Source organism: Electrophorus electricus, chromosome 4 (genome assembly GCF_013358815.1).
Source record: "Electrophorus electricus isolate fEleEle1 chromosome 4, fEleEle1.pri, whole genome shotgun sequence".
Lineage (NCBI taxonomy): Eukaryota > Metazoa > Chordata > Actinopteri > Gymnotiformes > Gymnotidae > Electrophorus > Electrophorus electricus.
In genome coordinates, this window is record NC_049538.1 from 14,630,308 (window position 1) to 14,732,252 (window position 101,945).

The following is a 101,945-nucleotide window of genomic DNA, read 5'->3' on the forward strand; positions in this document are numbered from 1 at the left end:
GTGAGCTTATTCACTGGGGAGGCCAATCTGGATTTTACAGGTTAGGAAGTGACTGGCTGCATGGGGGCAGCGCAGCTGTGTGTGCTATTGCCATAGTGTGTAAGGCCCATATGGAACTGCTGGCACTAAGCATGTACTAGCAGTGTCAGTGGAACTGGGTACAACCTTATTCACCAGAGAAACTAGTTTGGGTTTACATTTAAAGAGCTGTGGCTTAGATTAAAAGTGAGCTTGGAGAAAGATGGGGTTGAAATTCCAGACCTCACTGTTGAGCCTTCTGGAGGTGTAGTGGGCTTAATTTGACGAAACGCCAAGCAACAGAGTTGTCCACCTGATGACCCCTGTGAAGCTCTAATGGGTTAGCACAGGATATTTGACATCATATCCTGTACCTGCACTATATAACTGTTGGTTGGTTGGTTGGTTGATTTGGCTTTTTGGTTTTTTTTATTTGTTACTTTTGAAATTTGTTACTTTGTTGAGCAATCAGCAAAGTAACACATTCACAGTACATGCATATTTATTTAGCTAATAAAGGAGAATATTAAAATAATGTTCAATATTGAAAAGGTAGCCTCTATCATCTCAAACAGAAGACATCCATTTAGCTTATTTGTAATCAAGGCTGGAATGTTAGACAGTCACACATTAATATAAAGAAACAGAACGTCAGACTCAAATGGTTTGTTGAGTAAATAAATTGTATTTTGTATCTTCTCACAACTTTGTCTATATATATATCTATATATATATATATATATATATATATATATATATAATATACAACTTTGTCTCTCTCTCTCTCTCTCTCTCTCTCTCTCTCTCTCTCTCTATATATATATATATATATATATATATATATATATATATATATATATATATATATATATATATATATAAACATTTAATTAGCCTATTTTTATTTAGATGACTATTAAGTTATTAGAAATGATCAAACAACTTATTGCAGGCTACTTTTCTGTCAGTTTACTTTCAGGGGACCGATCTTCCTTAATCTCTATTGAGATATTAATTAGTTGAAGAAAACACTATTATTACGCAAAAAAACCCGTCAGGTTTGTAACGTCAGTCACTTGAGGGTGCTCACGTAGAGGAGCAGCCCTAGCTGCAGCGAAAACGTCATTTCCACATTTCCGTCTTTGGAGGAACACACCTATTGTTTGTTAACCTGACTCGGGTTTTTTTTCCTTTCGACACACGGTACCCTGTGTCTGTGAATACAATTACTTTTTTTTAGTCGTCTTGTGTGTTTGCTTGTTGATTGGATACGTTTACAGTTTTTATACCCACTGCACTTACTTTAAAGAAATTATATTTATCTGACGTCGACTTTTGTTTTTTACTTGTTTTGTGGTTGCACCTGCCGTGGACAACAAACACCAAAGCTGCTTGGCAGACTGGTTTTACTCGATGTGGAATTTGCCAAGAGCACTGAAACCTAAGGCGTAAAACGCAGCAAGAAACACAAAGTCCAAGTCACCAATTTATTTTTTACGGTGTCTTAAAGTTATGGACCCGATGGATTCAGGAATGCGGTACAACCCCAGTTCTTCGGTAGGCCTCAACATCACTTTGCGTTTCTGTGTTTTTTCCTCTCTAGTGGGTCACACTATGTATGTATGTATGTATGTATGTATGTATGTATGTGTATGTATGTGTATGTGTGTGTATGTGTATGTGTATGTATGTATGTGTATGTATGTATGTGTATGTATGTATGTGTATGTGTGTGTGTGTGTGTGTGTGTGTGTGTGTGTGTGTTAGAAGTTAGGTGGAAATGAAACCCACTTCACAGTGCTGTCTACTATAAACAAAAATGATAAATAACAATGTTGAGCAGTTTATAACACAATAAATATTTACAAACCACGCTCCTCACTCCATATATTTGTTTTTGTTTTGTTTATTTTTTATTTTTTGCCATAATTACAATTATGATCTATATTTATATAGTAGACATAAGTTGTACCAATTGCTACTTTCATTTTCAGAGAACTTATAAGTAAAATACTTTTAGATATTTTAAAGCGGGGTCCACAGCACACAGGTATTTATGCATCAAATAAAATGTTTTGAGTTCTTGGATGGAGATATGAAAATGTAAAGATTATTCCAGGTGAGTAACTGCAGTGTGTACTGTACAGTGTAGTAAAATGTGGAGATATTCAATAGAGAGATTCAAAAGTGTAGTGAAGTAATACACAAGATTTGAAGGTCTTGTTTCTCTGGAAATGTATATGTAAGAGTGCATATACATGGATATATATTTTTGTGTGTGTTTGTATGTATGTATATATATATTATTTATATATATATATATATATATATATATATATATATATATATATATATATATATATAAATAATGAGAGAGAGAGAGATAACCAGGATGTTTATTTGTATCCTTGCACAACCTCTGTTTGAAATGTCCTTCATTTTGATTTATATGAATAATATTTCTAAGTATATTATGAGGGAGTATAGAACTGCTCCATCTCTACTACTCAGCCTTATCAGATAGGAGGTCAAGCTCAGCTGTTGAGCTCTAACGGGCTGGTGGCTTTTCTCTTTCTCCTGTGTATTGTATCAATAACATTATGGACATTCACTATGGGCTCTTTTAATTATGATCGATTAATTATAACACTGTGAGCTCGGTTGCTCTTCTCAGCAGATTTTGTTAGTGTCATAGACTTGCACTGTGGCATCAGTGTGTGTGTGTGTGTGTGTGTGTGTGTGTGTGTGTGTGTGTGTGTGTGTGTGTGTGTGTGTGTGATGTAAACATTCCTTTAGTCTGTTGTGGCATGCTGTAAGCCACAGGCATGGACCTGGGAATTCTTCTCTTGTACTGAAATGTGAGTTCATTTTCGGGGTGTTTTGGTGCACTACTGAAGAGAAGTAGTTAGTTAATGTCATATTCGTTTCACAGGCAGTGGAGATGTTTTCTGGTTCACTGTGAAGCATAAAACAAGTATGACTTTGTAATGACATTAGTTTGTTAACTTTGGTGCAGTTAGTTAATTGGATATTCTTATTGTGTCTAGTGTTTATAGGTGCTAGTAATACTCCGCCTATATACCTTTGCAACAGAACCCTTTAGATGGTAAATTATTTGTTAATTATGCTAATCTGCCCCACATATTACCTTACCTGGTTTTATGTATTTTTGCTCTTCAAACAGAAGTGAAATTTTAAAAGGTTTTTGTCATTTTAATTTTATATAATTTTTACTTAAATTAAATAGTGTAGTTGTACTCATTTGACTGAATCTGACAAGCTAAACACAGTGATGAGGACCAAAACCATGTTTTAATTGTTTATTTAATTGTTTCTGTGGTCATGGCACAAATCAGATTTGAGTTACCATTTTGTAACATCATAAACAGTGGACAGTTTGGATTGATATCTATTTGACTTGGTCCTGATACAGTAACATGAGGATACAGTCTTTCATCTGTGACTATTTCTGTTTATGCTTGAGTCATAGCTGAAGGGGGGGGACCAGGAAGTTATGGAGTGAAACTGTTGGAAGCAGTCATCTGACTAAGACACAAGTCATTCTGTTCTACCACACTGTGATACTGTTTGTCACGTTGTTGAAACAGTTGTGAAAAGCAAAAGAAAACAACTAGATAAGGATGTACTGTGATTATAGCGTGACAGATGACCCAGAGTAATTAAGCTCGTTAACAGCTCAGCTGTACTATACATTTGGCAGCTGTAATGTGTATAACTCTAGAATTCCAAGAGGAGATAGAAGTGTGAAGAAATTTTAGATATCTATATCACAAAATTAATATTTTTATATCACTACTAGTAGGACTATTACTGCTGCTGCTACTACTATTACTAATAATATTAATAACAATAATAATAAATATTTTCATATATTTTCCTTTTAGCTCAGTGTAAAAAAAATGCTCAGGGCTGCTAGTTGTTCAGATTTATTCCTTAATTTAGTTTGTTTATTTGTTTGTTGTGGAGGGGTGGGGTGGTCTTTAAATTCGAATGGGACAAATCCACCAATTGGCCAGTTTAACTCTCATATGTGCTGCTTTCCCAGCTCTTCCTCACACGCTCTTCAGCCGCAGGATAAAGTGCCCTCGCTGCCTGCCTCCTGACGCGCTCCTCGCCGCAGGGAATGTGCCAGCCAGTCGCTGGTCCTCCGGCAGCTATTCTCATTCACTCTGTTTGTCCTAATGGTGCTAAAACTGAAGCCTAACTGCAGCAGGAGGAAGAAAAATACAGGTTGTCTCTGCTGTAGTGTTCCCTGTAAAGCTCTAGGGTTCAGTACTTTGAGTAGTTTTTCTTCTGATCGACTACTTATTGGTTTTGCTGTGGAAGTGTGGAAATGACCTTCAGCCATTACTGATGGGATTTATTAGTTAGAAATTGAACAGCCATAAAGCAGCAAGTGCACTAAGATACTGAGCAAAGCCAGTGTAAATTTAGACTGGTTCCTGTGTTGGTTCTGTCGCTCACTCGTTCAGGACAAGGACTGGGAGAAGGAAGTCATGTTCCTGCCAGCATCAGACTCCAAGAAGCTAGAGAAGAAGCGTCGCCCAGGGAAGGTGGGCAGCATCATTGGCCTGGTGGTCTTCACGGCCGTCCTGGCTTTGATGATCGGCCTGATGGTGTGGCATTTCCACTGTAAGCTTCTATACACCACCCATATTTTCATTATGAACACTGTGTTCATAATGGAGCCGAAACTAGCAGAGTCTATCGTTATCTAAAAAATGTGTGTAAAAAAATATTTGCAATATATCTGTGAATAGTGTGCATTGTTGTTCATCTCATCTCATTTGTGGTCTTGTAGACCGTAGGGATTCGAAGATGAAGATGAAGATGTACAGTGGCGCTATGCACATCACAAATCAGGTGTTTGACAATGCTTATGACAACCCCAACAGCACGCAGTTTAAGGCCCTGGCAAAACAGGTAGCAACTCAGGTAAGAGCCAGTGTCAGATCTCTAAGATAGAGATCAGTCGCTGAGTATAACCTACGATCAGTTAAGCTCAGTGTCAGATCTCCAAGATGGAGATCAGTCGCTGAGCATAACCTACGATCAGTTAAGCTCAGTGTCAGATCTCCAAGATGGAGATCAGTCGCTGAGCATAACCTACGATCAGTTAAGCTCAGTGTCAGATCTCCAAGATGGAGATCAGTCGCTGAGCATAACCTACGATCAGTTAAGCTCAGTGTCAGATCTCCAAGATGGAGATCAGTCGCTGAGCATAACCTACGATCAGTTAAGCTCAGTGTCACATCTCCAAGATGGAGATCAGTCGCTGAGCATAACCTACGATCAGTTAAGCTCAGGGTCACATCTCTAAGATGGAGATCAGTCGCTGAGCATAACCTACGATCAGTTAAGCTCAGGGTCACATCTCTAAGATGGAGATCAGTCGCTGAGCATAACCTACGATCAGTTAAGCTCAGGGTCACATCTCTAAGATGGAGATCAGTCGCTGAGCATAACCTACGATCAGTTAAGCTCAGGGTCACATCTCTAAGATGGAGATCAGTCGCTGAGCATAACCTACGATCAGTTAAGCTCAGGGTCAGATCTCCAAGATGGAGATCAGTCGCTGAGCATAACCTACGATCAGTTAAGCTCAGGGTCACATCTCCAAGATGGAGATCAGTCGCTGAGCATAACCTACGATCAGTTAAGCTCAGGGTCACATCTCCAAGATGGAGATCAGTCGCTGAGCATAACCTACGATCAGTTAAGCTCAGGGTCACATCTCCAAGATGGAGATCAGTCGCTGAGCATAACCTACGATCAGTTAAGCTCAGGGTCACATCTCCAAGATGGAGATCAGTCGCTGAGCATAACCTACGATCAGTTAAGCTCAGGGTCACATCTCCAAGATGGAGATCAGTCGCTGAGCATAACCTACGATCAGTTAAGCTCAGGGTCACATCTCCAAGATGGAGATCAGTCGCTGAGCATAACCTACGATCAGTTAAGCTCAGGGTCACATCTCTAAGATGGAGATCAGTCGCTGAGCATAACCTACGATCAGTTAAGCTCAGGGTCACATCTCCAAGATGGAGATCAGTCGCTGAGCATAACCTACGATCAGTTAAGCTCAGGGTCACATCTCCAAGATGGAGATCAGTCGCTGAGCATAACCTACGATCAGTTAAGCTCAGGGTCACATCTCCAAGATGGAGATCAGTCGCTGAGCATAACCTACGATCAGTTAAGCTCAGGGTCACATCTCCAAGATGGAGATCAGTCGCTGAGCATAACCTACGATCAGTTAAGCTCAGGGTCACATCTCTAAGCCACTTTATGCTCAGTGTCAGATCTCTAAGATCAGTTTCTTTTTTCATTGCTGTTTTTGTTTTTACATCTGTAGTTGAGAAACATCTACTCCAAGACTCCACCATTGCATAAGTTTTATGTTGACTCTACCGTACAAGCCTTCAGGTACAGTTATTGGACTGGTAAAGTGAACTCACTTGTACAAGCCATTAGACAACTATACTATTCAAATATTATGTTATTGCACAACTAATAGAACATATTAAAAGACAACCTCAGCCTTTTTCTAGTGTTTATCTTGTACTGTACAACCATTTGCATGTAGATGCGTTCATTCTTAATGTTGATCATGTTGGTTTGTTTGTCTCCCCATGCCGTGTGCTGTCCTCAGTGAGGGCAGCGTAATGGCATATTATCTGTCCGAGTTCCATGTCCCAGCTTCCCAGGAGGCTACTGTGGATTCTACCATGAGCACCATAAACGACATTATAAGCAAACAGCAGCGCTCCTCAAATCTGCAAGGAAGCCTGGTCTTTGACAGCATAGTGACTTCAGGTACAATGCAATAATTGTCGAAACTCCCATTAATCACTAAGAATGATGAGCTGAGAATATGATGGCTTTACTATCCTGGGCTTCACTCATTGCGGCCTTTTCTGTTGACAGCTGTGGATTCACGCATGTTCTCAAAGGCTTGTGAGTTTCGCTTATTTTTTCTTTGAATCGGTGCTGATTTACGTGCATCATGGGCAGGTGTCTGTAATGAAGCAAGACGGTGTTTTGTAGTGGCTGAATTGGCACCTCTCTTCGCAGCGTTTCAGAGGTACAGCACCCGCCTCGTGTCAGACCAGTCACAGGTGATCGATTCGCCAGGGTTTCCCAACTACCCGTACCCATCAAACACAGCAGTGCAGTGGCAGCTACGAGCTGACCCAGGCAGCGTCATCATTCTGAACTTCAGCACCTTCCGCCTGGAGGCAAACTGCCAGAACGACTCTGTGAAGGTGTATGACTCGCTGGCCCCCATCGAGAGTCGCCTCATGGCTGAGTAAGTGGAGACTGATGGGGTCTTTCCTAAATGTTTTAAGAGTCTGCGAAAGGTTAGATTCATGTTCACTGTGTGATCTAATATGTAATGGAAAAAAACATCTAGGCATGTTAAATGATGAGGTATAAAGATATCAAAAGTTAAAAATTCCGAGAACTAGCTAAAGCGCAACATATGAAGACCTGGTGTGGAATTAAGGTAGGAAGAGAACTGGTGTAAGTTTAGCTGTCTTCTAGGGCAGTTGATTGATAGGATTGACACTCTTTCCTCTTATGCTTGATATGAGGTCTTGTTTATCAATTTTCTTATGAATGTAGCACCATCTGGTTATAATACAAGAAGATGAATATGAATACACAGAAACATAAAGCATTATTGCTGAGTCAAACAGATGTCTAGCACTGTTGTTGAATTTTTTATTTTTTTTTTAAACAGGCAATGTGGAATATACAACCAGAATAGTTTTCTCAGCTTCCTCTCTTCGGGAAATGTGATGCTGATCACCCTGGTTACCAACGAGGAGGGCAATTATCCTGGCTTCAGAGCATTTGCATCTCAGGTGGCAAAGGCCAACTCTAAAGGTACAGAGGAGAACTGGGCTAGGGAATTGGTCTTTGACTGAGCTAGGTAATCAGTCTAGGACTCTGATAGCAAACTACGCTAGAGAACTGGTCAAGGGAAGTGGTCCAGGAAACTGATAGGGAGGTGGCCTTGGATGCTCAGGAAAGGTGTGTAGGGCATGGGTGGAGAAGTTATCTATGGAACTGGGCCAGGGATCTACTCTAGCAAATGGCTAAGAGTATTTTCTAGAACACTTCTTAGAAACTGGTCCAGACAAATATATATCTTCTAGAATCAAAATTCAGAACTCATTGTGGCTGCATCATCATATCCTGAAGCATTTGATAGAAACATTTTTTTTAAATGCTGGCAAAATGTCTCAAAGTAATAGTTAAATAATCTACCAGTACAGGACTGGGTGAGGTGTTGGGGTGGGATTCAGGCAAGCCTTGCAACACCTTAGAGCTGGACAGTCCTTAGTCCCTTTTAAAACTTGCCCTGTCCTTGTTCTCTCTGCATACAGCGACAACTTGTGGTGGAGCTTTGAGTGGAATGTCTGGAACCTTAAAATCTCCCAACTACCCCAACTATTACCCTCCCCTGATCAAGTGTGAGTGGACCATCCAGGTGAGACAGGCTCTCAAACCTTCATTAATATCCAGTTATGACTTATGTTATCCAGTTATGTCATGACTTCAGTGGGTGGATTAACATTTCATTTTTCCATCTTGAAGGTTCCAGCTAATATGCATGTGAAGCTGGTTTTCTCCAAATTCATGATGTCTGTGGGTATGCCAAACTCCTGTCTGAAGGATTATGTCCAGGTCAATGATGAAAAGTGAGTGATGATGCCTTCTGCTGGATTTTCGCAGTGTTACTAAGATCCCATTTGTGACATAATGAGGTATTGAGAATTGACACTGTTTTTTTTGTGTGTGTGCATGTGCTTCTGTTTGTCTACAGATTGTGTGGTGACCTGCCTTCTAACACAGTGAAGACCAGTAACTCAAACCAAATGACTATAGTGTTCTACTCTGACGCATCACACGTGGACAGAGGCTTTAATGCCACCTACTCAGCCTTTGAACCCACTAACCGTAAGAGTCCTGCAGACACCATCCGGAGCTCATGTGGCGCCTATTCTGCGTCTGTCGTACATGTCATACGTTACAGGTGCTAGATCATTAGCTGCACAGGGAGTGAACTAAATGCAGCTTAAACAGCTAATGCTGTGACATTTGCCCTCAGCCTGCCCGGATAAGTTCCTGTGCAACAACAAACGCTGTGTCAACATAGCCCTGCGCTGTGACGGCTGGAATGACTGTGGAGACAGCAGTGATGAAAAGAACTGCCGTGAGAGAACACACACACACACACACACACACACACACACACACACACACACACACACACACACACAGAGCAGCGATGAGAGAAATGAGTGGAAATACAGGTCTATTCTTCTAAGGTTCACTTGTTCCTGGGAATCTGCTCTGGCTCCGGCAGGAGCAGCAGCACCTTGTTGGTGGAAATGTGATCTCACACACACACACACACACACACACTCATATCTCTATTGCTAGAAGGCAGAACCAGCTGGATTTCACAAAAATTCAATAACGCACAAGAATTTCATATAGGATGCAGTCGGCAGTGCCACCTCTTGGCCCTGTTTGAGATTTCTGCATGTGGCCCTAAAGAAAGGGGACAGATTCTTATGGAGTGAGTCTAGATGGACCTGTGGTGGGTTGGAATAATAATGTGTATTAACACACACATTGCAGGCCTTTCAGCTCAAATCATCACTATTCTAATGTGATTTATGCATTGAATGCCCTTTTTGTTAAATATGCCTATGCTAGAGCGGTACCCACCTAGAGTTGTGCATAATGCACTGCCGTGTATTTCAGTCATTTGTAATTTGTAATCCATGACTGTCATACTCTGGAGGCAGTAGACTGAATGTACCAGAGTCCAGTACCTTGTGAAAGTTGTGCCAACCTTTACTGGCCTCTTATAAGTGACTGGGTTTTTACAGAGCAGCAGGAGTTAGCTGAGTGCTTTTTATTAGACATTTGAACTGTAAATGCACTTGTAAGTCCTGACTATGCAAAACCCTTAAGAATACAGCATAAATTGCGTTTACAATACCAGCATTTACAATATGCAGCATTTACAATACCATACAATAGATGTCACCTGCTTGTTCAACAAAAAGAGGCCATTCATAGATGTCACTGTATTCAGAATACAAGACCAGTTCCCAACTTATGCACGTGCACATAAGTAGGATGTGTAATTAATTTGCGTGTGTGTGTGCGCGTGTGTGTGTGTGTCTTTACTAATTTAGAGTGTGACAGTACCATGATCAGCTGTAAGAATGGTTTGTGTAAGCCCATGTTCTGGAAGTGTGATGGCGTTGATGACTGTGGAGACAAGACTGATGAAATGAACTGTGGTAAGACAGCTTGCTTGGCTTCATGTCTCTTCTGCCTGTAGCCATCTATACAGAGCTACAGCCCTTTCCCTGCTGGATCTGTGTGTCATTCCACACAGAATGCTGTGTGCTTGGCGTTTTTCTCTCACCCGCCTGCCTTCTTTTTACTCTCCTTGTTACAGCCTCTTGTAAGGCAGGTGAGTTTGCATGTGCAAATGGTGTCTGTATCTTGGAGAAGCAGAAGTGTGATCAAAAAGACGACTGCGGCGATCATTCGGACGAAACTGATTGTGGAAGAAGTAAGTTCATTTGCATCAATTAAATTGATTAAAAAGCAGAATTCAGAATGCCAGCTTGAGCTGAAACCCACAGCCTTTGTATGTAAAAATAAATAAATAAATAATTTCGCTCGCATGTAAAAATTCTCAAACATGGCCTGCGCGTTCTCTTTTGAAACGCTGGAAGAGGACTAGTCCTTGTGGATCGTTGTGGGTGTGGTTATGGTAATGCGCATTTTATTTCTGTATCCCCGCTTTGTCAGTGTCCACCCATGCATGTCTGGCGACCAATTACAAATGCCAGAATGGCCAGTGCGTAACTAAGGAGAACCCAGAGTGTGATGGCGAGAACGACTGTGAGGATGGTTCTGATGAGAACACCTGTGGAAGTAAGGCACATTTATGGCTTGGGCGGAGATTCCAGTAGTTATCTTTTGTGTGAAGCCTCTTAGCTGGGTGTATTAATGACGTTTCTCTTGCCCCGCCCCTCCCCTGCCTTCCTGTTTCCTTCCAGACTGTGGAAAGCACCCTATTAAAACCTCTCGCATAGTGGGTGGGCAGGATGCAACAGAGGGGGAGTGGCCTTGGCAGGTCAGCCTTCACATCAAGAACTCTGTGCATGTGTGCGGTGCGTCATTAATCAGCGAGAGCTGGCTTGTGACTGCAGCTCACTGCGTCCAGGACGAACCCAAAATGAAGTAAGCTCCACCTCCATCACACCTGGAAATTAAGTTTCCTGATTCATAGTCACTGTCAGGTTCACACACTTGCATAATATCCCGCCAATCATTTATGTTTATATCAGATATACAGCACTAACCATGACTCACTTGTAAGCGCCTGTTAATGTGTTTGCTATTGCTTCACTGTGGTTGTAGTTATGATATGGCTGCTGCTGCTGTTTGTTGTTTATTCTTCTTTTTTTGTGTGTGGAGGCTCTCTCAGCCAGGGACGTGGGAGGTCTACCTGGGCCTCCATTCTCAGAAACAGCTGGACAAAGCTGTGAAGCGCTACCTTAAACGGGTCATCGGCCACCCCAGTTACAACGAATACACCTATGACTTCGACATCGCTCTGATGGAGCTGGACCAGCCCGTCAAATTCACCGACACCATCCGACCCATCTGCCTCCCCTCTGCCACCTACGTGTTCCCCGTGGGCAAGTCGGTGTGGATCACAGGCTGGGGCGCCACCAGGGAGGGAGGTGAGGGCCACACTGGCTCACGTTCATGCTTACCATGCCTTAACCACGGTTGCTGCTTCTGGATGACTGTGGTTATATTTAGGAGTTTTGTTTGACAGTGAGCAGATGCCCCCTAGGGGCTCGGTTTGGAAGTGAAAGGGGCACGTATGAAATCATTAAAACTGGCATATATATAACTCTGTGAGGTGCCAGACAGCTCCAAGACTGCCGAAGCCCAAGATCAGAACACATGTCCTCCACTGATGCGTCTAGGCATATTTACACTGTTAAATGTGGTTTGTAAAGAATGCATGTAGTAAGAGCAATAATTGGGATATTAATTGTGGCTGAAATTAACTGATTAATTAACCTTAGAATTAAACTAATAGTTAATGATACTAAATTAATAGTCCCATTAATCTTGTTTGTGTCTACACCTATATACCACCAACCTATCCTCTTAAATCTCTAAGGAAAGTAATAACAACTTGTGACCAGGCTTTTGCTCTCATGTGTCTAGCACACTAAAGTTATTTGCTGTACACAATAAAAGCTGTGTGTGTGTGTGTGTGTGTGTGTGTGTGTGTGTGTGTGTGTGTGTGTGTGTGTGTGTGTGTGTGTGTGTGTGTGTGTGTGTGTCAGGATCTGGTGCAATGGTGTTGCAGAAGGCAGAGGTGCGCATCATCAACAGCACTGTGTGTAATTCCCTAATGAACGGACAGATCACCTCACGCATGATGTGTGCTGGAGTCCTAGCTGGTGGGGTTGATGCCTGTCAGGTGGGTTGTTCTCGCTCCCTCTCGCACTCTCATCCCTCCACAGTCTGATGCTTACACTCCCCAGCCCATGTTTGGTTACATCCCATTTCATTCGTTTCCCCAGGGTGACTCGGGTGGCCCCCTTTCCAGTTCCATTCCCGCTGGGCGAATGTTTCTGGCCGGTGTGGTAAGCTGGGGCGACGGATGTGCCCGCAGGAACAAGCCTGGCATTTATAGCACCGTCCCCAAATTCCGTGCCTGGATCAAAGAGCAAACGGGAGTTTAACTTCAGGAGAACAGGCCACGGCTCGACGGGGCTTCCGACGCACCAGGACTTCAGCAGTGACTGGCTGGCTGACTCCAGTTTTTGCTCATTTGTGCCTATGAAAACAAAAGGGCAAAAGAGATGTGCCTTTTTAATATATAAAAAATGTAGATGCTGAGACTGTCGCTGAAATGGGGTCAATCATGTATTTGACTTTGGGGGACGATTAGCCTTGAAGCAGCATTTTTAACCATCTCGTCTGTGGTTTTATTACTGATCCCTGCCTCTGTAGTCCGTACAGTACACAGGACCGACGGGCTGTGTCATGATTTTTAAGTGCGTTTTTGCTATTGCGTGGTCAACTGTTTTAAAATTGTAAATTAAGGGAAGCATCAGGGATTTATTTTACTTCATGTAAATAAATTTGACCTATAAATATGTTGTTTCTTGTTAATGAATTGTTTGGAAAACCTTATTACCCATGTGGTTGTAGATAGTAATAAATGTGTCTGATTGTTATTGCTGTACCTAGATGCCTTTTAGTTTGGTTTTGTTTATGTGGGCTGTTTCTTCAGGAGATGCATGCCTCATAAAGACAAACTCAATGCTCCATTACATACATTCATAAATGTGAAAAATGCTTCTCTTCACTCTTCTGTATCATTCCTTTTTAACTGAGTAAATGTGACATTTTCTGAGGACCTTGTTGCAACTTTTGAGATAGATGGATGTAAAATAACAATTTATATAATGGACAGCTCCAAACTCAGATGCCAATATGAAGATGTGTGTACTGGATGGATTTGGTTTTGTCTGTCAAAGGCCTTAGTTATTTGTTCCAAAACCAGCTTAACAAAGAAAATGTATTTTTCAGGTTTGTAAAAATTATGCAAAGCACTTGAAGTGAACATCTTTGTATATCAGAAAATTTGCCTTTTAAAATAAGACTGTCCCTGCTCTCTTGGATTACTTTGTGCTTTGTAATATTTAAATTTTGCAAATGTTTATTATCCAATAAAATATCTGTCCGGTGAATGTTTTATATACACTGTCCATCAGTATCTTTTACTCAAGGTGCTTTTCTGCCTTTAATAATTTATTTACATTTATCTTCTGCTATTCCAACATAAACAGAACCACAGCATATTTTATTATTGGAAAATGCACTCATGAACTACACTATCCTGTTGTAAGATCTGACTATGAATTTGCCTGTGGAAGTTACCAGGCATTAATGGTGTGGGATTGCCACTGGATGAATGCAAGGCGGCAGTGTGTCTTCTGTTGGTTGGTGTGTGAGATTGTAAGTCCGTTATACTGGGTCAGATACGTGCATATTTGCATTTTGTGTGTGTGTGTGTGTGTGTGTGTGTGCTGTAATGGTGAGAGTAAGGATGTGTATGAAGGAGTCTGCAAGGCCAATGAGTCGTGGTTTAGCTTCGTGGCAGTTTCTTCTCTGTCTTATCCCGAACCTGAGCCAAGGTAAAACCTCTCTCACCTTACCTGGTAAAACTTTATCCAGACTCAGGTTAAACTTATAAGGCATGTGCTCTGTTGTCAAAAGTTGCAGCAGAAGTAGCCCAACTCATGTTTACTTCATAATAAATGACCCAGCGGATTAAAATATAATAAGTGTGGCCAAAAAAAATCATAATTTAATGAAAGTAATGATATTTTAGAAAGTACATGTTTTTTAATTGTTGCAGTGCTTGTGTTCTAGTTTGGTTGTGCTGTTATGCTATTGTACCAGTGAAGTCGAGTTGCCATTCTGTTCTTGGTGGCACACACATATGCCCATACAAGGTTTCCCACTCAGGTTTTTCCTGTTTTTCAAGGGGTTTTTTTCAGTAATTAATGGCGCTTTCGAAAATGGCATTATGTCATGTCACGTGGTAAGCAAAAATGTTGCAAATCTGTTCTGTTTTTCTCGCAAATATCACTGGGTTATTTGAATTATGAGCTCGTAAACGACGCAGTGATATTTGGGGGGAAAACATGCATAGTGGTAGCAGCTTTTATTGGTGTTTTGCAGTCAAAGTTGGCACACTCTTCTACAGATATAAAATGTAAAAGATAAAATCAAGTGGCATACACATCTACATAATTTACTTAACATGCCCATGTCTCGTAGTATGTTACAATGCATAAAACCTACGCCATTACGACAAATCCTAAATATACAATTATAGTAAATAATTGTAGTTATTCATATTATCATATATAATGTATATTTATTGGTAAGTCTAGTACAATAAAATGGAAGCTGAAATAGGAAATGGAGTGTACAAATTAAACAAATCTGTTCATATCTTCCCTGAAGAGAAGAGATTCCCAATGTATTGACGTCACGCTGGTGACGTAAGATGTTCCAAAGAGAACACACCATACCTTCTGTTGCACACGTCCCATTTGTGATGATAATGAGTTTGTCAAACCAACACCGGTCTAATATAGTCAGCATTACTGAGAAACCCTTAATACATTTGACAAGAAACAACATTCTGATGGCACTTGCTTTCGCAGCTTTTACTTAGTCATTCCACTGGAGAGTTTGCTGACCCTTACTTTAATTATGCAGAACAGAAATGGGGATGTTCATTTGAAAATGCGGCTTTGATGGTCAATTAATAGTTGAAGGTGGACCAGGTGTTTAGCTTAACAAGAGCCTACATCTTCCAAGAATGATGGCTGCTTCATTATTATTTTTTTTTAACAAAAGTATTGATTTGGTACATTTTTGCTTACCACAGGATGTGATGAGTAGTTTTCAAAAAATCCTTTAACCTTTCTCATTAACAGAAAATATTTAGTCCCAAAATACCTAATATGGGCATAAAAGTATGGAGCAAGACTTCAGCAATCTATAGTGGAACTTGTCATTGCTTAGATGCACTGTGCCATAGTGACTGACTCTTTTATTAATATCACAGTTCTGTAATATTCTATAGTTTTCTGTGTCGTGTAAATTCTGGAGTATCCTGTACATTTCCTCACGAAATCATTTCATTCCTCAGGGGATGGAGGAAAGTGTTCGGAGTTCCTACGCCTTCACCCATCTTCACCTGCTGTGCAACTGCTGTGGTTTGCACGAGAGAGCCCTTGTGGTCTTCCATTCTCCCTACCACCTGGCCTTCCGCAGCATGTGTGGGACCCAGAGAGACCCACGGTGGTCATTGCCCCAGGCAGACGAGCCACTACAGGGCCACCCCGCTGGGTGAGGACCATGGCCCACGAGCTCTGGGCTGTTGGCCAGGAGAATGTCCTCGCTGTGGACTGGCTGGTTCCAGCTGATATGGAGCTGACTGAAGCAGCTAAACAGATCGGGAAGAAGCTGGCTCAAGCCATCCAGCAGCTGCTGGTAAGGGGCCAGATCCCATCACATATACCGTCTCAATGTGAGAGGCCAGGGTCCTTAATATACACACAAACTGTCTTAATGTGCTATACAGCTGCATGTGAAGCAGTTGGATTTCACTTATTCACAAAATGGATTTTTTTTTCCCCCCATCATCTACTGATTCTGGTGTATAGATAATATGCTGTATTTCCTTTAGGTTAAGGGGTCAGCCCCAGATATGTTTCACTTGATTGGCTTTGGAGTTGGAGCACATATTGCTGGCATTGCTGGCTCCAGTAGGAATGGCACTATTAGCAGAATTACAGGTACAGATATTTAGCTGTTCCAATTTTAATAATCATATCAAAATATCACCTCATCACCTAAAGATGCCAGAAGGATTTTAGTACATAAAGAAGGCCACTAATAGTGAAAGCAGGCAAAGCTAGCATGGCTCCCCTGTTGAGCTCACTGTTGAGGACTTTGGCACAACGGTAACGTCCGATGGGTCAGCCATTAACACTTCACAGTGACGTTAGGCGCAGTGTTTTGAGATCCTGTTTTGCTTTGCATAATCCCTCCAAACATTTAATCGCTCTGTGCATTTCCTGTTTTAAGATCATTTTTAAACAACTTCTGCGCTACAGTATAACCCTAGCTATCTTAAATTGTACATAGAGCACAATGATAATTCAGTAAATTAGACACAGGATTAACTAGAAATCAGGATTAACTATTAGACACTGCTTACACAACATTGCACAAATGTTATTGTTATTCATGGATGTTTCTGCTAGTCAGGCCTCGATCCTTTTGTGCCTGTTTTCTGGAGCCAACAGTTCAGTCCACCTGGATTACACCGATGCGCAGTATGTCGATGTGATCCATACCAACTTCAATCGTGAGATGCATTTCCACACACGTTTAGATGCACTGCAGATGGTCTCCTGTCTGCCAGCATATACTGGTGACATTTGGCTTTGTTTTGGTGTAACTATGTACTCTCCTGCAGCTATTGAGCCCATGCCTGCTCTTGGGTTCTCCAGACCTCTTGGCCATGTTGATTTCTACACTGGCAGTGGATCCAGGTTACCAGGATGTCCCAAAGGACTTTTCAAAAGTAAACTGTTTTAAGGGCAACGGTGGGAACTATCAAAAGGGAACTGAAATGAATATTTATTAAATTGACTCTTCAAGGTCAACCCGTGCCTCTTTCTGATCTACGTTTAACCATTTTGTGGTAGGAGAACAATACCTGCTATGCAGCCATCAGCGTGCCTGGAAGATTTACATCAGCTCCATTCAGAGACCCTGTCATCATTTAGCATTCCCCTGCCAGTCGCTGGAGCACTTCCAGCGTGCACACTGTACACTCTGCCGCTGGCCTGGCCTCAGTACCTGCCCAGAAATGGGTGAGAGGCCGCCTTCAGAGTGTTCTCAGACACACACTCGCTCCTCTCATTCTTTCACTCATTCCTGTTACACTTATTCCACTGTCACGGTCATGCATGCACTTATGTTGCCATCTTTACAGTTCTCTTTTTGTCCCTCATTACCCTTCAGGATATGACATCACTTGGCTTCCTACCAGTCGGCCCCTCCCATTCCAGCCCCTGACTGCATTTCTGGTCATTTCATCTCCTCCACCTTACTGTGGGTAGGAGTTATTTACCTCCTAGTCATTTGGTCAGTTTGGTCTCAACAAGTGAAATGAAGTCTAACCCTTGGTGTGATGTCTCTTGTTCTAGTCACTCCTTTCCTGCTGGAACTCAGTGTTGGAGGGAACATCTCAATGCAGGCCAGGCTCCATGTTCAGCTCCATGTTCAGTCACCATGTCAACCAATACGTTGGTGTCAGGGTGAGGAAGACAACAGTTACCGGTTTTTATTTGGTCAGTCATGAGAACGCGCCACGCCATTCCAATTTAAAGTTAAAGGCAAACTCGTCGAGTCTGTTTCAGGCCTGACATGATGCAGTTTGTTGCACACAAGGTCTATCGGTTTATGGTCTCAGCGGACACTGCTGGAGATTTTCAGACCATTTCACTTGAGTTCAGCACTCAGTGTTTGCTTTACTTTGAATGGAGGAAAAGGAGTCTTTGGATTCGCCATCTTCTGCTGTCCTATCTGGCCATAGACAGAAGGTACTTTATTAACAGTCATTATAAAACAATGCGCATATGAAATAGTTAACAATTACATCTTAATATGTTATAATCATCATAATGTTATTACACAGTCGGTGTACTTTAACGGGATATGATTCTCTCCATAGGATTGCTTTCCAAGCATGGAATTTAACAGCAGTGGAAAACCAAAAGGTTGTAGTAGCGCTAGAGAGGATTTTGGTGTAGAGAGACTGGGCACATTTGAGCAAGTTGGGATGTTGCTGTCATATCAAGCTTATCAAGTTTATCCATACTCTTTGGGGTTTTAACTCTGCAGAGCTTCTGACCATAACTGAGTTAGACCAAGACTCTGCAAGATATTAAATAAGAGTAAAATTGTTCTGCATAAGGCAATATAACATATACAATGAGGAACACAGCACAAAACAAACAGACTTGTAGAACACAGGAACACAGCACAGCACACAGACTTTTGGCCCTGTGTAGCTGTAGCTTTGAGTCGTTTGAATTTAACTTAAGGTATGTAGCTGTTCTGTAAGGTATAAGGAATATGGCTGTATGTCTCAATAAAATATTTCCCAACTGTTCTTTCATTCATTCGTTCGGTTTTTTGTTTTTTGTTGTTTTTTTTTTGGTTTTTTTTTGGTTGCTTGTAAAAGAATCATTTAAAGAATAGTTCATTTAAAAGAACAATATACTCTGCTTTCTGCTTTGGTATCAATGCACCTGTGTTGTTTTGAAGGCGTCCCAACTGCAAATTTATTTTTTAGTACAGGAACAATATACTGTCACTTCGTACTATCCGACCTCTTTACGACGATGGACTCTGAAAGGTGCTGCGGTGTTAGCGCTCCGCCTGCAAGAATATGTTGTTAGTTTACGTTGACAGCAATGTTAACTTGCGTAGCATTATTTAACCTGCCTTAAAAATGATCTTTTCGGAATACGAATAAGAGAATCGTGAACCGGGTGCTTGAAATATTAGTTCTGATACACAACAGTTAGCTACCTAGCTAGCGTTAACTAGGTTAGCTGGGTTATCAACAACAACCGCAGTTGCTCTCTTGGTGCAGAATTCAGACGCCAGCGAGCTGGTCTGGCTAACTCAGAACTTATTACGGAAATATAAACACAATGGTGTGAGTGCTTATCCGTTAATTTACCCTACTGTGAGTTTCGGTTTAGCTGCTTGTCGGCAAGGAAACAGATGTGTGACAAGCGAGGGGACACCCAGGAATGGGACTGGGGTAGCCCACAGTGTCGTGCCCAGCTGGATGAGGTCTTTTTCCGCCAGCATGACTACATCCAGGCGAGAGGTGCTGAGCACGCGGAGTTCTGGACCTTCTTCGAGCGCTTTCAACGATTTAAAGCCAAAAAGGAGATGGCAGGGTCGCGTGAAGGCAAAGCCCGAAAGAAAGGTGCGACCGGAGCAGCAGATCTTGGACTCCCGAAAGAATACGACCCCCGATACAGAATAAATGTTTCCGTGCGCACCCGCGACGTGGAGGATCGGCTCGAGGGCTCGCGGCGCAGGACCCCCACTGGTCCGGGTAGCCAAGAGATTGCGGAGTGTCGCCTTGCGCTGCTCCACTTCCTAGACTTCACCCAGAAGCAGAGCTTCGGCAAACTGGTCAAATTACGACGGGAGCAGAGGAACCTGCCCATCTTCCAGTACCGGGACAGGATCTTGGACCTGGTCAGGAACTACCCAGCAGTAGTAGTGGCCGGTGACACGGGCTGCGGAAAGTCCACCCAGGTTCCGCAGTATCTGATGTCGTCAGGCTTCAGCCACATCGCCTGTACGCAGCCGCGCCGAATCGCGTGTATCTCCCTCGCTAAGAGGGTCAGCATGGAGAGTCTCAACCAGTATGGCTCCAAGGTAACACAGCAGTGACAGTATGTTCTGTTCGGTTCAGATGAGCATTGAATCAATTATGTGTCAGAGCAGAACTGATGCACGGTAGGAATTGTGCGGGTTTTATGCGAAATTTGTTGCAAATCTCCAGCGTATGAGGCCTTGGCTCACGAACACACTGGCGTTCACAGCGCTCCAGTTTCATATCAAAATGTCCCTGATGGCGTCTGCCTTCACGATGCTCGTACACAAGTCGCACATTCACAGTGAAAGCTATTTTTTAATAATAATGTTCAAGAGAACGTGTGCGAACGTGTTCACTGAACCTGGCCACTTTGGCGCACTTTCTAAACTCTATTTTAGAGTTCTGTATTTATCTTATTGAGTTTCTAGACACAGACATGAATTCTGAGGAGTATATAAATACTCTTCGTTTTGAATTTCACACTGGCCATATTTAAAGCAGCAATATGTTGTTTTCTTTTTCACATTATGAAACAGCAATTATACTGACACATAGTGGCCTGGATGTTTCAGATTCTGTACTAAATATTTTGGGGGACCTGCTCTGTAGAGCATAAACTAGTACATTTGAGGACTACAAAGCAATTTGATTCTTAATCTGCACTTTATAGAAAAAAAATAAGAATAGAATAATAATCATTTTCATAAATATTGTTTGCTACGTTTTTGTGTTAAACAGAGGATTCATTGCTCATTTAAGTAAATCCCCCTTAGTCCCCGTGGCTCTGTCTTTGTCATGGTGTGCGTCGGTCCGGCAGGTGGGCTACCAGATCCGCTTCGAGACGAGTCGCACGCCGGCCACCAAGCTCCTGTTCCTGACCGAGGGGCTGCTTCTGAGGCAGCTGCAGCAGGACGGCCAGCTGAGCCGCTACAGCGTGGTGGTCGTGGACGAGGTTCACGAGAGACACCTGCACTGCGACTTCCTGCTGGGGGTGCTGCGCTCGCTGCTCAGCCAGCGCACCGACATGCGTCTCGTCCTCATGTCCGCCACCATCAACATCGCCCTGTTCTCCAGCTACTTCGGTGGCGCCCCCGTGCTGCAGGTGCCAGGCAGGCTCTTCCCTATCCAGGTGAGGTGTGGAGCCACCTGCAGGTCACTGACGGAACTGCAGGAGGCGGTGACGTTGACGTCAAATCAATTTTATTTATATGGCGCTTTTTATAACGGATGTTGTCACAAAGCAGCTTTACAAATGTCCGAGTCCAAGCACCCAGTCCCAGTGAGCAAGCCAAGGGTGACAGTGGCAAGGATAAACTCCCTAGAGCATGAGGAAGAAACCTTGAGAGGAAGCAAGACTCAAAGTGGGGACCGTCCTCCTCTGGCCGACAACAGTCTCCACAATAGTAACAACATAAACAATAAGGACCCGAATAAATAGTGAAAGATAAAAACAAATAAATAATAATAAAATGAAAGCAATTAAGCAATTAATCTATTTTATTTCCAGTTAGATGTGCAATTGTGCTAAATAGAAATCTAGGATTATTTTTTGTTACTTTCTATAAGGATAAGTGGTAATATGTTACTTTCTGTACTTGACAAGGCTCTCCTTCCATGCAAGCTGGAAGACTACAAGTTTAGTGTGGCGCCATTTACATTCCGTTTTTTTTAGTGTTTTGTTTTAAATGGTGAATGCAATCATACCAAGGTACTACATTTTTGTCCATAATTTTTTAATTCTTAAGTGGAGCAACATCATTGAGTGTGCAGTGGAATACTGAGTCTAAGCATTCATTTGATCAAGTTTTGTTGGGTTTGAGGGTATCCTCACAAATGATAAATCTCGGATATTCGCAATAAATCTAGATGCAAATGTGCAGACATGGGTTTGAATCAGCTAATGTGCTACATATCTGTTTGTTTTGCCTTTTCTTGTTAGTTAAGGTAAATTGGCAGGTAAATAAGGTTTCAGATGTCTTATTTTTCAGTTTGCCAGTCATGTTGAATACTGATCAGGTTTTACTAAACATGTGCTAATTACATCTTACTAGATGTTATGAACATATTCCTATTAGCATTTTTGTTACCTCTATGTGTCTGTGTCTGTGTGTGTGGTTTTGTTGCCTAGGTGATCTACCAGCCCATCCCCCCAGAGGAGCAGGCGTCGCGCTCAGAGAAGCTGGACCCGCGGCCGTACCTGCGTGTGCTGCAGGGCATTGACCAGCGCTACCCGGCTGAGGAGCGCGGCGACTTGCTCCTCTTCCTCAGTGGCATGGCGGAGATTTCCACCATCCTGGAGGCATGTCAGACCTACGCCTCGCACACCGGGCGCTGGATCATCCTGCCTCTACACAGCACCCTGTCCATCGCCCAGCAGGACAAGGTAGAGCACAGCTGCCTGGGGCGGGGCGGGGCGGGGCGGGGCCACACCCTTAGCTCCACAGACGCACTGTTTTAGGTGTCCAAATGTTTTGAGATATTTTTTTGGTTTGTAAACACAATTCCAGTCACATGTGGTAAACTGTTTTGAGTAATTATCTTATAAATTGATTATAAGATATGACCCTTGACCTTAAGGTATTTGACATTGCACCTCCGGGGGTGAGGAAGTGCATCATCTCCACTAACATAGCTGAGACGTCCGTGACCATCGATGGAGTACGCTTTGTAGCGGACTCAGGTAACAGCAACTCGGCAATGATAACACAACAAACTTGAGGACTTACTAGTCAGATGTGCAGTTCTTTTGTGCAGACTGATTGAGCATGTGTATGCTAATTCTAAATGGCACTACATTTCTCTCTATTAAAAACCCTATTCCCTATTTAAAATCCTACTGTACACCTTGAAGTCTTCCACTGTTTCTTTTAGCTTTGTTGCATTGTACTTGCCAGTGTGTCTTTAGCCTTCCTGTGTGCTTACTGTGGTTCTGCAGGTAAAGTGAAGGAGATGAGCTTTGACCCCAAGGCAAAGATGCAGAGACTGCAAGAATTCTGGATCAGTCGCGCCAGCTCCGAGCAGAGGAAGGGCCGCGCCGGGCGAACGGGCCCGGGCGTCTGTTACCGCCTCTACGCCGAGTCCGACTACGAGGCTTTTGCCCCATACCCAGTCCCCGAGATCCACAGGGTGGCGCTAGACTCACTAGTGCTACAGGTATGAGCTTGCACGTTCTCTCAGAGTTTGCTTTTGTCCAGTCCTTCGGTGGAAATGCTGCAGCGAAATAAATACAACGGCAACGGGGAGTTAGAGAAGGGATGAAACCTGGAGGCTTTGTCTGTTATTTTGTGATGACTCCCAATCTCACTGTGTGTGTGTGTGTGTGTGTGTGTGTGTGTGTGTGTGTGTGTGTGTGTGTGTGTGTGTGTGTATTTGTGTGTGTGTGTGTGTGTAGATGAAAAGTATGGGTCTGGGGGATCCTCGTTCTTTTCCTTTTATAGATCCTCCTCCAGCCTCCAGCATTCAAACTGCCATTACGTATCTGAAGCAGCAGGGGGCGCTAGACACAAGGGGGGAGCTTACACCCATTGGCAGGTTGCTGTCCCAGCTGCCTGTGGACGTGGTTATCGGTAGGAGGCAACGCAGAGGCAGCTAATGCCTTTTGGGTCCTGCAGCTTGTGTTTTCTAAAAGAACACATATTAAACACATGAGAGTACAGTCAGTATTGTTAAAGACATTTTAATCGATCAGTTAGGAATGTAGTGGTGAAGCATGATCTGATAGTTCTGGATTAAAAATTAAGAGTGTGTGTGTGTGTGTGCACCTGCATGTGTTTGTGTACATATGGGCATGTACACCTTGTACGTACATGTGTATATATGTGTGTGCGCGTGTGTCTGTACCTGTTTAGGTAAATTGCTGGTCCTGGGGTCTCTCTTTAACCTGGTGGAGCCGGTGTTAACAATAGCTGCAGCGCTGAGTGTTCAGTCGCCATTTCTGCGCACTGCTCAGCATAACCCAGACTGCTCCACAGCACGCCAACCCCTGAACAGTGACCTGGGAGACCCCTTCACCCTACTCAACACCTTCAATGCATGGGTGCAGGTGAGCCAGGAGACCCCACACCCAGTTGGACTGCAGCTACTTTTATTTTGTAATATAACAGAAGGGTTTCTTGGCTATGTATTTATGCATTTAAATCACAAGTCATCACTGAGATAAGCTGCTGCTGAGTAAGCGGCAGTAATTGTATCAGAACCAAAAGACAGGTGTAGTTTATGGTTATTCCCGGTTATGGAATAACTAATGGGTTGCAGTATTTGTTTACAAGGTTGTTTATTGTTTGTTTTTCCTCTGCAGGTGAAAGGGGAGAGAGGAGGCGGCTCCAGGAAGTGGTGTAGAAGGAGGGGTCTGGAGGAACAGCGGCTGTATGAGATGGCAAACCTGAGACGACAGTTCAAGGTGAGTGGCACAAATATGCACACAGAAAACACAGCGCCTGTACTGTGTGTGTGCGTGTGTGCGTGTGTGCGTGTGTGTGTCTGTGTGTGTCTGTGTGTGTGTGTGTGTGTGTGTGTGTGTGTGTGTGTGTGTGTGTGTGTGTGTGTGTGTGTGTGTGTGTGTGTGTGTGCATGCGCGGTGTACACTAGTGTGCAAAGGGGGTAGCCTTTCTGCACCTCACCCCCATGTGACCTTCAATCATTGTTTGGCTTCTAAGATACAACTCAGCAGTCCTCAAAATGCAACTACAATTAACAAAACAAAAATGGTGTGTATGCTGCAGGCGCAGGCACACATCTCGTAGCTCATTTTGTAGAAACTATGTAAATAACTTCCTTTCCTTTCTGGCCAAGATTTATAGATGGGCTTGGCTGACATCGCGGCCAATTGTTGTCAGATTTCCTTGAAGTGTAGCCATGAAAGAAGCTTTTCAGGAAGGTATGCCACAGTGTTCGTCTCACTCGGAATTGCCAGTCTAAGTTAGCTAGCTGAGGTAACATGTATATAGACATTGAGGTTTTACTAATAATGCAGAAATCCCTTCTTCAGAACGCTGAGAAGTGCCAGAGTCCAGCCCCCATAGCGAAAAACACATTTACATTTATGGCATTTAGCTGACGCTTTTATCCAAAGTGACTTACAATTATGACAGAGTACAACTTGCGCTGTTGAGGGTTAAGGGTCTTGCTCAGGGGCCCAACAGTGGCAACTTGCTGGTTCAAGCCCCGCCACTGCCAACCTTCCAATTACAAGTCAAGTAGCACTGCCCATATATTTCATTTGTCAGGTTTCCTGTCATTTTGTTAATATACTTACCTTACAGAACCTTTCCAGATAGGTATGTGTCCTATAGTATCTAAGAATAAGTAAAGGTTGATGTGTTTTATTTAAATTTATTTATAAAATATGTTTATTTTTTTCCATCCAGGTTTTTGTTACCCCTTCTGTGCTTTATATTTATATTTATATATATATATATATATATATATATATATATATATATATATATATATATATATATAATATTATACTGTGTGTGTGTACTGTATGTATACTGTTTATGTTCTCACTGTGTGTAGGTTCAGTATACTGTGTTTGTATGTGTATACTGAATTTGTGTACTCTTTGTGTGCATATACTGTATATATACTGTTCGTATGTTCTGTGTCTTTGTACGCTGTGTATATACTGTGTGTGTGTGTGTGTGTGTGTGTGTGTGTTCAGGAGCTGTTGAAGAGTCACGGGCTGCTAGAGGAGGGGGGGCAGGACAGGGTCTCGGCAGAGGGCCGCGCCCAGCGTAGAGAGCGTCTGAGCGAGCGCCAGCGTCTGCACCAGCTGCACAGGGAACACCAGCTGCAGGAGGGCCGGCGGAGGAAGGTCCTCCGGCTGGATGAGGGCGCGGAGGGCCCATCCTCCGGCTCGGATACGGACACGCCGCCATCGGCCAGCAAGGACCAGGAGGGTGCAGCGAACAGCATGGACATCCAGGTCCCAGAAACACAATAGAAATCCCGAGGCAGACACAGAGAGAACCAAAACCTAGGCAACTTAAATGGCTCCTATACATTTTTTTTACATTTTAGATTTTGCACATTGTCTGTAGTTGTATTTTTAATTTCCAATGTTTGGACTTTCTTGACTTTTGGTTGGACCACAGCTGGAAACCAGGTGGAATTGCTACAAAGTAGCTAACAAATAAATAAACAAACAACGATGGAGTCAGTGACGGTTACTCTGTAATCCTCACACTGTGCTCACGCACCACTCTGTGATCGGCTGTTCGCCCTGACAGGAGGTGAAGTTCAAACTGCGTCATAACGTGAGCGAGCTCCGAGAAGCTGCGTGCGCCAGTGCAGACATGTCGTCTCGGCAGACGGCTCTGCTCAGGCTGCTGCTCTGCCGTGGCCTCTACCCACAATTGGCGCTGCCCGACGAGCACAACGCCACCCGCAAGGACTCGGAGCAGGTACTCATGTGAACACACACACACACACCCACCCACCCACGACTGCAGTGTGTATTTTAGCCAGCCCCTTTTATTGACTGTCTTACTACAGTCGTAGGTGTAGGCAGTAAAGAACTTGTGAAAGAAGCCCTGGAGTCAGCTGGATCAGGTGTGCCAGATTAAGGCTGGAAAAGGGATCATCTGCTTCAAAACCCAAGAATGTACCAGTAGCAATAGCAATAGTAGCAGCTTCTCTGATAGTCAAGACTTTGACATCTTTCTTCTAACATTGAGGAGGGAATTGCTGTCTTTAGGCAACTTTATTGATATATACGTCTGCACACATTATTACAATATTAAACAATATGTGTGTGGGTGCCCCTTTTTCTAGGTGTTTCATACTCGTAACAAGCAAGGCATCGTCATACACCCCACTAGTGTCTTTGCCTCTGACCCAGAGGTCCTGCATGTTCCTGAGCATGAGAGCAGCGCGTTGGGTAAACACATGCGCACGTCTTCAGATGATTTCAGATGGCTGTTACCATAGAATTCAAACTGATCTTAACATGTTACCAACTTCTCTCTCGCTGTTGCTGCCCCTCCTCTCTCCTCTTTTTCCTCGTGCTCTCTCTCTCTCTCTCTCTCTCTCTCTCTCTCTCTCTCTCTCTCTCTCTCTCTCTCTCTCTCTCTCTCCCCCTCTAGGTGCTGGTAAGGAGGAGAGCAGTAAGCATCAGTTGTTGGCATTCGTCACTCTGCTGGAGACTAACAGGCCATATGTGTCCAACTGCGTACGTCTTCCTGTGCTGCAGGTTGGTGACAGTGGACACAAGCTGCCCTCCACACTCACCACAGCAGTTTATTTGTATTTATTCATATTTATATGTTAGATTTACGTAGCGCCTTTCATAAAACATGAGGTCAAAACAGGAAAATAAATAAGCAATCAGCAAAATAAGAAAGCTGCAATGGGGGTGTTGAAGTGTTTAGTTGTGTTTTGAAGAAAGAAATAGAAGTGCATTTAAGGAGAGAGAGACAGAGAGAGAGACAGAGAGAGAGACAGAGAGAGAGAGAGACAGAGAGAGAGAGAGAGAGAGAGAGAGACAGAGAGAGAGAGAGAGAGAGAGAGAGAGATCCAGTTCACATCCAGCAGGTAAGTCTCCCCTGTCATACAACATCTGGCAACCAGGGAGGATGAGGGCTGTCACAGGCTTCCTCTGAAGCACACAGTCAATCGTGCAGTGTTGGGGGCAGAGTAGTACACACTCCGAGAGTAGCACTAGCCATCCATTTATGACATGTGAGCTCACAGGCACCTGTGATTAGCCAGTGGCATTGTCTGCATCACCCATCCCTCCATGAGTACTTGGCCAGTTTCGCTCTACAGCTCCCAGCCGCAGATGGCTGTGGCATCATCGGGGATCGAACTCGCAATCTCCCAAAGATACGGCAGAGGGAGCGCCTTTGTTTTGTTTGTGTTTGGTTGTGTTTCTCAGCCTTTTTGTTTTGTTTGTGTTTAATTAGCAAAAATTGCCCTTCATTGAGTGCAGTAGAACTGAGATACAAGCCTTCAGTGCCTGCAGTGGATGTGTAACTAGTGTTTTTTGTTACATAAATCTGGAGACCATCAAGACAGCAGTGACAATTAATACCATGGCTATGATTTTATCTGACCAAAAACAAAATGAAGTTGACCTAGAACTGATCCCTGAAGAAAACCATCAGTGATGACTGGATAACTTATGTCTGTTATGACTTAGTTCTTTGTGATGCAACTTAATATTGTAAATTTTCAGTAGATTATTTCAACACCTACCAGTCAGTAGTCCACTCGCTGGTTCTTGTTTCTAGGACCTCAGGTGCTGAGATTGTTGCAATCTGTTCTCTTCTACTCCAGGCTTTGCTGCTGGTGGCAGACTCTGTGGACAGTAACGCAGATTGCACACGCTTGGTGCTGGATGGTTGGGTGGAGCTGGGCATGGCTGATGCAGAGGCGGCGCTGAAGCCACTCTCCTCCGCCCTCACACTCAGGGCGGAGTGGGAGAGGCTGCTCCAGGCCCAGCTGGGCCATGCTGGCCCTGCCTCCACCTCGGGCCTGGGGTTCACCGGCCCAAAACCGGCCCGCCGTGAGCTGGACAAACTCAGAGAGGGACTCGTGCGTTTCCTGCTCTACACGGAGGTATGGGTTCTGTGAGGCTGCGTTGTGGCATTTACATTTCAATTAGATTGCAGTCCAGGAGTGTAACATAGTGGGAAGTCTTCGGTAAAAATGAGGATGCACGTGAAGATTGATTTTTGTTTTCTCCGAGGGTCTCAATCGTTTCCCGACTGGACAGACGAGGAACCTGAAAAATAATATTTTAAAAAGTTCATTTTTTAACCTGAAAATGGGGCATCAAGTGACTAACCCTGTTTTTGGACAGGTGAATTATAGCCTGAAGCGTCTGACTGGACTTCAGGCCCAGAACCTGTACGTGGGGCCTCAGGTGGGCCACTCTGAGCTCACCCTGCCACCACTCTTCCCTGGCATGCAGAGTGAACCAGACCCTGTTAAAGGAGGCCTGCGTATCACCAACTACTTCACCTACAATTGCCTCTGTGTGAGTCATTACTTCACCTACAACCGCCTCTGTGTGTGAGTCACTACTTCACCTACAACCGCCTCTGTGTGTGAGTCACTACTTCACCTACAACCGCCTCTGTGTGCGAGTCACTACTTCACCTACAACCGCCTCTGTGTGCGAGTCACTACTTCACCTACAACCGCCTCTGTGTGCGAGTCACTACTTCACCTACAACCGCCTCTGTGTGCGAGTCACTACTTCACCTACAACCGCCTCTGTGTGCGAGTCACTACTTCACCTACAACCGCCTCTGTGTGCGAGTCACTACTTCACCTACAACCGCCTCTGTGTGCGAGTCACTACTTCACCTACAACCGCCTCTGTGTGCGAGTCACTACTTCACCTACAACCGCCTCTGTGTGCGAGTCACTACTTCACCTACAACCGCCTCTGTGTGCGAGTCACTACTTCACCTACAACCGCCTCTGTGTGCGAGTCACTACTTCACCTACAACCGCCTCTGTGTGCGAGTCACTACTTCACCTACAACCGCCTCTGTGTGCGAGTCACTACTTCACCTACAACCGCCTCTGTGTGCGAGTCACTACTTCACCTACAACCGCCTCTGTGTGCGAGTCACTACTTCACCTACAACCGCCTCTGTGTGCGAGTCACTACTTCACCTACAACCGCCTCTGTGTGCGAGTCACTACTTCACCTACAACCGCCTCTGTGTGCGAGTCACTACTTCACCTACAACCGCCTCTGTGTGCGAGTCACTACTTCACCTACAACCGCCTCTGTGTGCGAGTCACTACTTCACCTACAACCGCCTCTGTGTGCGAGTCACTACTTCACCTACAACCGCCTCTGTGTGCGAGTCACTACTTCACCTACAACCGCCTCTGTGTGCGAGTCACTACTTCACCTACAACCGCCTCTGTGTGCGAGTCACTACTTCACCTACAACCGCCTCTGTGTGCGAGTCACTACTTCACCTACAACCGCCTCTGTGTGCGAGTCACTACTTCACCTACAACCGCCTCTGTGTGCGAGTCACTACTTCACCTACAACCGCCTCTGTGTGCGAGTCACTACTTCACCTACAACCGCCTCTGTGTGCGAGTCACTACTTCACCTACAACCGCCTCTGTGTGCGAGTCACTACTTCACCTACAACCGCCTCTGTGTGCGAGTCACTACTTCACCTACAACCGCCTCTGTGTGCGAGTCACTACTTCACCTACAACCGCCTCTGTGTGCGAGTCACTACTTCACCTACAACCGCCTCTGTGTGCGAGTCACTACTTCACCTACAACCTCCTCTGTGTGCGAGTCACTACTTCACCTACAACCGCCTCTGTGTGCGAGTCACTACTTCACCTACAACCGCCTCTGTGTGTGAGTCACTACTTCACCTACAACCGCCTGTGTGAATCACTTCACCTACAGTTGCCTCTGTGTGAGTCATTACTTCACCTACAACCGCCTGTGTGTGAGTCACTACTTCACCTACAACCGCCTCTGTGTGAGTCATTACTTCACCTACAATTGCCTCTGTGTGTGAGTCACTACTTCACCTACAACCGCCTCTGTGTGTGAGTCACTACTTCACCTACAACCGCCTCTGTGTGTGAGTCACTACTTCACCTACAACCGCCTCTGTGTGTGAGTCACTACTTCACCTACAACCGCCTCTGTGTGTGTGCGCCCTCCTCACTTTTGTGAAGGACAAAGGTTAACATGTGCAGAGGTGTCTCTTAGGACCCTTAAAATGATTGATGGATTGACTCGAATGTTTACATGCTATGAAGTCAACTACAGAGAATCTACTGGATACATGCAGATCCTAAAGTTAAAAAGTCCTAAACATAAACATGTAACAGAAATAACATTTTTGGGATGTGGGTTACAGAAATCCTGCACTGTATAAAATGCCATGCAGAGTTGCAGCTTCTAGGGCAGAGTTTAGTGTTGGACTGAACTGACTGGATTTAATTACTGCCCAAAATTAATAACAAAAACACAAAGGAGAAAATTACCATAGATGTCATGCACTGACGTTTATTCCGAAACCTGACACTGAGTATATATTGTAGATGCCTGGATAGAGAGATTGGCAGAGATAAGCAGAGTGAACCAAAGAATGAATTATTTATCAGCAGGGAATTTGCTTTTCTTTTAACTTCAGCAGGTGTGAATCAGGCCAAAGAGAAAGTTAATAGAGGTTTCTAGACGGAGGTACAATGTCAGTGGAAGTTATGCCTGAAATGGAGTTATTTATATACATATATACTGTGTGTATGTGTGTGTGTATGTGTGTGTATGTGTGTATGTGTGTGTGTATGTGTGTATGTGTGTGTGTGTGTGTGTGTGTGTGTGTGTGTGTATGTGTGTGTGTATGTGTGTGTGTATATGTGTGTGTATATGTGTGTGTGTATGTGTGTGTGTATGTGTGTGTGTATGTGTGTGTGTATGTGTGTGTGTGTGTATGTGTATGTGTGTATGTGTGTGTGTGTGTGTTAAATAGGACTCTAAAGACCTGTACAGTGAGTGTCTGCGGACGTTTTGGTCCTGCCCTCACTGTGACCTGCACATGCCTTTCACGCCTCTGGAGCGCATGCAGCATGAGGCCACCTGCAGGCCAGCAGAGGAACAGCAACCTGAAGAGGGTAAGAACCATACAAGAATGAGGCTAAGTAGACTGTATTAGTCTTGTGTGAACTTTGTGGTAGAAAATTGCAATATATTTTTGTGTACTTGAATAGCAGTCAATAGTATTTTAGACTGCCTAGTTGGCTTGATTGTGTTGGCCTAGTTTGAACCAAAGATCTGACTTCCTGACTTCATCTGAACTGCTTTAACGTGCTTCCACAGACCCTGACACAGTTAAGACTGCAGCTTCGTCCAGTCTGACCAGGCTGTACCACTGTGATGTCTGCAACAAATCCCTGAATCTCACCTCCACTGAGATACTCCGACACAAGCGACAGCACCTGGCCTGAGCTCATGGCTGGGACCCGGACCCACACCCAGACGTCAGGGCCTGGGCTTGCTCTGCCCCAACATTACTAACTTCACAGAGTAAAACTTTACAATTATTGTTCATATTTAATTTTTTTTTTTTTTAAAGACATAGATTGAATGTCTGTGTTCATAACTGTGGTATGAACTATTGCCATTTTGTTTACTTAACTGCTGATTTAAATAAAAAAATAAAATTAAAAAAACACTTCTGTAGTTCTCTGCTATGACACACTCAAACATGCTGTGCAGTATTTTGCCAGCAGGTGGAGCTAGTGAGCAACTTAAGCTGTGAGTCACTGGGCCCTCCTGATGGGGGGGATGTGCAGGGTCTCGCAGGTAGTGATATCATATGCATACGCGCATTTCTAAGAATGCTGTAGCTTCATGGAGCTTCATGGTGGACCAAAAGCCAAACTGGGCAACTTTACTAGGCTTTTTCTTTTTCTTTAAAGGATTCTGTTGAGCTAGTGCATCAGTGAAGTACCCCTCTCAGACAGGGCTGAACTAATGGATGATATTTGTATGTGCTTTTCTAGTGGTCCAAGAGTTGTATGAAGAGGAGTTAATTCTAAGAACCCAGACAGCCCACCGGCAGATGCGCAATCAGAAATACAGAAAGTACGGTCCAGAGGGCAAATGTTTCATTAAAATATAGAATGAGGGTTTAATTAATGATACAAACCCACGATATGTAACACTTCAAAGCAGCACATTGGCACAAAGTCAGAGAAGTAGGACAGCACAGAAAATAAAAACCCGTCTCCAAAAATAAATAACGAATCAGAATAAATATCTCATTAAATAAATAAACAGATCCTTTTTTCATTAATTACTTTTCAAACTAATAGATACATACATATTAAAATATGCACATGGGTTGAAACAAATGACCCCCCCCCAAAAAAGTAAATAAGTACTCAAATACATAGTTACTTGGAAATTATGTTATTGATCAATCAAATCAAAAGGCACGTTTATTAAGATGTACGGATGGGGCTTTCAAGCATAGAACTCATCTAGAAATCTGAAGCGTCTCAGGGCTGGAGTCCAGCGAGGCTAGTGATGGTCTCACAATTGGATGAGGACAGGGGTCTGTATGGGGCCACATGATTTCTGTCTTTCTATACTTTAGTAATCCGTTACACTTTGAAACCCTTCCATAAATAAAGTATTTCCAACCAGCAGTTGATGCAACATTTAGTTCCTATTCAACTAAACATTTTCACTGGCACGGTAAGTCGGAACCTTTTTTTAATTTTCCTTCCAAAATCGTCTCCAGTGTCACATCAAAATACTTCCCCAGCAAAGATTAGGCTTCTGTCACACTGATTTTCTTCCTCTGACTTGGCTTAGATGTCTTGTCCTCTGTAACAGGGGTTTGTTTCCCCATCTAATCACAAGCAGCAGAGGTCAAACTGAGTTTGTGGGGGTTTAAATAGCAGCTTTGAGACAATATTTTAAAGCCATGCCCCTTTAGGCATACAGTATTTACTTTGAGGTCCTCTCTGTAATCTCAGGCAGCATTTGATCTGTGTTGTCTGAATTCTTTACTACTAAAAGCATTCTGTAAAAATCTACTGTTTTTTTTTTTCATCATTTTATTCAATTGCAAAAGACCACGATATCTGACAGCTTTCCATAACAAAATCCTCTACAAATCCCAGTCATATACTGATATGAGCACAATGTAAGATCATGTTACAACAATGACTCACTAAATGACCTCATATAACCCATATTTTCTACAGAGCCAAAAGCTGTCAAAAATTGACTATTTGCAATTGATTACAATGACTGAAATCAATCAGAATGACCGAAATCAATCAGAATGCCAAAAAGCTCATATGGGATTCACTGCAATCCATGAAATTCAGTAACTGAGAGATCATACACAGATACAGATTTGTTACTTAACAATCTGGACAGGCCAGAGTGTTCTCGCCTACACAAGAAGCAGTTTGCACATTCATCCTTTCCAATAAACTTGCTTGCTAGCTACCTTTTGTAACTGGTCCCTGTTATCCTAAACTTTGTCCACAGAGATTTAACAAAATATCATTTTTCATTACATTGTTGATTGTACTATGTTTATAGTTGGCATCAAGGCTAATGATGGTACTTGTGTTCCTGCCAATTTCCCCATCTGGACTTTCTCCTGTCTTTTTTGGTTTCGCTTCAGCAAGCTGGTCTGCTCAACGGTCAGTGGCACAAACCACTGTGTCCTTTCCAGAACAGTGAGCATGTGGACATTCTGGTGAACCTGCCCCAAAAGCTTCACTCTTTGCCTCCAAATAAGCGAAATGCACACACAATCATTCCTCCTGAACTGTACAGAACTGCTCCGAAGGCAGATCTGACTACAGCACACTGTCCTTAAAATGCCTCGCTATACTTCCATCTCCCTCATGTCCATCTTTCTTGCTCTCTCTGGAACATTGAGGTAAAACTCAGTAAATTAGAGGTAAAAGGGGAGTATGTTCATTAAATTAGTAAATCAAAAAATATCAAAAGCCTCTCAATATTTCATGTAAAATAAGATATACTAATAAAAATTATGATAATCATACTTATAAACATCATTTGTATTTTTTTCGCTGTATTTTCTTTCTAAAAAAACCCCCAAAAACTAACAATCGAAACACTTTACAAGTCAGTGTTGCCCTCTACACCCCACTTCCTCTGAGCCCTAACATGAGCCTATCAGAGCTCCAGAGAGGCCAGGAGTGGGAGGAGTCTATCTGTCTCTCTAAAGAGCCGGGTGCCATGCAGGCAGCCCAGTGCTCACTAGCGCCACCGTTAAGGGTCCAGGTAAAAGAGAGTAGGAGCGGAATGCAGCAAAGGATTGTGGGGGAGGAGGGGATTTTTTTTTTTTTTCTCCCATCACGAAGGTGTAAGAGATCTGGCTCTACAGCTGTTTTCCTCAAGTAATGGCAATATATCTCTGTACTCCTTTTCTCTCTCCTGCCCCACCTCTCAGCCCTGCCCCAAACTCCATGAGCCCCTCCCTGGCCTGGGCGCTGCCCCGCCGCTCCCCACCCACCACCCCCCACCCCCCAGGCCAGTTCTCACCGCACCGCCTTGTGCTTCCCCCCACAGCAGCCACAGCGCTCTCCGCAGCGCAGGCAGCCGCGCAGAGGCAGGTAGCAGCACATGCAGGGCACAAAGAGGGACAGAGCCAGCAGGGCCAGCCAGCGGGCGCAGCAGAGCGGGTGGGGCCGCCGGCCCAGCGAGTCCTCGCACGAGCACGGCTCCCAGAACTCGCCCTCCGAGTCCGACATGCAGTGGTAGAGCAGGCTCTCCGCGCACCACACACACGTCCACTGGCGCAGGCAGCGCAGAGCAGGGTCCGGGGCGTCCCGGCAGCGCCCGCGTCCGTTCTCCGAGGCGCTGAACACCGACCGGCAGTACACGCAGCGGGACGAGCAGGAGGAGGAGCCCTGCGGGCACGGGCTGTCGTCGTCGGGAGAAACCGCGTCACCTCCCCCGGAGGCTCCGCCCCCGCTGCTGCCGCCTCGCTTGCGAGTCCGGGAGCGGGGTGTGGCGAGCGAGGTGTGGATGCAGCAGGGTGAGGGCGAGCCTTTGCCCGTCTCAGGCGGGGAGCCGCCGGCCGAGGACGCTCCTGGCGCGGCATTGGACGTGCAGGTGGGCGAAGAGCGCCGCTGAGAGCCTTTGGTGTCCAGCCGAACAGTGACCTCACAGCCCGTGGTCCCCACCCCCGCCAGCTCCTTCTGGAAGCGCACCACACACAGCTCCGACTTGTCCGGCCCACCTCCCACCACCACACCACCCGTCAGGCCCCCCACCTTGGTCCGCGTGGCCCCAGCTCGCCGGTAATCCTCGTAACCCCGCGAGCCCCACAGGTCCTTGCATGGGTCGAGACTGCGTAAGTCACCCTCCTCCAGCAGGGAGATTGTAGGGGAGAGGGGAGAAGAAGCAGTAGGAGCCAGGGGAGGAGTGGGAGGAGCAGGAGGAGGAGGGGGCGGGGCCGGAGGGTTCAACACGGCCGTTACTTGAGCGAGCTGGTGCTGGGCAGGCCTTGTATGCACCTGAGCAAAAGTAAAGCGACGAAAACAAGAGAAAGGGCAATGAGCACCATAACGGAAGATCATCCACATCCGCACAGGTGGACCTGAGCTGCGATGTCAATAGGTGATATCAGCAGAGTCCTCTGTGACTATCATACAGATGCAGCTACTGTTAAAATGAGTCTGCAACCAGTGACAGCAGCTCGAGCATTTGCAGAACTGAACGGTATTTGTTGTTCAGCGTGTGTTCTTGCTTGCTCTTTGATGAGCAGGTGAAGACAGCTTTACCTGGGCAGGGGTGTGGGTGGTGCCAATATGCCCCGCCCCATACCCGAACTCCTCCGCTGCAGAGCGCATAAAACAGGTTGAGGAGGACTCGCTGGTCACTATGGTGATGGGCTTGGGCAACATCTCCTTCCTGCTGTTGGAGGACGACTCACTGCCTGTGTGAGACTAAGACAGACTGCAAATCATCAAAAGTGTAGATCCAGCTATAGTGAGTGCCAACAAGACACACATTAGACATGCAAACCACAGAAACCTTGAGCTGGAAAGCCTATGTTCATGCAGCCCTATTTTATAGCCTCCCACTCTCACTGGATGTACACACACATGGTTGTTATGCTGCTCCGTGTATCTAACTCTGTCCCAGCAGCTGTAAAATCACAAAATAAAAGTCCTTTCTGCAATCATTAGTCAAACATTTACTTGAACTGGCTACTATGTGGTGACATTGTGATTTTGAACTTTAAAACAATGAGAAAAAGTAATCTCAACAGTTGGATCTCCATTGAATCGTTTCGAGATTAAATTGGTCCTAAAATCTACAGGTTATGTAAAGACACTATATGGCTTCCCCAAGAGCAAAGTAAATGGGCACTTTCACAGAGCCTGTGAAGTAACCCTCTGCTGTCCACAGGAGGTTCAGATGTGTACTACTGTACTCATTCTATGAGGGCTAATGCACATAAACTTTGTATCAGATGTAATCTGTTGGAAAATTTAGTGAAAAAGTGGAAAGGTGATGTAGGTTTATCTTCAGGGTCTACAGGGAATTCATTGTAATACCTGTCCAGGAATCGCAATCAGGATATATCGGAGTACATTGATTTTCTGGGGTTTCTTCATTTGCAAATGATGCAGTTTCATATGAAACCTTTCAGTCTAACGTTTTCACTATTAAACTATTAACTAGCAGACCATAAATGAAAATCAAAAGCAGAATTACATCTTTGTTTCAAATATTTGCCAGGTGGATTTGGAGTAAAGAAAGTTAGGAAGGCTTTATTTTCCTCAGGCTGGCTTTGGCATAAGTTAGTTGATACAGTGGTGATACGGTTTATAAAGAAAACAGGAAAAAGACTCACTGCTTGACCATCGTCTTCAGTGTCTCCCTCTTCTGGTGTGGACGAAGAAGGTGAGTCAGATCCTTAAAAGCACACATGATGGAGAAACACAAAGTGATTTCAATATTTTCTTGTGAGAAACTGAACTGGACTATATGTCATTGCTAATCCTAACAAGGAATTGGTAGCTGTCTGTGTGTGTAAAACCTAACAAAAGTTAGCAGTGTTGCAAAAAAAAAAACCAAACCTCTGATTTTTGTAATCCTGATTATATCATGTTACCTCTGTCCAGCTTGTCAAGGACACTTTGAAGGCCTTTCTCAAATGAGACGGCATCAGCTGGACTCTGGAAAGTCAGGCCAAACTTCCTCTCATCCACACGCCAGTGGTGGAAGATGGGATTCACCTTGTTGTAGACCAAACCCTTCTGAACAGCACACTCAAGCACGGGCTACACAAAGAGAGGTGGGTCAGTGTGGGTCTGCCAGTGGGACACCACCTGTCTTCTTCTGTCCCACACTACAAACAACTCAGAGTCCTCAGCAAAGCAACAACAAGACAGGCATAAACACACGCACACACTCACTGCTCGATCACGCAGCCGCTCCCCACGGATGACATATTCCCTCCGTCCTCTGCCTTCCGAGCTCCGCCCCTTACAGATGACGACGTGGCTCAGGCCACCGCCTCCAAGGGGCACCCAGCCGCCACTAGAGTCATCACGTGTCATCACCACTGCACGGACACGCACACTGTGGGGAAATACGAGGTGTGAGGACACAGTCTGGTTAAGCATGAAACTTCCACACACACACATTTATGCACCTATACATATGCATAATACACTCACACACTTAAGCACTTACATAAATGTACATTACACTCACACACACACAGTTAGCAACCTACATATATGCAATAACTCTCTCTCTCTCTCTCTCTCTCTCTCTCTCTCTCTCTCACACACACACATTATATTCACATAGTTAAGGACCTACATATATGAACATTACACACTCTCTCTCACACACACATACACACTTAACCTACATAAACGCATGTTACACCCAGTTTACCACCTACATATATACCCATTACACACACAGACACACACGCTTAACCATCTACATAAATGCACATTACACACATACATTTACACATTTATCTAAAAACCTATATACACATTATTCATAAACATGTGCTATACACACAAAATCAAAATAAACAACGAACATAAGAAAACCAGCAAGAAAGAAATCAAACAGAGAGCTGTAAACCAGCACACTGCCTTGGCCAACAAGAAGAGAAGGTAGTCTTGAACAGTGACAGTAAAAACGTCTATGGATACTTCACTGAAAATGATAACAAGAGGTGCTGCGACCACTATAGATGCTTTCTCCATTACTGTTTTCTTTGTTGTTAGAATAACACAGCCACGAACAAGATGAATAGTCATTTTTTTTTAATATTTAACGTGTTTAAAAAGACACAAATGTTTTCCGTTTGTGTCCATTTTAACATCAGTTTTATCCCGAAAGCCCAGCCAGGAAGGCACGATTGTATCAATGACAGGAAGCAGCACGGGTTTTAATGGATGGTCACGTGGGCGAGGTAAACGTAATCTTGTTTTTAATACATGGACTAATTTATTCTTATCCACCATTAGCTTTACATTGTTGGCTCGAATTGATCCAACGGGAGACATAAAGGGTGAATGTGTTCGCGTTCAGGCGAAAACGGGAATATTTCAGTCGGGCTGAACAAGGAGATAAACACTGAATAAATGAATGGCAACGAGGAAATAGCACTTAAAGGAAATAATCGTGGAGCCAGCTTCAGATTGGCCCTAGTGAGGAGCGAATGAGCGAGGGGGAGACGAGAAAGCTTCTCAGCTTTTCTCACGGAGATATATCAATGAACGCGCCCATTCGCCATACGAGGCCCGTGCTATGAGCCAGTACAGCCACGCTGGAGCTTGAGTCATTTTTCCAAACCAAAAGGGCCCATTAAAATCATGTCATAATAAACGCAAATAATCACATGCATGCACACATATATACATGTATTTTTGATTTAGAGGTTCATCAGTATTACGCGCTGGTAATTATTAGGAGACACTGCGTTCGTCTTTCTCCGCGTATCATCATCACACATACGCACTCACTCGCACACCCCGACATCCACTGTTTTATGAATGAAATATAATCAAACTGGCCGATTCCAACGGAAATGTTATATTAGAGGGTATAAAAACATAATCGTGAAGAAGAGGAAAGATGAGTGGGTGCAAGGATGGACGGCGAACACGAGCGCTGGGGGGAGGGGGCGACATGAGAGAAAGAAGAAGAGGAGGGAGTTGAGGAAGAGGGGGAGAGAGAAAAATCACATTTCATTCATAAAGTTTGGCTTTAAAAATCATAATGAAACTCGAGACACGTTGATAAAAATTCACGAGGCAGTCACTCCTCTTCCTTTCTATTAAGCTCCATCCGCGAATGTAATCCGTAACGCGAGGTTGCCCGAAAACACGCCATATTTTGTTCATTTTTTCTGTAGATTTTCACATTCCCTGACATATTTCATGGCTACATGGATTCTCCACAAATGTTCGAGACAAAGACGTACGACTGCCCACTGCGTATTTTGAAGATAAAACACAAACTGGCAACCTATTTGTCTTTGATACGGCATTGAATATTTCCTGTACAAGGTTTTGTACACTGTGGTTCACATGTTGTCAAATTATTTGCGTTTTCAAAAATGTTATTTTCATGGACGTATGTAGAATAGGGTATACACTGTTGATAGCTATCACTACGTAATAGGTTTCTTTTTTAACCAACTACACCAGTTGTAAGCGCATTTGGTGGTCGTATGACCGTCTTACAGTCCATTAGAGGTTGTACAAATGAATCTGTTTCACAGCCCATCTGTTTTAGTCCGTTGTAATGTTTGGTCAAATAAAAATGTAAGGACTTACTCGCCCTCCATGGCTCGGTGTTGCTCGCCGCTTCGAGCTGGCTGCCCCCCGGTCTCCTGTCTTTTTTATCTCCCTTCTCACCAGAACACACACGCGCGCGCGCTCACTTACTCAAACACACACACACACACACACACACACACACACACACACACACACACACACACACACTCACGCACGCACGCACGCACGCACACACACACACGCACGCGCGCGCACACGCACGCACGCACACTCACTCTCTCTCAGTCGCACTCGCTGTTCTCATTTTCTTATCTTTTCTCTGTCCACCTTTATATCGTTTCGGTGTGTCAGGATGGGCTTGAGATTGCAGCAGCCATTTTCCGCTGGCACCAGCGGCAGCATCCTCCCGCCCGCTACCTCCCACCTTCTCTCTCTCTCTCTCTCTCTCTCTCTCTCTCTCTCGCTCAATAACTCCCTCCCTGTTTCTTTTCCTCGTACTCTACCTGCCGCGATCCCTTCTGACCATCGCAACACCAGATCATTCTCCGGCGACGACACCTACAGTCCAAGACGCATTCATATAGACCAGTTCCTCACGACACCGCGGGTATCGCGTTCGTACATATTTCGTTTGTGAGGTGCAACATTAAATGTTCACTGTAAGCCGTCTCTACAAACTGGCAGGCTAATGTATGCGGGCGACTAATAAATGAGCTTGGGCTAAAGTAACGCGAGAACTAAAGTTAAGAATCTAGACAAAAATATTGTAATAGCCCAGAATAACCCACTAACCAGTGAATATAAAGTAATTATCCAGCATTTAGTGTCATAACTAGGCGATGAAGGCCTTCTAGTATTTACTGCCTACTCACAAAATCCATAAATCCGTGGCGGACAATATTATTCAGCACCTTGGACAGCTCCCTCTCTACGACGCAGAGCTGGCGGAGCCATGATAGAATTCTCACTAGTTTCCACTGGGCTGTCTCCATTCATCCCGTTCAACTCCCATTCATGTTCACTCGGAGTCAAATCAAATAGCCTGCCATTGATAAACAACCACTGCAGATTAACGCGGTTTTGTATTAGTAGCCTGCATTGATTAACCTATTTATCCTCAAACAAAAGAGGCTACATATGGACGATTATAAATATATAAACATTCTGGTTTTTTGTTTTGTTTTTTTTTATTTTATCATGGAGTAAGTATTAGGCGACATTATTATAGCACCTACTGGCATAATGTATCCAATGAAATCTAAGTCAAAATAGCCTATGTGTATCAGTGTGTAGTAGCAATGCGTTGTAAGACCGGAATTTATAGCCTATACAATCTGTGCACGAGGGCAGTTTATTTTCATTCGAATTTCCGTGATGACTAAACAACGTTTGTAGAATTCCTTAATGTCGCTTACTGTGGCGTCCTATTGAGGAAAAAAAAGCTACACAAGCTACAAAAAGAAAGAAACTTAATGCCAGCTTGCTAAACGTCTGTGAAATAACGTTACGTGCTTCTGCGAGGTAAGAGCTGTTCAAGCCTGAATTCCTTTATGACAAACGTAAAATATGGCGACCTAAACTCGGTTAACTTAGTTAGGCTAGCTAAAGCTAACCTAGCCAGATAATAGATTTTTTAATAGTTTTTTAATTGTGTGCTATCCTATTTGATCATGCATATGAAATGTAATTAAAGTAATATTTGTTTATAAAATACAAGAAATAATTTTGTACTATTATTCAATGCAGACTACTGTGCAGTCCGTTAGTATTTGAATAGTGAGAATTTTTGGTCTTTGTTCTCTACAACAGGCTGGATTTAAAATGATACACTGGGGTTAAATATATTAGTAACTAACCTGCAGTGGTTTTTAAACACAATACCTAATTTCGAGGAACCACGTGTAATTGACATTCTAATAAATAACATGCTTAGTACTTAGTGGGTAAATCCTTAGTGATCAATGACTGCCTGGAGTATATGAGCCACTAACACTGATACCAGATGCTGGGTATCTTTTCCTCGTGATGCACTGCGACTTCCTGCTTGTTTTATAGGCGTTTGCGTTTGGTAAGTGCTCTCAGTGGTGCTTTGATCTGGTTGAACGCGAGAGGTTAAGATGCTTGTGTTCACTTTAGAATTCATCCTTCAACCTCATGTTTGACAGATGATGAGGAATGTAGGTATACCAGTATATAGCTATCTGTTTTTGGGAGGTATGAGGGTTAAAGTAGTTTGCACAATATTTTTTTCCTCTAAGATAATGTAATCTTCTGTGGTCTGCCATGTTGTTTACTTTTTTGCTGTGGTCTCGAGTACTTTCTCACTTGAGTCATTCTTACTTGTTCCTCATGTTTTTGCTATGTCTCTATTTCTGGTGTTCAGTTTCGTTTTGACACATCTCATGTTTTTGTTATGTCTCCGATTCTGGTGTTCTGGCTCATTATAGCCTGTTTGTCTGGCAGTAACAGTGCTTTGCAATCCCACAAGCTATTTCTTCACAGTTCACTCAGTGCACATGTGCATACTTTTAAATTAAAACTTATTGTCTTCATAGTTTCATTGTATGTAACTTCATATACAATATGATTCCGTTCAGGCACTAAATAACATTGTACAAGATTTCAAATACTTACAGACTGCACTCTGAGACTGTGAGAGCGTTTGTTAAAATTAGCTACCATACTAGCTAGGTAAATTAAGGTGTGCTATGCTTTGCTCCTCCATATGGAGACTAATGATATCTGATATATCAATAAATGAATGAATGAATGAATGAATGAATGAATGAATGAATGAATGAGTGAAAAGCGATCCATTTTGAGAAAGACACATCAGATGGATTGATGCTCACAATGATTCATGTTGGAATATTTATGGCAGAGTAACTGGGGAAGGATGGGGAACAGCCAGTCTGAGCAGGAGAAGCAAAAGAAAAGTTTAGTGGAGAGGAAGGAAGTAGGGACGAGAACCCAGAGAGGGAGAGGGCCCCAGACATATGCTGAGAGAGGAAACCCGAGGAGAGCCATATCTAAAGAGCTGACACCAGCGCAGGCCTCAGCAGCACCTGAGCTCCCTCAGCAACTCAAACACACACCTGAGCTCCTGCAACAAATCAAACACACACCTGAGCTGTCTCAGCAACTCAAACACACACCTGAGCTCCCTCAGCAACTCAAACACACACCTGAGCTCCCTCAGCAACTCAAACACACACCTGAGCTGTCTCAGCAACTCAAACACACACCTGAGCTGCCTCAGCAACTCAAACACACACCTGAGCTGCCTCAGCAACTCAAACACACACCTGAGCTCCCTCAGCAACTCAAACACACACCTGAGCTCCCTCAGCATCTCAAACACACACCTGAGCTGCCTCAGCAACTCAAACACACACCTGAGCTCCCTCAGCAACTTAAAAGCACACATGAGTTTTCATCTTGTGTGGGCCAAACTTTATTTTGCCCCTTGCTGCCAGTTACATGCACCAATCCATCACAGTCCTCAGCCTGTCCTGTGGGCAAAGACACAGCAGTCCTACAGCCAGAACAGACTGTACCATCTATCTCTAAAATCCAAAATACCTGCCATGAACAGCAGTTGCACAGTCTGTCAGAAATCCTCTTTGATGCTTCTAGAAGCAGCAGCATTGCTGCATCATCTTGTCTTCAAAACTCTGTGCCTGCACCTCCACCTGTGCTTGCAGCTTTGGTCACACCGAGCCTTTGTAACACAGCTGCTGAGCAACTTTGCCAGCCCGCTATAGCACCCAGGTGTCCTTGGAAGGAAACTCCAGCTATGCCGATTGAGGCATCTCCACCACCTCGGCTACCTGGGACAACTCAGCTGCTGGAAAAGACAGACCACACCTTGAAAGTGACCAACAGGCCTGTGACCACTGCAGAAATTCTCACTGCACCATATACAAATACACCAGTGATACAATCTAAAACAAAACTACAAGTATCATCCAATACCACAGCCACAAAACTGGAGAGCAGCGATAAGTGCACCTGTGATAAAGGAAGCAAAAAATGTATTTCAGAATGTGCTCATTGTTCGGGAAAACCTGTGAATGTGGAGTGGCTGAACCTCAACCTGCTTGCTCAAATTGACTCCAGGTGGGATATGATCTGTAACTGAAGTTTAGACAGCAACGTATTTTGCTGAATTTGCTGGATGGTTGGTATCTAATTATTTTCCAAATAGGAACCCAAAGGATGTGGTCTGTTGTGATTCCTTTGAAGTTCAGACCTAAAAGGAAATTTCAGAATCATAAGAGATATTTTAAAACAATATATTTTCACTACATTTTTCTTCCAAGTCAAGGTATCATAATGCTCCAATGTCACCCTGAAGTAAATATGTGTATAATTTTACCAATTAGCTATTCCATTTCAGGAAGTGTGAACTTGAACTTTATCCATCACTGCATGTCACTGAATTATGTGTTTCAGCATGAAACAACAAAAAAATGTCTACTAAGGTTAGTGTAAGTGGACTTGTTTAAAGTCCTCCAATTGGTTTCTTTACAGGATTGAATATTTTAAGAAACATGAAGTTCTGCCCAAGCCCCAGATGCAGGCAGCGGTGAGGAGAGCACTAAATGGTATTCCTTACCAGGAGGCTGTCAAAGGTGCATCTCCAAAGGTCAACCCTTCACGCCATGAGGGAAAGAGGAACCAAGTTGTGAAGAAGGCCAGATTGAGCAGACCAACTAATAAGCAGTCACCTCAGTCCAAACATGCTCAGTCTGCTGTCCTAACTCCAGTACCCAACCAAAGAAATCCTACCAAAGGAGACACCTTGAGATGCTCCCCGTGCTTGTCTTCTGGAGGATCATTCTTAGCGAGGAAGAAAGGAAAACTCACAAGACAGAGTAAATCCACGATGGCAACAAAGACTGAAGAAATTTCACACTGTGCTAATGATAAGGAGAGAAACAAAGATGCAGAAATGATGGTTCACACAGAGGTCACTGGGAGTGCAGAGAAGCAGACCCCAGCCGTCACCTGTGCAGCTCACACTAATAACACATTTGTTACTGAGTTATGTCAAAGGGATGACACCTTTGGCGCATCAAATCAAAACAAATTTTCACAGTCCTTCAACTATGTTTTTGTCCCCGAGTTTAAAGAAGGTCCGGTCTACATGTTTAGCCGAGTCACCCAATTTTCAATGCCTCAACCTCAAACCTCATTTTCTGCAGCAGGTGATTCTTCCTTATTAGAGCCTTCACATACACAGTCCACAACTCTTCTCGGTAAGGCCTCAGAGGATGTTCCTGAAGACTTGATGGTTTTCTCCAACTTTACCGCCACTTCAGAAACTGCTTGTGCAGAACAGTCACCTGAAGTCGAGCTGGACATTTCTGAAAATTTTACCAGCTCGTCTGCTGCTCTATACACTCAGACAGCAGTTAGGAGAAAACACCTCAGCAAGATGGAAGCACACACGAATGCACAGACAGAGGCAGTGAAGGAGATGACAACACAGGAGGCTGCTCCTCCTCTCGCTCCTATATCTCCAGAGCTGACATTGCATCCAGAGGGTCGCTGGCATCCCTTCACCACTGACACGGTGTGCCCACGCAGGGCGTGGTGCTCTCACAGAGGCCTCCCTGTGCTTCCACCCAACGTCAGACGATGGTGGGCCACACCCACACAGCCCCACCCATGGCAAAACCTTAAAGAACTAAGTTCAGGGCTTGACATACAGTCAGTAGAAAAGCTAATCTATTTTAAATAGTACAGAACTACTAAATAAAAACTTAACCCCAGTGTATCTTAAAAGTAAAAAAACAAAACAAAAAAAACATCTAACATACAAGTAATAAAACTAATGACTAATGCACTTCATTTTTTGCCACTGAATGTTATGATTGTGGAACTTACTGCCTCTCTCTCTTGCATCAGGTTTGATGTGAAGCAGAACTACCTGTGTGAACCACCCTGGGTAACTACGGCAACACTGGCTGCCTCTCTTGCTTTAAGAGTGAGGCAGGAGAACAGAGAGTTATGTCTGTGGACATAACATCTCACTGCTGAAAACAGACTTGGTGCTGTGGACATATATCTCTGCTGAAAGAAGCCAAACACAGCATTTACATCTGAATAAAAAATCTACATGTGAAATGCAATTTATTTCTTTGCACTGAGATGGTGATTAGTGGATTTCAGAGCACCAGACCTACACAGAGTAAGGTCAAAAAAGAATTTTATTCTTAAGAATTATCATTGTTTGTAACAATTACTGAAATAAACAGCTGCATTTTTTTTGATCAAGTAGAATTCAGCCCATTAATGGGTGCCAGAAATGACCAATTAAAAAACACCCACAAATTTTCACAGCAACCCTCTTTTGGTTGCTAGGATACAAGGCAGGGGCATCTAAATGTGTAGTAATTCTGCAAACATTCTGAGGGCAACAGTGAACAAGTCAATGAGTCTTTGGCTTCTGACAAAATTAAAACTTGCACAAGTCAGAACCAAATTTTATTTCTACTTTTATAATCCATCAGAAACAATGAGACAAAAACCCTCAAATGAATTACACATGGCAACTTGTAGACATTTGACTACACACCAGCATGGGCTGCTGCTTAAGTACTTGTTCCTCAGCGATAAACTGTGCATATGTAATGCAAAAGTATTGCATTTTATGTCACACAAACACACACAGACATACTAATCAAGAGTCCTGATTTCCTCATGTCCACTCAGACAGGCACAAGTGTTTAATAGAGGATAAAACAGTTTTAAGGACCATTCATAGCCAGCAAGCAGAGTAATCCTTTAATGTCTGTGTATGTATGTGTGAGCACCGGTGTACATAAATATTACTCTGGGGGTATAAACGTTGTTTGAGCAAAATGGATTACTATGTATAGATGCATGTGTGTGTGTGTGTGTGTGTGTGTGTGTGTATTTGGGGTGGTGAAAGAGGCCTCCTTTGTGGTTGCACTACACAATCATCTCAAGCTGTCTTGCATATTCGATGACCTGCTGGGCCAGCTCTGTGGAGGGGATAGTCACTTCCTCTGTGCGCTGTTGCTGGGAGCTGAAGGAGTAGTATCCATCAGGGCTCTGTGTCCAGCCCCTCTACAAGGAACAACACACGAGTCAGCTCAAAGCTCTCCCAATGGAACTATAAGCCTGTTTGGCTCAGACATCATTAGCATTCAACACAGAAAATATACATAAATGCAGAAAAATAACTTATCCAAATATAATGTTTAAAAATGATTAAAAACAAGGTTAACAGTTTAACAATAATGTCATTCAGTGGCTTAAGCATAATGCCTCAATTTTTTAAATGGCACTGCCTGTCCACATGATTAGAATGACTCCAGGAAGAGCAAAGACATGTGCAGGCTAGGCAGCGTGAGCTTACTTTCTTAGCATATTCAGTCATCTTTTTTGTAGAGGGAAAGAAAAGTGCCCTTGTGGCCTCGTTGAATTGTATCTGCTCGTAAGCCTTCTCGATGCATCCTGCAATCTCATCACTAAAAAGGAAAGGTCAGAATATGGAGCTATTCATGTACATTATGAAACGCTTATACAGAGTGATCACCTATTTTCTACAGCCAAGTGCAACATGTAGAGAGCCATTTGTAAATATAAGCAAAGGACTGTGTGTGATTAGCAGGGGCCTTTAGCTGTGACTCTTCCTTTACAATCTTGCTCCAAACACTATCCATATGATAAAGAGCTTCAATACTACACGATCAGTGGAATCAGAGTTTCCTAGTCCTGGAAACGACTGCCTAAGTTATTAAAGCCCCATTCAGAATTTAAATCATTAAAGCCCAAGACTTAAGTTAAGTTTTGATTTACCACTAATATAGGAAGTTACACTAAAATGCACAATAAGCTAATAAATGTTCTGTGTTCAGAAATGCAGGTATTCCAAAGGTTGCTCTGGTTATTATTTGCTAACCTGTTGGGTGGGAGTCATAGGAAAGCCCTATAAAACAACTTACCGGATAGTATCAAGAAGAATGTCTATAAAGAAAGTGTAGCTCTCAGCAGGGATATTTCCTTTCGCAAGAAACACCTTGTTATAACTGCCCTCCATCAAGTACTGAAGTAAAGATCAAAAATCAGGAGTCTTTCTGAGGAACCACATAAACGTAGCACAACACAAGTGGTAATATCTGATGTCATAACAGTGTTTAGCCACTCCTGTCACATAAGCCTTGAGTTATCCAAGTTAACTCTGTTCCAACACACATTCCTCACCTGCTCTAAAGAAACTGGGTGTCTGATGTACACATTGGTCTGGATGTCTTTAGCACTCAGTCTCTCTAGCTCTGTATGAAACTCAGATACTCTGTTCTGAGAGAGCAGGAAGAGTAGGTTTAGACCCAGCAGCTGGTGCATGTAGGCTGACTCTGGCAATTCATCTCTGCAGGAGGTAATAGGGCGGGGTAACAAAACATTCAATATGGCAAGCACAAACAAGCAAGAAAAAAGGATGACTGTTCCATTAATCTAACAATTATTTAAAAAAAACAAAATGTAATAGATTTTTAATTCTAAATTGTAAGGCGGGAAAGTGTACACTTCCACCCAATACTAAAAGGAGGTCAAGTTGCAAAAGCAAGTGTGAGGAATTACTTGTAATCAAAGTAATAACACTTCAGCTGAGCCAGGTATCGCTCGAAAGAAGGAATGTCTTTTTTCAGGATGCTCCACAAAGCTCCAATCTCCAGCACATCTCCTGCAAACCCAAAAAGCTGGAGGTTACTCGGCCACAGTAGCAATTACTGCTGGCAAGAAAAGTGCTGCCTATCTTCCAGGAATACTCACGAGCCAAGATAAGCTGCTGCTTGGTGAGTTTAGTCCCAGTGGTAGGCAAGAAATTCAATTCCAATAGAGAAATCTACAAAGAAACAGAGGAATCAGATTAAAGTGTGCATATGTATCTCTATACCATTATCCAAAACGTCATTTTGCTAGATATATTGTTTTACAACACAATATTACAAATTTAATACCTACCAATCCATTTGTACTACAGTATGTTACACTGCTGTAGCGTTAACTAAATTACGATTTACTACTCCCCAGAATCTTCTTCTCACACACAGTGAGCGATTCTGTTTCCTTGCTGGATTTCTACCCGAAGCTTCACATACAAGGTATCTCAATGTGAATATCTAACAATGCATAACTAATACCATAAGGGAAATTTATAGCGTTAAAGAGGCTGATATTAATATGTTAATCTAAAGCTCGGGTCTACTTGAGCTACACTTTATCTTTCAGGGTGAACTTGCGTAAAAGAAAAGGGTAAATTCGTGACGTAGACACAATAAACGTATTTCCATTAAACAACGAACATCAGTGCACCTACACAGAACTGGGTAAATTCTGCGTCTTCTAAGTTACACTCTATTCTCCAAACTCATATAGCTTAGCAAGCTAGCTGGGGTTCTATCTAACTACCAAACTAGCTATAAGTAGCTAAGAGTACGTAGCTAGGTAGCTAGCTATCCATCAACTCGGGACATAAAAACATGAATACAGTTCACCCCATTAATTCAAAGATACATCGGTCAATCACATCAGTGCAGTCCACGTTCTTATGCCAAATAAGTAACTAGCTAGCTAATCTAATAATAGTGGATGACTAATGACTAGTTAGCTGGCTAATTTGTAGCAGCTAGCACAACACGTCTTCAGGCATTTTGAGAAAGTATTTCCAGATCCTTAACTAGGATTTTGTTTCTCTACTATTGAACAAAGAGTCAAATATAATACCTTGAGTTTGCTCAGTATCTCTCCACATTTGTTTAAATTCGGGTTTTTCTTATTCCATTCAGCTTTCAACGTTTCATACAGTCCTGCGGTCTCTTTCAACACAGACGCCATGGTGATTCTGCAAAACGTACGACACCGGTGCACACACATACGGCGTATAACTGTCGTGAAATACTGTTGTTATGGGAACGAGGAATCATCACCAATAGATGACGCTCTACCCTTATAGTCCTTTTAAAATTGTTAGAGTTTTGTACTCAAGTGACCGAGTGGTTGTAATCTTCATCATGTTGACTCTGGTGGCACAATAACCTGACGTGCATTCCTAGTCCAATTGCAAAATGCCACAGAGCTTTTTTGTGGCACACTGGGTTTAGGGGAGGTAGGCCTTGGTTTGAGAAGTTCCCAGTCGTAGAGAAAAGGGTGATGTTTCATTTTCATCTCAAGAGATATAATGGCGATTCTCATTCTAGTCTGTGGATACTGTATACAGAACATTCTTTTATTGCCATTGTAAACCTTCACCGAGCTTAGTCAAGCCAAAGAGTTATATGTTAAAAAATAAATGAAATATTAAAAAGACATGCGATTAGTAAATGCTTTAAAAGGCGCCGATTCGTGCTAGTTTACAGAACCAGGACGAGCTGAAAGTGACAAGCGGCTTATTTTCAACCGTACACTTGGGACCTAAAAGCTTACGCGACTTAATTTGCCCACTGGCAGGTGTTACTCTACCAATCCGGTGTTAAAACTGTGTATGTAGCTGACACAATACTAAAATTTGTTTGAATGAATAAATAAATAGAATCTAAAACAACAATGTGTTATATGCGGATCAACAGATCCCACGTGGTAACAAGCAGCTCTAGAGTTATTGTTTTTATTTCACATCAGTAACGTGAAATAAAAAACCGGGATAAATAATTCCAAGCCACACCCAAACTGTATACAATTCAAGCGCAACTTTAAATTCCACCTATCACAGGGCATAAACAAAACGCTGCACCACGCCCCCTATTAAAAAGTAACTCGATATCCTGACCAAACGCCATTCTCTCTTGTTTTGAGCAAATGGTTAAAAAATAAGCCAATCAACCAATATACTGCGTGATCTGATCCACCTCTTTATTTGTGATGTTTAAAACTGAGGTCCAATCACAGTACTCAGTGTTTCATCAAAAATAGACATCTGTGGCACAAAAAGAATCGGGACCCAAGACAAAGCTGTATGCATAAGCGCCTGTTGGTTATTAAAAGGTATTATTTTTTTCTTAAGGGTCATACTCCCAGTATCAGAACGATAAATATACAATACAAGTTATAATATTTTTGTACTGTGTTCAGTTAGAAATCCATATTCATAATTTACAACATACAGTAAGGCATAAGTGTTACATGAATGAACACTTTCCAAAATGTTTACCAAGTTCTACAAGGAAAACCGATGAATACGGTCCTTGTAATTTTATATAATAATAGCATTTCAAAATTTATGAACCGTTGACCTAATTACGAGAAGGAGTGAGGATGTCGATGTAAACACTGACCGTGTTTCTATAAGCGGTGTTGATTTTATTAATCAGGCAAATGCGTCGGGCCTCCGTTTCCTGCTTCTGCGTTCTGTGGCCGGGTCCTGACTCGGAGCCCGTGCAGGGCCGTTCCGGAGACCCCGCGCCGCCTGCACCTCTATCGTCTCGGGTGAGTTTGTTACAATGTAGCAATTTCTCTATAAATCGGAATAACTACCGTAAAGCTGCAACATTTGCATACTGCACGCGGATCGCGAACCTCCGCGCTACCGCCTTCATACAGTCGAACTGCTGCATGAGATGGCGAATAGGTTGATTTTACAGCGAATTCCCAAGCATACCCCCTGGTCCAAGACTATTCCAACATAAACTCAAATTTAGCTCGCAATGAGAAAGATACTAGGCTACGCAGTAGCTTATATTGGTAGCTAAACACTAAATATTTGCTGTTCGCGCTCCGTGTTTTTGTGGAATACCGGTGTATTTCATATACCTTGTGGTGGTATTCAGTTATTGTCAGATTTATTTGTACTGCGTCTAAACCTGTTAACGCCAAATTACAGCTAGTCAGCTAGCTAGCTACAGCTAACAAATTGCAGCAAAAACGGTGATCAAGGAGGCTTGTTAACGTGGATGAAAATAGACGGTCGACGCGATTAGCTGATCCTTTTTAAAATGGTCGTAGAATAACATAATTGCATTGCATCGGTCTGTATTTTGAGTAAGTTGGAGTTATGCAAAGCTAAGTAGAACCGCCGTCTCCTAGAGATCCAGAGTCTCCATTCATGTCTTGTTGTGTTCCCTCTGCTCTATGTGGGATTTACTCTTATATGCGCTAAACGGATCAGACGAATGATGGATGCAGAAAATACCTGGTCATGATAGGCTCCCCTCCGCAGGTTATTCTTCGGTTAGCTTTGCTTGGGTCCCCGCCTACCTCATCTTCATTTTGTGGTTTTGCTTGTTTGAGTTTAGAGCCCTCCTAAATAGCTCCAACTTAATGATCGCGTTAAGATATCCAAGTTTTGAAATCTTTTGAAGTGTATTATGGTTAGCCGGTTTGTTTCCGCAGGTTTCTGTGTGCTTTTGTTTCTCAGGGGTGTAAGAACGCAACGTTTCGCGTTTGTTCTGTGTTTGTGAAAAACCGCGCTTTCCCCTCCGATACTCCGCACGGTTGTTGCAGCTGAAGAAAGACCGTTCAGCACTGCGTTTTCCTCCGTGTCGCCAGTTTGCTTGACCTACCACCACACCGATAGTAGTATTTCTAAAAGAAAGTTAATGTTTTTGTCCTTGACGTTATAATTCTGTTCCTTTCAATATAGCCTAGAATTAGTAGAGTATGCTGATTGGCCGAGAATTGGTTTCTCGTCAGCGTGGACCAACGTAACAACAAGGAATAGTACGTATTGACTGTATTTAAAATGTATACAGCAAAATTAATTAGCCCAAACCACAGACTGTAGTTTTTATGGTATTAAAGTCGACTGTTGTGATGTTCAAGTCCTTATTAAAGAAATGCACAAAACTAAAACTTACTTTGTTTAGTAAAAGGTTACTAAATGCTTATTTTACAGTCAAGACCAAAATTACAGTCGCAGGAGACAAAAAACCCTTCCCTTCTCTCTTGTAAATTTCTTATGTTCACGCGCTCATGCAAAACATGGTTGCATGTGTACTGGGCATTTATTTGTCTTGGGTCTTGTTTAATGTGAGATGAAGTCCTATTGGTCTTTTACTTTAAAAATACAAATAGCTTCAATTGAGCTCTTTGTACATGTAAAAGTTCTCTCAAGTCTGAATGCTACTTGGGTTCCACATTGTATCATTTCATAACAGCTCACAATAAATCATTAAATAGAACATAAAAATTATTTCAGAATTGGGTTATTTTTAAAGTTGCCTTTGGTGTTGAAAATGTGTGTATTAAGGGTTGTTGATCATCTTCAAACTGTGTTTTCAGTTGACATGGATGATGAAGATGGCAGGTGCTTGCTAGATGTGATTTGGTAGGTGAATAGTTTTACACAGATTTGATCTTCCTTTGTAAGAACCTAAAAACCTTAGTGCTGGTGATGGATTATATGTTTATGCATTATTGGATATAAATCTCCATAGTAGTGTTTGTTGTGGTGAACTAACTGAATGATTCTTTCTTGTTTTGCAGTGACCCACAAGCTCTCAATGATTTTCTTCATGGATCAGAAACACAAGTGAGTACCAAGCCCAGAATCCAGAGTGGTGCTTTACAGGGGTTCCTTCCAAATATTGGAATGAAGGTTGAAACGCTACTTTCAGAACTCCACTTTCAGAAAGAAACCCTTGGCCATCGCACACATGCGCGCTCAGCAAAGCTAATGTGTATACAACACACTAGCCTAAATTTCCCACCCACCTCCGCTTCTCTACAGGTGGTCATTTCTGTCTCTAATTGTTTGTCCTGCTTATCAGTGTCTTCTTTAGAATAAGGTTGCACCTCCGAATTTCACCGCTCGATTTTTCCTCTTTTGGTAATTCTAAAAAATGACACACTAATCTAATGTTTCCTATTTCTGGGATTTCCCTCCCGTTTTAACTGTCCCGTTGCTCTCTTACGCTTGTACTCTTTGCTGGCTTTCTGCTTTCTGGTGGGAGTGGACACTATCCTTGATTTGTCCTCCTTTTGCCTTTCCACCCCTGACTTTCTGTGCTCGCTCCCTGTCCCTTCTCTGCCCCTGTCTGTGCTGTGGTGGCCTGTCTGTCCTATCGTGGGTATGTCTATCTGTAGCTGGACACTGACGACCTTTTGGATGGCTCGAGTGACCCGTCCAGCTCGTTCTTCAGCAGTGCTGGGGTGAGTAGTGTCCCCCACGTCCCCACCGCCTTGCCTCCATCTGATTACGTAGCATGCGTTCTCCAGCCCCATCCGTCAAATCGGACGCAAACGTATCCGAAGTTGCATGGGCCTCCGGTGAGGTTCTGCTCGTCATAGCCGTCCCTTCTTGTCTGTCCTGTTCCCCTCATAAGACGACCAAATGTGTGCGTGTAAACCTTTGCTTTTCTGTCTCCTCTAGGGACACGTTCCTGAAGTGCAGACGCAGGCTCAGCTGTCGGCGAGTGAGCCGCCCGGGCTGCCCAGAGTCAGCGTCGATTTGGACTTTCTGGAGGACGATGACATCCTGGGGGGCTCGCCGGGGGGTGGAGGAGGGGACGGCGGAAGCAACGGTGTCGGCTCAAATCACGAACCATGCGACATTCTTCAGCAGAGCCTGGCAGAAGCCAACATCACGGAGCAGAGCCTCCAGGAGGCCGAAGCCGAGCTTGATCTCAGCTCTTTTGGCCTGACTAGCCTGACGCAGGTTGTCCAACCACTGCCTGATGCTAGCTTGCCTGGTGTAGGAATTGGGGGGACTACTCAGATCTTCCCAGGTCAAGGCACCACTACCACACCTTCCAGTGCAACCACAGACATGCTTGGCTCAGTTCTGGCTCACCCAGGCCTGCAGCTTCAACCCCAGGTCATGAACAAGGCCATAAGTGTCCAGCCGTTTATGCAGCAGGTTGGACTTGGAAATATGACCCTTCAGCCGATTCAGACTCTACCAAACGGAAGTCAGTCTGGACATCTTGGCATTGGACAGATTCAAGTCGTGGGCCAACCCACTGTCATGACTATCAACCCGTCTGGGCAGCAGATCTTGGCAAAAACCATGGGTGGCTATCAGCTACACCAGCCTGGGCCTGACGCTACGAGTGGCGGAGCTCAGACTGGTCTTGGAGGTTCTGTACTTAGTTCTGGGGGGGGACTTCTGATTCAGGGAGGCAAGGCCACTCTTGGCTCTCCATCTTTGAATGGCCCAGCCGTATGTGTGAGCAGCACAAACACCAACAGCAGTGGTACCACAATGGCAGCACCCAGTGCTATAGTTGGATTCAGCGGTACATCCCTAAGCACAGGAATTGGATCTCAAACTCAGCCTCAGCCCCAAAGCCAAATCATGCAGAATGTCATTATTCAGCGAACGCCAACACCAATACAACCCAAACCTCCACAAGGTGGAGCCATCCAACCTAAACTCTTCAAACAGCAACAGCAACAACTGCCAGTCCCACATGCGCTGCAGAACGATACAAGCAAGGCTCTAGGGGTGCAGCAAGTCCCAGCATCTGCAGCTCAGAATGTAGCCTTCCTCGCTGGCAAGCCTGCCAGTCAAATGTCAAATGTAGTGTTGAGTACACAGACAACAACGCAGGGGGCGCCGTTCCCACAAGGCCTGTTTAAGCAACAGGGCACTCCAACGTCAGGCAAGCCACTTAGTGTTCACTTGCTAAACCAACATAGCAGCATTGTCATTCCATCTCAGGCTGTCCTGCAAGGTCAGAACCACCAGTTCCTCTTGCCTCAGATTCAGACAGGAGGGCAGATCCTGACTCAGCATCCCGCAGGTCACATCATCACCAGTTCGGGACCAGGTGGACAGATTATCGCCGCCAATCAAATCTTGACAGCCAATCAGAACATCAATCTTGGCCAGGTACTGGCCTCGCAGGGTCATCCTGGTGCTGCCCACATCCTCTCTGGGCCCATCCAGCTACAGCCTGGTCAGATGGGCCAGCCCACCCTGTTCCAGATGCCAGTCTCTCTAGCCCAGACACAGACTCAAGCTCATCCGGTTACAGGACACGTTCAGACGGTTATACAGGGCATGCCCATACAGAATTCCTTGTCGATAGAGAGCCTGAGCCCGGCGGTCAGTTTGCAGCCAGCTCTGCAGCAGCAGACCGGTGGCATACCCACCAACAGCAGCACTGGAGCAGCGGTCATGGCGCAGTGCCAGCCTGGAGAGAGCATCACCGTGCTGGGTAGCTCCACTGAGCAAGCTGCCCAGCCCCAACCCCAACCCTCCATCCTCACCGTCCAGACAGCTGTGTCAGTTTCAGCACCGGTATCGGTCCCCTCCTCTACGCCTCCATCCTCTACGGTTGCTACGTCTGCGTCCTCCGTCACCGCTGTGGGTTTGGGCTCCCAGACGCAGCACAGCCCAGGGAAAGTGCTGTTCACACCGCCTGGATCTAGCATGATTCTCAGTCAGGAGTCTGTGCAGATGTTCCTTCAGCAGGTCAGTGCATCTTCTCCATTGTTTATGTACTCTGTGCCAACTGCTGCCATTAAACCAACATAATGACATAGGAAAGTTAAATGCCAACTGACCTCTGACCCAGGCCACATTCGCTAGTACGATATAGCACCGTGCTGTACAGACGTTGCAAAGCTAAGCTGTGAAATTTGGGTCTGTCTGACTTTTTTTTTTTTTTTTGCAATGTAGAGTCCTGCTGAACATGCCCCACTTTAGGTTGCTGTTGTACCTTTCCCCCTCCTGAATTGATAAATGTGCTCATGTCAGGACCAGCTGCACCAAGCAGGGAAAGACCCACCTGTCTCTGTGGGCGTACCTGCATCTGTTATCGTCAGCGGCAGCAGCTCTGGTCCCGCCCCTACAGGCCATGACATCCCGTTAGCCGAAACGCACCCGGGGCAGAGTCCGAGCCCCTCCCTCGGTCCCGCCCACATGGCAGCATTGGTTAACAAGGTAGATGAGCTCATGCTCTGCACTAAGCCCCACCCACTTGTTGCTGGCACTGCTACGTATCGGCACATGTCTCCCAGCAGAATCGCGCCCTCCACACACACATACACACAGTGCTCTCATGGCCTCCTTTCCTGCTCTGCCTTTCTGCTCATCATCAAATCCCCCTTTTCAGTTGTTGCCACTCTGCTACCTGTCTGCGTTTCCGTTGTCTTATTCGGTGTAATTGCTTCTGTCCCTTTCTACTTTCATGGGCCACTGTTGACTGAGAGTTAGGGTGGGATAGTTGCTGTTGGTGTGGTGGTGCTGCTGTTCTCTGTTTTATAAAATAGGGACATGGTTTGTGGTGTTTTACACATCCAAACCCCTCTGTGTTAAACGCTGATATTTTAATAAAATAACCGCATGAGAGAAATTCAGGAAATTAGAGAATTGAACGTGCGTTCATGTAACCTCCAGAGAAGATGTGTAAAAGTGTCTTTTTGATTGTGCACTGAAATTGCCTTTATAAACTAAGCAGGGATGATGTTTTAAATTAATAATGGCCAAGAGGATGATCTGATGAAAAGTGAGGATTTTGTGGAAGTGATTTGAAGTGAAGCTTGTCTAACGGAAATTAATTAAAAGATGTGATTTTTAGGTTTTGTGTAGGGATAACTGCTTTTACTTGCAACTTATCTAGATTCATGGAAATTGTTGTATTCTCTTTGCTTGGCTTACATTATGAAGCTGTTCTGTTTCTAGTAGTTTCTAAAAGAAAAAAGGCACCTCATATCAAACATGTATGTAACAAACTGAGAGAAATGAGTGGAATTAGGAAAGACTGTGCTATACTTTTAATCTTCATAATTTTACCTCGTTTGTATGCTTGTGTCAAACTGAGACCTTCTCAAACATATTATATTGATTTGGTGTCCATAGTTTTCATTTAGCTGCTGCTGATCTGACTAATGCTGTGGATGTGTCTCTAATACCGGGGTGACGTGTGCATGTGTTTATCAGGTCCTAAGCACTAGCATGGACAACAGGCTGATGAGATGTGCACAGAACCTGCCTTCTGACTCTGCAGGCTTAGCGACTATTTAATCACAAATAGCCATACACTTTTTCTAAGTGCAGCCTCTAGTCGAAGTGTGGTGAACCTTAGCCTTTGAATCTGCGATTGGCTGTTTTTCCTTCGTACTACTTGGTATCAGCTAAGGAATCCTCATCTCCTCCCTGTGTGTGTGTGTTTGTTTGTAAATTACACATCTCTTCATGTCACTGCTGGAATTGACCTCTGTCAAACCCTGACCCTCCCACCCATCCTCCCACCCATGAGAAATAAATTGACCTCAAATCATTTTCTAGCCCTTTTAGATCCTTGCCCGTTCTTTGCTGCCCCTACTGGATCTCTGTGTTTTTTGTCGTCCCCCACACCTTCATGCGTTTAAAGCTTTGCAGCTCCTCCGTGGTGTTGATTTAATAACTTTGCACTCTTTTTCCTCTGTGATGTGGCCCCATCTGCAGCCCTACCCAGTGCAGTTCCAGATCTGTGTTTCAGGGCACTTCCCTTTCAGAAATGTTTATTGTACAATTTGTATGTTTTGTACAATGAATGCGTATTTCTTTTCACTTTGTCCTCTGTTACTGATTTTCCTTCCAAAAATTCAGGCTTTCATAATTCTGCTTGCTATCCTTTAATGCTGCTTGTTGTTGTATATTGCTGTGGTTGCCCCTCACCAAAATACACGTCGTCTTTGATGTTATGTTATACTTTTAAGGGTCTGTTTTCAAGTCCAGAGTAATAAATGGACAACCACATAATGACTGGCCACCTCTGGCTCCCTGACAGGTTCCATCTGCAGCACATCAGCAGGCTCTGAAGGTCCAAAGCTCTTCCCCCTCTCAGACGGTGGCCACTCACAGTGCGACTCCGTCTCTGTCGGACAGCCCCCAGCCCTCACGGGCCTCCCCCCTCACGCTGGGGCAGCAGATCCAGTCCCCCCACCCCGCCCCGCAGTCTCGGCCGCCGTCTCAGCCGCAGAGCCAGCCGCCCTCCTCTCTACCTCCGCTCTTCATCATCCACAACCAGATCGGCTCCCCACAGCCGCCCCAGCCCACCACGCAGGCCCCGCAGAGCCAAGCCCAGGTCCCGCAGGTACTCCCTCAGCCCGTGGCGCTCCAGCAGGAGCCGCCGTCCTCTTCCTCCTCCTGCTCGCCAAAGCCTCCTCAAGCTCCTCCCGTGCAGTTCCAGTTTGCGACGCCGGTGGTGAGCGCCCCCGGTGGCACGGTGCTCAAACAGCAGGTCGCCGTGCCGGGCCTGACTGCCGAACAGCAGCACCACTTGCAGCTGATTAACACCAAGCTGCAGACCATGGCGTCCATCGCGCAGCCCTCCCCGCAGCAGAAGCAGCTTCTGGAGAAGCTCCACCAGGTAAGCCGCCGCTGACGCAAGCTGGCAGGCTTTTATTATGAATTCTCCAAGAGCACAATAAAAGTCTACGGACATCTATGTGGCAACTAAGATCGCATGCAAGATTTCCTGAGTCAGGTTGGTCATTCAAAGGCAGCAGTACCAATGGGCATATTTGTTACAACCACATTTATTTTCCCTGTACAAATTCCCCGTATTTAGTTTCTCTGCAGAAATAGCAACAGAGCATTGCGCAGGGGAAAAGATGTACGTTTCCTCAACCCAGTTGCGTACAGTGGGCTGTATGAGTGTCACGCAGGGCGAGCGCCCAAGACACAGGCTCTGGCTCACGGTGTACATCTTAGGAGGGCTGTTTTTGGACCCCCTCTCTAATGTTAACTGCTGGAACCTTGATTCGGATGCCGGTAGAGTACAGGGCCTAATCTCCGTGGCCTTCTGTTGTTATTCAGATTCAGCAGAACATTCTCCTTCAGGCCAAGCAACAGGCCCAGGCCCAGCCGCAGGTCTCCCAGGCGCAACCGGCCAGCCAGTTCGGCAAGCTGGTCGAGACCCGCATGGCTCAGCCGCTGGTGTCCACAGCCAGTACTGCCATTCCGGCTCCAGCTCTGCTGCAGCAGAAATCTGTGCTGGTCAAGTCCTCTGTCACTGGTAGGCCCTCTCACTCTCACCACATGCCGGGTGGAGGTGGTTGTTGTCGTTGATTTATTTTAAAATCATGCTCCTTTGTTTTCTAATTGTTCTGTCTCTGCAGGTCCAAATGACGCACCGGTGTTTTCGGGAGCTCCGGGACTGAGTGGGGTTACGGTTAGTCAGGGAATAACCCCTCCAAACCTTGCTCAGACTGTCCAGGTGCACGATTTTGAATCGGTGCCAACATGTGCTGTTGAGCTATAATGTATACGTAACTGGAATAGCGGTTTGGAGGTGCTCTCTCACTGGCATTTTGTCCTGTCCAGGCAAAGGCAGGGGTGATCAGTGCAGTTGGAGGACTCTCGTTAGGTAAAGCAGGCCTGCAGATCCAGGTTCTGAGCAGCGGACTCTCCCAGATACCTGCACCACAGCAGCCAAATCCTGTTCAAACGCAGGCAAGTCTCTCTCTCTCTCTCTCTCTCTCTCTCTCTCACACACACATGCATGCACACACACACACACCCTACCTGCATCACACAGGCAGCCGCACACCATCTGCACCACAGCCTCTAGCTCCTGTTCAAACACAGACAAGTCTCATACATACAGCACCACTTTAATGTTACGCCTGGCACATGGTGGAACAGGTGTATCTGTTGGTGGTGTTAAAACGTCCTGCATGTTTTAAGGTTGTTCTGTGTGCCCTTCCACAGACTTCAGCGTTAAAAAGGCCTTTTAATATGGAACCAAGCAAGGAAGCACGGTCAGTGTTAAGTGTGGCTAAGAGCAGGGCCTGCAAAACAGCCTTTTTAAACTCATACATGTGGCTTACTTTCTGCTTTAGTGGAGGTATTGTGTTCTCATGCAAAGAAAGTATAAAAGGGATGTGTAAGGAATCTGCATGATGTACTGATGGATGGGCGTGTGTGTGTGTGTGCGCGCACACACGTATCTGTGTGTGTCCATGCACATTCTGTGTGTGTGTGTGTGTGTGTGTGTGTGTGTGTTTGATTGTATAGGATGCTGGAACAGCTGCGAAAGCTGCAGGGCTCTGTGCTGCACCCAGACTACAGTTCACCTTTCAGCTCCTTCGAGGACACACTGCACCGCCTGCTGCCCTACCACCTGTACCAGGGCATGGCTCCATCCCCTCAAGACTACCGCAAAGGTACAGCACCCGGACACCAGCCGAAGCTCCCACTACCCTCACGCTACCCGGCTTATGCTACTGGCCTTTATTCAGCTCCACTTCATGCCTTTGAATGAACCATGAATCAAGTGTTTCATAACTCCAGTGACTTGAATGTTTGTGTGTCATGGTCTTTTTCTGCTGGTTGGTTGTGTAACACTTCCTCATGGCCCAGTGGACGATGAATTTGAAAACGTCTCCAACAACCTTCTGAAGCGCACACAGGCTATGCTGGACAAATATCGCCACCTGCTGTTTGAAGAGTCCAGGGTATGAGCACACTCAAGTCTCAGTCTCACCCGTCATACCGGTGACCTCTGCTCACCTGGTCCTTGTGCTTCTTGCTGTGTTGCTCTGAACAGCGGCTTGGTCCTTCTGCGGAGATGGTGATGATCGACAGGATGTTCATCCAGGAAGAGAAGATGGCGCTGAACCAGGACAGGATCCTGGCCAAAGAGAAACCAGGTACTCCACCCGCCTCACTGGGATGAGAATTCCGGATTTGCCGTGTCAGGGGGCACTGGTGGTCTAGGGCTGAGGGTCAACTACTGGCTCTGCTCTGCTTACTGTTCCGCTCTTTTCACAAACACCCGATTCAAATCGGCTCATAAGCGAACACTTGATTGGAATGAGGTGTGTTGGGTCAGAGGACACACTAAAGATCGCAGTGATGTCCCAGCTGTAAGGGTTAGAAGATGGTACAATGTTGCCGGAAAAAATGTTAATATGAACTGTGTTGAGGACTACATTAATGCCTCACAAAGGAAGTCATCAACATGGTATTGCTAACTGATGTGATTGGTCAGTATGGTATTTCTAACGGATGTGATTTTTTTTTTTGGTGTGTTTATAGAAGAGTTTGTGGCCAACTCTGCTTTGCTGAGACGGCCTGCAGCGGTGGAACAGAACTCCATGCCGACAGCATCGTCTGCCACGGTGACGGCACATGGAGCTGCTGCCCCGCCCCCTGCCCCTGTTCCTGTCCCAGCCCCCGCACCCACCCCAGTGACCACTGCTGCTCCTACCCACGTGCCCTTCCCCCCTACCAAACTCGTGATAAAGCAGGGAGGTGGGGGGGCACTGGTGTCTTGGGCCACTAGCTGCACCCCCACACCTGCAGCAGTGGTACGGCCCAGCGCAGAGCCCTCGGGGCAGAGCTCGTTTGGCCGCACCCCTTCCTCCTCTCGCTCTGCCGACGACGACGATGACGCCCTTCCTCAGCGGGCCAGCAAGCCGCCCATCAAGACGTACGAGGCGCGGCAGAGAATCGGCTTGAAGTTGAAAATCAAGCAGGAGGCGGGGTTCAGTAAAGTGGTTCATAACACAGCGTTAGATCCAGTCCATTCACAGAGCCAGCATGCACCACAGAGCCCCGAGCCACCCCCCAAAACCAGACCACCCGTCACCCAAACCACAACGGTCATTAGGACTCCGCCCCCAACCTGTAACCCCACCTCTTTCAGCGCAGCACCCAATCGCGCCAGCTCCGGCACAGGCGACCCAGCTTCCTCCACCGCCCCGTCTTCCTCCGTTTCTCAATCCTGGTCGTCGTCGTCGTCGTCGTCGTCTTCTGCACAAATGAATGGCACTCTGGATCACCACGAAGTGGGCGGGGTGAAGCGAAACCCCGCCTCCACGGCAACACCTCAGTCAACCACCTGCCGCCTCCCGTTGCGCAAGACGTACCGTGAGAACATCAGCCCTCGGCACCGGCCAGGAGTACCAGGAGGGGGCGATGCGGCACCCGCCCCCCCACCAGCGCCGTCGGGGCCACTCGCCTCCTCCCCCCAGGCAGAACGGACAGTGATCGCCAGCGTGAAGCTGGAACGGCAAGGCGGTTGTGGGCCCACCCCGCCCCACGCCGACCCCGGCTCACAGGGCCTGGCAGCTGTGGAGGACGAGTTCTACCGTGGGATCAAAAATGCGTACCATCACCACCACCATCAACACCACCACCATCAACACCACCCACAGCAGCAACTGCAGTTCTCTGATAAAGAAGATGAGGATGATGGCGACAGAGGGGTCCGTGCGGGGAGGGGGACAGGCTTAGCTGGCAAAAACAGGGAGAGGGCAGTGGGGATGTTTCGCATGGACCAGCATGCACCAGGCCCGCCGTCACCCGGAGAAACGTCCTGCACGAGAGACTCCTCGCTTCCCGCAAAACGGTGCAAGTCCGACTCGCCAGACATGGACAACGCCAGCTTCTCGAGCGGAAGCCCCCCGCCCGACGACTCGCTGACTGAGCACCTACAGTGTGCCATAGACAGCATCCTGAACCTTCAGCAGGGCCCGGCGGGCCGGGGGTCTGCGGACCGGCACCTCCCCCACCAGCACCACATGCACCACCGCCAGGGCCCCGCACCCCCTTCATCCTCCTCATCCTCCTACAGGCACTCGGTCTCCTCCTCTTCCTCTCCCTCTTCGTCGTCCACGTCCCAGCACCCACAGGTAGGGGGCCGAGGGCAGAACGGCGGTTTGGTGTCACAGACTCACGGGAGATAACAGACGCCTTGAGTCCGGAGACGCCGAGAGACTGGAATGTGTGGGGGAGCTCCAGGAGGGAGGGAGAGCGTTTGACGTGGAGTCACTTTCCTCTGTTTAGCTGTGTTTGCCTTGTTTGTCTATGGATGGACTGAAGAAAAATGTTCGTTTGGTTTACAAATGGCCCTGTAGTTGTACTTTGGAAAGGATGTAATGCACTTTCACACGATTGGCTCATCTTGGTTTTTCTTTGTGTTCTTGCGTGGGAAGCTTCAGGCCAGTTCCTAATCAGGGTTTTTTTTTTTTTGTTTGTTTGTTTTTGTTTTTTTGTTGTTTTTTTTTTACACAAAAGTCCTCTTCATTAATAATAACTAATAGTGGTGAACAATGGTTCAGTCAGTTCAGTCTGTCGATTTGATTTATGTACTTAAAAAATGGTCTGCTGTATGGTCCCTGATGAATTTACCTTATAACTATAGCATTCTCTCTTTACATGTTAATTTTTGGTGACATTGTGTTTAATCATGTCAGGTGAACTGATTTATCTGCCGTGTGAAATTTTATTTTTTATGTGGGGGGGTGTGGGAGGGGGCGAGGTCTATCTGTTGGAAAGAGATGAGTGGAACTATGGTTATCCCTCTTTAACACAGAATCATATAAGTTATGAAGATGTAGAATAGAAACTGAAACGGCACTGAACTCTCCCCTTATAAAGACTGGTATTGAAAATTATTCAGTGAAGTTCCCTGATTGAACAGCTTCAGTGTACTGGCATTGAAAAAGAAAGATCCTTTCATCACACAGAAAAATCTTAGACCTGCAAAAGATCTGCTGCCTTTTTAAATAATGCCACTGCTGAACAAATTTACAGATCACAAGTGTAGTCACCATATTTGATTTATTTATTATTCTTGGTTACAACGTGAACCCCCAGAACAACTTCCTCTAAATTTTCCAAGACAACTTTTGAAAAAGATGAACGGCAGATTTGTATGCAGCCTTGCTCCTGGGGAACACCCCTGCTCACGGAATGCCTTTCCAAGAGTCACGGCCTGCGGTATTCCACACCTGCTAAAGACCTGACTGTGGGCCCCAGGTGTGTGAGGAAGCTCCTTGGGCAGGGATGACTCTCGGGGCGACGCTGTTCACCCCAGAATTAATCCTGCTTCCCTGGACATCGGTCAGTCTGGTCCCAGTCCTGGGAAGGTGTATCCTGCGTGGGCTTGGGCTTTTCTGCTCGTACACTCCTGATCCTGCTCACAAATGGTTTCCTAATGATCCCATGACCCGATTCAGGAGTGTGACGGCAGAGGAACGCAACTGCCACGTGATCCCCAAGAGTCCGGTTTGAGTATAACAACTGGTTGAGTATAACTGACTGGGGTTAAGTGTCCCTGTTGGTCAGTGTTTTCTGTCGGTGAACTCAAGTAACCTTTATCATTTATATATATCATTTTGTACACATACTTTAGGTTTCTTCACAGCCCTTTGGACAATTCAAAAGCAAACACAGCTTAAGCAATGACATGGAAAAAAGAACAATAATAATGTAAAGAAAAAAATAGAATAAGAATTTGAAGTATAGTACTACAAATTAATTTTGTATTGTATTTATTGTGTATAATGACACTTTTTAAAAAGGAACTGTACATTTAGTAAAACTGTAAATTAAACCTTGCTTCTTTTATGAAAAAAATCATGCTATTTGTTTTGTATGTTGTCACCAAAGTGACAGTTACTGAGCACCAGACCGTTGAAACTTAAACGGGATTGCATTTTTGTTATTGTCCATTAGGGGGTGACTTTTGTCTAAACATTAGCAGGAGGATGGGGGGGGGGGGGGGGGGGGGGCAAGTTAGCTGAGTGTTTTGGAGCTGCTCCATGATGGCAGCATGAGAAGTCATAAGCTGTTCTGGACAGAGAGCAGCTTGCTTCTCTAAACCATGCTAAATGTGTACAGCACAGAATGCAGACTCTGGGTCTGCTGACCCCACTGACAAAAGCCACACTGTAGGGCCTGCTCTAGGGACTTTAGCAAAGGACAAGGAGAAGCGCAACATGTTTTTATTTATGTATATATAAAGCATAACTCCTTCAATAAACATTTAAACTCCTCCTTAACGTGTGTGTGCACACATATGCGAGTGCTTTCATGCCCCACCCCCCAACAGTTTAGTGGTCTCATCCTAAAGCAACCAAGGAGATTGGAAGAGCAGAGAGCGGCGAGGCAGGCAGGGCAGTCCAATTTGGGAACATATGCTGCTGGAAGACAGAGCCAGAACACTATTCAAAGCACATTTGAAGAAAGCAAAAGTTTCTTCTTCACAAAGTATATGCATGTATGTAGAACCTACAACTAGCAACCAGTGAGAGACGGTGGAACTGCAGCGAAACAACGTGGTTTTATATATATATATATATAAAAAAAATATATATATATATATATTTTTTTTTTTCTTGTAAACAGATCGTGTTGTGCTTAGATGTTTGTTGTTTATTGCAACAATCACCATACCAGGTAAGAACATCACTGCTGAGCATATTTTAATATAGAATAGTGTAATAATTGTTGTGTTCTGTTTTTTTTTTAAATTTTATTTTATTTATTTATTTATTTTTGCTGTAGTAGTTTAAAATTCTAACCTAGATTTTAATAGATGGGTTTGAAATGTTTGACAATGCAATAGTTCTCATTTCTCACGTCTCTGACTCTGCTGAGACCGTAGATTTACACTATATGTTTCTTTGCATGTAACACTGATGTTGCAGTTAACGAGACTTATAAGAGAAAGTGAGACTTATAATGAAGTGATCATGCCCGTGCCACAGGGAGTCATCTATAAGGATGCCATTATAATATGTGTGGATGGGCAGAACCTCTTCCTTATCGTTTGCTCTCACTGCCTGCACACACTGACTCTGGACTGGCTGTGGAATTGAACCAGAGTGCACTGTGCTGGGTTCTTCCTGCGAGATGGCTGCTTGTGTTGCAACTGTGATGAATGATGCCAGAAGGAATTTTCCATCTCCTGTGCAACTTGTTAGCCCTTCTCAAAAAAAAAAAAAAAAAAAGTCAAATTCCAAGCAAATCCCTTTGAAAGATATGCAAACCTCTGCTTCTCTCATGCGCAAGTTAGTGTTGTTAGCTGGGTTTTGGAGTTTTGAAGACGGGTGTTTTCCCTCTTTGGAACATTTCTCCAAAATTATCTGTGATCTGTCTGAGGTGAAATCCTTCAGTTCTTTCACCAGAACCAATAGGAATTCTAAACTTTCTAACCCTACTTTCTGTGCACGCCCTGAGACAGGTTTGAGACTGAAAAAGTCCTTTCATAAGGCATACATTATGTAAAGGAGTACAAGATAAGACTTGGTTTGCCTGTAAATTGCTCTATTAAAGTAATGTTAAAAGGTCTGTTCTAAGACTGCATTGCTATGTCATCATAAGCTGGTGCAACTATCCTCTCAAAGAATGAGACAAGTACTGGACATGTACAGTCAATGATTGCTGAGCTTGTTTATTCTGCCATTGCACTGAAAATGGTTTATTTATACCAACTTTCACTGAGAACGCACTCCTGGAAAACACAACTCATTCTGCTCAATGTGCGGAGCTGATCCACGTATGTGGATTAAAGGGTTGTATGTGTCAGTGTGTGGTTCCAAAGCAAACACTGACATTTTCCAGGCAAGCACAGACAAAGCACTATACTTTCTCATCAGGTTAAAGGGGATCCCGCTAAGATTCCATATCCAGAGGAATAATACAGACAAACCATTTTTATGGGAGTGTAGTCCTTTACCCACTGTAAACGCACAGGCTAAATGCACTTTTAATTTGGCTTTTACTTACAATTTGGTTTTCTCTTGTTCTCCACAGGGAGTTTAAAGGCCAAGAAGATATCTTACTATAAAAAGAAAAAAAGTTGTGAAACACGCATCATCCTGCTTTACAATAAACCTAGAAGATAGACACACACTACATGTTTTTATAAATACAGGATAAAGGAGAAGAGTCTGCACAGTCATCTCAGAGGAAACATACACACACACTGACAGTTCAAAACAGACCCATAAATTAAGTGAACAAAGCACAAAGCATCAACAAAGTTCTTCCCAAGTCTCAAACAATGTCTCGCTGGGGGCGGAAAAACGTCAAAAAGGCTCCTGAAGTGATCAGGACAGTCACGGAGGGCCTGAAGTCACTCTATCGAAAGAAGCTTCTTCCTATTGAGGAGTACTATGGCTTCCATGACTTCCACTCACCAAGCCTAGAGGAAGCTGATTTTGACAACAAACCTATGGTGCTAGTGGTTGGTCAATATTCCACAGGAAAGACCACCTTCATCAAGTAAGATCCCCAAATTTTTTGTCCTAGAAAAGACTCAAAGTACATCAGTCTGTAGAAAACAGAAAGGCTGTCCAACATTCAAATGGAAGTGCCAGCCTTATTGTATAAAGAAATATCTGGGCACAGGAATTAAATTCTAATTTAAGAATATCATCATTCTTCCATGGGAACGGGTGACCTCAGACTGTATTTAAAAATCAAACATATATGAATATGAATACATTTATGATCAGGATGAAGGAGAAAAGCATCAACACCGATGGCATTTGTGCTATTGGAATGAACTAAACCCAGGCCTTGCTGTCTCTGTTCACCAGGTATCTGCTGGAGCAGGATATCCCTGGAAGTCGTGTGGGGCCAGAGCCCACAACAGATAGCTTCACTGCTATCATGCACGGTGAAGTGGAGGGGCTTATTCCTGGAAATGCTCTCATAGTGGACCCAAACAAACCTTTCCGCAAACTGAACCCCTTTGGGAACACCTTCCTCAACAGGTGAGTTGATAATGGTGCATGCGGCAAACAGAGGTAATGGCCAACCTCTGTGTTTTTGTTTTCATTTTAATTTGAGAGACTTTGTGAATAGCAGGGGGAACCTGAGACCAAATGTTGTGTTGGAGAGGCACAATGAGAGGCAGGCGGCGTACAGAGTGAGAGAGGAGAAAGAAAGCTCATCATTAGTCACTGTGTGGAATTTCAATCGTCCATGTCAGATTTCTGAGGGAGGAGGGATGTTCCTTATTTGTGGAAAACTGGAGAAAGGGAGGGGGATGGAAGTTGGTCTATCACAGTAGAAGCTGCAATTCTTGCCACTCTGGAGTAACTTGAGCGATTGTGTAGGAGGACAGGAAGATGGATTCAAAAACATCACCTCAGGTGGTGAACGTCAAGTTAGCTCATGAGGAAGAAAAGTTTGTTTGATCTTTTCTGCATTCCGTTTCATGGAGGCAACTGGTCTGGAAGGTAATTTGTCTTACCCATGCAAGAAATACAATGTCCCGACTAAAGTGAACATCTGAAGTAGCAGATGATGATGATGATGATGATAATAATAATAATAATACAAAGCAGAACAGCTTTCGTTATTTCACAATCAGTATACAATGAAATCAATGCTGAGAAACTAGTGACCTGGCATGTATTCAAGTACAGAGGATTCCTTACCCTTCTAAGGTGATGTTGCCCTGAACAACACTTCCTTGATAGCAATCTCCTCAAATCACAGTTTTGTCCTGTTCCCTAGAGGGGTTCCTTTTTGACTATGTTTTGAGAACGTCTCTTCTTTGACTTCCTGCCCTGGGAAATGGTGAGCTCGTTAAAACCATCGACTGGAGGAAGTGGCTATGTTGTTTTGGGCGGCTGATCATTAGTTGGCCATATTGTTTGATTTTGGCAGGCTGGGCCAATTTTCCCTCAGGAAGCCCCTATGCTTTAGAGTTACACTTTCACACAATAGGCCAACCTGGGAGGGGAGCAGCCCACGGCCTGCACATTAGTTCACCTCATGCAGCCGTGCTATGGAGGGACTGGAAACTCATGCGTAGCTCAGATTCTTTCCATAATTCTCTATGGGACAACTGTTCTGAGTTCAGCTTTCTTGAATTGCTGATTGTTCTGTGTTTAAGGATTTGTCCTTTTTTAGACTCTAAGCTTGAGGCAAAGTATGTCAGTGGCAAAGTTTAGAAGAGGAACGTTAGGAGACATAATGTTCCTACGTGTTTGTTTTTGCATGATCATTGAATAAAGTGTCGCATGTTGTTCTGTTCTTCCCGGGTTAGATTCCAGTGTGCGCAGCTGCCCAACCAGGTTCTGGAGAGCATCAGTATTATTGACACCCCTGGCATCCTATCAGGAGCTAAGCAGAGAGTGAGCCGAGGTGAGACCAGCACTAAAGGTGAGGAGGGGGGCGGGGCTCGGGGCAACATGGCGTTTCATTGCGCTGTAACTGCACCCATTCTCCTCCACCTCCATGCACCCTGCTAACCATCTCACTCACACCACACCCCACCCAGCCTTTAGTTTATCTTTGTGTCAGCATGAGTTTTGCAAACTTCTAATGATGTAGCGAGTGATGGTAAAAACGCATTAACATGTTCTATTTTTAAATTTATTCATTTATTTATTTGGCTATAGTGAAACAGTTTGTTATGTGCTAAATGCTTTGTGTGTTTGGGTGTTTTGATGCTGGCAAGACTCCAGTCCTGACGAACAGTGTGTGTGGTAACACATCATGTACAGTTTGCCAGGGAGTTCCATTTTGGGGAGCAAATTCCTCAGAGTGTCTTGGAAACCCATGGTAAGACGAGTGAGAGCTTGTACTGCAGATGTGACTCTTCTAGAAGCTTCTCTCACTTTCTTTCATTCCATACTTATTCCAACAACACTGAGTTCATATTCCAGACATGCTCGGATAGACAAATTTAGAATTTTATATTCATTTGAAAACCTTTTAGTGCCCTGCTAAACTTATGTGAGATGCCTTCATGGAAAATTATTGTAGTGTGAAAGCCATATTCAGATAGTGGGCACCACCAAGTTAATTTCAGTTGATGGGGGACTGCATGCACTAGGTCAGGCCTGTCTAGTATTAAATATTTCCATGCCTGAAAACAGCTGCATCACGTCTGACACACAATGTGGTGATGTGAAGAATGAGGGTGTGACAGTCAAGTAAAGACAATGAACGCAGGAATGAGTGCAGGGAGACTTAAGAGGACCTGGAACTCCTTTTTATTTTGGTGAAAAGTGAATGTTTTGTTTGGATTTAAATATCACTCCGTAGACCAGCTATACAAGTGCAAATGTTGCAGTTTTGTTCCGTTTGTCTACCCTCTGTCTGTAGGCTATGATTTTCCAGCTGTCCTGCGCTGGTTTGCCGAGCGAGTGGACCGGATCATCCTCCTGTTTGATGCCCACAAGCTGGAGATTTCCGATGAGTTTTCGGAGGCCATAGGAGCTCTGAGGGGCAATGAGGACAAACTGCGTGTGGTGCTGAACAAGGCCGACATGGTCGGCACGCAGCAGCTGATGCGCGTGTATGGTGCTCTCATGTGGTCACTGGGCAAAGTGTTCGGCACACCTGAGGTTCTGAGAGTTTACATCGGGTCTTTCTGGTCCGAGCCACTCATGGTTCCGGACAACCGGAGGCTGTTTGAACTGGAAGAGGAGGACCTGTTTGCTGACATCCAGAACTTGCCGCGAAACGCAGCCCTCCGTAAGCTTAATGATCTGGTGAAGAGAGCCCGTCTTGTCAGGGTGAGCTTATCAAAGCCAAATATTTTACCAGTGACAGCTGTGTTACTGTTAGGTACACTCCTCTGTACATGTTATATATACAAATACAACTTTTTAGCAAGAAAATTTAGCTCCTCACCATTTCATAACAAAATATTTGGATTTTTAATAAATGTTATAGAGCCTAATATCATCAATGTATAAAATATACAAACCACCAAATCTGTCAAATTGGAGATGCAATATATGTGCAGACAGTGTAATTCTATGTAAATGTACTGACAGCATTAGACATGTTATTTATATTTCTAATTGAGCAGTCAGTGTGGTATATGATGTGCCTTTGTCTCCTGTAACACGTAATGTTTAATCAGTCCAATGTGAGCGAGAGCATGTGGATCATTTATATTGTCCGCTCACGTTACAGGTTCATGCACACATCATCAGCTATCTGAAGCAGGAGATGCCTTCTGTCTTCAGGAAGGACAATAAAAAGAAGAACCTGATCTATCAGCTGCCAGTCATCTTCTCCAAGATCCAGCTGCAGCACCATATTTCCCCCGGGGATTTCCCAGACTGTGCTAAGATGCAGGTCAGCGTAAGACAAATGCACCTGTCGCTGCTCTATTATGGATACATGGGAACAGTTGGCCACAGCCGGCCTCCTGTAGATCTCATGCACTGTACATTTTACCTGCTTTAACACAGCTCAGCTCACCCAGGGCTTGTTTGTTAACTGATGGGTTAGTGAAGACTGAGCTGTTGGGTTAGTGAAGACACTAATGGAAATGATCTCACCATGAGCATTTATTGTTATTAAAGGAGATGAACACACAGCAATTCAGGAGTGGGCCAGCTAGGTACATTATCAGGAGCAGAATATAGAGATACAAAGGTTCATTTTTGCTTTGGTATATGAAACACTTAACTGCATCCCTTATTTTTCTTTGTAGGAACTTCTTGCAGTTCATGATTTCACCAAATTCAAACCCCTGAAACCCAACATGATGGCCATGTTGGACGAGCTGCTGTCCACTGACATCGCCAAGCTCATGCCCCTCCTCAAGCAGGAGGAGATGGATGCAGGGTTCCAGCTTGGAGTCCAGGGTGGGGCTTTCCTGGGCACCCGGGCAGGACCCTTCGTGGAGGGCGATCCTTTTGGGGAGAAAGGAGAGGAGGATGGTGAAGAGGCCGAGGCAGAAGAGGACTGGATCGTGACTAAAGACAAGCCCAAGTACGATGAGATCTTCTACAACCTGGCACCCAACGAAGGCAAGTTGAGTGGCACCAAGGCCAAAGGCTGGATGGTGAGCACGCGCCTGCCCAACTCGGTGCTCGGACGCATCTGGAAACTATCCGACGTGGACCGCGATGGCATGCTGGATGACGAGGAGTTTGCTCTGGCCAGCCACCTGATCGAGGTGAAGCTGGAGGGGCACGGTCTGCCTCCTGAGCTGCCTGCTCGCTTGGTGCCTCCGTCCAAACGCAGGCATAAAGGATCTGATGCCTAGACAGCACTAGCTGCCTATAAGGCCTGCTAGAAGGCCTTTTCGTCTTTATGCATATCCACTAAGATGGGAAGAACTACCTAACATATACTGAAACCAAAAGACTCTCCTCTAAGGTAGATTATTGATTCTAATCTCTCCCTTTTGCATGTGATCAGCCAATATCACAGAGCAGCTCTGAGCAGACCCATCACTTTCTTGGGAAACTCAGTTATTGAGTGAAAATAAGATTAGTCCATTCAAGGTGGTTACAGAATAGAGTCATTGTCTGTTCTGTTACTATTGCTTGGAACTTTCTTAATTAACTCCTAACTCACCTCCGATTGCCGCAGGTTACTTTATGTGAGAGATGTATGCATAAAGAACGTGATATAAACAACTCCAAGCCTTTTCTGTACCAACCGTCGTTTTATTCCTTCTGCTTCCGTTTATCACCCAAGAATGCATCAAGAACAGCGACAAGCCTGCACTTTGCTGATCTGAAGTTTTGACTGGTGAATGCTTCTGAATATATGTGTATTTGGACAGGAAAGAATAAAATCATAAGAAATAATTTACTTCACAGGAGGCACAGGCAGAGTAAGCTTTGCTGTCTGAATGTAGACCTGCAGATATGCACTAAGAGAGGAGACATGTCTAGGTGCGTCCCCCTTTCAGAACTGTAGCTCCCACCTCACTGTAGCCCTGCATCTCCACCTGCTTTCTCTCGTGTGTCTCTCTTGCCAAATATCACTATATCTTTGATTGTGAAATGAAAATGATATACAAAGACCAATTTGATTAAGCAAGCACCAATTTTAGATTAGAAAATGGATAGCTAGAATGTGCACACATGCAGTACCAGTCAACCAGAGGTATCTTGGAATTTACATTTTTATTCATTTTATATATTTTGTTGTTATTTTGGTATTGACTCAGCTCTCTATATACTATGAATGAATGTTTTAGCTATGTAAATTTAAAATTAATGTCATGCATATTGAACAAAATGATCTCACTGACTACTGTACACAGCTTTACCAACTGCTTTAATGTTAAACATTTTTATAATCCCAAATAAAATGTACTGACAAGATCTTTTTGTTTATTTGTCCTTTTTAGTTTTTCACTGACATCTTCATAAATATTGTCTAATGTACTATGGTTAGGGATATATGAAGTGTGATATATGTACTGTCAAAGAAATTATTTTTTGTTTGTTTGCTTGTTTTTCTTTGACTTGAAAAAAACAAGTATTTTATTTTCTGCTTGTTTTCTTGATAAAGATGAGTGCTGGACTGAGTTACAATGTCACGCCACTGAAGATCCAAACATTTAAAATATACATGTAGTTATTATATACATTTACTTATTATACAGCAGAAAAATAACATCTGGATGAAGATACTTCTGGCATAAAACAGTATATGTTACATATTTCAGCCTTTTTCCTGTGCTCTGCAAGTAATCTGTGTTTATATTTTATATGGGCAAACACCTCTGACTCTTTAGAAGAGAATGCATTACAACATTTAAATTTATGTGTGTTTAAAAGTCAGTTAGTTGGGTTTCAATGTGAATATGAATTTTTAAACAGGAATACATGGAAACCTGGTTATGAACTCACGTATAAAGAGCTATTCCCCTCCACACATATGCTGTGCAGTTGGTCTCGTGGTGACAGCCGTGATAAACAGTGAGTCACAGTCATCTGTGCCAAAACCCCATACCACTGTTTTCCACTGTATCCACTGCTCACAACTCCCCTTTCTTGCTCTCTCCCAAACACAGGACCTTTTCAAAGGTTCCCTTAATGCTTCTCACTGTTTGCATAACTGTGCATGTTTTCCCTCTCCGTAAACTCTCTGAGAGCACCAAACCTTTGGAAGTAGGCTATACTTGGGCATGTACATATGGTATGCTTATATCATATGTGCTTAGTATTGCATATGTGTGAGATGTTTCTGAATGGAAAAGGGGTCTTTTCTTGCCCCTTTCGTGCACTCCTTCATGGAAAGAAACACAAATGCGAATCATAGGCGAACCACTCATTCCTCCACAGTTACTGGTCTACAGTGTGACTCACATGTGAAGAATGTGGTGGGTGGGGCTTTAGAAGTTATTAATATCTCTTCTCCTAAGGTCTGCTAAGTTTCCAAGGGTCCAGGCCCAGTCATTAACACTGTATCTTCACAAAAGGAGTGAAGTATCTCCATATTTGGAATGTTTTTTTTCAAAGCAGTTTTTAATTCCTAAGCCTGTGGTTGGGTATGTGTATGGGTGTGTGCGTGTTAGTCGGCAAAGAGAACACCATCAAAAGAGCTCTATAATGAAGGTATCCAAGTGAAGGCTCATAAATCAGTTCCGACCAAACAGTCAACTTATCATCAAATAATCAATATAGTTAATGTACTTATGCAATAAACTCTTTAACTCTATCACCTACCTATTTATGAGTTCAGATCATTTTTGAAATGTGAGAATTTAGGTTTCTCAATCATATTTTTCCACTAGTGCAGTATTCCTATTAGACAGGGTTTCACATAACCTTTTGATCAAATTAAATCCAGTTCAGTGTGCCCACACAGTCTTCCCATCACAATTCTAGAGGATGTGAAATGGATATGACATGAGGTAAAAGTTTGTCCTAGCAACAACAGAGACAGAAAACCACAAGCAATGTGATTACAGGACATGACCACCGCCTCTGTGCTGGGATACTCTGACAGATCCATCTGCACAGGGGTCTGCACATACGTCATTGTGCCTACGAGGGGAATTCCTCAAAAACAACGCAGCAAACTACTTAGCTGTTCAGCGAATTTGGAAGTAAATGCATGCCCCCTGGTGGACAAGAAAACAATTCCGTAACATTAAAATTGATCTGTTTTGTCGGGTTGTTTTTATTGAAACATCATAGTTAAGTTTTATAAATATTTGCACCTCAGCTGATAAATCATTGGGAAATAAAGTCTCACATTTGAAGTACAAAAGTTAAAAAGATCACATGTAGCTGTTGTCCATATATTGTGTTTATAGACGTGAAGCTTCTAAATCACTTTTGATTTTCCACATTTCAGGCATATAAACACGTATAAAGTTTATTGTTACTTTGTACCTATTATTATTTTCCTTAGTAGAACTTTACAGTTCATGTTTAGAGACTTTTATTTTGAAAAAAAAGACAAGTTTCCATCTTGAAAGATTTTGGTCATGGTGTGTTGATGTGGCCCTGTGTATACTGCAAAGGTATCTGAGCATTTTAGTGGGCTGTATATCGTTAATATGGACAACACCGGTAAAGAAAAAGAGGCTATGGCTCTCATGGCAGAAGCTGAAAAGAAAGTAAAGTCCTCGCAGTCTTTCTTCGGCTCGTTGTTTGGGTGAGATGTCACAGAAGAGGCTGGTCTTAATCATGCTAACCTAGCTAGCTAGTTGCTTAATAAAATCATCCTAGCAAGCTATTGGATGTTATTTAAGTTAGCTAGCTAGCTATGTTGTCTATTCATTTGCTATATGTATAAACTAAATCGAAAGACAAAAAAGGATTTTCCTTATCTAGCTAAGCAACACCAAACTGATTATTAGAAGAAACTGTGTTTTCCTTAATTGCTTTTCTTGCGTAGAAAGTCAAAGTTAACCCTAGGGCAGCTAGCCAGACAGTTAGCTATGCTCTCTGGATTGCTAGTTAGCTAATGTATTGCACAACTAGACAGAACTGTTCTAGAGATAATAAAATGTAGCTTGCAGTTGAGACAGTATATATTTATTGAAGTGTTATATTTGTAACTATCTTAACTAATAGTTTGTTCTTAACATTACGAAAGGTAGTTAGTTTAGCATAGCCGGCCAGCTAGTGGTCTAGTCATATAAACAGCTGGTCAGCTGATGAAGTTACGTCGACAGCTAACTAGGTGTCGAAATGCCGGCGAGCTCTATTTTAGGAGTTATAAACAAATCGCGATTTAATAAAGATTTTCATCTTTGTTTTCTTTTGCGTTAATAATAATTTGTGTTAATAATGGCATTTATTATTAGTTAAGCTCAGCGTTCATGCCCTCGATGAAGAACACTTCAAACTGTAACTGAGATGGTTGGGAGTTTTTAAAGCCCCGTGTTTTTTTTTTCTCTTTATTTTTTTAGGGGCTCTTCAAAGATGGAGGAGGCATGTGACATGTATGGGAGAGCAGCTAACATGTTCAAGATGGCAAAGAACTGGAGTGGTAGTCACAATGGGCTTTAGTTCATTTTAACACATTAGTGTGTCATGCTTCATTTACTGCCTATATGTTACTACAGATGTTTGATTCAGGATTTGGAAGTGGTGACTGTGTGTCTGGTTTCAGATTTTTATCAGAGTTTGTTTGTGTCGTAGCTGCGGGAAATGCCTTCTCCCAGGCTGCACTACTTCACCTACAGATGCAGAACAAACATGACGCAGCAACTAACTTCATTGACGCAGGAAATGCTTTTAAAAAAGCAGACCCACAAGGTTCGTTTTCTCTGTCCCTTTTAGAATCAGAATAAGAAAAACTTTGTCTACTTCATTTAAAATGGACATTTTTCTTTGGCATTGGCATATAGAACACACACCATACACAGTTAGACAGTGCAAGCCAGTCATTATGATTAATTTAGACTAATTTAAACACTTATATAAATATAGTAGGCATGTAATGCTGTTAAAGTTGCCTGGTTACTTTTATTTATTCTTTATTAACTACTTTTATATGGCTATTATGTGGGGAGTAATGTGAGGTCTTAGTATCTTATTTCTGAAACGTTTTGGTGCTTTAAATAAAGCCTTGGAAAAAAGACTGAAAATTGGTATTTATTTCACTTTTTCTGTTCTACTTCTGCAGAGGCCATAAACTGCTTGAACAGAGCCATCGAGATTTACACAGATATGGTGAGTCTTTGATCTAACAAATCCAAAGCAAATAAACTCATGTTCCGTTTTCCCTTCTGTTATGCAGAGTTCAGGTGAATCATTTTTTAAATACTACTGTGTGTAATTGCTTATGGACTGGTATCCTGTGGGTACAGCTATACGGGGCTCCTGACTGACTGCAATTGTGACCACAAATATTAATTTGCGAGTATTTAATTAATTCATGCGGCAATTATGTATTTATTTATTTATTACTTTTTTTTAACGTTTTTATCTTTGTATGTATCTGATAGGCTATAGCGTCCAATCACATGGACGTGTCCGCCTATCAAACGCCTGCGTGCTCGCAGGATTTCGAGCAAAAAACAAGCAGCTGATCTGAGCTGAGCCTTTTTTTTTGTGAAACCATGGGCGTGAAGAAAGTGGCGAAGCGAAAAATATCAGATTTTTTTCCACACAATCTACATGTCAGACCTTAAGAGACAGCTCAGCCCGGGCCCGATTCTGTTAGCACCAGTGGACTATTGGACGAGGTACACGAAAATGTACTTCGGCAAGCATCCACTTCACGCAAATGTACAAGCACAGAAAGACATTTCAGTACTGCGTGACTCGGGTATGGTAGAAGAATGTGCATTGCAAATTAAAGATCTAGTTGGAAATCGGATTCGTAACTAATGAATCATTAAAAAAAGACTGAAAAACACGGCGAAAGGTATAAAAACGAACGCGATTCCTTTATCGCAGAATGCGCCTAATGAATCTCGTGCATACGAAAAAACATTAACATATTTGACTTTTCAAAATCTATTGGCTCCAGATTTTTTTTTTCTTTTAGGTCTAGCTCCTTAAGCTATTTTTTTTTGTCTGCAGCACTAGTTATAGAGTATGTGTATCTGTTAGTGATCATTTGTTGTATGCACAACATGCTCAATTCATACCATTTATGTACATTTAAGTAATGAGTTCAAAGGTCAAATTTATTGTCGGTTGCCCTCCCCCACGAGTTGCTCCTACATAAAGCAGTTCAGCTTTTAGTTCTGTTTATAGATCAGGTGGACTTTTTTTGCACATGCTACTCTGCAATTATTTGTTTCGAAATAAAGTTTGTATTTTGAGCCAAATTATTTTGTTTGTTATATAGTTAAAGGTCAGTGGAATCAAGGCTTTCAAGTTCTTATTTCTAATTCACACTGTTGTAAAAAAGTAAGGCAAAATTAATTAAGTGATTGACTTCCTGCTTTCTTGCAAAAGCGATTGCAGAGAGTGAAAAAAACTAAATATACTTTAAAGTGGCGGTCAAAAAGTCAACGATTCAGTAAGTTTTTCATGATTTATTTTGACATTGTTCAATTATTCAAAACCTTTTCTTCAAATGAAAGGTTTCCAAGTTTCAAATAAGGTATGGTAACCACCATGCAATTATGATTTGTGTTTTGGTGGGGGTTGGCTGTGTCTCTCCATGTCATGCACTGCTGCCTGTTATTTATTTATAGGGTCCCATAACAGAAGATGACTTGTATTACATCCTTTCTGGAAGTTATTAAAACTTGTCATATTTGTATGTTATATGTTCTGGCTTTGTATATCAGCAGCATATTTCAAGTAAAAATTCCAGTAAGGGGTATAAGGGTAATTTCTCAAAACTGGAATTGGGCCTTTCATTTTTTTTAAGGCTTTGCTCCAATCTTGACAGCTGACGGCAAGCACGTCTTTTGTTTTAATACAAAGATACATTTGGTTTGTATGCAGTCACACACTTAGCGATGCCTATTTTCTAACTGCTCCTGCTTCATTATTGGTATTCTTGATGAACAGCTTATCAATTTTTTATCATAGGAATTTATAATCATAGGTCCCACCAGGGGGTGCTATTTTGCCAAAAATGATATAAACATGTTTAATCATTTTTGACTAACCGGAATACAAGTGAATTATGTTGCACTTATTTCTTGTGTTATAGGGTCGTTTCACAATTGCAGCAAAGCATCATGTCACCATTGCAGAGATATATGAGACTGAGCTGGTCGATATTGACAAGGTAAGATGTTGTGGGGCTGCCACCTTCTGCTGAACCTTATCTCTGCATTTAGTGAAACGTAAACGATGTGAAGGGCGATGGAGTCCAACTTGTCTAGTGTGAGCAAGTCACCCAGCTGCCTCCTGTGTGGTAAAAAAAACCCCAAACATACAAAATAAAAAAAACCACAGGTTACATTGGAAAAAGTACTTCACTGGCTTGCCGTGGCACTTGTTGAACATATTTTCCCCATGGCTTTATACCTTAGATGAGGCCACTTGTGCTATGCAGAATAATGCTTCAAAGTAACATACCCTAAAGCCCCACAATACATACAAATGAGATTAAACATGAGTGACATGAAAATGTGGATATATTTAACTAAAGACGTGGGGGTTCATTGGGTGTATTGGAGAGGAGAAAGCTACTGAAGTGCTTTTAATGCAGTCCACTTTCCCAGGCTATAGCTCACTATGAACAGGCAGCAGACTACTACAAAGGGGAGGAGTCCATCAGGTTGGCAAGTCCTTGTATTTTAATATATTAATAGTATATCACTATCATTAGTGAGAGTTAATAATTTATTCTAATGCTTACATTCTTAAGATCTGCTCACAAATGCTATCTTTCTGTTTAATTTGATATAGGAAGAGCTTGATCAAGTTACTTTTTTGTTTTCTTTCATTTCTGCAGCTCAGCCAACAAGTGCCTGCTAAAAGTGGCCTCTTACGCTGCTCAGCTGGAGCAGTACCCAAAAGCCATTGAGATATATGAACAGGTGCATATCCATATGATTTCTATACTTCCTGAAAGTTAGAGACTGTAAATTAGTCTGGAAGTACTCTGTAATAATATAAACAATTCCATTTAAGTGCCTACAGTATCACAGATGAAAACCAAGAGAAGTGTGTTCAGCAAAGAAAAATAGACTCATTGAATCTGATATTTTCAGTTCTGATACAGTTCTGATGCTTTTGAAATCTGATGCCTATCAGAAATCTGATACATACCTGATCCATGCCATTCAACCGCTGTATAAACCTTTAGGTCAGATTTCATGTGACTTTTACTTCAGTCTAGCTTGACGTTCATTCAACAGACAGATACAGGTATTCCTTTCTGGAGAAGTAACAGCTGTGATTGTATATATAGGCCATATTTAAAAGCTAAAAAGTGAAGGAGAACACACAAAATTCAGATTTGGGCTACTTTTACCTCCAGAGCAAATATACCTCAAGTTTCCTTAATTTCTAAGGTATTTGAAGGGTGTTTGACAGTGAAGTAGCACAGTTCACACATGCGTACACACACAGTTCTCTGTCTGTTGCACTCACTCTCTGTATGTCTGCTTTTGTGTATGTGTAGATTGGGACACATGCCATGGACAGCACTTTGCTGAAATACAGTGCTAAGGACTATTTTTTCAAGGCAGCTCTGTGCCACTTCTGTGTTGACATGCTTAATGCCAAGGTACATATTCAGAGTCTACTTCTTGATCAAGCAGTAGCTATGTCTATATATTTTCACCCCTTGTCTCATGAGTTTTTATGCCATGTGGAATACTAGCTGGCTCTACAGAAGTATGAAGAAATGTTTCCAGCCTTTTCAGACTCACGAGAATGCAAATTGGTAAAGGTGAGGTTTCGCTTGTCTATTACTATTTCTTTGTTCTATAGTAACCATATGCACTTCTGGTAAACCACCACAGAATAAACACTGGTTAAGAGCATTCATCTCAAAGCCATCTTAAACAATTAATAAACCATGCAGGAGCTTTATATAAATTCTGGCCCTTATAGCACTAAGACGTTTACCTGACGCTTTTTATCCAAAGTGACTTATAATTATGGCTGAGTACAACTTGAGCATTTGAGGGTTAAGGGCCTTGCTCAGGGGCCAAACAGTGGCAACTTGGCAATGGTGGGGCTTGAACCCACAATCTTCCAATTACCTTATCCACTGAGCTACCACTGCCCTGACAACTTAAGTACGGAGGTCCGTGACTAATCAAACTTTGAAGTTTGCTTGGAATTATGTGGAAGAATATGCACAACTCTAGAGGTGGAAAAGGGACAAATTAAAGAAAATTCAGGCAGCCCAGTAGAGTCAGAAAAGTCAGAAAAGAGAGATGGGTTGCGGTATTCTGGTTCCTTTTTTTTTTTTTTTTTTTTTTTGCATAGTTTGATTTTTAGTAATATATCATGATTGCCATTCTTCATTTAGCTCATTTGTACTGTATATCACCTCTGATTCTCTCGCCCATCTTGAGAAAGGTTAAGTCTGCGTCCTGGATTATCCATGATCAAACATTAAAGACAGCAAACACTTGCCCACAAAGAACATGTGGCACATATTTGCTGTCGTTATTTATTTTCACTTATATTTTACAGAAACTTTTAGATGCCTTTGAAGAACAGAATGTTGATGCTTATACTGACTCAGTAAGTAAGCCTTTTGACCTGTGCTATTGAAGCTAGTCCTGGCAACATTTTGGTTACAGTATAATGAAAAATAGAATATTTTAACTGCATGTTTTCTAATACAAGTATCACACTAAGATGTCTGATGCACCAGAGTAACTGAGCTCAGTTTTGTCTGTTGAATAAATAAGTTCACAGTTTATCAATAAACGAGTTTCGCCAAGAAAACATGTGAAAACTGCAGAGAAGAGTAAGCTCTGTTCATTCTGCTGCTGCACTTTAAAAGTTTGATCAACCCCACCCCACTGTCTTTCTTCCCTTTCAGGTAAAAGAATATGACACGATTTCAAGGCTGGATCAGTGGCTCACCACAATGTTGCTTCGCATCAAAAAAACCATGCGGGAAGACGACAGCGACCTGCGTTAATGCCCTGCTCTTCCCTCGTCTCCTGCCCCCCCCCCCCCCCCCCAACCTCTTTATTTCCTTCTGCAATTCTCCTTGAATCCTCTGCAGGATCAACTTCCCCCTTGCCTTTTATCTTGCTCATATCATCAGCTCAGTGACTTCCTGCCCAGGTTGTATTTTTTTTTCCCTCCCCTCGCTCCCTCTCCTCGTACCTAGCTGCCTCTCTTTCTTTGGCCCGTGCTGGTTACCTGGCCTGCGTTCGCACCTTGGGAAACACTAAGCACTGAGCAGTGCCTGGCATGTTTAGAATAGAGCCGAGGAACAGTGCCTTAGAACTGAAACCAGCTGCATATTGGTGTGAAGTCTAGCCTAGACACATTCTGTGGTATCACACTTTGTGCTCACTGACATGATGAGCACTTTTAGTACTATGCACAGAAAGCATTTTTTTTTGATAACTCTGCAATGATGCTGTATTCCACAGTGTAACATTCTGGATGGCATTTTTTAAAAATGTGCCAGTATAAAGTTCTAAAAACTTATTACTGCATTTTTCCTTGTCATGTTTTCCCTGTGTAGCCTCTAGCTGATCCAATTATTTTTCTCTCTGGTTTCTTTTTTTTTTTTTTAGACATTGATATTAAAATGTTTCAAATGGCTATTTCTGTTAATAGTCTTTAAAACAATGAAAGAAATTAAATGGATGAAATGTGTACATGTTTAAATGATGAAAGACTTGTTTATAGTGTGCATAGCATTTGCTGCAATTTCCATTGTGTTTTGGATCAGTTGGGTTTTGAGAAATGGATATAAATAGTCAAATAGTACAAATAGTTCTTTAACCAATTAATCAATTTCTTGTATTTAGCCAGCTCTAACAAAATTTATGAATGTTTACAAACTGTTATAAAAATCATGTAGGTGCTTCCCTTCTTTTGTATAATGTGTAATAATGATATTTGAGAGTTTGACAGTGGTTCAATGGATATGTTTGTGGCCAAGCTGCGGCCATGTGGAAGGTCATGACTGACCTAACTACTGCCAGACATTGCTCTAGGCTCCTGTGACATACAGTATTCTAGCAGATATAAATGCAGCAATAAACACACCACCAACCACTAGTCTGTTCATGGGTGAGACCCTAGGCTGCGCAATGGAGTCCAGAGGCCACCCTAGCTGCCACCCTTGGGAACAAAGGCTACAAGGCAAGATAAAGGCAACATGTATGGAAGTCAGTAAACTGACAGAGCTCCAGAAGGGCATTAATATTGAAGCTGGTGTCTGGGTACAGAATAAATAGTCGGTGACCCAGATTCTTTGAGGTGTGGAGTTTGTTAGATAAAGGTTAAGAGTGCTGGCAGCCAGGCTGCAGAGAGGCCAGAATGGAGGAGTATCCTGTAATGCCCGTTTTGCTAACAAACCATCCACAGTATAGAACCCTGTTGGGCGATCCACCAAGAGCTGAAAAAGAACCATGTGGGACGTGCATATGGGAGAATGACTCGTCTCATAAAACCAGTGCTCAGTGGTTAAAGTAGAGTAGGAACAGCATTACAACAGCGGGTGTTCACAGGCAGATCGCAAACATGAAGGAACAGTTATCTGGGCCTGATATGATCTATGCCTAGTGACTGAAAAAAACAACAGCACTGCATGGTTGACTTAACAGAACAAGTTTACCTACTGTTAGTTACCATTCCCTTCCTGGCTAGCTAGCACAGGGTGGGACAGTACTGGGCATTGGTTAGAATTAGAATTAACTTTATTTTCCAGCCAAGGCAGATAAATCATCTTTGGTTTCAACAAGAGAAGTATACACAAAGTCATTGACACCTACCATGGAAACACCTCACAAAAACTGCACAAGTTACAATGACCAACCTGATTTGTTAATAAGTTTGATTGCAATCATTGCAGATATATATTAAAAGGCTTTGTGTATGTGTCTGTGTACATTCTACCTTAGGCAGCTAACTTTGAATGACAATTACAACTGAGACGGGTGTAGAATACATAATTGAAAAGGTTTTTTTAAGGTTTTATCAATGTCAACCAACTCCATTTCTTTAAGATTAACTGAGAGGTATGCCTGTCTTACAACTAGCCTTCTGTATACACTTTACTTTTGATTTGCCAACTGTAGTTGCATTTTGAGGACTGCTGAGCTGTATTTGGAATTCAATTAATGAATTAAGGTCACATAGGAGGGAGGAGGCGAGATGCTGAAGGAGTGTGCCACTGGTCTTGATGGACGGTAGTTTGAGTCAAGCTGTATTGGAGGCTCGAAGGCAATGTGGTGCAGAACAGGGTTTGATTAGTGCTTTTAGGTATGTGGGAGCTGGTCGTTGTCTTTGTAGGTGAGAGTCAGTGTTTTAAATGTGATGTGAGCCACTATAGTAAGCCAGTGTAAGGAAAGCAGTACCAAGGTGACATAGGAGAACTTGGGGGTTAAAGGCAAGCTGTGCAGCTGCATTCTAGATGCGTTACTGGGGTGTGATGGCACACGGGGAGGCTTGCCAGGAGCAAGTTGCAATAGTCCAGTCTTGAGATGACGAGGGACTGAACAAGTGGCTTCTGCAGAGAGAAATAGCCAAATTTTCCTAATGATGTAGAGAAGGAACCTGCATGACTGAGTCAAGTTCGTAATATGGGGAGAGAATAATAATTGGATATCCAGAATTACCCCAGGGTTTCATGCCTTGTCAGTTGGAATGATCCAAGAGTTTTTCAGCAAGACCCCAATAGAGACATCTCCAGATGAGCTGCCATTTAAGAAGCGATATTTGCTAGGCCTGCCGAGATATGTACCAACAGTGAATATGCTGTTATGTTCTCAAAAAGATGGTTTAGAGTTTCTTTGCTAAGTTTGCTACTTATGAAAGATCACACTTCATGTGAACAAGTATTTTCTTATAAGAATACTTAGGGAAAGTGTATTTTGCAAGATGTGTAATGCATAGAAGTGGTATGACAAACCAAATGAGGATATGGCCTCACTAAGAGAGTGGGTATTTAGCACAGAGGACTGACAGATTTTGTTAATCTTGTCATTAGAGAAGGTAACAAAATCATCACTTGGGGGTGGGGGGTGGGGTGGGCAAGTGTGAGTGAGATGCAGATGCTGTCAGCGTTTCCTTGTAGGATGTTATCTTAGCAGGATTTACATCAGAGAACCTTTCTGGAAGAACATGATGAGGAGATTGGTGTGAACATGTGGTTTCCTCAATGTCCTTTCAGCTGCTTTAACTTCTCTCAGGTTGCTGTGAATGTATTTATGTGTGTGGTATGACTACACTGGTATTTTGTTGTGTGAGTAATGGTGTGTGTGGTGTGACTATACTGGTGTTTTTGTATGATTTGTATAGGAAGTTGTCAGTAGAGAAACTCTTCCATGGCTAGAGGTACCTAACTAAGGTACCTTTTATACCTGCATTTATCAAATTTTCATTTAGCAGACACTTTTATCCAAAGCAACTTACAATTGTGAGTACAACTTGAGCAACTGAAGGTTAAGGGCATTGCATTGTTTTGTATGTTTGTCTGTGTGTGTGTGTGTGTGTGTGTGTAATTGCCTGGCATATATGTTTACTTGGGCATGTTTGACTTTCTGTATATATTTATGTAAGTGGGTGTGTGCATGGGTGTGTGCCTGTCTTGGTGTGTGTGTGTGTGTGTGTATGAAGGTGATGTGTACGCCACCCAGGAGAGCAGTCCTATGCCAGTAGCAGAGGCTCTGGACTGGGTGTTGGAGATTCTCTACTCTCCTCAGATTGATACCAAGGATGAGGACCCCCACACCAGTGACCTCGTTGGGGGACTCATGACAGTGAAGGACACACACTTGCACCCACATACAATCATTAAACATATTCATTTTTGAAAACAATCAAAAGTAGTAGGGTTTGAGCTAGTTATACAGGTTTCTCCCCTTGGGATCCATTAAGCAGGCAGTGTTGTTGAAACTAGGATGGGGGAATGTTTTCCTGGTTACTGTGTTTTTCTTCAGTGTTCAGAAATAAACTCACATCTAGGGATTAAGGTTTAGAGTTAGTGTACTGGAGTTATATTGAGGATTAAAGGGTTGGGATTACTTGACTACTGTGTGTAGGTAGTCTGAATTTTTAAAGAAAATTCATGTGTGCACATTGTGTATAATAACTTAAAATATTGTATGTAATATCCTATGTGTACCCGCAAAGAGGTCAGATATGAGCTTTTAGTTCTTCTTTTCTACCACCGTCTCTTTCCATCTCTCTCAAACACATATACACACACATACACACACACACAACGACACATATATGCACGCAATTTAAAAAACAGATCATTTATGCTAACAACTAATAAAACAATAATAAATCAGGAGCACACATAGCAGTGCATGATGGAACAAATAGCCGTGCTTATTATCAACAGAAAAGTAAACAGTTGATGTAACCTGAGCATTATACAAAAAAGAATTATGATGCTAATTAAGTTACTAAATGAAATACATTTTTCTGTTAACATTAATTAGTCTATCAAACAACATGAATTGTGCAATTAAACTATATAAATTTGACTATTAAATCACACTGTGGAAATGATCTTTCACAGAGCCACATCAAATGCTGAGTCACAGAACCACATCATATGCTGAGTCACAGAACCACATCAAATGCTGAGTCACAGAGCCACATCAAATGTTGAGTCACAGAACCACATCATATGCTGAGTCACAGAACCACATCAAATGCTGAGTCACAGAACCACATCAAATGCTGAGTCACAGAGCCACATCAAATGCTGAGTCACAGAGCCACATCATATGCAGAGTCACTTGAGTACTCTTCTGTCTCTGAATGACATCCCTCCACGTGTGGTGCAGACCATAGAAAATTAAGACTCATGGGACTTTGACATCTTCAGCCTGGAGGGATTAATAAGAAAATTAAACTATTCGGTACACACATGCATGTTGTTCTTCTTTCTGAACTACCACTCCCATATGTCCTGGCTCACAAACAACGGTCCTGTGATTCTAGTCTGCTAGCTGTCCATAGGTTTAGGATGTGGGTAATAGGTCTTTTAGTATTGCTGCCCTTATCCTCTGGAACTCCTTACCGACATCTCTTCACACTTGAGCCTCTCTTTCTACAAAGCCCATCTTAAAATTGCTCTTTTTGCAGAACACTTTCACTCCCCCTTAACTACTACTTCTGGTTATCTTTTTTGTGTCTTTAAAATTGTAAAATGACCTTGGGTATGTGAAAGGCACTATATAAGTCTAATTAATATTATTATTATTATTATTATTATTATTATTATTACATTGAAAGAATCCTGTGATTTTGATCAACTAATCTCTCCATAACTCACAAATGTCGGTCTGAAATATATGATCCAAAATGTAAACTGAGAAAGAACACAGTTGATATTTAAAACTTTTAAATCCAGGCCACATTTGATGCTGATATTGTTGTAATGCAACAACAGTGATGGGAACTGTTCACTTAATTAGAACAATTTAAACAGAGGGGAAAATGTAAAGAAAGAAAAAGGTCATCCATGCTAAGTTATATCTAGTCACTGCCTCTGTGTCTGTAACTGTAAGGGAATAGTTACTTTTGTATCTGGATGTGTAACACCATGTATTCTGTTATTACCCAACCCTGCACCTGAAATCTCTGTGAATGATGACAGATCACACTCACCTGGAATTTCTGAGATTAATGAGGATTTTCACATCACAAAAAAAATTATTTGCAAGTTGTAGCCTTCTGTAATATCTTGTAAATTAGGCACAAAAAGCTTTCAGATGGGTGCTTGTGAGGTTTGTTTACACATTTGCTTAGCAACATGGATGATTAGGTTTGTTTGTGTATGATCATATTTCTTTACGTGTATCAGATTTGTTTGCACATATTAGCACATATTGCACATATTAGCTCTTATATTTGTTCTTGTAATGTGCGCTGGCCCGAGTGGCGTAGGGCGAGGGGCAGGACGCACAGACGAACATTTATTAACATTTAAAGACACAAAGGCACTCACACTTATCACAGACAAGAAACATGAAATGGTTAACGCTAAACAAACACAATACACAAGAATACATCTAACAGAAACACGTTACATTTAGATATTATGCCGACAATATCCAAAACCCTGCACACTTTAACAACGGTTTATATACGTTAAGACGAATGAGGTGCAGGTGTGTGCAGCTGTGGTTACAGACAAGACAGTCCTCCCACTGCACGTGGCGGGCCGAACTACGTGACTCGCGGGAGGCGAGTGTTCCCAGACAGTTCTCAAGTATGACCTGATTTTTGTGCATGTACAATCAGATTTGTTTAGATATATTATGGTCAAGTTTACCCATCTGTATGAACAGATTTGTCTGTTTGAACAGTTTATATTGTAAACTTTGAAAATCTCTATCTGCTCTTACTCTGTCATGGTGATTCTGGATGAGGTGACTAGCCAAGTCTGGATGAGCTGGCAGCTCTAATTGCAGTGATGGTGCACAATGTGGACAACCCAGGCCGAACAAACTCCTTCATGTGCAACACTGGGAGTGAACTGGTATATCTATCCTGTACGGAGACATGGGCCGTGCTAGAGAGAGGCGCTATGCTGCTCTCGCTTTCCAGCTCTAACAAGAGCAACATCTTCAAGAACATAGAAAGCTATACATACTCTCACACACCCCTGCCCCATCCTATAAAAGGTGTGCCTGGCTAACAACTAGCCTGCGGTTTACACACTTTTGTTTTGTCAGCTGTATTTGCATTTTGAGGACTGTTGATCTATACTTGTATAATATAAATATAGTAAATATAGTATAGTGTAATGTGACCTATTTATTTAATCCTGTTCAAATTTAATCCTGATAATAGTTAGCTAATTTAATACTTTATAGTGGTCAATCTTGAAACATGTTTCTTATAGGTGCATCAAGCAACATTTCCTGTTTCCAGCTGAGGCTCCTGGTGTACACTGATGCGGTGAGGAAGAAGACCGTCAGGAAGATTCCTTTTGAGGCCCTGGGTCATCGCTGCAGAGGAGTATGCAAGAAATATTAATCTAGTTACAAGAAGGTACCGAAACTTGGAAGAAATAACAATATGTAGTTAACTTCCTTATATCAAGCAGCTAACTAGTTAACACCATGTGACCTAATGTTAAATTGGCTAACCACAGTGAACACTGACTAAATAACACTGCTCTTTGTGAAGGGGACAAGTTTCTACTTAACTATATATTCCTGCAGGCTGAACCAATGGCAAATGAGAGGGACATATGTATAGGCTGTTTGGTGTCATTCTACCATACATCAGCATTTCTCAAGCGCAGCCAGTGAAACAGCACAGTCATAACAGCACTGTCCTTGAGCTCAACCAATGGTATTGTAGCATTATGAAGCAGTATAGCACTGGAATTCAAATGTTTAGCATGGTTCAACTTCCTATGCAAGCGCTGCTGCATATTCTGTAAATTGTTGTGAGAAACTTTACAGTACATAAAAAAAATAAATAAAATAAAATAAATTATATATATATATATATATACACACATACATACAACTAGTGTCAAAGAATGATTTTTTTAGGCAGTAAGCCACTTGCATTGCTGCTAATGAGTGCTGATTGGTTGGTGAGCTGGCACTGCAGTAGCAGAAATGCTCCCCGTCTTCAATCATTGTGGAATGTGTATGATGTTAACACATCTAGCCAGTGGTATTTTATACTGTTCTTCAAGGCAAAACTGCTTCATCTTATTCAGGTTAGATGGGTTTCATTGGTGTACAACAATCTTCAAGCCCTGCCACAGATTCTCAATCAGATTGAGGTCTGGACTTTGACTACGCCAGTCCAAGACATTTCAACATTTCTATTTAAACAATTCCATGGTAGCTTTATCAGTATGTTTAGGAATATAGTTCTGCTGGAAGATGAACCTCCATCTTAGTCTCAAATCTCTGGCAGACCAAAACAGATTTTCCTGAGGAATTTTATCCCATCCATTTTTCCTGTAATCCTGACAAATCTTCCAGAATGCCCACAGCATTATGCTTTTTCCAGGTCATAATGTAACAAGACACCAAGAGGGTTGAATACTTCACAAGGCACTGAATATTGTCTTTTTAATCCTCAGTAATAATCGGATTTATAAAATATTGCATAGATGCTGTCCTATCAATGCTAAGTTGAACAGATTCCTTGATGTGAGTCATGCCTGTATATTTTGTTATTGCACTACTGAGACTCGAACATTTTTAATGGTCATTTACATATTCTTTTTGGTTGTTTATTGTAAATATACTTTGCAAATCTACAAGACTTAAAATATTTTATGTATATATGAAATCAAATATAATAATTTGTAATCTATTGTATTAAATAATTTGTTTTTTGTTTGTATTTTTCCACTGTTATTTTTCATACTGTTAGATGTGAATTATCTATTGGTCTATTATCTGTCTATGATCTATTTATTGTTACTGATATATATTTTTGATGTATAATTTGAACTATGGCAATAAAACAAGCAAACAATAGCACGATCTAGAATCATTTTGTGACGTTTGAGGCGAGGCAGGACGCAGAGGCGAGCCGTCGCACACACAAAACAGACGTTTCGGAAAACACGAACTGGAAAACACGAAGAACAACACTTTCCGGACAGATCACCCGATAAGGCAACCTACAGCAGACAGTGTACACAACGTACACTACTAAGCACACATGGGATCATAAACCGACGAAGACTGACTTACATACAAACACTTAAATATAAACGCTAATGACGAGAGAAAGGTGTAACAACACATAATCGACTAACAAGGAGAGGGGTGGCCAGGTACACACACACAAACCAACATCACGCTGACATGGGGCGGAGTCTAGGAGGAAGGGGCCGTGCAGTGACACATTTAATTCTAATCTGTTTCTGGTGTCATCTTTTAACTCCTCTAGTTTTATTCAGAAACAATATTTTATGCCTTTAAAAAAATTATGTTCCACCATATTTTTTTTTATTTCAGTAGTGGTATGGACTTAAAGTCAGCCTCCATAAAGATGAGCAGTTTTTTTCCCCCCCAAACTTTCTTTTATGATATTAATGCCCCTGGTATCTATAACACATATAAATACTGTCTACTTCAAATATTAGACCAGTTTGCTACAAATTAATCATATATGTAATTACTCATGCACATTTAATGCCTCTCATATGAAGTAATGCACTCTCTCTCTCTCTCTGTCTCTCTCTCTCATACTGTAACTGAATAAAAAAAAAAGAATTTCCTTGCCCTGGATGGCTTTTCAATGAATGACATGGGGAGTAGCGCCCAGCCTTAAAAAGTATGTTAGGACTGTCAAACAGCAGAATTTTCCTTTGTACCTACATTTGTCATTAGTCATTAACCAGAACTGTATGACGCAACCTACCCCAGGTTACTTCCTTAGATATGTGCGAGGTGATTTGGAAAACAGCCCTTTCTGAAGCGTGCTACTCGCTTCGCTGCTGCGTATTGTCCAGTATCCAACTAAATGTATAGTCGCCTGACATCCCACACCCCTGACGAGGCGCAAGCGCTTGTTTCTTCAAATATGTAACCTAGATCTCGGGATGGAGAACTCAGGAGTATACTTAGGGTTGGATTGGGACTAGGCGATGTAAATTAGTAAAGATCTTTTTTGATTAGCTGTGGTGTTTGCTTTGCGCTTTTAATCACAGCAGTTCTGAAAAGTAACGATTGCCCAAACGGTAAGTTCGTTTTTATTTTACATCTGTTTAGTTTGTTTCATCACTTATATACCTAATTAGACTACACATCCAACCATGTATTGTTTGTTTAAATTAAGTGTAACTGAAACAGCATACATTTGTGTTAATGTTAGATGTTCATTTTGTTCGGGGAAAGGGAAGAATATTCTGATACAAATAATATATGGGGATATAAGACCGAGTTTTGAGCGATTCATGTTTAATGGCGCCCTATAGTTACCCCCTTTGGCTAAAGGTTGACCAAATATGTTTTGTGACACACAAACGCTTACAAGAAAATATACCATAGCATAAACTCATTATATAGATGCTGTGTAGCCGCAGATACCATAGGAGTTTGGGTCCTTCAATTTAGGCATGGCTGGAACGTGCCGTGAGTGGTATGCCGGGTGTATCTTAATGGCAGTTTCATTAGGAAGGGGGTAGCTGTAGCAGAAACTGCCATTTGCTACCTGCTTCCTAATTCCTGGGGCGAGACAGGGAGGGAGGGAGGGAGGGAGAGAGAGAGAGAGAGAGAGAGAGAGAGAGAGAGAGAGAGAGAGAGAGAGAGAGAGAGAGAGAGAGAGAGAGAAACTACACACATTAATCCACAAATCTAAACACATTAATCCACAAATCTAAACATACAAGGCCTAAAACACTTATTCAAGGTGTATGTTTATAGTCATTCAATTATAATATTCTTTGTTGCAATGTATGCTTTATCACAGTGTATGGCTTAATGATTTGGGGAAAACATATATTTGCTTTTTTAAAATTTCGAATCTATGTTGTGATTTAATTCTAGTTAAACTAGTTAAAACATAGTATCAGACATCCACCAGGCATGATTACAAACTTATGTTGTTTCTAAATGAAAGAAACTAGAATAACTGAAGCATGTGTTGTAATTGTTTAATTAAATAGCACTCTAATAGATCTGTTACAGCTGTGTTAGGACAAAAAAATTAGAAAGCAATAAAAAACATATCTCAAGCATCTTAATAACATCATCACTAATGTGTGATTAATATCAAAGTTCTTGTGATTTGAAAATGATATTCTTTGTTAACTGCTATTTTGATATGAAACTGATTAATCATTCAGCTCTAAATTAGTATTATCAATTTTCTTCCACAGATTGCTGATCATCTCATCTTACATTTCATCTTGAGCAACTAGAACATAATTTATAAGGAATGCAGCAATGCCATATTATAATGCATAAATTAAGTGAAACTGAGACGGACTAATCAAACATCATCACCTGCATATTGTGCTTATAGATGCAGACCCACTTCCTTGTTTAAAATAGAGGAAAAGTCCTAGTAATAAAATGCGGCGCACAAAGGCTTTTATTGTTATAATGTTCACTAGCTCGTTCCTCATAATCTTTTATTCAATGTTTAATCCGCAGTTTATGAACAGTCAGACACTATCTGAGGAAATAGAATTAGCTACTGTCATAAATGAAGTTCCAGTGGTCAGCACTAACATTGTCATTAACAAAAATGTGAGCACTGAAAAAAAGAAACGCACCAGAACTGAAGGAGTTCAGCCAGTCACATTTTCTGCGAGCTTTAGAGAGTTTATTCCACAAAACAGTGCTTTCTGGAACAGGAAACTTCACTCCTTGCTCAGGCAACAGGCTAAAGCAAATGCCAGTGGACACGTCCGACCAAACTCCCACTGCCAGCCTGAAAGTTCAGAGTCCCTGTATATGAACATCCCTGATTACAGAGAATACCCTGAGCTGTACCAGGACTTTGTGCGAGGAATGGAATGTCGGAATCCACGGATAATAATTGACCAGCCAAAGAAGTGTGCCTCAGTCGGTAAGGTTTTCCTTCTGTTTGCTATCAAATCCGTGCCCAGGCATTTTGAGAGACGCCAGGCTGTCCGAGAAACCTGGGGCAAAGAGAAGACGTACCCTGGAGGGCTGGTAGTGAAAACGGTTTTTCTTTTAGGCACTTCATCCATGGATTCTCCTAATCTGGATAACCTGGTCACTTTTGAGGCTAAAGTATTTGGGGATATACTTGTTTGGGATTTCCAAGACTCTTTTTTCAATTTGACCCTCAAAGAACATGTCTTCTTCAAATGGGCTCTGCATAACTGTCACCACGTGTCCTTCATTTTTAAAGGAGATGATGATATTTTTGCAAACACACCAGCAATACTTCATTATCTGCAATCACTTGAACCTGAAAAAGCTTCAAAAATGTACATTGGTCAAGTAATCTTTAATGCCACCCCATTAAGAAATGTCAATAACAAATATTATGTCCCCAAGACATTCTATGAAGGTGCTTACCCAGCCTATGCTGGTGGAGGGGGGTTTCTCTTCCCTGGAGCACTTCTCCAACCTCTGTATCTCATCTCCCAGTACATTCCATTTTTCCCTATTGATGATGTTTACACAGGAATGTGTTTTAAGGCCCTGAACATCTCCCCTGAAAAACATAATGGCTTCCAGACTTTTGACATACGTGAGGAGGACAGGAGCAATGCATGTGTGTACAAGGACCTGCTATTGGTGCATAGGCGAAGCCCCGAGCAAAATATCAGACTGTGGAGGAACATGCACAGTCCCCTCCTTACATGCTAACTTCATCCTGGATCCCACAATCTCTGTTACAATCCCTGTCTCTCATTCTGTGAGGTTGTCTCAAGAACTGATTTACAGGTTGTTGCGTTTTTTGGGGGTGTTTTTTTTTTCCAATAATTGCATAATTATATATTACATAAGTGCCATTTAGTAAGTATAGATAAAAACAGAATATGCCCCTGTAACGTTGCCCGAGTGCCGCAGGACGTAGAACAGAACGTACAGATTCCCTCGATTTTGTGGAACATATAATGACATTTAAACATGTAAGACAATAGTGGCACTCACACATAACAGTAACAGCGAACATAAACACACTTAACACTAACATGGGCTACACTAACATGGACACTAACATTACGCTGACAAACAAACAATGACCAACAGGGAGGGACACACTGACAGGGATTTAAATAGACTAACAAAACACTAAAGATTAACCCCGTACAGGGGCATGCCATCATGGGGGTGTGGCTACAAACAGGAGTGAACCCCCGGAAGGCCATACCACGTGACTTGGGTGGGGGGGAGGGGTTTGACTGTCCCGTGACAGCCTCAGTTTAACTTTTTTTTTTACAATCATTTTACTGGGTTTGCCACAGAAATGGAATAGTAAGTTGACTTTCTTATGAAAAAGTATAACGTTGGTTTATCTGGACCATAAAGATAACTATATAAAACTGTACATTTACATTTACGACCACCAATGGTTTCAGTATCCCTTTAAGCAAGACAATGCATCAATGCATCAGTGATTGCATTAATGATGCAAAGGTGATCGGTGTGTGTGATTACTAGACTGTTTTCATAGAAGAGTTTGTTTTTTAAATTTAACCAGAACAAACAAATCATGATTTTACTTGTCAAATTCAGTTTGATTTGTTTTAATTTTGTTGTGTTTTCCAGTCATAGGGATTTTGTTAGGGATAAAGTAAAATGTTTATTCCCAGAAGTCCAGTGTCCCAGAAGTTGCAGCTCTGCTACAAGTGTATTACACTTTGGTTACACCTCTTATCTGTTGTGAGTTCTGTTTTTAAAGGGCCTATCAAAAAAACAAAAGAACTGCTTCTCTCCCACCAGTGACCACTTTTTATATTGTGGGCGGAAAATAAACCTGATAAACAAATAGAATTACTGAAAGTGGCAAACCTACTGGTTCACGCTGATAGACAAGCTATACCGGAAGATTCTTGAAAAATAATAGAACAAGAACAGAAGAATCCTAAAAATGTTGAATTACAGGGACTTCCATCTTGTAAATGTCATGAACACAATGGAAAAATATGCTTACATTTACATCAGTGTGTTTCCTTTGGTTCTATTTGTTTAAGAAAGGAAATATGTGTATTTTCAAACTTAAAGATTTATCATGTACAGTTTTATTTATTTATATTAGATGAGTGTGCTGTCATAGACTATATGTTATTTGAGCTCTCAAGAGATGGAGTTTCATAGGTATCTGTGAAAAGTACATTATTTTGTTAACAACATTAACCATATAAGAAGCACGGTTTGAGGGGTACTGGATACTTATTAAAGCTTTATGAAAAACTGGTGTGATTGGCAACTCTGTAGTGTATCACTCTCCAATTATCTTCTTCCATGTGGTCTTGATATAGTGATAGTAGGGTTAAACAAAAGTTATTGCTGTGCATATGGATTATATTTCATAGGCATTACCCATAAACTTGTAATACATTATTGTTTTCAAGCACAGCAGGAGTATCTGGGGCACCTGCAGGTGAGTCCACCGTGGTAACCTGGCCAAGAAAACACACGTGAACAGCTCATAGAGCAGCTCATAGAGAGACATACAAAACAAAAAAACAAAAAACAAAAAAACAAATGATGGTGCACCAACCATTCATTCTTTAAAAGATACATATTGTAAATGTTTTTTGTAACTCAGAAAAAGAACCAATAAGCCAAAAAAAACTAGAATAAATGGGGAGAGAACATTTTATAGATTATCTCAAAAAATATTACTAGGCCTGTACCAATAATTACATTTTAGATGATCATTAATTGCCAAATAGCTAATGGCAATTAACAAATTTTTCATTTTTAAATTTGTGTACAGTTTTCGAAGACCAAGACTATGGCTTTTTAGCCATTTTTCTTCAAAGCTGTCAATACTTAGTAGCTTCTAGTTGAAGACAGACACAGCTCAAGCTAAAGAAATAACCAAATAAACTGAAACGCTTTGAATACAGTACCAGGCAATTCTTGAAACTTTAAGAGACAGAGGTTGCAACTCCCCAAGGCTCGACTTGGAACAATAACACAAAAATCTACAAAACAGGGATACTCTAGGACCAGTAATGCTATATTTATTGTTTTGCATCCCCCTGTACTTTGTTGTGATAACTGCTTCCCTTTCCATTCCGTTTTTATCATGACAAAGTTTGAAGTGAGCAGTCACTATCAATCCACACCACTGATAGCTGGCTAGCTGTCGTGTTTGACACAAACATTATACATTTGTTCAAGTCTATGTCACAGTAGGCTGGCCACTCACATACCCACTCACAGCACCTGCCCCAGTCCCAATCACCAGCATCTTAATGTTACTCACCTGTTCCTTGTTTTCCCTGTCACTATTTAAGCCCACCGGTCAGACGACCAAGCTACCTTTGGCGTTTTATCAGTGCAAGCCTGCATCCTGAACTTTCTTTTTCCCGCTGCCTTGCAACTTCTTATTTTGTGTTCGCTTAAGACATCACGAATAAAGACTTTTACTTTATCCGTGCCTCTTGCTCCCTCTGTGCCATCAGCATCACAAAAAGTGCAGCCAACTGGGAGCAAAATGAGAAGCCCAGATTGGGCAAACGTGTTAGCTGTTCAAATGGCGGCACTTGAACAGCAGAGGCAGGAATTCGGCGAGCTCTGGTCCATAGTGCAAGACCATGGCCATCTCCTGCAAAGCCTCTCTGTGAGTTCTGAAAACAGAGCTGCGGGAGCTACTGTTCCTCCGGTTCCAGAGTGGGTGAGGTTTCTTATCGCTACCCCGGATGTTTATGGAGGAGACCCTGAAAGTTGTGAAGGATTTGTGGTCCAGTGTGAGCTTTACTTCAGCTACCAGCCACGTCTACCTGATCTCGCTAAGATAGGTTTTGTTATTTCACAACTCACACAGAGGTCTCGCACTTGGGCAGCTGCCCTTGCGTCCACTTCGTCTCAGCTGCTGGCTAACTATTTGTTAAAGAACTCAAGTTGTTATTCCATCATCCATGCTGGGGTAGGATGGGCCAGGCACTGCTAAAGCAGAGTCCACGATGAGCAGCGGATTATGCTATGGAGTTTTGGACACTGGCAGCTGGGACCCTCTGGAATAACCCAGCATTGGTGGATGCTTTCCTCGGAGGTCTGCTGGGAGAGCTGCAGGCTGAACTAGCCTGCAAGCAGGAGGTGGCTACCCTTATTGACGTGGTTCATCTTGCATCACTACAACCATCTCCTGCAATAGACACCACTATCTCAGCAGAGGGTCACCTCCACGGGAACTCACTCCACCAGCAGGACCGGCCACTGCTTTGGAAGAACCCATGCAGCTGGGTGGCACCAAGGTTCAACGCAAGCTAGAGGAACCTAAGAGAAATGGCAAGTGGATAGGTTCTCCAAAATAGTTTACATCACGGATATAGTGGAGGCTGCTGGGAAAGCTCGACATCACCGCGGGTCTCAGGATATCACCCCCAGGCTAACAGCCAGGTGGAGAAAGACAATCAGGAGTTGGGTACTTTTCTTCGCATGTACTGTCAGCAACACCCCAAAACATGGTGTACATACTTCTCCTGGGCAGAATATGCCCAAAACTCTCTCCGCCATGTAGGAATGGGGCTCATTCACTTCAAATGCGTGTTAGGATACCAGCCTCTGTTGTATCCATGGAACCCCCCTACTTCAGATCAGCCCACAATCCAGATGTAGCAAACAGGTATGGGAGGACACTCACCAACAATTATGCTCTTTTCTAGCTGCTTTCAAGAAAAAGGCACATGGAAAACACAGATAAACCCCAAGTTATGAACCCGGAGACAAGGTATGGGTTGCCATGAAGGACAGCCAGGTGGGACCCACAATTAAATCCTAAATATGATGACCCCTACACCATAATCAGTTGGATTAATGAGGTTACATACAGGATAGGCTTGCCAGGGAGCAACCGTGCATCAACGGCCTTCCATGTGTCCTCTCTAAAAGTGCGTTCAATGCTGTTGGAAGGACACAAGAATTTTATTGGCAGTCAAATTGGCTGCATTCTAATGTTGTCAACAATGTGTACTGACAATGGTGTAACTTGGTATAATGATCATGTTCACAGTATAAAACAAAACACTCAAAAGGTAAAATGTAAATCGATACATTGTTACATTGGCTCCCAGTAAAATTTCATGTTGATTATAAAATACTTATAATGACCTACAAAATAGGGAATGGTCTTGCCCCACAGTACCTTAGTGAACTCCTGGTGCATTATAACCCATCACATCTGCTTAGATCAAAAGGTGCAGGCTCTTTACTAGTACCAAGAATAAGAAAATCTAATGCAGGGAGAAGAGACTTTTCCTATACAGCTCCCACACAATGGAATAACCCTCGTACCTCGACATTCCTAATCTAGTCTCTTTTTCTGCCAAGGTACACCTACCCCTGATGTCATGTTGTTACTGAGCCTCAACCCACCTCAGTTGCATAAAAACCTCCAAAATGCCGTATTTTTCTCCATTTTATATATAAAATGCTTTTGGTTTGAGTTGAATACTTTGGCTTTCCATACTGAAAGTACACATTAGCATGTGAAACTGCACGTGAGTATGTAAGAGGGGTTTAACATGCGGTATTCTATGTTCATGCTATAATAGAAACCCCCCTGACTCTGCCCTCAGTAGTTGGAAGTAAATAAAGTGATATTAAAATGTGTACAGTATTATCTGTTTTAGGTGGATCACCAGTAATAACACCGTCAACGTTTAGTTGTCAAATTGAAGTATTCCTGAAATGAAGTTTCTTCAAACTAAAGAAATAATTTTCTTCCCCCTCTTCAATCCGTCGTTTCCTAGATCTAATAAATGCCCCTAGTTTTACAGTATAAGCTTTATATACTGTGAAGCTCATGCTGCAGGGTTATCAGCTCAGCCTTTTCCTTAGCAATTAAAATGAGATGCAATCTTGAAGACAAGTCTTACTGGTTATTTAATACGGAAAGAATGTTGACGGAAATGTCATCTAAATCTTAATGACATTCATTACCAATCAGGCTATTCAATAAAAGCATGTGCGCGATGAAAGACATGTACATTAGCGGTTACAAAATATTTTGTCACTAAACAAATGGTGTTCAACACGGTCGAAAAACCTTTATTTCAAGCCACGAGCCCAACAATTGATTTCCGTTACGAGCTACATGGAAGGAAATACCTTTCTAAAATAGCGATTCCCGACTTGTATAACCTAACAAAGTTCGGCAAGCTGTACAACACGTGCTGCTGTCAACTGCAGACAGCTATTCATTGACAACAAATATGTGGTTGTCGTATGTCGTCACCGTCATTGACCGTCCACTTCATCACACCAGACTGGAAATTACGGTCTAAATGTCTCGAAACAACGTTTTTCCCAGAAGGTCACACAGCTGCCAATATTGAGAATAAGCTCACAGCAATAACTACGAATAATGGCGCTAACATTACAGCATTACATAGCATTACATTACTATCAATCTGTTGCATTGGCCAATTTGGCAGTGTCAAGCGGACTGCAAGACTAAAGGCAAAAAGACCGTTCTCTGGTGGCCAGAGGCGGAATTGCCCAGAGCTGGTGTAACACTAGCGCAACAGCAACCTACAAATCAGCAAATCATTCTCCTGCAGCATTTACATCAGAGCCAGAACAAAAGGTCTGTTTTTAAATGTTTCTGCAATGCTATAAAGCATGAAAATTAACATGTACTGTAAAATTGGAGAGATTGTAGGCTACTTAGGCTACTTATACAGAATTTGTATAGACTTTTATGCACAAGTTAGGGCTCACCCTTCTGTCCTTACTTATAGGCTGTGTGTTGGCCTCATATATACAGTGTTTACAGAAAGTTTCTGGACACATTAAGCAAGCATAAACGAGAATGTGCTAACAAATTTGTGATATAATGCCACTGAGCAGTACAATAGCAGACAGATACAGGTGCTGCTAAAACTACAAGCAATAATATCTGTGTGACGCACTCCTCCTCTGGCTGACAACGGACTCTACAGTAGTAACCATATAAACAATAAATAGCAAAATAAGTAATGAGAAAAGAATAACTGTACAGTCCTAGACTGGGTTCGACCTTGTACGTGTGTCAGAAACCCATCTTGCACGAAAACGTCCGTCAAGGGCAATGGGGAAGTAGTTGGGAGGCGCAGGAGTAGTGGGAAGAGTCATAGCAGCTGAGACAGCTTGAGGCTCAGTAACAGCACATCAGGGCTAGGTGTACCTTGGCAGAAAGAGAGAACAGACAAATAGGCAAGTCCAAGTACAATGGTGTGCAAATTAGGGCAATATAATGTACTAAGATGGACTCTGGCAGCTCTACCTATGGCAGCACAGACAAAAGGATAGAGACAGTAGGAAACACAGGCATGAGGGCACCCTGGAACATCAGCACTCCGAAGCACTTAGTCAACAAACTTGAGTGACACACACAAAAAAAGAGGTGAGGTGACAGCATCATAACATCCCAGTTTACCAAAATTATCAATGCCAATTGGACCCCCAGATCTACACCTTTACCTAAGATGAGAGGTATTTAATAAAATACC

General features: G+C 43.0%; 9 protein-coding genes across 15 annotated transcripts; 7 read left to right on the top strand and 2 right to left on the bottom strand.

The window, feature by feature from the left end:
• Positions 1–1,185: 1,185 nt before the first annotated feature.
• st14a (ST14 transmembrane serine protease matriptase a) lies at positions 1,186–13,857 on the top strand. The gene is made up of 19 exons (XM_027023667.2): positions 1,186–1,575; positions 4,512–4,671; positions 4,841–4,974; positions 6,395–6,465; positions 6,692–6,855; positions 6,967–6,996; positions 7,114–7,348; positions 7,784–7,929; positions 8,433–8,536; positions 8,644–8,747; positions 8,873–9,006; positions 9,158–9,262; positions 10,260–10,367; positions 10,529–10,645; positions 10,888–11,013; positions 11,139–11,322; positions 11,560–11,828; positions 12,450–12,586; positions 12,690–13,857. Exons 1-19 carry the CDS (start codon positions 1,531–1,533, stop codon positions 12,849–12,851), a joined length of 2,535 nt encoding a protein of 844 aa, XP_026879468.2. The 5' UTR covers positions 1,186–1,530; the 3' UTR covers positions 12,852–13,857.
• Positions 13,858–15,656: 1,799 nt separating this feature from the next.
• Positions 15,657–18,525, top strand: LOC113585902 (lipase member H-like). The gene is given in 11 exon segments (XM_035525432.1): positions 15,657–15,668; positions 15,970–16,188; positions 16,385–16,493; positions 16,969–16,984; positions 16,986–17,068; positions 17,180–17,287; positions 17,412–17,579; positions 17,731–17,822; positions 17,915–18,018; positions 18,129–18,311; positions 18,443–18,525. Coding segments are annotated over 11 exon segments (1,173 nt in total). The 3' UTR covers positions 18,522–18,525.
• Positions 18,526–19,099: 574 nt separating this feature from the next.
• dhx34 (DEAH (Asp-Glu-Ala-His) box polypeptide 34) lies at positions 19,100–32,280 on the top strand. The gene is made up of 16 exons (XM_027023698.2): positions 19,100–20,175; positions 20,934–21,245; positions 22,245–22,499; positions 22,694–22,796; positions 23,052–23,269; positions 23,508–23,682; positions 23,965–24,158; positions 24,414–24,515; positions 25,779–26,042; positions 26,347–26,520; positions 26,891–26,996; positions 27,202–27,308; positions 28,394–28,675; positions 28,920–29,096; positions 31,591–31,732; positions 31,938–32,280. Exons 1-16 carry the CDS (start codon positions 19,504–19,506, stop codon positions 32,063–32,065), a joined length of 3,411 nt encoding a protein of 1,136 aa, XP_026879499.2. The 5' UTR covers positions 19,100–19,503; the 3' UTR covers positions 32,066–32,280.
• Positions 32,281–35,152: 2,872 nt separating this feature from the next.
• On the bottom strand, positions 35,153–40,513 carry spred3 (sprouty related EVH1 domain containing 3). The gene is given in 6 exon segments (XM_035525433.1): positions 35,153–36,133; positions 36,401–36,603; positions 37,392–37,541; positions 37,741–37,909; positions 38,045–38,210; positions 40,439–40,513. Coding segments are annotated over 6 exon segments (1,680 nt in total). The 5' UTR covers positions 40,450–40,513.
• A 6,086-nt stretch (positions 40,514–46,599) lies between these two features.
• psmd8 (proteasome 26S subunit, non-ATPase 8) lies at positions 46,600–50,308 on the bottom strand. The gene is made up of 7 exons (XM_027023664.2): positions 50,165–50,308; positions 49,211–49,283; positions 49,019–49,121; positions 48,641–48,806; positions 48,382–48,482; positions 47,793–47,904; positions 46,600–47,500 (listed from the first exon to the last, which is right to left on the bottom strand). The coding sequence occupies exons 1-7, from the start codon at positions 50,273–50,275 to the stop codon at positions 47,363–47,365; spliced, it is 804 nt and encodes a 267-aa protein (XP_026879465.1). The 5' UTR covers positions 50,276–50,308; the 3' UTR covers positions 46,600–47,362.
• Positions 50,309–51,830: 1,522 nt separating this feature from the next.
• On the top strand, positions 51,831–65,466 carry bicra (BRD4 interacting chromatin remodeling complex associated protein). Of its 6 annotated transcripts, XM_027023682.2 has the most exons (16): positions 51,831–51,862; positions 53,016–53,092; positions 53,654–53,699; positions 53,858–53,903; positions 54,458–54,523; positions 54,744–56,789; positions 57,075–57,260; positions 59,092–59,673; positions 60,123–60,321; positions 60,425–60,522; positions 60,630–60,758; positions 61,017–61,066; positions 61,323–61,471; positions 61,668–61,762; positions 61,855–61,957; positions 62,346–65,466. In XM_027023682.2, the coding sequence occupies exons 3-16, from the start codon at positions 53,659–53,661 to the stop codon at positions 63,995–63,997; spliced, it is 5,442 nt and encodes a 1,813-aa protein (XP_026879483.2). In that variant the 5' UTR covers positions 51,831–51,862; positions 53,016–53,092; positions 53,654–53,658; the 3' UTR covers positions 63,998–65,466. The 6 variants fall into 6 exon arrangements, with proteins under 6 accessions (XP_026879483.2, XP_026879484.2, XP_026879481.2 ...); XM_027023683.2 differs by lacking the exon at positions 53,016–53,092 and having other exon boundaries at positions 51,833–51,862; XM_027023680.2 differs by lacking the exons at positions 51,831–51,862; positions 53,016–53,092 and having other exon boundaries at positions 53,112–53,699.
• Positions 65,467–66,169: 703 nt separating this feature from the next.
• Positions 66,170–74,140, top strand: ehd2b (EH-domain containing 2b). 2 transcript variants are annotated; one of them, XM_027023689.2, is made up of 7 exons: positions 66,170–66,494; positions 67,854–68,324; positions 68,642–68,818; positions 70,102–70,217; positions 71,166–71,578; positions 71,985–72,149; positions 72,511–74,140. In XM_027023689.2, exons 2-7 carry the CDS (start codon positions 68,104–68,106, stop codon positions 73,066–73,068), a joined length of 1,650 nt encoding a protein of 549 aa, XP_026879490.1. In that variant the 5' UTR covers positions 66,170–66,494; positions 67,854–68,103; the 3' UTR covers positions 73,069–74,140. The 2 variants fall into 2 exon arrangements, with proteins under 2 accessions (XP_026879490.1, XP_026879491.1); XM_027023690.2 differs by having other exon boundaries at positions 70,102–70,199.
• Positions 74,141–76,240: 2,100 nt separating this feature from the next.
• napab (N-ethylmaleimide-sensitive factor attachment protein, alpha b) lies at positions 76,241–83,496 on the top strand. Its single transcript, XM_027023665.2, has 11 exons — positions 76,241–76,427; positions 77,188–77,267; positions 77,420–77,536; positions 77,907–77,953; positions 79,899–79,976; positions 80,416–80,471; positions 80,649–80,733; positions 81,321–81,425; positions 81,522–81,590; positions 82,346–82,396; positions 82,701–83,496. The coding sequence occupies exons 1-11, from the start codon at positions 76,330–76,332 to the stop codon at positions 82,800–82,802; spliced, it is 888 nt and encodes a 295-aa protein (XP_026879466.1). The 5' UTR covers positions 76,241–76,329; the 3' UTR covers positions 82,803–83,496.
• An 8,786-nt stretch (positions 83,497–92,282) lies between these two features.
• On the top strand, positions 92,283–95,642 carry b3gnt2l (UDP-GlcNAc:betaGal beta-1,3-N-acetylglucosaminyltransferase 2, like). Its single transcript, XM_027023699.2, has 2 exons — positions 92,283–92,534; positions 93,675–95,642. The coding sequence occupies exon 2, from the start codon at positions 93,871–93,873 to the stop codon at positions 95,140–95,142; it is 1,272 nt and encodes a 423-aa protein (XP_026879500.2). The 5' UTR covers positions 92,283–92,534; positions 93,675–93,870; the 3' UTR covers positions 95,143–95,642.
• The last annotated feature ends 6,303 nt before the right edge of the window (positions 95,643–101,945 follow it).

Coding starts and splice junctions, on each gene's coding strand:
- psmd8 (XM_027023664.2), bottom strand. CDS start 50,275: ATGGCGTCTGTGTTGAAAGAGACCGCAGGACTGTATGAAACGTTGAAA. Junction 49,122..49,210: donor GCAGCAGCTTATCTTGGCTC/GTGAGTATTCCT, acceptor TTGGGTTTGCAG/GAGATGTGCTGGAGATTGGA. Junction 48,807..49,018: donor TGTTATTACTTTGATTACAA/GTAATTCCTCAC, acceptor TACCTCCTGCAG/AGATGAATTGCCAGAGTCAG.
- st14a (XM_027023667.2), top strand. CDS start 1,531: ATGGACCCGATGGATTCAGGAATGCGGTACAACCCCAGTTCTTCG. Junction 10,368..10,528: donor GACTGATGAAATGAACTGTG/GTAAGACAGCTT, acceptor TCCTTGTTACAG/CCTCTTGTAAGGCAGGTGAG. Junction 10,646..10,887: donor CGAAACTGATTGTGGAAGAA/GTAAGTTCATTT, acceptor CCGCTTTGTCAG/TGTCCACCCATGCATGTCTG.
- dhx34 (XM_027023698.2), top strand. CDS start 19,504: ATGTGTGACAAGCGAGGGGACACCCAGGAATGGGACTGGGGTAGCCCA. Junction 20,176..20,933: donor TCAACCAGTATGGCTCCAAG/GTAACACAGCAG, acceptor TCGGTCCGGCAG/GTGGGCTACCAGATCCGCTT. Junction 26,997..27,201: donor GCATGAGAGCAGCGCGTTGG/GTAAACACATGC, acceptor CTCCCCCTCTAG/GTGCTGGTAAGGAGGAGAGC.
- ehd2b (XM_027023689.2), top strand. CDS start 68,104: ATGTCTCGCTGGGGGCGGAAAAACGTCAAAAAGGCTCCTGAAGTGATC. Junction 68,819..70,101: donor GGGAACACCTTCCTCAACAG/GTGAGTTGATAA, acceptor TTCCCGGGTTAG/ATTCCAGTGTGCGCAGCTGC. Junction 71,579..71,984: donor AGAGAGCCCGTCTTGTCAGG/GTGAGCTTATCA, acceptor CTCACGTTACAG/GTTCATGCACACATCATCAG.
- bicra (XM_027023680.2), top strand. CDS start 53,608: ATGTGTGTATTAAGGGTTGTTGATCATCTTCAAACTGTGTTTTCAGTT. Junction 53,904..54,457: donor TTCATGGATCAGAAACACAA/GTGAGTACCAAG, acceptor GTCTATCTGTAG/CTGGACACTGACGACCTTTT. Junction 57,261..59,091: donor TGGCAGCATTGGTTAACAAG/GTAGATGAGCTC, acceptor GCTCCCTGACAG/GTTCCATCTGCAGCACATCA.
- napab (XM_027023665.2), top strand. CDS start 76,330: ATGGACAACACCGGTAAAGAAAAAGAGGCTATGGCTCTCATGGCAGAA. Junction 81,426..81,521: donor TTGACATGCTTAATGCCAAG/GTACATATTCAG, acceptor GTGGAATACTAG/CTGGCTCTACAGAAGTATGA. Junction 82,397..82,700: donor TTGATGCTTATACTGACTCA/GTAAGTAAGCCT, acceptor CTTCCCTTTCAG/GTAAAAGAATATGACACGAT.
- b3gnt2l (XM_027023699.2), top strand. CDS start 93,871: ATGCGGCGCACAAAGGCTTTTATTGTTATAATGTTCACTAGCTCGTTC.